Genomic DNA, 144,179 nt, shown 5'->3' on the forward strand with positions numbered 1-144,179 from the left:
ATTTGTGCTCGCTTTTTTGATCGAAGGCCACCAAGAAAGGGATGCTAAAAGAAGGAAGTTTAAAAAAATAAAGACTTCCCATGGACAAGTTCAAGGTCGGTACGGCTCGCTGCAGTTACAACGGTTTTCCAAGTAGTTAATGAACTTCCCCGGTGTTTCTTTTTCATTGCTTCTCGCTTCGATCAAGTGAAAAAGATGGGTGAAACGATCTTTGACCCCTTCTTCTCGAAGGCTTGTATTGCTTTCCGGTCAAACCGCCACAGATGCCCCGCGTTGGAATGACACGGACCTAAAAAAGGAGGTCATGCAAGGAGTTATTGGCCGTCCCGTGTGGCTCATCTCGTCGGTTCGTCCTAAATTTCGAATTTCACCTTCCAGGAGAGCCTCCACCCAAAGTGTGTGCCACTTTTAGGACGCGTGTTTACGTGAGCCTTTTGGAACGAGTGACGATAATGTTTTTTTTCCCCTGTAAATAAATATCAACAATCATACACTTGCCCCAGAAGTGGTTCAGGTTTTTGGGGGGAATTTTTGTGCATTCTGTTGTCACCGGTTTCCAAGTGACCCGGAAATCGAGAGTGCCCGCGAGTGCGGAGTCGTAGATCACATCTGTGGCGTATGGCGGAAAAAATGAAACTTGCACGCCTCGTCTAGATTCGTCCGGTGCAAAATGGGATGTACAGAAGATGAAAGCTAGCTCATGCCAATCCTGATCTTTTGGTATTTTTGTCGTGCCTTTTTTTAAACTTTCCTCTTCGTTTCTGACGACCGGACGAGCGGCGGTGTGGAGTTGTGGAAAAGAAACTTTCGTCTTCACTTTGCAACCCGGATAGCGGACGGCATCGCGGAGTGCAGAATAAACCTCCACCGTCGGGAGACGCGGGGTAAAACCGTTGAAGACTTCTTTCCTTTTCTCGGACCGGCATCTTCCCGGGACGATCGGGCCGGCCTGGGAATGTAGGTTCTTACTGGTTTGGATCGTGACTGGAAAACTGGTTTTTCCGGACACGCGGACATCCCCACCCCTGGGAGGGGGAGGGTCGGCTAGTGGTACTAACGCCATATGAACGAGGAAACTCGTTCCGGGCGCACACGAACGACGCTCGATGAAGATGCTGGCGATGAAGGTTTCCCACCCGTTTAGCGACGTTAGGCTGCCTGGCCAGGTGGTGCCAATGTGCCAATAGCGCCGTTTGTTTGCATTCAGCGCGTTATTTGCGCACAAACGACGGTAGCAAATATTGGGAGGCTTCAGCCTACCAGCTGCCAATAGATGTCCGATGAATATGATCAATGAGCTGGGCCGGCCTCGAGGGCGGACAGTCGAGCATTAATGGGTAATTTGAGCGGATAATTTACGATTGTTACGTGAGAAACGTAGGCAAGAGGTGTAGAAAGTGAATCTTGGTGCTCTTTTGATGTAAGATCGGTGACCTAGAAAATCAAAAATATGTAACGATTCGGAAGTTCCTAGAAATTTCACAAAAAACTATCAACATCGTTCTTTTGTTCCTAGAAAAATGAGGTCTTCTTTTGTAAATGTCTGACTTAACATCACAGAATATGAAAGCATGAAGACATTTTAATTAATGTATACGTTTTCTCATTCAACGCATATTTTGTATTCATCATCATAATTTTATTCTACAATAGGGCACGTACCGTAAAACTATAAATAGAAAAATAATAAATTTATTTATTTAATCTTGAACATTTTTTTTCTAATTAAATTGTCCACAAATCCAAATTTCTATATATCATTGAGCAACATAAATCGAATTTTCTAAGGTTTCGGATTTTGTATGGCCATTTGGAATATGGTTTCTATTTTTATTATGTTTGGAATTATTTTCAGAATAATTCTTACGGCTCAAAAATCCTTTTTCAAAAATTATCATACTGCAATTGCTTGATCCAGTTAAAACCACTTAAAATCAATAAACTGAAACAAGTCGGAACGATGAAATATTACTTTATACAAATTGAGGTTGTCTGAATCCATTTAAAGTGATTTTCATCGCCATTAGTTAAAGTTTATGTTTTAATTAGCTTAGGATATGTTTTGTGTATTTCAAGCAAGAGCTTCCATTGAAAGTAGCAATACTAATTGTACATTATTCTATAGATTGTTTTACAATCTTCAAACACTCTCACAATGGAAATCCGGTGGAAGCGTGGTGTACTAGCACTTCTAGTCATCGCCGTTATCGCAATCCCAGCCAACGACGCATCCTCAGAAGAACGTCACCAGCAGGGACTCGAAAACAGTTCAAAAGTGTCCGACACGAGCCAGAGCGACGCTTCCGGGGTAGAAAGCGGCACGCACCCGTCCGAAATCGGTCACTTTCGTTCGACAGACGAGCTAATTGGTTCGCGTGGGGCAGCCGAACCACGCCAACCCACCCACCCGGCGGGAGGAAGCTCGAAGAAGCGCCCGCCGCACGCCAAGGAGAACAAAAAGTACCGGAAAAAGTACGTGTCCGAAGCAGATTATCGAAAATCGATGCCGCACGCCGATGTCGAGCAAGAGGAGCCACTGGAGCGCACCGGCGGACCGTCGGCCAAATCCAGCGAGCCGCACAGCAGGAAGAAGCGCCTGATCTGGGTTACGGACGATGGCCGGCTGGCGCTACCGCCCGGCACGTCGCTGACGATTGCTCCGACGATTGCACTGCCATTTGTGCGCTATCCGCCGGACGGCTTTCTGTCCAACATCTCCATCAGTTTACCCATAACGAGTAAGTCGATTGACTGGGGCGATCACGTCCCCATGGCGCATACATTAACTTGACTTTCCATTTTACTTGCAGTTGACTTCGATAAGCTGGGCCTAACGGATAACCAGAATCCGCTCGGTGTCCTACCGCCCTTGTTTGCCCGGTCGATGGGCCAAGCTGCCGGTTCGGTGTTGGCTGACTATGTTTCGGACTACATGAGAATCCAACGGCGCAAGCGTAGCGCTCCGAGTGCTACGAGCGATCACTTCAAGATCACCACCAACCATTTGGACGATGACGAAAACCAGAGAATGCCCCAGCTTCCGGTTGAGCACAAACATGCCTTCCACGGAGGAGAACGGTTAGTTAATGCTATATTTTGGCAACGGCAATTCAACTTAAAAATGTTTGCAAATCTTTTTTAAAAATTCCAGCGCACTTTTGTATGTAGTTGTCGAGGACTTTTTGGCGACCTTTGGTTTGGACGGAAGAGCATGCATGCTTCGTGCCATATGTGAGGTGCATTCAAAGTCTTTGGAGAAGTTTGGGTTGATTGGAGAGATGCTGAAATTGTTCTTCACGTACGTTTAGAACTTGCCATACGTCAATACAAGCCGCCTAACTTTGTGTATTTTATTCTATTGCAGAGCATCATTGTCGCCATATTCAGAGCATTTAGACGAGTACGTTACGGCAGAAAAGATAGGCCGTGGTCAGGACGGGCCAGGCGAATGCTTCCCGTACTACAAGGACTGCCCGAAGAGTTTGTTCCGCGCATCAAATGCGTTCCAGCACAGATATCAGCAACAGGACCAGCGACGGGACGGCTCCGTACAGGATGTCGACGAGGATCACTTTGGCAACGATATCCCGAGTGGTTCGCACGAGGAAGCCGAATATTTGGTGCGGGAACCACGTGCCAGTCGCTCGAGAAGCGGTCACGCCAAAGAAAATACGGTTGTGCAGTTGGATCAGCGTGATCTCACGGAGATGGCAATGTGAAGTCGTAGAACGTACGCAATACAATTATCTCGGGGTAAAATTTCTCGGGGAAGCTGGAAAAGCGTGTATCCTAAAGACAAAGGGTAATTCAACTCGATGCTGGTGCTGTTGTTGATTACGATCATCAGTTGTAAAAACTTGTTGTTAGCATAATGTTAATTGTTATCACTGAGTAATAGGTGATCTGGTAGGAATGTTAGTAATTTATTTCTTTTCTTTAAGTCAGGTATTGCACCGCGGCGACTGTTATGTTTAATAATTACAGGCGAGAGCGTGCCACAGAGTGGCCAGATAGGAAACGACGGTAGACTGTCGTTTGTTCCGAAAGAAGATTTTATAGAACGAAAATATTTACTGCTACAGGTGTCCATAATTTAGAATAAGTCCATTGTAAAAGCGATAACGTTTGCGAAATAAATAAAACAACTTTGTAAATATTTCCAAATCATTAACCATCGGACTTCTGTTTTGTAGATGACTGGTTAAACTTGCCTTTGTAAATCTTCTGGATCAACATGATAGAGCTCACAATTGATTCACCGCTCAAACAAGCGTTAGCCGATTTCAATATTTTTAGAAAATTTGAACATGATTAAATTTTTGTTTGCTCTATCGTCGAACACAAAGTCGTTCAGTTTCTGAAATATTTCGAGAGGGATTTGAAATAAATGTTGAAAACCTTCAAACAAGATTTTTGAAGCAAACGATAAGATTGGATCTAACTACCTTGGCCAAACGATCAGCAAAAAATGACGATTAGTGTTGGGAAAATTGATTCCCGGTTGGGATTCCAATCTTTCGATTCAAACCCATTTATAGATCCGGATCTCTGAATCCGAATCCCAATCCGGCATTTCATTCATGCACATCTAATTTGCGAATTTTGCATATGATTTGATTAACTTACTGATTGAAATAATCAGAATAAGACATTTATTTTGTTGGAAATCAACCTGATTTTCCTTTTCGCTCCCTCGGGCGAACACGTTCCCACCTGCGGTTTTTTATCAAAAACAAGAAACTACGGAAAAATCTACGGTAAAAGAGTAAATGAGGCCCCGGGCTAGATTCTCCTCTTCCTGCTGGTTCACATTTAGCGCCTGAAGCTATACAAAGCGCGAAGCATGCATTCGTTTCGATTTTTGAACGCTAACGGTTCGCTTAAAAGAACATAACGGTTTAAACTAATCACGCAGTGGAGGTTGAATGCGGGTTAACATACTTTTACATGTTAAGTTACTAGTAAGTAAACCATACCACACATGATGGACAGCATGAAACAATGAGTTTAGCCGAAAAAATGATTAGGAAACGGCGGCGCGCCCGCAGCGAGCGCAGCGAGCGGACTGCGCTAGGTCTACCGAAAAAGAGAGTTTGTTATAGTTTTGAGAAATAAGGGGGGCCCGTGGGCCCCCCTCATACCGCACCCCCTAGGTTGATTGCGCAGCCGAAATTAACGGTACACACTACAGTTCAAATATTCGTAGGTTGAATTTAACGAATTAATGTATCACCAATTGCATACATTCAGTTTAAACGTCCACAAGAGGTGTAGCCACGATCGAAAACATGGCGGCCGGGGCCTCATTTACTCTTTTACCAAATCTACCTTCAACAAAGTTGCGCGTTGTGAAAAAACATTTCATTAAAGAATCAATCGTGGAAATCGGTTCAAAGAATCAATAGTTATAAACAAATTAGCAGAAATTTACTTTTTACTAATCGAGGTTTATCAACCTTGTTCCCGGTAGAGTGCTGTCTCTTTTTCACACAATTGGTTTTCTCAAAACCTAGAAAAGACAGAAAGATCTTTTGTGCCACAAAATGTGTGTCCTGAAAAGACTTTTCATATGAGGGATTACATGTACAAATTGGTTAAGCAATCATGTAGTTATTAACAAATTTGTTATTTCAGCAGAAATTACCAACCAAGGTTTGTTATTTCAGCAAAAATTACCAACCAAGGTTTGTTATTTCAGTGGAAATTACCAACCAAGGTTTGTAATTTCATCAGAAACTACCAACTAGTGATGGGGAAACTGAATCCCTACAGAGATTCGAATCTTTCGATTCAAATCCATTCCGAGATTCGGATCTTTGAATCCGAATCCCAATCCGTCATATCATGCGTGCTTACCTAATTTACCGATCTTTCATATTATTTGTTACTTTAACAATTGTACGATCAATGGTTGAATTGATCCAAAGGCTAAATCGAGCTTTTGAATGGTCCCCAGGACCATCTGGATCGCTATCGCTATCCGCTCCAAGGGGGAGCTGTTTCATTTCAGTTCCGAGGAAACTACCCACCACTATGCGCACAATTTGAGAGAGAAAAGCGAATTTTTCAATGAAAATGCTCTCGCAACATCGCAAAATCTCTCTTTCGAAGAGAGAGAATGTGTGCTGCGAAAAGCAGTTCTTTTGTGATTTTACGATACTTTTTGAAGTTTTATACTTTTTAATGATGTCTGAAATTGTTAGTTTGCTAATGTAAGTCTAATTTCATATGTTTTTAAAAACTTTTTCAATCGTTATGATGGATAATTGATGATGTTTCGTTCCAACCAAGTAGTGTGACGAATATTTCAATAAAAACTTCAATAATATAATAAATCGAATCATCCGAGTGCTTCTAACGATGCCCAAGAGTCGTCTGCACCGATAATAACAAATATCAAGTGTCGAAACTAACTTACACACCACTTTAGCTAACAAACATACGATGGAATATAACTGTCCGACTTTGCGATTGGCCGTCAAAATTCTGACTTTTTCCACTCTATTGTTTATTGCGCCGCTTGGGTACGATTTTTTTCACCGTTCTTTTTGCAAGTACTTCGTAGGAAGGTGCACCAAGAAGATGCAATGAACAAAAATCATTGTTATCAATTCTAAGTACTCTAAAATCGACCACAAAGTCGGACGCATGCTCATTTTTTGAGCGCCCGGATTAACTTTGGGCCCAGTGTACCTACCCCTCCCGAACACCTCCCCTCTAAAATTAATGAAAAACAATTATAGTTCAACAATTATTGAACGAGTTTTCACAAAAATTAGTACACATACTGTTCACATAGGGACATACCATGGTTTAAAATTTCATCTTTCTAGGAGAAAGGGAAAGGGCGGCTCCCATACTACCCCCTACCTTAAAAATGGTTAAAATGCAATATGGGTATCAATTTCGCTGTGTTTATGGTTTCTAAATCGAATGACCTCACTATTAATGTTCAATCTTAACCCAAACTCCCTCTACCCTCCTCCTCATCTTCAGCAAATCAATAGCATAGCTCAAAACGAAAAGTGTTAATTCTTATCACAAGTATGCAACGCAAAATCTACTAAGTGTATCTGTGCCAAACTTGGCTGGAGTATAATTCATTTTCTCGAACTAATTCGAACCCAGACATCCCAGATTTCTTCTATCTTCTCTTACGTAACAAATATTCTCAATCACACTAAATCGGTCTAATCAATTTATACTACACATAATCATAAGAAAGACAATTTCTCAAGTGTAAAATGTCCAACATTCTTATGCCTCCTTCCTGCCTATAACTTTCTATCGTCTGGACGATAGAAATTAAGTAAAACAATATAATGCCACATTACTTACGGAAGCGACGAGTTTAAAAAAAGCGTACATATCATGGGGTGACGGTTTTACTGGGGTATTTCTCATACTTGCTTCAATTGATTAATTTTAAATGGTTGAACCAAGGTGGAAGCACAATAAGATAGCGAATGCAAAATGTATATTAACATGGTTTCGTCGAATAAAGGTAATACTAAAAAATACCACTATCCCCAAAACGCTAAATTTAAGATTGCAAAACTCAAGATACTGAATGAAAACACTCTTTCGTTTGGAATTTCTTTCTACCCAGATGAAATCAGGTTAATCAGCTAGTATTTGTATAAAAAAAACTGCCCTCCTACGAAAAAAGGCTACAATTGAAGCGCGATAGGCACAAATATACTTTAAATAAAAACGACAGGAACCTAAAATTCCAAAAGGAGGATTTTCGAATAGATCAGCTTTTAACAACTTTAACTTGAAAAGACCTTTCATTTAAGGGGTCAATCGTGAAAATCGGTTGAAAGAATCAATAGTTATTAACAATTTGCCACGCGGTGCCGCCGGTGGGTTGTATTCTGTTCCAATCATCTTGCATGCGTGTTTAGAGATTGTCCGTTTACGAAGGAAATCATCTAAAATCTTCCATAGGTGTTTTACCAGGTTCATATCTGGACTCTGTGAGAAGCGAATGGAGTTGTTTACGGCTGTGTGTTTAGGCTCGTTATCTTGTTGGAATAGGAATCTTACTTGAAATCCTAACTTCTCGGCGCTTTTTATACAACTGTCTTTCAAAATTTGAACGTAGGTTTTGTGATCCTTTATGCCATCAATGAAGTGCAACTACCCCACTCCTGCTGCACTAATGCAACTCCAAACCATGTCGGAACTTTCACCATATTTCACCGTTGAAATAAGATTCTTTGTTTGCATCTCAGTATTGCATTTTTTATGTGGTTAAAGCTCGTGGCTCCACCTTTTCGTTGCTTATTGTCGAATGTTTTTGTAACGAAGAATCGATCAATTGCCGATTGAGCTTTAAAACTAGGTCTGGCCACAAGTTTTGCTATCTCATTGGTAGACTCATGCAATCAAACGATTCGTTTTTCTCGTCAAAGGTTGTCTCTAACGCCTTTCGATCTATGTTGTGAACTAACTGGACATTCCGAATTAACACATTAAGCGCTCCGTTCATTTTCACTACTTTCCGTTAAGTCATTAATTCGTCATACATCATCGACGGTAGGTAGTGAGCAGTGCTTGCATGTTCAAACATTCCTTGTTTGGGACCTGGTTTCCCTACAAAAACGGCTCTGTCGGTTCAACGAGACTAAGAGAACGCTTAACGCGCTTTTGCCAGACCGTGGTATACTAGATTTCATTTAAATTGAAGGTAAAATCCCAAATGAGGCCCCCTAGTCGCCGCATCGTCATCATTTTTTCGATGTTAGCGCGTGGAATTAATGTAGTAGGTGGTACATCAATTCAGTTTGAATATTTGAACTGTTGAATTTCCGTTAGAAGCAGTAATGATTTGAACTAATCGGTTGAACTGGGCAAGATGGACAGCATAAACCAATGATTTGGAGTGAAATAATGAGTATGAAACGGCGGCGCGCCCGCAGCGAGCGCAGCGAGCGGACTGCGCTAGGTCTACCGAAAAAGGGAGTTTGTTATAAATTTGTGAAATAAGGGGGGCCCGTGGGCCCCCCTCATACCGCACCCCTAGGTTGATAGCGTAGCCGAATTTTCATACACTCCAATCCTGTTGCACATACTTCATTGTATTTGTGAACTCCACGAAGCGTCGGTTTATCAATGAATTCATTCATAAGCATTGTTAATGCTGTCCAAACCAGAAGTAATCTCCAACGAGCAGATTCTTTGAAGATAATTAATTATTATCACCAGTGATCGATCGAGCAATTTTTCGTTGATTCGAAGAGCGAATATACAGTGGATCTCGGAAAATCACGGATTTAAGCATAAATTATATTAATATCAGCTTCAATGAAGTCCGTTACGGTGTATTGCAAAAAGCAGCAGTTTCGAGGATTGGACACTTCTCAAATAGGGCTCCGCAATGGGGAACCTATATCGTACAGTGTATAATAGGTATTGTTTTGGCTTTCCTCCATGCACCCGGAAAGTAATTTACTTTATAACAGCAATTTAGGATGAATAATAGAAAGATCCCGCTAGGCAGCTCGAAATATCATCCTAAAAACGTCCTACGCGCGTGTAACGAGCTGGTTGTCCGTTGTGGTGGTCTGGATCGTGTGCGTCGGTAGTCTTCAACGCGAAAACCTTTTACTCTCTACTCAATTCCTTCGGGTTAGTATCAACGTGTTCGGTCCGGGCCGGGACTATGCCGACGCCGGAGGAGACGCTCTAGAATTTTCCTGAGTCCTTCGGACTGGAATAGGAAGGTTGTTTCGGTACGATCGGTCCATGCCGTGACTACGCCGACAACGGAGAAATCGCAACCGGGTTGGGAATTGAACTTGCGGATCTTCCGATTGTTTGGTCCGTGCCGTGACTATGCCGACGCCGGAGGAGACGCTCTCAAAATTTCCTTTGGGTAAGGAGGGGATTGGGACCGCTAAATTTTCGGATTGCTACAAGTGTCATGCTCACAAGTGTCGAGGTTGAGATGATGATTTATTCAATAATTTCGTCGGCTTATATGATGCGTGGTTCACTTTCTAACTTCTAAGGAATTGTTCATGTTTTACTTTCTAACTTTCTTTCGTTGTTTAAGTTTGATTCTTTCCTCATTCTCTGGCCTTTTTCAACATTACTAGCGTTGCAAGTTCCTTCATTCATTTCTCAATTTTCAAGTTCGCGCCTGTCTGTTTTGGTTACGAACGAACATATGGTCCGTCCGCTACAGCGCTAACAAACGTCCTACTTTTTTGCTATTCATAGATAGAGGTCGATCATTTGAAATTAGTGTAGGGATAGTTGTGTTGTTGTATTTGATTATTTTCATAAACTTCACAATTCTACAGCTATTTTTGTCAGTGTTCATTTTCTTCCAGTTTGTTGTTCATGCTAGATTCCTTGATTTTGAATGCTATTTTTTACTTTGTTAGCGAAGTTATTGGCCTGGTTTTCGGAGCTAAGTTTCTTCCATTTTTTTGTTATCATGTTTCTGAGTTTAATTTTATCTTTTATGTCTTTGAGAAGAATTAGGTTATTGTAGGGATTGAGCCGAGCTAGATGAATATATTGTATAATAATAGTGAACGAATTAATCGAAATTATAAACGAGCGAATTTCGAATGCGAGGAAACGAAAAAAAATTAAAAATGAAATCATTCGCTATATAGTTGGCAATGAAAATTGGAAGAGCGATGGCCTACTACTGAACCGAGATGGATCTGCATATTGAAAAAGATGGAACAAAATAGACATTGGAAAACGAAATGGATTGAACCATCAGTCTTGTGATTGATTTTGACGAGAGTGGTTGGAGATTGTAAGAATTAAGAGAGGAAAAATTGTCGAATTTGGAAGTTGAAATATATTGGAAAAGAGTAATGATTCGTGGAGATCACGACAGTTATAATAATCAGCGTGCATTAATGGGACGAACTTATTATGAGCTTCATTGAAAGATTTAAAGAGAAATTCTATCATAGTATGAGTAGGGAAACGGTACTAATGTTTCTCAAGTTGAGATTAGTTGAATCGATTTTGCTATCTATGAACATTCAAAGCTCTGCCCGAGAATAATCCGGGATACCGAAACGGGAAGATTGTCGGAATCAAAATTCGTAAAAGCATTAACTGAGACAAATCGTGGAAGTTGTTTGTAAGTACTAAACCGAGAAATGAATAAGTTAAATTCGTATACTAAAGAGTTTTTCTTTGGTAATTAAGCTTCTCCGTATGTTTTTTCAGTTTTAACATTTTAGGGCCGATTTGCAACTAAAGTGTGAAAAACCTTTTTAAGTTTTATGGTGATGTCAGGTTCCTCATTCTGTATCGGATCAAATACCATATTTGGTCAATTTATAAAGGTTTTATCACAGCTGTCTATGTCTTCAGAATATAATGTAATATGTCTTCAGAAATTCCCAATGTACAGCAGAAGCGAGTGGCTACTTCGGCCGCACAAGGAGCTTCGCCCACTAAAAAGCAGCAGCTTCACTGCTTCACTAAAGAAGAACAGCAGGAGAAAAAAATAAAAATGATGGAGAAACAACTTTCTGAAAAGGAGAAACAAATGGAAATACTGCAGCAGAAACTTTTGGAAGAGCAAAAGGCTACCTGCGCGTGGTGCCTGCCGGTGGTACACGTGGGGTCTGATGGTGTCATATGGCATGTGTGCAGAGGCGGATTAAGTGTTCTAGAAGCCTCAAGCAGCTACAAGTTGAAGGCCCCAAAAGCATACATTGCATTCAACATTCAACATTATATTTCAACTACATTACAAACTAACATTTTCCTCAATATTATCCCATGTTTTAAATGCTAAAAGCCTTGTTTTCAAAATCATATTTCACGCCAAACCATCTTTGCGAACTATCCAAGAGAATCATTTTTCACAAATAGTATTTTCTATTAACAAAATTGACGAATAATTTAATGTGTTACATTTTAATCTAATTAGTTATTGAGTCTTTTGAATACCGAATATTTTTATCAAAAAATTCGTAAAATAACAGCTTAGTGCAATGCAAAGTATTATAACTATGTTTGGGGCAGGGCATTACTTTTGCTAGCCCATGTGCATTATCTTCAAACTATTCTGAGGATTATCCTCTTTTGCAAAATGATCTTTACACTGTTCGCTTTTATACATGTTAGTTCATCAGTATTTTTTATGTTTACTTTAAAAAACTCAAAAATGCGACGTTTGATCTCCTTTTCGTAATCAAAGCCCAATTCATTCGCAAATTCATCACACATTTGATAAGACATGCAACTTTTTTTAAAAAATAATAAAATTATTTCAACATTAAAATTAAAAAAAAAAAAAAATAAGGTGGGTAAATGATGGGGCCCTCGATAACTTGGGGCCCTAAGCAGCTGCTTAGTTTGCTTACCCTATGATCCGCCTCTGCATGTGTGCCTCACGTAATTATATATTTAACGTGTTCTTCAAAGTTAAAATTCAATATTATTTCTCTCGATTTGAGGTGTCGCACATTTATCTAAATCGTGCAGTGCTGTACGAAATTGTAAGGCTGCCACATATACTTCTTCTTCTTCTTCTTCTGTTTTGCGATTTCGGGGTATATCCTCTTACGTTGATTCGAAAACTATGTTCACTTTCACGTATTCAGAGGCGTACTGACTCTGTCCGAACTCCTATATAGGGGTTCGTCCTTTGGGAGATATATAGTAGCAGTTAGTTTGTCTGTTTTGATGGTAGTAGAGTGATAGTAGCAGTTAGTTTGTCGGTTTTGGATTAGAAATAAGGTTGGTATGTGTTTCAATACATAATTTTTCTAGTGATAGGAAGGTGTTATACGTGAGGGGGCAACAGTATTATTTTCCAGGAACTCGAATTGGCTAGTGAATGCTCCTTGTAGCTCGAGCGTATTGGAATTTTTTATTTTCCCCGGAGATTTTTACCCGGTAGAATGCTCAAGTGGTAACCTCGCGACACTCGTTTTTGCAGAAGCTGCATTTGAATGCTGGAGTTAATTGGTGAGATAATTTTCTTTGCATTTGGAGCATTTGGCAGATTTGGCTTGGTTTAGATTGTAGCTACACCTATTCTGCGACGAAGGGTATACAATGCAATCTAAAGGTATACAATGGGTGATATAAATACCGTTATGTGAATTGTTTGTATTAGGTGTCGTGTCAAACTTTTATCGATGAAAGAATAGATGAGACCCCTGCCTTCGTTTTCTTGTGCGATGATATACCTAAACTTATGCAATTGGTGATATATTAGTTCGGCAACGCAATCAACCTAGGGGTGCGGTATGAGGGGGGCCCACGGGCCCCCCTTATTTCACAAATTTATAACAAACTCCCTTTTTCGGTAGACCTAGCGCAGTCCGCTCGCTGCGCTCGCTGCGGGTGCGCCGCCGTTTCAAACTCATTGGTTCATGCTGCCCATCCTGTGTAGTATAATTTACAAGGTACTTATATATATAACATTATATTACTTCTTCTTCTTCAATGGCCCGCTCGCAGTTGAGCTCGTCGTGCTGACATGGCCTGGTCACCAATCGTTCTCCAGGTAGCTCGGTCCATGGGCTGCAGCCCTCCAACCCCGGTCGCATCCGATGTCTCGCAGGTTCTGCTCCACTTGGTCCATCCACCGAGCTCGCTGAGCTCCTCGTCGTCTCGTGCCGGGCGGGTCGCTGGTGAGCACCTTCTTGGTGGGGCATGAGTCCGGCATCCTCATGACATGCCCCAACCAACGAATCCTGCCGGCATTCGCCACCGTCAGGATGTCCGGCTCGCCATACAGCTCAGCTAACTCGTGGTTCATCCTTCTCCTCCACACGCCCTGTTCACACACACCGCCAAAGATAGACCGGAGCACGCGCCTCTCGAAGACTGCGAGGGCGTTGGAGTCCTCCGTGAGCAGAGTCCAGGATTCATGCCCGTAGAGAACGACCGGTCTAATCAGCGTGCGGTATATGACACATTTTGTGCGTGGGAGAAGCCATCTGGACCGCAGGAGTTTGTGGAGTCCATAGTAGGCACGATTCCCCTGAACAATGCGCCTCCGGATTTCGCAGCTCACGTTGTTGTCCGGAGTTACGACAGTGCCGAGGTAGCAAAACTCCTCTACTACCTCAAGTTCGTCGCCGTCCACTGATACACTGTTCCCCAACCTGGCTCTGTCACTGTCAGAGCCTCCGACGAGCAGGTACTTCGTTTTCGTCGCATTGATCATCAATCCAATCCTTGCGGCCTCGCGTTTCAGTCGGGTGTACGCCTCGCACACCGTCCTTGTGTTCCGCCCGATGATGTCGATGTCATCCGCGAAGCCGAGGAATTGGAGAGAGCGGGTGAAAATCGTGCCACGGATGTCGAAGCCCGCGCTCCTCATGACACCTTCCAGAGCGATGTTGAATAGAAGGCAGGAGAGTCCATCACCTTGCCTCAGACCCCGATGAGATTCGAACGGATCCGACAGCATGTTCGAAATCCTCACCTTACACTGCACCCCCTCCATTGTGGCCTCTACCAGTCGAACCAGCTTCTCGGGGAAGCTGTACTGCCGCATGGTCTTCCATAGCTCCTTCCTATCTATGGTATCGTAAGCCGCCTTGAAGTCGATGAAGAGGTGGTGCGTCGGGATCTGGTGCTCCCGGCACTTCTGGAGGATCTGCCGTAGAGTGAAGATCTGGTCGGTGGTGGATTTGCCTCCAACAAACCCAGCTTGGTAGCTTCCGACGAAATCTGTAGCAAGGGGCGCGAGTCTGCAGAAGAGTATCTGGGATAGGATTTTGTAGGCGGCATTGAGGACTGTGATGGCTCGAAAGTTGGCACAGTCCATTCTGTCACCCTTCTTGTACACTGGGTGGATGACACCCAGCTTCCAGTCATCCGGTATCCTTTCCTGCTCCCAGATTTTCACAATTAGCTGGTGCATACTGACGGCAAGCTCTACCGAACCCATCTTGAATAGTTCTGCCACCAGCCCATCGCTGCCAGCTGCTTTGTTCTGTTTCAGCTGCTTGATGGCACTAGTGACTTCGTCCAAGGATGGTGGGAGCACCTCGTCATCTACCTCCTGGCTAATGTGCTGCTCAATTCTGCCTGCGCCGCTGCTGGACTCCCCCAATTCCGCTCCGTTCAGGTGTCCGTTGAAGTAGCACTTCCACCTTTCGATCACCTCTCGCTCGTCCGTAAGAATGTTGCCCTCCTCGTCACGACACATTGCGACATTTGGCGTGAAGCCGCCTTGTGTCTTCCTCAACATCCTGTAGAACTGGCGAGATTCCCCCGACTGAGTTAGTTGCTGCATCAGTTGTTCATCCGACTCCTCGAAGCGACGCTTCTTGCTCTCGAAGAGCCGGGTTTGTTGTGTCCTCAGTCGTTTGTAGTGTTCCACGTTCTGACGGATTTCGCGCTGCAGCATTCGCTAGCTGTTTTACGTCCCGTAGGATGCCAGGACAGGGTGTACAGCCGCCCCTAACATGGGGAACAGGCGCTGGTTCGAGCCGCTCCTAACATGGAGAACAGACGCTCGGGGATGAACTACTAGCAAGTAGCAGTCCATTCCCCCTCTCAATTCAGCCTTGCCGCCCATCCGCCCAAGGGGGTGGGTTTCCCCGTGTACCCAAGCTTGGATATTTAGGCGACAAGTTACCGTTCTGTACGTCGCGGACGTATTGAGTAGGAGTTGGGGAGGAGAGCCTATAGTAGCCTTCAGGAGGCGTCGGATCCAACCCTTTACAGAACTTTATATTAACCAGCATTAAATATCTACTGTATGATTATATTATTGTTATATTTTGCAATTAAAGCATGCTGTGATTAATGAAAGTTTATAAATTTAAGTCAAAAGTTTTAAAATTTTCTTTCTATCATCAGGGGAAAGATTCTATATAATAATAGCCCTTTGTAATGTTAGAGATTTTACATTATCACAAATGACATAGAATGTATTAATTACAAATTCTTAATTGATAGAAAATTTGTGTTCGTCTCGCTTACGCACACGATTTTCTTCTGAACTGAACTATAAGATGACTCGTTAGCTGTTATTCCTACATTCGCAAAATCTGCGGGAAAACTCTTGATGAATGTTACTAACGATTGCAACAACACTGATCCTTGCAATAGTTCACATTCAACTGTTTGAGGCGTCTTGCTTGTAGCATTTATTTTCTGAAGCAGCGTGTTCCAAATTACGGCTATTAAAACAACCACATATTTACTCATTTGATGGAGAAGCGTGTTTGTTTCATCTATTGTTATTGCTTTTTTATCTTTACCGTTACAAATTTTTTGCAATGCATTTTTGATTTCTCCGAACCTGGGTTTTAAAGCTAAGATCGCGTCGACTCTAGTTGACCACCGAGTCACTGAATGATTGTTTTCCTTTTTAATTTTTTTTTTGTTACAATTTTCCAACGATGGGTTGAAGAGGTAAAAATGCGTTTTAGCTGAAAAAATTGCACTGCTGCCTTATAATTTGTAGCTGTAAAATTAAAAGTTGAATTTTATGAGTGATTTGCACATGGTATATTTCACTCATAATACCTGCACTGTTCCGGTTAATGCTTGCGCGAAGGCTCAAGTATTTAGCAGACATATTGCAACGTCAGATGACTGTGCTCTACAGTTTGCAATATCCATAATTATTGTTTTTTTACTTCTTTTTTTCAGTTTTTTATAAGATCTTAGTACTTCTCTCCAATAATTGTGTTTCTTTCCTCTTTCATTTATTAACTTTGTGTCTTTAGTTTGGGTTACCGTATTTTATCGAATATAGTGCGCATTTTTTCTCAGATAAAAGATCGATCAAATACTATCTGCGCACTATATTCGGAAGTTACCCATTAGCAAGTAACCAAGATGAACTTCTCAATACTTTTGTTTTAGTTTAGGTACGCACTATACTCGTCTGCGCACCATACTCGATTAAATACGGTAAAATAAACCTTTTGTACAAGTTACAAATAGATGTGATGTGTTCTTTTGATTCATGGGTAATAATTAACACTTTTGGTAGTTTCCGAAAATAACAACCAAGTGCTTTCTTCTGATGCTCCGTTGGTTTTTTAGTCAAAAATGTTCTGTATTGAACTTTCTGCAGTAAACGTCATCCTCATCTTTATAAAGAGGTTTTAGAACTCTCGATATTGCCATAATCTGCAGGTTTTTTTTTCATTATGTGGTTAATGAAAACATCGGAAAAGATTAGTTTTCATGTTGCAACAGTTTCAAAATCAAAATTTGAAGTTGAAACAATTATTTCAGTTTCTTGTTGGCTTTAAGACATGGTAGTTGTTTCTGGCTCCAGGATCTCCGGTGCTCCTACCCAAGTAACATTTTAAGTTTTATCATGGTTCTAACGTTGTTGTTCATGCTCATCATTAAGTCTCATCTGAAGAGTAAAATATCTTAAAGGTTGTGATAAAACCTTCATAAGCCCGTTTTAAGTGTAAGAGGGCCCACTCTACAGAACGTTGTCAAAACCACCCCTTAAAACCTTTTCTAGACCAAAAATCACTGATTGGTTTTAAGAGAAGGTTTTAAGAAGGACTTAACAGCGTATTTACAGATTCTTCAAGTCTACTAAGATTTTAGACTTAATGAGCGGTTTTATAGCTATCCTCAAAAGGTTTTAAGGATGTCAAAATTATTAAAACTATTTTGCCTGCTGAGAAACCTCTATAAAACCAATTGGACTTGGTACACCCATGTTAAAACATTGATAAAACTTGTAAAAGTCTATTACCGCGTGACTACATTACCGCGTGACTACATTAGGCGTACCATACCAAAAAACTGGTGCGGCCCAGGTGGTAAAAACCGTTTTTTCTCTCTTTCTAGCGCACCATCGGCTCTGGTACGCTGTCACTCGACCGTACCAAGTTTTTGGTATGGTACGCCTAATGTGGTCACGCGGTTAAGCGTACCATATCAAAAAATGGTGCGGCCCAGGTGGTAAAAACCGATTTTTCTCTCTTTCTATCGCACCATCGTCACTGGTAAGCTGTCACTAGACCGTACCAGGTTTTTGGTATGGTACGCTTAATGTAGTCACGCGGTTAGGTCTTGGAAATGTTACTTGGGTAGAGACGGTTGAGGAGTCTGCATTTTCATTGTCAACCAAGTTCGAACCATTTTAAATCTTATAAATTTACCCAAACCATTTTCTTGAAAATAAATAAATTCTTCTTCTTTTTTTAATTTTCAACGGTTTACTGCTCCACTTTCAAACCGCTTCATTTAAGTCGCTTGTTTTGCGTAATTTTATAGTTGTTAATTAACTTGTACGTCGCTAATAATTACCAAACTGAACATAGCAATATGGTAATTTCTAGTAAGAATTGCGAGAACTCTTCACTTCTATCGGTCGTTTGCACACACGATCTTGGTTAACTCTCAATTATGTAGTATTTTTAAAGGGGTTCTCTGACCGGCGAGGCCTCTAGCGGCCGCCAACTCCACCCATAGGATAATCTGCCACTGCGAATGATTTATTGTAGAAATTTGCGAACGATGCGCTCCCAGGTGGCACTTCCATCGACGTAGGAGCTAAGAGGCGAGTTGTCGCTTGTAGATTACTAACTTTATTTTTCGTTCGATACGCTTTTTTACAAATTACTAGCTTATTTGCCCGGTTACACGGGCACTATGACTTTTTTTTATGTGAAAGCTATCTTCTAGGAGGTGGAATATGAAATTTTAGTCAAATATAACATTCAACGTTTTATTTCAAGTCCAGTTATCACTTGTTCACTTGTCGTCCAAGTCACTTATCGAACCGGTTAAATCGGTATTGTACGACTTCATATTATCTCAGGAAGCTTTGAAATAATTATTGCTGAAATGTGGATCAATTAAATCCTTCAGTTGCCTCGTGTTTGTCCATCGGAGTGAGCTCTGGATTTCGTTCTGGTTGATTTGTACATCATGGCGATATTTTTGTTTTGTGTGACTGTATTTTATATTAATTTGGGTTTTGTATGTGTTTCGAAGCACTTGAAGAATCGTGTATTGGATAAAACAGTTCTAAGGAAATTCGTCATCACTTCTGTTGGTGGTGCTTTTTGTTTTTCTTCTTTTTTTTGTTAAATTATACGGAGACCATTGCTAGTTACCCGGCGTCGAGTATTTTTTTACTTGACTCTATTGAACGCATTTCATAAGGCCCGGGCCCGGTGCCGCGCGAAAATTTTACTCTTTCCCAAATCAAGCTGGTTGCTATAGCAATCAATGCAATGTAACTGTTGGTACTTTTTGTCAAAAGAAAATACGCTTCGATATTTTTGTTCATGCTTCATATTTGTGAACAAACTGAAAATACTAAACATTCGTTGCAAGTTAGTGACCTCAAACCGAGAACCAAGCGCTTCAGGACCGATCATGAAGACGCTAATTTAGTTATTCTGTTCCGGGATTGTTGGTTTGGATAGTTTTCCCTATTCCAGCAGCAGGTTACTGGTTGCATAACACACTTGGATGTCAAACATATTGAGATACTCAGTCCTGGCACGTTCAGTAGTATTCGTGGCTACAGTGGTGACTGTCTGTTAGATAACCTGTTGATGAATCCTTTGAGAATATGACTTCATTATGTCTACATAATTTAATGCCCAAAACAACACTATGAAATTTGTATAGGTAAGCCCATCTTCGAAACTCCCCACGGCTAGAGCACGGTTGGTACTCCTTCCTCCTGCAATCCTATACTATATTTTACAATTGTATTAACTCAGTATCCATTACAGCCCATCCAGAAGACACAACATAAGATGACATCGTAGGGACGTCTGAAGTACCAGCTAACCAACCAGCCAGTCAGCCAGCCAGGCAACGCCAGTGCGTCATTATTCCCTTAATTAGGGAAATGATAGGGCAGAGCTAGTCAGGGATGCGGCACTAGATGAAGTGTAGGAGATGCGTAATTATGGCTACTTAGGCAGGGATAGTGTACTATGTATTTCGTTAGGGTTAGGTTAGTTAGGAGACGTTCGAATCAAACAACTGATAGGGCAGAGCTAGTCAGGGATGCGGCACTAGATGAAGTGTAGGAGATGCGTAATTATGGCTACTTAGGCGGGGATAGCGTACTATGTATTTCGTTAGGGTTAGGTTAGTTAGGAGGTTCGAGCATTTTCGAGCTCTTTTAGTTACTTCAAAGAGTTTTACATAGTCAATTTTGGTATGCCACCTATTTTTTCCTTGGTCAGGTACGGAGCATACGGAGATAGGAATAGTAAAAATGTGCCACCACCACCTTTTCATGCTTAGCGACAGGCCACACCAAATTTTGATTAGGGTATATTTCGCCAGGGATGTCAGGATCTAGTAAGACCACTATCTTTGAACGGAATCAACAGTAGCTGTTGCGTGGCTAATATCTTAGTTAGGACAGGTAACATGCGTGGTTGGTGGTGTAAGAAACAGCTTTTTGCCGAGTTTTTTAGGGAGTAGTGAGGGATGCTCTTATGACACCTTCGAGTCTGTTCTTAGGAACCGCCCGCCTCTTTGGGTGCCCACGGAGTGCGTAATATGCATTTTTCTTGGCTTTAACAAAAAAAAAAATCAAACTAGCTGTCGTAGAATACACGCAACAATCGCACCAACGTGTTTGCTAACTAGTCCAGGTACCGGGAAAAAACAAACTATCCTATCACCATGTTCATGATTGAATTCTACCCAAAATAGATGGATCCTCTTGCCCCTAAAAGTTTACCAGTTACTGCCGTATGCTACCCGCGAAGTCCTTCCTACTATGTAGGGTACTGTGTTTTTCAACGGCCATCGCTGCCATGCCGGTAAGTATGATACAGAAGTAATTAAGGATTAGCTCACTGTTCTAATTGCACTGTTCTTCAATACATTGTTTTTACTTACATGGTCGCCTAGATGATCTTTCATATATCTATTTGATGAATCTATGGGCCCGAAAATGCTCGCCGGAGGCTGCCGCATGTCATCGTTCTTTAGATGTTAACTGCCATTGCTGCCAGGCCTGTAAGTATGGAAAAAATGCACATCAGCCTAATGTTCCGATTGTTCATCCTTTTCATTTATGGGGTTACATGTACAAATCGGTGGAAAGAATAAAAAATTATTTACAAATTTGTTATTTCAGCAGAAAATACCTTGAAGTTATCTGTATCTAATTCCCATTCAAATGTTTATTTCATTAAATAAGAATCGAGGTAGAATATTTGTTGAATCAAGTTGTTTGCCTTGAAAAGGCCTTGCATTTGAGGTGTCTGTTGTTGAAATTGACCAAGGCACTAAAAAGTTATTCGCAGTTTGGCTATTTCAGTTATTATTTCAAGCAGCGACCAAGTTTTTGAAGCTTGTTGGCGCGCTGCAGCTTTATGCTAGTGGTGGGTAAACCAAATCCCCAAATCCGAATCCCAATCCAAGAAACAGTCGGTCCAAGCAGCGGATAGTGTTCCTTTGGAACTGTGGTCTTTGTGTACCAAATTTTGAAACGCCTGGTACCAGCGTATTTGGGGAAAGGATAGTAGTTAGGACTCACACTCCTAATGCCGGTGAGCCAAGACTTCCCGGCTATCTGTCTGGAAACGCCCGAAATTCGTTGTTTTGCAAAGGAGTACAATGGTACAACAGGATGCCAAGAGAGATTAAACAAGCGTGAAATCTTAGGGAGTTCAAACGCCTATGCGCCGTATGCGTGAAGCGGGTAGTCTGACGGTGTGCTTGCAATGTATTTAGTAAATGTTGTAGTTTTTGAGCCCGTAGTATTGCATTTGTCAACATGGTCTTTGACTATGATGATGATGAGTAAAAAAATGAACAGGGACTTTTTATTTTATTATTTAATTTAACTGAATAGAATGAATGAGTCTACATAATTTTGAGACATGCGCGCATTGGTGGTCATGGCTGTACGAAAAAAACTAATAGTATCTACACATCTCGCTGTAGTTGGGTCCCTTTCTGTCCTTGATAGTGGCACCACATTATCAACCAATGGTAATTGGCGGGGGGAACTACAAACAGAGCAGAAATATCCTCTTATAAGAGTGTATACACTCCGGAAAGTGGTGCCTCGTTAACCTTGGGGGACTCGGCGATTTACCTTTCGTCCATGGGAAGGAACACAAATATACTTTCGTGCCTCTCAATCCTATGTAGGGGTAAGCGGTGGGACTCATCATCATCTTCATGTAAACTTTTGTATTTTGGGGATAAAACAATGAACTTTATTATTCTAACACGTTAAAATACAGGATACTAAGTTACAGATTAAAATTGGCGGACCGTCACGACGACGCGTCGGCTCCGCACGAGATGCCGATCAGAAGAGATCTTCTTTTCATCTCTTCACACCGCAGGACACTTCTCCACTGACAGCCTCCTGTCAGTGGGAGTGTCAGTCGATCCATCGCTCTCTGCTAGCCGCTGGATCGACGCGGTGCGGCTGCTAACATAAACAAATCAATGTCGGTCTGGAAATTGTTTATTCTAATCTGAATCCCCAGAATCCGATTCAGAATCCGGTAAAAAGGGTCTGGTCCTGATGAAATGGGTTTGGTTGGGTAGAACAACTCGGATAATGGACATTCTACTGTATTTATTTGTAAAAAATAGGTTCCAGGAATTTTTTTACAGCAAAACTTGCAAATCGCGCAAAAAACTCAATCTATGTCCAATGGACATTCTACCCAGCGTTCGATTTGAGTAAATTTAAATCAATTACATTGTTTCTAGATCGACTAGTTATGTAACTAATTCGACTCAAATCATTGTGAGTCGATTCAAACAGTTTAGGATCAAGTCAGAATCGAATCAAATCGAGTCCCAAACAAATCAAAACAGATTCGAGTCCTAAACAAATCAAATCAGATTAGAATCCCAAACAAATCAAAACAGATTCGAGTCCCAAACAAATCAAATCTTTAGAATCCGTCAAAAGGGATTCGAATCTTTAGAATCCGTCAAAAGGGATTCGAATCTTTAGAATCCGTCAAATGGGATTCGAATCTTTAGAATCCCTCTAGGGATCGAATCTTCGAATCTTCCGAGTCCCGATTCTGCCAACACTACTACCAACCAACTGTCAGTTTGTTGACGATGGGTTTTCAAGCAACATGCCGGAGGTTTCAACGAAAACAAAAATAATACCAAAGTGAATCTAATCTCATATTCTGTGAATCATAATTACATCGTCCTCCTCGATGCCTTCATCGGTGCGGCGAGCTGCCTGACGGTGTGTTGTTTAGCGGCAGAAGATTCTTTGTTTTGACGAAAATCTCCTCGAAAAAAACGCGTCGGCCCGCGGGTACTATTTTCCCCAAGTTTTTGTTTTGTTTTTGTGCAATTTGCTTTTGGCAGAAGTGCTATCATCGAACAAAAGTGCAATCGAACAAGCGCTGCGCATACGCTGAGAGAAAGTTGGAAAGCTTGCGTTGCGGCGTTCGGGAAAGTGTGCGGTTGACTTTGGAAAATAGAGATTTGGCAATAAAGTAAGGAAGGAGGGGAAAACATCATCGGGAAATCAGAAACTGCACCCCGCATTTGGTAGCCTGATCGCGGACGCGATGGCCGACGATTACTTTGTACAGAACAACTCGCACAGCGATGACTCAGAGGTAGAACTGAACCTCAACAGTCCAGAGTTAAAAGGTTACTTGAGCAAGTGGACGAATTACATACACGGCTGGCAGCCGCGGTTCATCGTGCTGAAGGATGGTACACTATCGTACTACAAAAGTGAACAGGACAGTGATTTTGGCTGTCGAGGAGCGATCAGCCTGCAGAAAGCATCGATTAAGGTGAGGAACCCCGAAACATGGTCGTTGGGCAACTAAGTTCAAATGGATCGTACGACCGCGGTGACCTCGACCTCGTCTACCGATAAGTGATATCGGTCAGTCGGTGGTGATGTGGAGATTGTTTCTAGGCCTGCCATGCCCAGAGCCCCTACGAGAAATTATGATTTATTGTAGGAGCAATTGATACAATTAACCCCAGTGCTACGTCATCTGGTGATCCTGGCAACGCAATGCACACTTTGGTAAATTAATGAACTCTGAAAGGCGTTTATTTTTCTCTCTTTCCAATTGCGGCCAACGGCAGTCCCACGAGTTCGACGAATGCCGGTTCGACGTGGCGATCGGTCAGAACGTTTGGTATTTACGCGCGGAAACGCCGGAAGACAAACGGAACTGGATCGAGGTGTTGCAGTCGTACAAAACCGACGTACCGGAGACAGTAAGCTTGAGGCGACACGGCAGTACGATATCGCTCCAGTCGAACACGCTATCCACGGCTAGCGGGAGTAGCTTGAAGCGGGTCAGCCGTGGTTTGCGTGAAAAGCTGCACGAAATTGAAACGTTCCGCGACATACTTTACGGCCAGATCGACACACTCCAGCGGTAAGGAGATATTATATAGCATACATGTGGACAATTTTATAAGCAACTCCAACGAAATTATCTATTGTCCAGCTATTTTGATGCTCTCCACCATAAAAACGAAGACCAGCCGCCACTGGATCTTGGTGATGGTCTGAAGCCGATCGATTTCAAAGGTGAAGCGATAACGTTCCGTGAAACCACTGCCGGTGTGATTATTACCCTACAACATTGCCTGGACATAATCTCACAGAAGGAGGAGAGCTTTAAGAAAAAGCTTGACAAAGAGCAGGAACGGCGACGGAAAGCGGAAGAACTGTACAGGTACGCAGACATTGAAGTGGTTAATCTGATAAATGGAGAAGCGAATGACTTATTTAGCATCTCATACGTTTTTGTAGGAACTGTAAGGATGAGCTAGCAAAGAACAGAAACTCCGTTATACCCGGACCAGATTTGGAGGTAAGTGAACTTCTCTCGTTAGTCAATACGGCGATGAAAGAAGGACAACATCGTGCATTCGTCATCAAAAGGAAGTTGTTGTTGGTGTTGCAATCTTCGTTGTAAAATGGTAAAAACGACAACATCAATGCAACTCGTTGGTCGCCGCCTTATCAGTCCCAGCTACTGATATCGGTCAGCACTAAACGGTTAGGTCCAATCGTACCTTATCTCAACAATTGACCCAAGAATGTTGCAATACGTGGGACGCCATGTCAACAAAGTGACGGTGTTCCGCGTGGCATTGTTGTTTACAGAGGCCAATATTAATTACCCGATGTGGCATTCCTCCATTCTTTCTGTAACTGCAGCCTCTCACAGGGAACTTTTAATTAGTCTGGCTACCTGTATCTAAATTTTAAAGGATTTTTCGTTGTAAGGCATTTTATTAAGATTTGACTAGTTTATTCGTTTTATTCAATAGTTTTTCTAATTTTCAAATAAAAAATATTGCCGAGCCTTTGTGGAAATTGCATGCTTTTGCAATTGCCGATGGTTCGCAAAATGTGCAAAATAGTAACAAAACAATGCCAATCTGGTCTTGCAAAAAAGTTGTTCAAAATCACTGATACATACATTCATTTTAACAATATATGACCGGCAGTTTTGAAAGCGCACTCTTTTTTAACAACCGGAATATTTTATCCAGTGCCGACAGGGATTTACATCTATCGCAAGGACTTTTCCATTTTTTTATTTTATTCTTAACGGAGTTACTGATTCAGTGTTTGACAAATATAAGAAACTTGTAAAATTTGTAGAAACATTAAACTTGGCTTGGAAATATGCAATCCATAAAGTTTATGTCCGGAGGTGCATAACTCGAATTCTACTGAAGTAAGCAATTTGATTTATTTTTATTATCTCCATATTTAAATCAACTTGTGTGATGTTTTGTTGTTCCGTCATGTGTGAATTCAAAATACTAGAATTGTTTGTAGATGATATGGCGGATTCCAATCGATCCTTTCCGATAAGAGAAGACCTATTTTTCTCCGACCATTTTGTGGCAAATTGCTCCAATTGCCGACGATTACGCTAGATAAGAAATAAAAATAGTTTAATTTTTAAACGCAGATGCTGTTTATGCTTCGGGCAAGTTACTGTCTAAGACCTACTAGACTTTTTCTTTAACACACTTGACTAATACTCACGTTCATATGGACATTGCTGAGTATTGATACATTTTTATAGAAATCATCATCATGTGCACTTTATTATTCTTCAAGCGAGGTATATCCAGACGCTATCTGATGGATACTTGGTGTTTTTGATATTGTACAACCCATTCCATACACATTTTCGTTCTTTAATCGTAAAGAGATTCTTTGAAAAAAAGTGCCTATTTGCTTTTGCACACCTACGTCTTCACGGTCGATACCACTTGAACCTAGAGTAGAGAATAAGGGCTTTACAGCTGAGAGGGTATTTACGTACGCTTGCATTTGCACACTCGAACGAGAGATAAAATCTTCCTTATCCGGTGTGTGTTTTGTTTGTTTCGCGTCACATTTGTCATCGCTTTGTTCGACGCCAGGCTCTGGTAGAAAGCGTGCAGTTGAGAGGTTTATTTTTGCCCTTCTTTTCGTATTGCGATGACTTGCAAATGATGCAAGGTTAGAGTTAATGGAAAACCCAAACCGATCATTTTTAAATAGACCGATTAGATGGAACACCGTTACGATAAGACTCGATGCTTTAAGTTCAACGGGGTTTGTTTTTCCCCTTTTACCACATTAATATCACTCGCATCAATTAAGATTTGGTTCTGGCCTCGAAACTGTTTTCGATTAAGCATAAATTTAATCCTCTTCTCACTACTGGTAAACACGGAATGCCTTTGCATTCGCTTAATTGGGAATTCTTGCGACTCTTCTCGTGCCCTTGGGGGGCTCACCAGAGGCTGACCCTGGGTTGGCCCAACGAAAACCGCGTCAGCCGCGTAAACAGAGCGACTACCGACCACGGGCTGTGCATAATGATTTAGCATCCAACGTGCGCGATAAGCCTGAAGCGCACAATGCCGCCAGAGTTAGTGGTGTAAACGTAAATAAAGCTTAAAGCGAGCCGAAAAAGGGTCTGCAAGCGAAAAGCGACAATGAGGCGACTTTATTGCTCAACTTGGCGTTTACTAGTGAGTTGTGGCGTTACTGTTTCGACAGTGAGCTTAATGCCAATTCGTGACATTGACCATTGTGAAAGCACATCATCATTTTCTGTTGCGAGCAAATCATGTGGGAAAAAGCGACCATAAACAGGAGTTTCTGTTTTGATCCATCCAGATGATCGATTGTGTTCCGACCGGGAAGACGACACAGTTGCCGTTTCATGATCAACCATCGATCGAATTGTAACCCTCTGCCGAAAACCTGTTGTGCGATTATAGGTCATGGTTCTCCCGATTCCATCGACGGAAAGGGGTGTGATTTGTTGACGTTGTGTAGGTTATATATTGGTTTTGTTGTTTAACAGATGAACCTATCGTTTTCACCTCTTTCTGTACCGCTTCCCTCTCCCCTTCTCTTCTCGTTGGTCGATCAACGTCACCGGGGTCGTCGTATTGGGTATTGAACTAACATCGCACCACCACGACCGTCCACGATTGAACTCTGCACCGGCGGCTCGATCGGGGTCCCGTGGAACTAAAACCTGTTTCCATCTCTACGTGCGCCGTCTTCGTGCCGGCTGCAGCACTGGATGATGCGCTCCACGCGCATCGTACGATGACCGTCAAATTTGAAATTCACCCAACGAACGAACACCCTCGTTTCGCCTTCGATAACGAAACGTGCACGGAGCGGAACGGCGGGCCGCGTGGCCGCAAACTACAACCACGCACCACCGGACGGTGCGTGATCATCAGCACTTGGTCGCATTTATTCCCGATTGATGCGCACACCACACCACACGGGATCGCGGCCGCCTTAAGTCACCGGCTGGAGAGCACTACACTGTTGCCTCCTTCGGGGCAAGAGATGCGCTGTCTAGTAGCCACCAATGTTCCGCTCACAGTAATGCGTTTTTTGGTTGATCCAGTTTTTTTTGTCTGTGGTGCGACTAAACCGTACATAATATCGCCAGATTGGGAGGTTTGAATTTTGTCTTCATCTCCCCTGCTTCGCGAACGCATTTGTGAGGAGTCGATCACGCCACTGTCTCTATACTTGTGGAGTGTGAGTGTGTCTTTTCTTTTCTGCTTTGTTCGTTACGTAAACGGGAAAAGATTACAAGATGTTAATCTACCGACGAAGAAATGAAAATGGAAGCCGGGCCCAAAAGGGGGAGATACCAGAAAACGCGCAGAAACTGGACGAAAGTTGATTAATTTATTTTACAAATGGCTTGAGCAAGAAGAAGTTGTGTAAACCCTTCCTATTTCATTTTCCTAACGAACCGCTTCGGAAGGTTCGAGATGGAAAATGCAATATCTCTGGACGATTTGCTGTGTTTTTTGGAACCTTCACCAGTGATTTGTATTTTTTTAATCCAGCGTTGGAGGAGTGAAAATCGGGTCGATCTTATATTTCAACAACATTTTAAGGTACTTCTTCTGAAACACGTTTCATTAGTTAAATTGGCTTATCTTATTGTAACGCCAAGAAAAAGGTCGATGATCCCAATAGGTTTCTGGTTCGAACAGAAAGTGAAAGGATGTCAACGAAGTTGATAAAGTTGGAATACGGGATTGGAGATTTCTTCTCTTTGATGCTTTCAAGAGCCTGATCCTTAATAACGCAAATGTTTTTAGCATTTCACGTATTTTTAAGTAGCTGCATATGTCATGGTTTCAACCGAAATTTATCCACTTCACTCCCGTTTCTTGCACGTCTTCGACCCGTATTCCCATTCCCGACCTAAAATGATCCGCGAGAGAAGATTCAGTTCCCGCGGAATCCCAGCGCCGCTCGCTCGTTGTCGAAAGCATAAATATGCTACGGCAACCTTGAACGACATTTCAGCCACAGTTCGCGTTCCTCCTTTTTCCTCCTCGCTTGTGCTTTTTAACACTTTCAGCGAAACGCTTGGGCCTCCCATTTTCCTCGCGTTGTCTCCGTTTTCGTACCACACCCGGCCGACCTTTCTTCTCCGGCTGGCGATCACGCGATGTAAACAATGGTTATGTAACTGAACGCCGCTATGTCGGCGATCGCGCGACTCTTTAGAGTTGGTGGGAGTTGTTGGAATGTGTGTTCTTTTTTTTTTGTTTCGTGTAATAATTTTAGGGAAGAAAGTGTACACACATCCCCGTCGCGGGAGATTGTTTGCAGACAACTAATTGCTTCGGTGTATTGTTGATCTATTTTGTGAGATTTATTTATACCTAAAAGTGTAGGTAAACCACTAAACTGTTTTGTGTTTGTTGTACGAAATGTATTTACTTTTGAGTATTATGTAATGCATGGTAGTCTGTGCTCGGCTCCATGCATGCACATATTTGTGTTAGCATGACGGAAATTGTATATTTTATGTTAAGTGTCAATTTGTTAAATCTAACGGAATGTCAACTCCATCAACTCCATATCCAAGACAAACTCTGAGTAATTTATATTGGCATCATTTTACACTATTATTAGATTGGGTCACGTTTTTCTTAATTTTGCGATCACACCCATTTCATCGCTTCACGTGTTTTGAGGCTTAATCCTCCGATCGTTGTAACGTGATGTTGACTCATCCAACGCTATCTGGCTGGCTACCCTTGACTGTGCAGACATTGAAACACGCGTTGCCTGTGCGAGGACCATTTTGGCAGTGCCATTTTCGGTTTGTCATTATCTGTCGTCCGTCAAACATCCGATTGGGCAATCGGCTGTCGATCGTTCCGATAGCTACGAAAAATAAATTGTTCACTGTGCCGTATCGGGCACAACAATACCACATGCAGACAGATCGTCCAGTTTGATGAGGAACCAAGGAACAACGTCTTTTTGCAATGCAATGGAAGTACGATCGCCTTATGTATGTAGAACATTTGTCCGAAGTGGGTCATGGATTGGATATGGTTTATAATAGAAATTCTTGTTTAGCAGCCAAAAGGTGATTGATTCCCGCTCGAAGCCCTACGATTGCTGCAACGCTAATAAACATCGCAACACGGCTCGTGTGATTGAAGTTTTGTCGTGAGTATTTCCGACCCAGCGCGCGGTGGTCGTTCGGTGGCAATAATAATTCCTATCCGAGGCGGGTCTAATTGCTTAACGACGGCGCAGGCCCACCAAATCTGCCACAGATTGGATTTAAAGGAGAATGGAGTGTGTCAAAAGACGGTGTCAATTGAAGGCAGCACGGAGAGTGTTCGCAATCACGAGTCTATGTCCACCAACCTGCCGCTGGCCCATTGGGTAAGATCCATGTCGAATTGTTTACCCATTGTGCCCGGCCACATGTACCGCCGAGCGGCCCGGTGCAATTGGTTGGGTCCAAGTTGGTTAACGGTCGTGTACCCTTAGCATATCGGAACAGGTGAACATTATTTTTATGATTCAATTATTGGTACGGGGTATTTTGGTTGTAAGTTGATCTTTAGGTTAATTTAATTGTTCCTAAGTTCCGTTAAAATGCCAGTATTCAATTGCATACAGTCTTTCTGTATAAAGTATGATCACATCTTTTCAGGTTTTTGAGTTTTCTACCTCGAATGAGTGTTGGTTATTGTTTTAATATTTTTTTCTTAAATTTTCGTTTGTTGAAGGTCGCTTGTGGAAAACAGTATCTAAACATGACTAATGGATGGTTAATATTTCACTAACACGCAAATAAGGAAGTTATTCGCGGTATGCAACTGCCTTGTTTCTGTGTCAGATCTGTCTTCCTCGAACAGACAAGAAATCAGCTGCGGTTCGTTGCAACATACGCATCTCGCGAGGAGCATCGACGACAACAACACACGGCATAGTGTCCGTAACAGCGGCTAAAAGCCATCCACCGAAAGACGATCACGATCACGACGACGATGACGGTGGCGATGGGAAGGGTCCGGGCTCTCTGTGTGGTGCTGCTGTTCCAGTTGTTAACCGTCGGCTCGCGCGATCGCACGCGTCCACTGTCACTTTCATTCGTACCGTCGTTCGGTTCAGACCCAATACTACGGTTAATCCGACGCGTTCCGGCGATTCTCTACACGCGCGCGGGCTCCAAGTGGCACGGGCTATATTTCTACTGCCCATGGTTGTTCTTCATACGATTATCACACCAGTGCGATTGACTGCTCGACGGAGAAAAGTCTGTGTCCCATTAATTGTCCCTTTCCCATTTCGAAGGCCGGCGGCTCTCATGGTCGTCCCAGTCGGCTGGTGGTAGAGGGAACTGTTACCGAACTTCTTTGCCGTTCTCCTTGCGGGATCGCATTGGGAACACTGGTGGGACTTGGGAAGAGTGTGTTCCGAAAGTGATTGTGAATCAGGGACAGGTGCATTGGAGGTGTTTTCGTAAAAATTGTTCAAAGTGTAACTACACCAAAGTCGGTGCGGTTGAGTAGTGAATCATCATTCAGAACTGCGTCAAGTTCTTCATAATGCCTTCGCTGACAACGTCGCGGTTGTTTAAAGGGCTTCTGCGGAAGGAAATAGTACGTGTTCTATTTGTGGTACTTTTAAGTATGACTAATGCGAGGTGGGAGGAGGATCTCGTTACGATTTAAAAAAATATTTTTAAATACAGCGTTAATCAGTGTATTCGTTAAGTCTACCATCAGAAGTTTTATAAAGGTTGAATGTGGAAACGATTTACGGAACGAAACTCCAGAGGTTTCGATGGTTCTTTTTAGTACCACAATTCCCACACTGCACCGTCTTATCATTTACATTTCACGTTTAAGTAATCGCAAGTTTGTTGGTTTGTTTTTCCAACATCAACGCGTCCATTAGCCGTTGTTTTCCGTACCGGGTTGGCCGAAATTGAAAATCTATTTGCAAGTGTAAACAATTGTTTCGCCACCTCCGCCGTTGCTGGAGGTGTGTAACCCTGGCCCAGTTGCTGGTCTGGACGTGGACGATTTTTCGAGACTCCTCCGTGCGCCATGTTGACGCTCGGTGCCTTCGATAACAGCGAGTGTGCGCGCGCGCGCGTTGGTTGGTTCTTCTGTCGAAAAATGTAAATACGATCGGATGTCAATAAGGCAAGGTGGTCGGAAGGTGCTATTACTTGATTGCTCGACCTTAGGCGCGTCCCTTAACGAATGTGCCTCTTGCATTTATTGAGTGCTTTTATTCCAAAGTCTTACTATCGATGTTACGTAGAAAAATAAAGTGACACCCATTGAATGGATCACAACTTATGTCTACAGTCTCCAAAGTTAAATTGTAATACTTTTATCTAACGCCAGTGTAATTTCTAATGCAGGATACATTTTTAATCAGGAGAAGACGTTTTTTCTTCCTGTGAGTGAAACAATATTTTTGCCACACCTTGTCTTTGATCAAGATTTCTTCCGATTTAAACGTTCAAACTTGTCGATTTGTTTCAAAATCAAACATTCAATGTACACGTTGGGGTTTGAGCAAAAACCTTCCATTTGATCTGTATGATTTAAAGATACGATTGAGCTACATTTTCATCATAGGGTTGGTAGACCAATTTTGTGGTTTGAAGACCTACAAACTGGAAAACCTATTACAAAACTTGATTGATTGATGTATGATTTTGAGTGTTATCCTTGACCTAATATTTCGACCCTAAACCTGTGCATCACGCACCAACGCATTCGATCAATTTTCGGCTACATTTGGTAACATTATCCTATCCTAAAAGTGAAGTTCGTATTAAAAAAAAAAAATATCACACATTTACATTCGGTGCTACAAACGCACTTTTCACGCCATTAATTGAAGAACACATCGAATTAAATGAAACGCTTTAAATATTTGCCTTCTACTTCCTTTTTCCACTGGCAAAACTTTGTTGCTTTATATCGAACTAAAATTTGTCCTTCACCGTTCCGCTTGGAAATTTTACCCATAACTTGGATGTCACTGTGTCGCCGAAAAGCCGAATCAAGGCTAAGGTCGCCGCATAGCAAATGAGCTTGGGCCGGCTTTTGGGGGTTCTTTTTTTTTTTGCGGGAAATAGAAACCAGTCAAGTGCGGAAGAATTTCCGGAAAGAGAGCTCCTTCAACCTGTCACCGAACTCGCGGCATGTGGGCAGAAGAAGACGAGAGATGTAGATCGTTGCAGTGCCATTGACCAGCGCTATTCTTTCTGACGGCGAATCTTCCGAACATGGAGATGGAACCTCGTCTCAGTCCATTTCCATCGGCATAGCACCACGACAAGGTTACCCGTGGTTCTCTATCGCTCGGGTCGTGTCGATGATTAATTAGACGCTATCGACGCAGCGACCGAGCGACTTTCGCCTTGCACTAGCCAAGCGGCTCGAAGGTCTGGTGCCTAATTTTCCTACCAGTGGTGATTTCGGGGCTCACCGAAGAATCCTTGAAGCGGCGAACCTGATTGACGGGCGTGCATGTTGATGATGATGATGATGATGATGATGATGTTGATGTTGATGGTGCGAAAAAACCTTCGATCGCAGGATGCAAACTTAATGCTTTTTCGATGTCCGCCTGATGTAGTGCGTGGTAAGGAATCCCCTCATCATCGCCATCACTATCGTCACGGCACGATCATCTCTCGGGCTAAGCGGCGAGACGCGGAATCCACACCGGAGGGAGAGATGTAGGGAGGGAGTTGGTTGGTGTAATGTTTTAATATTCCGCGTATGTTCGCGCCTGCTTGCCATTGGCGTATGCCGGCCAAACCTCGTGCCCATGCAGGGACGGAACTCGAATGTCGTCAAAAGCGAGTCGATGCTGTCACCGCCGCTCGGTCTCGTGATTATGAAAGTGAAGCTAGTCGTTTGTCCGCCAATTGTTAGCGATCTTTTCTCCCGGTCTTTCTTTCTTTTTTTTTGAGACGCTCCATTCCGTAAAAGGGAAACATTCTTTTCTCGTTCGCATTCGTTTGGGTGCTGTGAGGCTGTGCGTTAGGAATGTTAATTCATTTGAATTTCTTACCCACTTCCAACAGATAAGCTGCAATTGTAGAGAACGGAGATGATTTATGATTGTATAATTAGATCCGCTTTTGTACGAATACTTATGACACATTGATCTGTGATGATTTAGTGCCACTCAGGATTTTGAGGTTTAAGGATTGAATTTTAACGCCGATTATGTGCTACGAATTCTTAATTTTACAGCATGTTTTAGGGACAAAAAAAAAAACATTGACTGTGTGGAAGTGTTTTTCATGAGTCGATAATAAAAATGGGTTTTACTTTTTGTGTAATTTTTAGGAAGGACCACATTCAACCATACCGGAAGATGAATTCTTCGATGCGGTTGAGACGGGGTTGGACAAGATCGAGGAAGATCGTCAGCTGCGGGTGCGGTTGAAGTACCAATCACAGCAGGTAACGTTACTTGAAACTCGATCAATTAAGTTCACTTCTAATGCATCCGTCCTACATTGCAGTCTCAACTAAGCAACGCAGGCTCGGTACACAGCACCAACCTCGAGGCGGAAGACGAAACGGTTCAGCTAGCGGAAGACTTTGGCACCGGTGCGCAAGCGCAGTGCCACAAGCTGTGGCCGGAAATTGATCGCATCTGCACCGAGCAGCTGACGCAGGCCCGCCAGGGCGTCGGCGAGGATGGCAACGGCTGGCAGCTGTTCGCCGACGAGGGTGAGATGAAGATGTACCGGCGCGAGGAGGAGGTGGACGGTATGGTAATCGATCCGCTGAAATCGTGCCACGTGGTGAAGGGGGTGACCGCGCGGGAAATGTGCCATTACTTCTTCGACCCGGCGTACCGGAACGACTGGGAGACGACGCTCGAGGACGTGCAGATCGTGGACAATGTGGCGCCCGACACGCTCGTTTTCCTGCAGACGTACAAGCGCATCTGGCCCGCCAGCCAGCGGGATGCGCTGTTCTGGTCGCACATGCGCCGCATCACCGATAACGTCGACGTCGGGGCCAACGATGTGTGGGTCGTGTGCAACCATTCCAATCAGAACGAGGAGTATCCGGTAAGTGACCGAGTGAGAGTGGTTGATCGATTAGACGATTGCTCCATGGTTTTATCTTTTTATCTTTTCGCAACGTTCGATGTGTCCGCTTTTTGACGCTTTGACTAGTTGTTTGGTAAAGCTCATCTGTTGCACGCATCTTGTGCAGCCTTCCGTGAATTGTGGTATATCGGAGTGTTTTCTGGGTTATATAAAGCGGCGGTTATTACGCTCCACTGTTTTCGCAAGTAGTGGGGCACGTGTTTCCACAACGATACAATCTATTTAGGAAATGCACCTCTGACGTGCGATGAAACTATCACATTTGGAAATTACCATTGTTTTCCAACCCTTATCGTTTTCCGTTGTTTTGTCGTTGAATGCGGAAGAAGGAAAATGATCATTAAAAATTGTCAACAAACACATTGTTTTGTGGCTTTTGCTGAACAATGTAGATTAGAGGAAACATGAATAACACCTCCCTATTTTTGTCAATATATTTGTTATTTCCTTAAAATTTGATCATCTTCCTGTTTGGGATATTTTTTACAATCAGTTGCGATCTTCGGGAATAACATGATGTTAAAATGAGCTGGAACTAACATCCAGTGTTAAACCAATGATATGGGGAAGTTTCTCATTGCGTGGATCTCAATGAGAATGAAGTTGAAAATACACTGGAATCAAACTCAATTGAACAAAGCTAGGCTTTAGTAGGCCTAGACTTCGTTTTCCAGTAGGATAATACCGGAATTCACAAGTTTTTGTGCTTGATTCCGTGTCAAAAAAGGTTTCCTGGTAGCATAATGAGCAGAAGAGGCTGGAATAATGGATTTTGTGCCAACATATAAAAGGGACGATATACACATACTTGTATACTTAATACTAACCGCATTAAATCGTATTTGAATTGAATTTTTTTTGGTATATATTCAATTGCTACTAACATGCTGCCATTTTTATGTGCTGAATAGAGATGAATGACCTAATCGGTCAAAATCTCTATAAATCAACAACAACAACAACATTTATGTGCTGAATAATTTTTTATGATTCCTTCGGCTTAAATGTTAATAGTCTGTGTAGTGGAATTGCGGCTTCAAGACATGTTTAGCGGTAGTTTTATTGTTCCTTCCAACTCATGCGATAATTGCATTTCAGCCCGCCAACCAAGGAAAGTGCGTGCGAATCTATCTGACGGTGATATTAGTTTGCCAAACCTACCTTACGCCGGGCAAGGACAGCAAGACGGCTACCCGGGACGATCTGACGTGTAAAATTACCTACTGCTCCACCGGTAATTATCGCAGCTATTCTTTACAAACGCCCCATAATCTACTTTCGACCCGTTTCGATTGCTAATTTTGTTCTTACCCGTTACTTTCTTTTTTTTTTTCTCGCCCATCTTCAACCTCGCCCATCCCACCCATTCTGCACCGATTTCACCTACAGTAAACCCCGGCGGATGGGCCCCGGCCACCGTGCTGCGCGCTATCTATAAGAAAGAATATCCAAAGTTCCTTAAACGTTTCACCGGGTACGTTGTTGATCAATGTAAAGCGAAGCCCATTATGTATTAGGCTGCAATAAGGTTAGGCAATATGTTTGTTTTTTCCCTCCCAAGCCTCACCCAAATGAGTCTTAGGGAAAAGGTCTAAATGTTGTTATACATACACACACACACACACACATACACACAAATATATAAAAACCTACCCACGCGCATTATTTTTCTTATCTCTTTCTTCCGTATGTGGGTGGTACGCTGTCGTACAGCTTTATGAGGAACGCGAAGAAGGTTACATATTAAGCGATGGGAAACATTATTTAGAGAGGTACCACACGAACTGGTTTGGTAGGTGGGTAGGAGGGGTAAGGGCTCGTGTGAGGGCCGGTTGTGGATAAACCCAGCCAGCGAAACCAGGCTGATTCTGGCAGCAGGAATCGCGATCGAACATATCTTCGAATTAGGCTTTAGGCGTGGTTCAGTGTATGAAGTAACATTACCTATGCGCGGCGGGAGTGCCGTTTTTTTTAGAGGAGAATGGTAGCCACCAAAGGTAGAGCGAAAGTGGAGTTTATCAAAGAATCAAAAGCTTATAGGATGTTTTCAGCATTAGAATTTATTTCCGTCGCGAAAGTGGCACAAACGCGAGGGTTTTGTTAGGGGTTAGATTGTTTGTTGTATCGTACCTGCTTCCTCGTGCAGCAGCAAAAGGATATTACGCGAAATAACACCCCGCCCTCCCCGGGTTACATCAATGCTGTCGCAGTCTTCACACGGTGTTTATTAGGTGAAACATTTCAATCGTAGAAGTAGCGCGTGCCGAAAGGTTTCAGTACTGCGGTTGAAATATTTCCCCGCGATCGTTTCCTGTTCCTTCCAGTGATGCCGCGTGCGAGCGACGCGGAGTTGGTGGGGGAGTAACTTTGAAGATCTGTTTCTCTATCGACAAATGTAATTGCGTGTTATTAGTGTCTAAGTTTAGTTATCGGGTGCAGCCCACGAGCGTCCTTTTCTTCCGTCTCCTCCGGTTACAATCTTAGGGAGTGATGGAAGGAAATTTCGTGAGCATTGTTAGGTAATGTAAAATGTAAAGAATAAAAAACACACACACAGGAAAACATACTTTAACTTAATTGAGGTCGTTTTGTTCGAAAGTTCTGCGGCAACGCGAAGGAAAGAAAGACATAACTTTTGTTCATTCATTTTACCGTGCTTTTATTCGATCGTACAATTTCATCTGGTTTGATATTCGTTCGCGCCAAACTGTTCGCCAAACGTGTTCGCACATTAATTAATTTAAAATTTTCTATCTTTTCCCCTGAAAATAAAACGGAACAGGTGTTCTTCATCCAGTAGGTGTTTAATGTGCTTTCGAGAGTTCTGGTCGATTGAGTCCTTTCGTAGTCGTTAATGCTATGCTATTTTCATCGTTTATGTTAATTTTAGTTCCATACGTTCGCAAACGTTATGCCTCTTTGCCACATTTTCATGCCATTGAGCTATGCTTACACATGATTTCATGAATTGTATATTGTGGGGATAAATATTGTGGAACATAACTTTACTCGATACATGAGGAAAACAATCGTTGGCGATGAGTTGAAAAATGAAATAGATGAACTTACGCTGTCTTATGCGCAATTTGGTCAATTTGGTATATGTTTTATGATGCTGTGTTATTTATTGTTTTTTTTTTTCAATTTACACTGCTTATTGGCAACTGTTTGGTTGTGTATAGTATTTTGGAAAAAGAAATCGTTTGAAAACAATATTTTGGTTGGTATGTTAATCTGTTGTACCTGGCATGACGATCTTTTCCATGCGTAAAATATAAATACATCGCTGATCGTTAATCGGAAAGGAAAATGACACAACTGAACTGGGGAAATAATTCCAACAAACATTCGTTTGTATCTTTTACATTTTACACACCTGGAATGGGTTCATTCGATATTGTCTCATTGGTTTTCGTTTAGCCTAGGGGTTTATCGCACACATTCTTGCATTCCCTCACAGTTTCTCTCTCTGGTTCATAAAGATTCTTCTATTAGTTATCTAACGCCTAACTCTTCATTCCCAACCAGCTGCATATCCCATCGGCTACGTATGCGCATTAAATCCGAGAATCGGTTTGCGGTAGTGTCTGGTTGTGCTAAATATTCAGTTCGATTTCCTTGTGCTACCAATAGGTGTTTGCAGTTTTCGTTTTATTATTGTTCGAATGCACACCATGCACCCGATGCAATGGTGTCGTCGGATAATTATCGCGATAGGCTAATTAGTGAGTGGTTCTTCCATCAAACAAATAGATAAATTATGGCACGAGCTTGCTATGGAGAGGTGCACCGAACGGTTCTTTAGACAAGTCGTTTCATGTTTGGTTCAATCAGTCCACGCGCAATCGATTTCCGAGGGGAAAGAAAGGTTCTATTTATATAGTTCTGTGAACACCTTTTAGGTTGCTTATCGGAATAAGATGATCAATTCATTGTAAGGAATGTTCTAGTTTCTTAAAGTTCCACGGATTTAGATGTACAGGATATGTTAGTTTTGTGGGGAAGTTGAGAGTTCAGGACTGTAAGTGATGCTTGCGACATTCTTCTTATGAGCACATTGGTTCAGATGACATTTCTAACTGGTCCTCCTACCGGTACCGGAGGTATTTGTTTCGGCAAAGTTCAGCGCTATTCCATCGTTAGATTATTTGTTTTTTTTCTGTTTCAAACTAGGTTAAAGAAATACCAGTTGAATTCGTTTCCGTTTAATGGTAGGCCGTCCAAAACATCGTTTAGGATCGACCATTAGATATTTCGAAGATTTTTTTTATGGCATTGAGAAGCATGAGGAGCTGTGTTCTTACGACAAACGTGCCGTGAAAGGAGAAGAGGTCCGCTATTTATTTAATGCAAATCAGTGTGTTACAAGGCACTGCTAAAATCTTCAAGAAGAGTGGGGATTCGTTCATAATAAATCGCAAACATGGTTCGGTTGGAAACGGTTTGGTTCGGCATCGGTTTGTTACGTTGCCCAAGGTTAATGTGATGTTCGGTATCGCATAGCTTGCCGTTTGCATGTACCCATGCTGCAATGTCCGTCACGTCAATTTATGTTTGCGGTAAATTATTTCCAGTTCCTATGTACATTTGGGAGCATTTTTCTAATGCCGACTGACCGGTACGGCCCGGGATGACGTAAACATAAGGGAGAATATGTGTGTCGCCGGTTACGACCATATGTTTTTACATGAGATCTTATATAACAACATCATCTGACGCATCGACGAGATGTGTTCGTTTTTGCATATCAATTTCTTCCAACCAAATAACGAGTGCTTATGATAACAAGCGTGGTTTTGTCTTGCTGATGTTCTACGATTTTGGAACATCCTTCCGAAGTTAGCAAACAGTCGCATTAAAGCCGAACGATAGTGATTCTATTATCTTACAGATTCATAACGATTGTTTTCCAATCTTGCTCATACCCGAACATGTCGTGCATGGAAAGGAAATTTTCATAACTTCGTTCCTTTACAATCGTTTCGTTCGGATCCTCCCAGGCGGGGAAGATGAAAGTTAACTATATGAAGTGAGTTTATCAAACGTAACAGGGAATCGGTATGATTAAGTATGCGCCAATCGTTCGAGTAGAATAACCCATGCAAATAACAGTCGAAAATTCAATAAATTTACCGTAAACAACCATCCACTTGCTTCCGTCCTCAGCTTCGGTCGGCTAATTTACCCTCATTGGTTTCCTTTCGGCTTATCATATTCTCTTTCAGAGTTTGTATGGAGTGAGCGTTAGTTTCCTACCAATTTGTTAGTGTCTTCTGACGATCGCTCTTCTCGTAATGCTATCTAAGGGCCGGGGGAACTGTTACAATTTCTCCCTTCTGCCATCTTCCTTTCAAGGGGCAGCATGCGGAAGTTAGTTAATTTTATGTTCTAACATTTGTTACACTTTGTTCGATACATAGTTTGTTGCTGTTATCTTCTTCGCTTGTGCCTATCGGTTCATTATCGTGGGGCACATTCAATTCTCGTTTTTTTTTTCTTCTATCTGCTGACTTTTTCATTGAAAAAAAAAAACAAATTCATTTGGCCACTAGTTTTTCCCCCACGTTGGCTTCTGGGCTATTTTGTTTGCCTTTCGTTTGTCAGTTGTGCAGTCTGTAGTTTTTGTGATGTTTCATAGTATTTTAATCTATAAAAATATAGTTATAAAACAATCGCTCTCGTCGAGGTCGCTCGATTGACGATCAAAATCGTGTTTGCGCCATTAAGTGGCGTGTTTATTGGCCTTTTTTCCGGATGATGCTGATGCGGTGTCCCTTTGCGAGGATGGATCGATGATGATCGATGAGCGTTTCACAGACGAACAGGTTTGTTGTGCGACGTGCTGTCCTTGTTGTCGGTACATTTCTTTTGGTGTGGGGTGTCGTTGTAATTCGTTTGGCAAATACTGGCACGAATCGTGCTTCCTTGTAGCTTTTCTCATATGCGTTCGTTGTTGTTTACACATTGATCTGAAACGCTTCCCGTTGCAGTTTCTGATTGGCACGTGGTCGGGGCGAGTGGTTGCTGGACTTTTTGCCCACGACGTTGCTGCCGATCTCCGTGGCGCTTCCGAGGCTGGAAGGATTGACGGACGACACGGCCAGCGTCGCGTCGCGGCCGAGCAGGTCCGAAAACCGGGCCGGCGGCGTTATATGGTCAGAGTAGTTAGGATAGTTCGATATACTGTAAATGTTCGGAAAAAAGTTTCACGTTATCAACCGACTGGACCTAAATGCGCGTTCGGGCGCCACTCACCTGAATGTAGTTTCTTCGTTGTGGCTAGAGTACCCGCTAGAGCTACGCACGTGTCGCTTCGGCAAGTTTTGCGACTGTGCTTTGGCAGACTTTCTCGGTGGATAGGGTGGCTTGGATTTCCTCGATATGCTCGAGGGAGAGTTTTCGGAAGACGAAGACGTTTCGTCTTGCGTGTCTGTGCGTATGAAAAGGGGATGAGGAGGGTTGGTTTTTGGGTTTGGTTTGGGGCGCAACGCAAAACCAGCAAAGAGAGGGAGTCGTAGAAGGGTTGACAGATGGAGCAATAATAAAAGATTAGGAAATTAATTGAAGTATGAAATAGTAGAGTAAATGATCATCGAAATAGGGAAGGCAACGATCAGAAGGGGATTAAAGTAGATTAACAATTAATATATAAAAATAAAACAATAGGAGAGAAGAAAGAGAAAGAGAGAAGAAAGAGAGAAAGAGCGTGTTGGTGTGAGTGATAAAGCAGAAATGAAGCGTAAAGTTTATGCATGGGGAAGCGCGTCTTGATAAACACAAATGTTCGATTTAAGGTAGTAATAAAAATGTAATGTAAGAAAATTTAAAAACATAATTGCTAATGTCGGACGATATAAATTATGTCACCGAAAATATGTACACTAATGCCAGGGGTCGGCAAAGTTCGACCCGGCAATTGATTTTATTCGACTCGTTGGAAATTTGTAGTGCTTCACACAAAAATCAATCTCAATTTTTATCGAATTTGTTGACGATGTAAGGTTGTTCTTCCCCATAAAATAAAATTAAAATGGTTGAACAAGGTGTTCAATACCAGGCGATATTTCTCCTATACTTGTTGATAGATTTTTTCTATCATATTTGCATTATTGATTGGGTTAAAATTTTCTAGTCTTATGAGTCTTGTCCTAAATCCGGGCAAGCACTCCTTTACTTTGCATCCAAAATAGCGGCATTCAAGGAATACAATGTTTATACGAATTAAGATATAAAATAAGGATCGCGATATTGAAAACTGCTCGTAGTTGAGCTGAGATTTGAGATATTTGAAAGTAATTTGCATAGAGAATCAATTTCAAGTACATACAATTAAAGAATTTAAGTTGTACTGTTACAACGAACCAAAATTTATTCGTTAAAAACATAAAAAAAAACAAAAAGAAATATGAACATGTTTTAAAAAGTTCATTGATGATTTTTTTAAATATTTTATCTTACACTACTTTTTGATGTAACTTACTTAGAAAGTTGATACTCTTTTCAAAAGTGTTAAGTATTACTTTGAAAACATTAAATCACCATTAAAGGGTTTTCGCGCTTTCGATATTTTTTTATCATCCGGTCCTTTTTAGGAAATATATGCCGACCCCTGAGTTAGAATGTTCATTAATTTGGAAACCATAAACATGATTGAACATATGAGTTTACCAATTGTTCATAATCAACCTTACAATCGATGATGACGGATAACGCGATGTAACTTAGTATACACACCAATTGAAACAACAATAAATTAATTTTTGTATTTAATTAACGTTAAGTAGGATTAAAATAATCAAAAATGAAACAAGTTGTTGGTGCGTGCTTCCCGTTATACATACCACGATGGTGACGATAGTTGGACTGGTTGGAGCGCGAGGCGATATCGTTGTCAGATTCGGAACCGAGTGTATCATATTCTGTAATCGGTATATGAAGTGTTAGTATCTTCCTAACTTCGGAATCTGTGGATCCGGGATTGTCTGATTCTATAAATTGATTTATATCTAGAAATGGTTGGCTTTATGGAGAAGACAGCGAGCAAACATCAACGGATTAGCGGTGCGAGCGTACTCACCTATTGGTTCCGAGGTGGCCGGATCTCGGAGTCGAGATCCGCCCTTTCTGCGTACCTTCGTGTACTCGGGCTCTTTGTTCTACGAAGGGAGGGTTTTTTTTTGTTTGTTTTTCGTTTCGTTCGGTATGATTGGTTTTGCGAAATATTGTCGATTAGTAGGAGCAGTTTCAGTGACGACAGGAATGTCGTGTTTCGGTTGTTGCAGTTGTTTGCGTTTTGGTCGCAGAAAACAAATCAACATGGAGACGGACAGAAGACGGGCAGGAAAAGCGGCAGGACACACACACACGGGTATGCGACCGCAAGAGCGAAGACCAACGAGCACATTTTGATTCGCATTTTGGAGGACATGTTTGGTTCGTGCGAGGCCGATTGCGAAACCGAAGGGTGTTGGTTGGGAAGAGTTGGTTTTGTGTTTTTTTAGAGGTGGTTTTTAGAGGTTTTTGAGCATGATGAGCGTCCGATCGGTCGAACGGAAGAATTCATTGGACATACGACATTTTCGACAACATAGAGAAAAAAGAGAGAAAGAAAGAAAGAGAAGAGAAGAGATAGAAAGAAAGAGAAAAAGAAAAAACGACATATGGGACACTTTCGATAATTTGCGATCGTTTGAATTTGGTTTGATTTCTCTATCGTCCTCTGCCTCGAAATGGAGGTTTTTAAACGTGGCTGAAGAGTTGCGTTATGGAATTGATTGCTAAACCGTGAATGATCGATGAGGGTGAGGGTGGATTGTAGCGAGGTGGTGCCAATTAATGGGTAGGGATGAGTAAAAAGTTTAAAAAATAAATGATAAAAATCTGCTGAACTGATCGATCTTGAAGGGGCAGGTAATTTTCCTGTTCAAGTGATAGTAATCGATGCTTTAGGAATCTTTTTATGTCAACTATGATATTTAAAATCAAATTTTCAATCTTGATAATAATCTTCTCAGATAGTATTGATTTCTTCTCGAAACAATATGGAATAAATAAAGAAATTCCTCAAATCCTTATCAACGATGAAGACGAAGAGTTGAAAAGATTGCAGTTATGTGGACGGCGAGTATGGAGGTATGGGTTTTGGCTGATGAGTTTCACTAGTAATGAGGCTGTGGTTGATACGAACAATGGTCGCTAGAATAAATAGAATGAGCATAGAGATGGATGAGAGCAACAAACGAGCAACAGTGGAAACTGAAGAGCAACAAACTGAACTCAAACCACTCGCAACGAATGCAACACAATGATGTGTGTTTAATGTTTTCATCCTTGTTTTTTTCAATTCACACACACACGTACACACTCGCACACACACACAAACGAGCGTGGGGCACTGAGATGAGATAAACAAGAGTTAAGAATAAGATGGTTGTAGAAATTAAACTTACATGATAGTTTTCGGTTTTTACATCATGATACACAAATGATCCTCTTACCGAGTGATATGGTCCACTGTAGACATTTCCACTGTATGAACTTTCACTGTACGTTTGTTTGTTCAGTTGAAATGTTGCATACGGGCAAATGTCTTCAATATACTCTGCAACGATAACACGGACACACGGGATTTAGCCGGGAGGGTCGCGTTGTAAAGAGAGGGATGGGAGGAAGAATGGGGTCTTACATAACGAAAAAGTCGCATGATAGAATGGATAACTGAGTGTTTACAGGGACTACTTGAAGGGATACTTGAAAAAAGGAACCCAGGCTGGCAGAAATTGCATGCTAGGATCGGGAAGTCTAGTAACCAAAACATAAAACTAAGTAAATGGGGGATGGGTGAGCTGGTGGATTACCATTTCCCTCGGCTTTATAGCTGCCCGAGTCAACGGAGTTGCTGTTTCGGCTCGTCTGCTGAGCCCGCACGGCCAGGTACTGCTGGTCCCGGTTCTGCTTGTTTTGAATGTTGGCGATCGAGGGTGATTCCGACATCGAAGTCGAGGGGATGCGATTTTGGTTGTTCATTTCTAAAAAAAGCAAAAAGAATGGATTACAATACCCGGTTCTACATGGCATAAAGATCCTTAAATTATCATCACACTGATAAATGTTTTAAGAACATCACGGTTAACTGAATGGTGTTGGCGTTTGTAATGTAAGTGTTATAAGTTAATCCTTACCTATGTTCTAAACAAACATTTGATGAAATCTTGGATTTATGAAACTAAGTACATCATCATCGTATCATATTAGAAGATGTTTACTTCTGAGATTTTTTTATCCGGTTTCCTTAAAACAAATCTTTTGAAATAATTGAATGAAGTAGATTATATAATACTAGTTAATCTAGAAACTACACTTAACAAAAAACTTCTTTAATTTATGAACATTGTTTTCAAACACATTAGAATTGGAGTTGTAAATTGAAACGAAGTATAAAATTTGTTAGCAAAAAAAATTTCTTAGATAAAGCATAGAAAATTGTACTTAAATGTTACAGTAAAACTAATATGCTGATGAAAATACGATTCCAAATTTTTAATATACTTCGTAAATTTGGTTAATTTTGCTTATAGAGAGTATTTTGAGTCTTATAAGAACAGTGTCCAACGTATTGAACATTTTTCAAAGCGTGAGTTTAAATTTGATTTTGGATTTAAATTGAGATAAAATTCTCCTAGTGAACATGATTTATTTGATCCGGAATTACTTAAACCGTATCTAAATTGTTCATACAAGAACATGAAGCGTTTTTCATCCACCAAAAATTTCACTTTGAACCTAATATTGTTGTTATGAGTTCTACACTTTTGAATCGTTTTGGTGGTTTAACTGAATGCGTTATTAAAACATTACCATTAACTGTGCGTATAATTTTATTATGGACGGTTGAAATCTTACTTCGTTTCCGGATAAGGAGGGCGGCCGCAACGAGTGCAAACAGGATCAAGATGGATAGACAGAGTGGAAGAATAACCTTAAAGTTAGCATAGAACGGATGTTCGCCCATATGCGGAGATACGGGATTGGTAAGATCTGGATAAACCATCACTGTTGAAGGAAGAGAATAAGTTGAAACAGGTCGTTAGGATATCATCATCGTATTTGCGCGGGCAATTTCCACCCAACTAATATTTAGAACTTTTAATAAACGAAACAAGTTTTATCAGTTTTGTATCATTATTCTACTAAAACAAATGAGTTATATTAAGGCTTTTGCATTTTACAAAACCGATTTGATTATTGTTGGCTTTTTCGAATCCTTTTTAAACCTACAGTGTTAGAGACAGTCCGGACCCATACGTCCGAACTCTTTCTAACAGCACTTATCAAAGAAAAAGGAACGATATTAGCGAAACAAAAAGTTTAAAATAAAATAAATAACTGGAATAACCCGTTAGGTTTTCAGACCGATGGTTTGGCGGATTTGTGTATGTTGTGTTAGAACTGTTTGCCTAACGTTGTTGTTGTTTGCCTAATGTTTTTATTGTTGTCTCCACAACCGGAAAGTAAATGCAAATGTTAGGTATTCGTTAAGTACTTGTTGGAAGAACGTAACATGAGCCTTACATGATTTCAGGCATAATTCGCTTTATCCCCTTTTCTTTGTTAAATCCCAATACAGACTAGAGAACGTCACGTACGATGTATTAAACACGCGATTCAACATATTCTATTACTCCCCTTTTTGTTTTGTTTAATTGGCGTAATCAAGGTTGCCGGTGCACTATCTTGCTCCATTTCCTCGTACCTATATTTGTCAAGCTAAAAAACTTGAATTTTGTGTTGGTTTTGTTGTGTACTTAGGAGGTTTTCTAGAGTAGAATGGGCCATCTTAGACTTAAAGCGGTTTTGTATTACAGCATTTGAAAGTAATCAATCTTCAGATGAAACTTAAATTATATAACAACAAAGTAAGAACCATGATAAAACTTTAAGTGTTATTTGGGCAGTTTTCTTACCACCCTGCACGGTGAGCGTGGTGTAGTTGTACACGGCCATCGTAGCTCCTGCGTTGTTGTAGGCCGTAACGCGCAGTTGGTACTTTGTGGCCGGCTGAAGGTCCGACACAGTGAAGATGCGCTCGGTTGCCTCAACATGGCTCGCGATCATGGCCCACGGTGCCCGCCCGTACAGGCGGTTCTCGATGGAGAAGTGCAGTATGCCACAACCGCCGTCACCCCACGAGTCCAGCCAGCAGGTGACGCTGGTGGAGTTGTTGGTAATCATCTGCGAGTGCTTCGGCTGCACCGGCGCCAGTCCTTTGGTGCTCGAGTTCACGATGTCGCACGGCAGCCCCGTGCCGATCTTGTTGTACGCCGTGATGTACAGCTGGTAGCGGGTGCCACACCAGAGGTTCACCAGCAGATGGGTGTTGGTCTTCGAGTCGATCTGCAGCTCCTCCCAGTCACCGTTTTCGCGCTTATAGTTGATGACGTAGCCGAGCACCGGCGAGCCACCGTTCCGATTGTCCACCCACTCGAGCAGGAGGCTATCGGTGTAGGTGTTGACGATGGTGAGTGTCGGTGGATCCGGCGGCACCTTGATACGGATATGGTAGACGATCTCGTCGCGGCCCCAGTTGTTCTCCACACTGCACGTATAGTTGCCCCCATCCGTGGCCTGACAGTCCTTGATGTAGAGTGTTCCGTTTTTCGCAATCAGCTTGCGTGTTCCCGTGTCCATCGATTGGTCATCCTGCCGCCAGATGGTTACCGGTGCCGGTACTCCCACCTTCCGGCAGGGTAGTACCAGCGTCTCCTTCCAGGGTGTAACGATCTCCTGACTGAAGGAGACGATCCGTGCCGGGACTTTGTTGTTCGGTGGCACTGTTACTACCTCCGACTTTTCGCCTTCACCCACCTTGGTGGACGCTGTCAGCCAGAACTGGTAGGTGGCATGCTCCTGCAACCGAACCGTCTCGTGACTCTCGGCGTACGGGACCAAAGACCGCTTGTGCGTTCCCTCGTCGCGACCACCATCGACGAGCGACATGTAGAAAGTGTAGCCGGTTATGATCCCGTTCCGGTGCGGTGGCGGTAACCAGGAGATTATGATTTTCGTACTAGACGAAGGGATTGCCTTCAGAGCACGTGGTGCGGAAGGAACTGGAATAAAACCGAAAGGAAGGAGATCGATATGATCTAATTGGATAAACACTGGATCCCCTGAATAATCTTACCATCTTCCTGGGTGATGCAATGGAACGGGTTAGTCCGAACACCGTCGCCAACCTTGGTGAACGCCAGCACCCAGAACGTGTAGTTGGTGAACTTTTTCAGGTTCTCCAGCGTAAGGTACTGATTGTTCGTTTTCGAGGTGTAGGGTTCTTTTTCTGTAGGTCAGACAAGAAGAAGAGCAGAGTTTTACATCTCTTGTGTCGTTTTCCTCTACTTTCATACAATCACTTACCATAGAGGTCGTCCATTTCGATGTAGGATACTTTGTACCCTCGGATTTTGCCGTTCTGTCCATCGACGGGCGGCGGTGACCAGGTGATGTAGATCGACGTGGAACTGAGAACGTCACACTTGGGACTGTCTGGTGCACTGGAAGGTACGTCCTCGAGTGTGCCGAGTGAGATTTCCTTACTTGGAGGTCCACTGCCCTGGCTGGTGTACGCCTGTACCACGATGTTGTACGTGGTACACTTACTTAGCCCCTGAAGAGTCGTCTCACCACCAAAGTGGCTACGCACCTCGACCGTTTTAAAGTTAAAGCCTTGTGTCGGGTTGATTTCGCGATCGGTCGGACTCGCGGCTACCTGATATCCGACGTAGTACCCGAGCAGGTTTCCATTCCACTGGTCCCGATCGGGTGCCTCCCACGAGAGGAAGATCTCAGTAGAACTCTTCGGTTCGCCCTTGATGTTGAGCGGTGGCCCCGAAGGCACTTCCTCAAGCGTTGTCACCTGAATCACCTCTGAGTACTCCGAAGCGCCCAGCTTGTTCTCGGCCGAAATGCGCAGATGGTACGCCTTGGCCGGTTTTAGGTTCTGCAGCGTTATGACCGTTTGCGTTCCGGCCACGGTGATGTGTTCGGCCGACTGCCACGGTTCCGTCACCAGCTTGTACTCTACGTTGTACTTCTCGATCGGGCTGTTCCCGGCGAACGGTTGGCTCCAGGAGAGCTGCAGCGTTCGTGACTGCTGTGAGTTGATGCGGAGGTTTTTCGGAGCCTCTGGTACTTCTTGAATCACCAGATGGATCGACATCTCGTCTTGCCCGAAGGCGTTCGATGCCTGGCAGACGTAGACACCGGTGTCCTGCCGGTAGGTGTGCGAGATTCCTAACTCTGACACCATACCGTCGTCCAGTACCTGCTCTCGGATATTGTATCGGTTGTCGAGCGACTCGTCGAGGTGCTGCTGGGAGTTTTGCATCTTCCACTTGATGTCTATTGGGTTGTCGCCCTGGACGTTGCACTGGATGTGGATTTGCTTGTTACGTGGTGAGGTGATCTGTTTGTTCTTGGTGGTAAAATGTGCAGGTACTAGGGAAGAAAAGATAAACACCATGAGAGTACATTTGTACACTAAATAACATAGCAATAACAATTATAACAATCCCTATTTCACTCGATTATTGTTAGCAGAGAAGTAGAAAATACAAAAAAGTGACAATGTCTAAATTTAAGAAACATGTTTGGAGTCTGGCGCGTGGAACAAACATTCAGAGAGCGCGGATATAGTCTTATAAATGTACTACATCATGGTATGACCTATGGTTTTTGTTCAAGAATGTTTTGTTTTGACTATTTGTTTTCTTTTTACACAGATTATATCTAAGAATAGAGAAGATAAGAACAGTTAAAATTATTTCTTCCGAAGGCCCTATTTCTTTGGAATCTAAACACAAGAGACGCATAATGCTTTAATCCTAGGGCCAGTTTTCGAATATTGATTGATTGTTTATCCTGTTCTAGTATTGTGCTCTACAATTTGTTGTTTTGTTAATTTGATCGTAGGAGATTTCAACGAGAGATGTTTATTTCTTCTCAATAAAAAACTGTTTGGTTTATTGTGAGGTTTTATAGTTATCAATTCGAGTATACTATGGTTGTTAGAAAACGTATTATAATTGCTTGAACTAGAGCTACTAAAATCAATTTTCTAAGATATGTTCCAAGAGCAAAACTAAAAGCTAGTGGCTTTATTAGTGTTCTGTTGTCGACAAGCCCCACACACCTTTTCTCACCTATTTCACCACCATTTTAGTCAATATACGCTTACTTACCGTTCACCTTGAGGAAGATAACCTTGCTAACACCGGTTCCGATGGAGTTGCGGGCCTCACAGAGAAAGTGACCCTGCGAGTCCTTGGCGATCTTGCGGAACTGCAGCGTACCGTTCGGATGCAGCTTCACGTTCGGCTCGTACAGGAAGTCCTTGTACTCGCCGGGCGTGTTGCCGATCGCTTTCTTCCACGTAACCGTCGGTGCCGGATGGCCACCGGCCTGACAGTGCAACGCCACATCCTGCCCGGCCTGGGCGCTCGAGTCCTTCGGCTCGAGGATCCACTTCGGCGGCACGTTCACCGTCAGCGGCACGGTAAAGCTCTCGCTTCCGGCCACATTCGTCGCCAGACAGGTGTAGTTCCCCGAGTACTCCGAGGTGATGTGCTCGATCACCAGACTGGTGCTGTACTCGTCCAGCCGGCGGATGACCTCGTTGCCCGTACCGAGCACTGGCTTCCCGTTGCGCTCCCAGCGAAAGTTGACCGGCAGGTCGCCCTCAAGGATCTGGCACGAGATGGCCGCCCGCATGCCCTCGCGCAGCATGTTCGTCATCGCCTGAATCGGCATGATCTTCGGCGGCACGATCACCTGAATCTCGACGTTCCGCCGGGCCGTCTGTTTCTGCTTGTTCTGCGCCATGCACGTGTACGTGCCGGCGTCCTCCGCCAGCTGCAGCTGCTCAATGATGAGCGTCCCGTTGTTGTACGCCCGCTGCCGCCGATTGATTGGCAGCGTCTGGCCGTCGCGCTCCCAGTGGATCCGGTCGATCGGGTAGCCGGCGACCGGGCACTTGATGATGAGATCGTGCCCCGACACCCCCGTTATCTTCGGCATCTCGCGGATGTATGGAAGCCCGTAGATGTTCACCTTGGCGCTGTGTGACACCCTATGGAGCGGAAAAGGAAGGGGAGGGATTGTTTCCAATTTCATTCAGTGCCGGGAAAAATCAAAACCAGCTCCACTCCTCCATCCACCTTCCCAACCATCATTAGCCTGATGAACCGGTTGATTTCCCCCTGGAGGAATCCCCTTTCCAAAGGATTGCGAGGACAATGAGCGTTCATTGCGTCATTCCCACGATCCCCAAGGCTCGATTGGAAGATTGTGTAATGCATTTTTCATAACCACACACACTGACACACTTACCTCCCTATGCTATTCTGTGCCACGCACGTGTACTCGCCACCGTCCTCCTCCTTCACGTTGGAAACGTTCACGTGACTGATGACGTCGTCGTGGATGGTGACGTACTGGCCCACGACAAACCGGGGGCTGTCCGGGATCTGGCCGGGAAGAAGGGGAAGAGACGGAGTTTGTATGTTCGAGTCAGTTCTTTCACCCTGCATTCATGTTTTGTTTTGTGCACGGCCTTTTTTTCTTCTTTCGCTCTCATTCCCTCGCACTAGCGTTTTTATTTCTTCCGCCATCGCTTTTCCGATTCGCCACGCATCAATCTCTGTTACAAAAGTGGGCAATCAAGCGGCCGGCGTTCGTCGCCGCCCGCGTGACATGGCACTTACCGGAAACCCGTCCAGCTTCCAAGTGAACTGCGGTGGTGGATTGCCCGTGCCGACGCACTTCAGCGACACGGTTGGGCCCGGCTGCAGCGTCTGCTCCGAGAACCAGTAGAGCAGCTCCGGTGTCGCATCTGCGTGGGGGGGAGGGCGGAACGGAAGCAGAAAGATAGAAGGTAATTAAAGGACAAGAACAAAGGATTTACTTGCGGGGCTGATTTTTTTTTTGTCCGTTCGGTTCAGAATCGCAGAGATTGGAAAGGTTCCGTGTAGCCGTTCATCAAACAAACTCTAGCTTATGCCACTCCATCCGTGCATCATCTTTCTATAAATGCACTTTGGAGACTTGCTTGGTGGAGGACCAATCTCGAGAGGTTTTTCCGGGATTTTCCGTGCTCTAATTATTTATGCTCGCATGCTGGAACATTTCTCACATCGCGCACATCGATGGTGAAAGGAAAAAAATCTTTAAATTAAGGGAAAAAAGCTGGCCATGCACGTCCCATGGCAGGATGGGGGAAAAGGTTTCAAGTTATTTTTTTCCAGTTTGCAGAAGATGAAAGCAATGTTCTCTAGAGCTTACGGTGTTGATCAAAGTTGAAATAGACTCTAGCATCGTAGAAAAAGGGGTTTGCGTTCATAGGAAATAATACTTTTTTTTAAGTAGAGCGGTACAAATTGTTAGAATTGTACCTAGTTTCCATCCTGTTTCTTTACATGATTTAAGATTTCAATTAATCGAAAGGGATTTACTGAATTTTCTTTTTTGATCATTTCCAACTAAACTAAAGAGTAGAGGAAATATGGTTATCTCCATATGGAAAACGAATTAAAGCCAATTAAAAAAACATGAACATTTTTATAGTTTAAGTTTTCAGCGTCTTTTCTTTATAGTTTGTTATTTTACGTACACCGATATGAATGGCTCCATGTTTACCAGTTTTGTATCGTGTCTCCTTAAACGATTTAAGATTTAAATTCAACTAACCTATAAAGTGAAGAAAATGCGGTTGCGTCTATATAAAAAGAGGATTGAAATCAATAAAAAACCGCATAATAAATTCTTCAGCTGCTTTTGTTTATAGATAGGTTATTTTCATTCTCATAGTGTTTGAGCAGAGCATATTTATAGTATTGGAAATTTAACAACATCCCGGTATTGTCGCTATTACACAACAATGAATAATTTAAGAAAAGTTTGTGAAAATAGCAACAAGTTTTTTCAATAGTCTTATTAGATCTTTCTGTAGTTGATGATATCGATTTCGTTGTTTGATTGTTCTGCCTTTTTTTTCCACTTGAAAAAACTATCAATTATTGGGTCTTTTTTATTTAAAAGTTCTTTGGGTCGTTTTCAATTATAAATCTCACAGTATCTAGTTTGTTGGTAGAGTAGTAAGTCCCATAAAAAATACAAATGTTGTCAATGCTTATTTTTGGATAGCTTAAAGCACAGCTGATACAGACAAACTGGTCCTGAAAACAGTGTATCGTATTCTCTGATAAGGAAATGTTCATCATCGATGCCGAATAAAATTCAACTTTACAACTTAACATCCGGCCGGAGTCATGGTTTTGGAGACATTTGCGCCCAATAGTCAGAAAATGCTTCCAGCTTTCATCAAAGCTGAATTAACAGTTCCGAGGTTTACATGAACAATTAGAAGGACTTCGTTCTGCCATAGACGAAAGCCATCTTTGGAGCACACCAACACGCCATTTTCCAATAGGTCGGAGCACCGTACCATACCTCAAAAATGGCTCAACAGCCCGGACTTGAATCCTTTGGATTACTCAATATGGGTTTATTGTTAGGTTAAGGTCTATGGACGTTCTACCTCCATTGTTGGATGCTTGAATGCTTCAATTGCCAAAACATGGAACTCGATGACTGTCTCATACATTAAAAAGATATGCTCTCGATTTCGTCCCCGTTTGGCGAAAGTGATCGAGAATGGTGAACTTATTAAGTAATGCAAAATCCGGTGCCCTTAATAAAATTATAATAAAATTATAATTTTTCACTGTACTGGCTTTTGACCAGTAAAGACGTTCTTACCTCCAAGCTGCAGCTCGGCGGTCGACTGAATCTGCTCCCACTCGTTGGCGACGAAGCACTGGTACATGCCCTGGTCCTCCTTCTGTACGCTCTTGATCACGATCCGCGGCGCATCGGTGTAGATCTCGATCCGGCTATCGCGCACGATCGGCTTCCCGTTATGCATCCACAGGACCTCGTGCGCCGGAAAGCCGGAAATGACGCACTGGAACTGCGCATCCTTGCCGACGTCGACCGTCTGCACCTGAGGCTGCAGGTGCGCCGTCAGCGGTGCCGTCACCGTCAGCGACACCTGGATCGTCTCCTCCCCCGCCGTATTGTTCACCCAGCACAGGTACTTCCCGCTGTCCTCGAGCCGCGCCTTCGCGATCTTGAGCAGCCCGGCCGACACGAGGCTGACGCGCTCGTTCAGCTGCAACGGCATGATCTGGTCCTTCACCTCCTTGAACCACCGGTACGTCGGCACCGGGTGGCCCTGGGCGACGCAGGGCAGCGTGACGGGCGCGTTCACCACCACGTGCTTGAGCGAATGCTTCTCGACGTTGATGCGCGGCTGGACCAGCCCCTTCGGTTCCGTCACTATCACTCTGCCTGGATATGTGGAGATTTGTATTTCACCTGTAAACGAAAGCGAGAGAGTGACGAACCGAGTCCAAACTCTTTATTAAAAATTCCACACAATAATACCTGCGTACATAACAATAAAAAGCTTCCAAAGTTAGTTTTACTCGTTAGCAAACGGTTCCACTGCGCTTTCCAAAGCATAACCTCTAAATATCACGGAAAAACGCTCTGACCGTTGTTGAACTTTAGCAATATTTAAACCCGAAAAAGTCCACCTGGAACTGCATTGTGCAGTAAATAAACAAAGGGAAAACGCACAATCGTGTGCCTGCAAAATCACCATCTCCATAGCGATACTGCATACTTTTCCCCGAGGACATTTTCCCTCCTCCCGCTCGTCCGTTGTTTCATTGTTTATCCTCGCGATGCACGCGAGCGTCCGGCCTCCACCTTCGAGTAGGTATGTCGAAGTCGAAGCGAAATGAAATTCCATTTTCCACTTAAAACACAACACTGGCGACGGACCAGCGAATGCAGCAGCGTTCAGTAGGCAAACCATATTTCGCCACTCGGTTGCACGATGCATTAATAAGAGAACTACGGCACGGCGTTGCTCCCAGCATCGGGAGCTCGTTCGGCATGGACCAACAAAACAATGCACCCCCAATGTCACGGGGTGTTCCGCGGTTGGGAGTGCATGGGACATCTTAAAGGATTTTACCCAAGCAGCACGTGATGGAATTCATGGAAATGGTTGGTGGAAAACAGGACCGCAAGCGGATTTGCAGCCATTCGTCTCGGAGTGGATTTTCTTTACCAACCATATTGTTTGTGCTTGCATTTCGTTCTCTTACATTTGTATGCGTGCGCGTGTGTGCACCCAGTGCGTTGTGTGCACATTGTTCCGTGTGCCTTAGGAAACAAAGAAAAAGAAGGACGAATCCACCACCCGAAGCCGTTCGTGCCCGGAAAATCTCTCCGTTACATGGCACGGTCACGAGGCGCTGGGTAAGTTTTTATTTTTCCTCCGACACTTTGTTGTCCCCACCAGAGGAGTCGGTGCTTTGCTGATCGATTTCTGCTTGGCTTACGGCGGTAATTACTGCTGCGCGGTAATGGGCGCTACGTGACTGCAATGCACGAATGCGCTCGTGGTCGTTCCCGGACGGCAGGACGAAAGAAACGCGCGGACGAAAGAAGGGGACCGGGGAACAGACAAGGAAACCTGGGGACAAAAGATTCCTTTTCTCGCACAAAAAGAAAACTCTTTTTTCCTCCTTCCTCAATTCTGCAAAGCCGCACAATAATGTGCCCGGGCATACCTTTCGCTTTGCCATATCCCGGGTAATGGTCGGTGTGAGGGGAATTCCACCGCGGAGGAGTGGTCGTGTGAAAACGGATGCTGGCTAACCTTGGTCGCAGAAGGACGCAAAAATATTCACGCCAGCTCACGTGTTCGCCGGAGGCATTTCTTGCGCATGAAAGCAACGCCTTAGATGGAATATTAAGCGTTTTGGGGAAAACCGTCAACATGCAATGTTGACAAAAACTGTTGATCTGTTTCAGGGAGTGTTGGTTTAATTTTCTGTTCCGAGCAATTGTGGATTGATTTTTCACACGTATGGATTGGAGAACAAATTCTTCTCTATGACATTTTAAATCCATTCTAAATGATTCAAAATACAGAAGACTTTCGATCGGTAGCACTCTCAAATAAACTTATGAAAAAAACAATAAAGAAGTTGATTGAACAACACTTTGCTATATCATTCCAAAAAGGATTAATCAGTTTATAAAAAATTACACTACTTGAGAATCAGAAGTTGAACTAGTAAATTTCATGGGCTTGCAGAATTGATTACTGACTTACTGAACGGTCTCTATAGACTATACTAGCTTGACGCCCGGCGTTGCGCGGTGAAAAAGGAATTGAGAAAAGAATTATGGTTTTAACTAATACTTGAAAGATATGTTTGAATTTAATAGTTACATTAACGACATATTTAAAATGTTTGATATTTTATCAATTTCCCCGCGATGTATAAACCTTAGTGTAACTATGGTGGATACACCTTGACATTTGTTTACATGCTTGTTTTGTTTGTGTTAGTAAAACTGAGTTTAAATTGTAAAATTTAGATGATTTTATCAAAAAACAGTGATCAAAAAAACCTTCAACAACATCTGCAGTACTTAAACTTAATGTGTGAAAAGTTTCAGTAGCGACGGTTGAATATTGGTCGAGTTTTAGGTGTACATAGAACTCCATACATAAAAAAAAGCTAAAATATGTAGTAGATGGGGTCTTTTAAATTAAACAGTCGAACACACCGTTATCATCTTACATTTAACACCACAACCGGACAATTTTATCTAAAGAAAAAAGTGTATGAGTTGTATCTTTTCTCCCCGAACCGAGTGAGTGATAGTAAAAGACAAACTATTCCCCCTTCGCCAAATAATCGGGAGTCTACTGTTCGTTGAAAATTAGTTTTGTAATGGTGCTGTAAGACGAATTAAGTATGTCCAGTTCAACAAAACATTTCTTTTTTTACCAATTTGTATTTTCTGATCCTGAAATATTTTCTCTGGTTTCACTGGTAATTTATCTAACAACACAACTTGTTGTTTAGCATCTACAGTGTGTTTTGAGAAAAACTCAACAAATACAATAACTATTCTTTTAACGGAATAGTCACTCGGTTCGGAACATATAAATGTTGCAGTGAAATCGAAATTATTACTTGTTTACATCTCTGGTAGACGAAAACATTGCAATGAAGTGTCAAATTGTATTTCATTTGAGTAAAAGGTTGCATTCGTCTTCCAGCACCATTAAACTGCCTACATTCGAGTTTTTTAAATTTGTTGCAATATTTTGAAATTTTTAATCATTTGATTCAAAAGATTCATTAGAATGTTCTAGCATGGTTAAAAGCCCGCTTTAATGTGATCGATTCTTTATGTGCAAAGAACATAAAAAATGATAAAGTTATATTTCAATGAAATTGATTTAAATATGCTAGATTTAGAGAAATAGTTTTTGAGAGAAAATGATTTCGAATTGAGATACATTTTCATATTATGAGATGTGTTGTGTAGGCACCTTGGGCGCGCGCGTAACGCTTCCGCTCAACCCTGTCCTTGTTGACTGGGTTTTCGATGTGGAGAGTCCTTGCCGTGGAGCACTCGAGAAGATCGGCCCCGAGCTCGCTCGCTTCCCAACCGCGCACCGGCACGGACGTACGGCAGCGCTGGCCGCAATACACCGGATACATACACACGCGCGTCATAATTTTAACATGTAATTTTTGTACGCAATTAGTAATAAAGTTTTAATCATTTTATGTAAACCAACAAACCATAACAAGATGAAAGCTCACAAACTATTTAAAGACTACTAACCAAAACATAACCTGTACAGTTAAATCCTGCTCATTGGTTAAAGGAAAGAAATAATCCTTTCTCCTCACAAGGAGAAAAATAGATGACAAGATTTATACGGAGAGATGTTAAAATAGAGTATCAAAATGTAAAAATAATGTTTGATGCTGCAGTGTTAAAAATAATGAAACATGTTGGAGAAACCATTTTTCTCCATAGGAATCGCTATCGTCCTTCCGTGTAGACTTTTCACTGGCAAGAACCAAAGCATGTTTAGTCTTAAACTATTACACACTACAAACCCTGATACATTCATTCGACCGACAGCAAGTGCCTTTTTCTCAACTATCCTCTTTTTATCCCTTTTACCAAGCGAAAGTAATAGTTCTCTCCATTATCGACCCCTTTTCTACGTCGTTGATCATGTTTTCCACCCGGTTGCGTAATGCCTTCCGCTAGAGCAAGCCTCTTACCTGTTAGTCTATTTACAGTTCTGCATGAGTACGTCTTGTACGCATCGCTTGCGCCGGCGTTGTTGATGTACAGGTCGCCGTTCGACAGCACGATATACTTGCCGCCGATGTCGGTGTTCGGGTAGAGGTGGACGCCCGAGTCCTGGACCCACGCCGTCACCACCACGTAGTCCTGGATGTAGCTGGGCACCTGGAAAGCAGTGGGAAGGGTGAACCAAGGGACAGTTGGGTGAATTAGTTTACGCAATCGAATCAATTACTGCATTCGTCATGGTGATTGGAAAATCGATTCCCAAGTAGTGTTTCCGGAGGAGCATTCGTTTCTATCTTTCCCTCAATACGATCAATAATGTTTATAACCATAAGGGCTTTTTTCGGAGAATTTACTTAGTTTTGTATTAAATAAGATAATTTACAATTTAAGTTGATGGTATTGCAAGAATTTTATTTAAAAGGGTGTGCAGGAGTGTGCAAAATGTGCTATGGCAGACTTCATTCACACAGACATTCGTAACGAACATTGCGTCCATTGCGTGAACAACAACAAAATTTTGGTTGAATAATTTCCATCAAAGGACATGCCGGCTCAAGAGAAAACCGCACGTTTCTAGGTTTTCACGGTACAAGTCTTGTGGTACAAGAAGAAACGGTCACGTGGAAGCCGTTGACTGGACGAACACTAAATATCTCCCAGCTCACTTACAAAGCAGTCTCGATGGCACAGTCTCCAACCCTCTTCCCAGGCCCATCCCCAAACCCTGACGATGTGGTTCCGATCGTTGCCAAGGATCCGGTTTCCACCCGCTCGCACAGTGCACAGGTTTCTTGGTGTCGAACCGCTTCCGGACGGCTCCGATGGAGGTGTTTTTCCTGGGAAAACTTTACCCCGCAACATCAACACGCCTCCGGACGGAGCTGGAGCGGCGAAGCGTGGATGCGTGATGATGGTTGAAGGGCGGAAAACGGATCAACCGAACACGGTACGCCGGTGGATTCAGGTGTAAAATAAACCCTTCGGTGCCGATATAAATCAGGCGCCAGCTGTTTTGCGTAATGGCTATCAGATATTATATCATTTGGATGATTCAACATCAACTGAATAAATATATCAAATTAAATTACTGTGATATGCAATGATGTAAAGCAGCGTAATATTGACACAGTATACGAATGATTTCTAATTTCGAACCAACCTGTAGAGGTTTTCTAGTCACGGATGGTTCTAGAAAACACCCAAGGCCTAAATTTGCGGTGAGCGTTGGAAAATTGCGATTCCCCTCCGTTTCGCCCATCATCTCCGGTTGGTTGTCAGCTTGACTGAGCCGATCCATGATTTTTCCAGATCCGTCCCCAACAGCCCCAACCTAACGTTCCCTAGCAACCCCTCGCCGTCCAAATCCCGCCGTATTCGCGTTGGTGTGCCGGAACAGCGTGTCCCGGAGGCGGCGGTCACGCGCAGGAAAACCACGCGCTGAAAAACTGGATAATCGATATAATTGTGTTGAGCGCGAACGAGATTTTCCGCTCCTTGATGGTTTTTGCGGTCATCTTGCAAAATGTTTTCTGTTGCAACATTCCAAGTGGAAGTGCCTCATATGGGTACGGGGGGAGCGGTCGGGCGAAGGGAAAGGAAAGCAATCGATTACAAATCGATTAATTCACCGGCATCGAGATACGAGACGTTAAGCGGTGAGCGGGAGGGGTGAGGGTTTCGAATATGTCGACCCCGTGGTGGCCGTAAACTTGTTGCCCCCGAAACATCGGGAAAACATTTTATAGCCCATCCATCGCGTCGCGACAAGACTTCCATTTTACAAACGACAGCTGGAAAACATGTTCCACGACGGGGCGTTTAATTATGAACCCATTTTGCGGTTCAGACGGCTACCACTTCCGGCTTGTAACGGGGGAAATTGCGCTGCGGCGATAAAAACGGGCTGCATGAGCCGCGCGTTGTAATGGAGTTCGAGCCGGGTCGTGTATCGGTTCGAAGAAAATTCATCTCACGAATTTGATGGGCTTTGGCTCGAACGGGACGTCTATCTATCGACCACATGCTAGCTGCGGTGGATGGACACAATTTGCCCTGGAATGACCAATTTCCGTCGAGGGGATGCATTTATGCATGGTACCGGTGGCAATTACAACGCTGCTGTAAAGTTGACTGATGCCGCGATCAAGTTCCATTTTATTGATCACATGTAGCAAATGTTTGCTCAAAAACGTTAGCGAAACATTTATGTTTGGTAATCGACTGAGATGAACTTCATCGATACTTTTGGCCATTGAAATGAAAGTCCTACGTGACTTTATGTTCATTTTGGATCGTTCAAAAATGGTCAGGAGGAAAGGAAAATTAATTCACAACATCAAGTTTCTACCGTTTTTTTTTAGATATTAGTCGCAATTCCATTTCCCGCTAACCACATTAAGCGAACAAGCTTCCGCACGATCAAATCGGAAGTAAATGTAATAAAAACCGTCTTGCCCGGTAATCAACATTACCCGATGGCGGCGTTCCATTCACCGGTGCTTCTCTCCCTTTTCGGTGAAATCGCTGCGACCATTTGATTTGCATGGTTTCACCGGTCGCCAAAATTGTCCCCGTCTTTCGTTTCGCAAGGATGGAAAAACCCGTGGGCCCGGCGGTGGGGATGATTTTAATATTCAATCGTTCCAGCGCGATACCATTACGGGGAAGCTTATCGTGCGACCGGTCCGGGCTAGATTGTTGCAAATTTATGAATCACGACAGCGAAATTGATGGCAAGCGTGAGAGGAATGGTAACGTTTAGCGGGCTTCATCCATCACCATGGCGTACCATGGAGTCAATAATTGGTTGGAATGGTTTTAAAACGGCTGCTTTGAAAGCGTCCCTGGTCCAATTGTGTAGGAATAAGTATAAATGCTTGAAACAGAGCCTGTGGTGCGATACTATTGAAGCAAATACAATAATGAATGCGGCGTTATTCGTTACAAGGAGGCTTTTCATTGACTAATCATCGTTGCTTTGTGCTAAGTTAATAATAAGTTAATAATAAATTTTCAGGTTAAGTTTTAGATAGTTCACTCTTTGGGAATAAATCTGGGATAGAAATGTCACCTTGTTCTCTCTACAGAAACAGGAAAAAAAAAGAAAAACATTTCGTTTTTAACTGCGAGAAAGAAATGTGTGATATTCGGATAAATTTGCCAGCAATGGTTATTCTGTTGAGTATCAGATAAATAATAGCAACGGAGTACTAAACTTAACGTTATCGAAATAAGAGATCAATTAGTTGACCACAGTCATTTCATTTTACCCTGTAAATTACTGGTGGTTATTCCACTGATAAAACAATTTTGCTATCCACAATTCAGTTCTGCATTCGTTTGATTTATTTTCATAGTTTTGCATTTATTTTTCTTATTTAATTTTGACTAGAGTTATTGTTCATGTCAGTTTACGTTAGATATGCTCAAGTAATGTATCATTGCGTTCGTTATTATATGAACCAAACACAGTTAACACTACAATACAATGCTTTGAAATCTAGTCCAAATGCTTTTCAGCGGTCTTTTCGACCGTTCTATTTAATACGCTATAACTTCGTGATTTTTCAAGATTTTTTAAAATCTATAAACGGCAACTTGTTAGTATATTTATTAACTATCTCTTGGCGTTTCTTTTTTTTTCTTTTGATACACCTCTTCATCATTGGTTTAGCTCGGTGTAAAGCAAAGAAGACCGAATTGAACCGCATTTAAAATCTTTTCATCATTAGTTTTTCAAAATGTCCAATTCAATTCGCCAGAAAGCTAACATAATATAACTGATAAAATAATAATAAATAATTTCATATTTTGAAGATAACAAATGATGCCACAAATTGACCTTGATGATGTGGACTTTTTGAATTTTTCCGTAGGTCGTTTCCGCCCTGTGCTTTGTTTTATTATTCCGTACGTGAGCGTATCAATTAGAGTTGTGTAATTCCGATTCACATTAACGAATCTGAATGATTCTTAGCATCGTTTTAGAGATTCGGAGGTTTCGGAAGACTGACTAAAGTTTAAAGATTCGAATCCCAACAGATTCATGAATCAATCTAAATAAATCTTAAGTGAAAGATTCATATGAATGAATCTCGCCTAAAGATTCATAAGGCACAAAACTAGTTTTAATGCGTTATGCGGGAAGCCTTCCTATGCAAATGACGTTATTTGTAATCGCAATGTATTTGAGTTGTAGTGCATCCTTGTTATTTATATAATACCTTTTGCAAATAAAAAAAAGAAAAGAACTCAAATTCGGTGTTTTTTACTTTACACCAGATTCGCAAAAAGATTCCCAACAAACATACTAAAAAGTAACCGTTCACAGAACTTGATTCTCGGAACTTGTCGAGCAGATAAGAGAAGGGCGGGGGGGGGGGGGGGGGGTTGGGTTTTAAGAAAGTCATTTTTTTCAAATATTCAGCCGTTTTAGAGATAATCTACTACATATTTTAGCTTTTTTTTTATGTATGGAGTTCGGTGTACACTAAAAACTCGACCAATACTGAACCGTCACTTCTGAAACTTTTCACACATTAAGTTTAAGTACAGATGTTGTTGAAGGTTTGTTTGATCACTATTTTTTGATTAAATTATCTATATTTTACAATTTAAACTCAGTTTTACTAACACAAACAAAACAAGCATGTAAACAAATGTCAAGGTGTATCCAACATAGCTACCCTAAGGTTTATACATCATGGGGAAATTCATGAAATTTCATACATTTTAATATGTCGTTATTTTAACTAATAAATTAATTCAAACTTTCAAGTAAAGAGTAAAATCATAAATCTTTTCTCAACCTTTTCTTCACCGAGCAATGCCGGGGCGTCAAGCTAGTAAAATATAAAACATGATTGCGTTCAAAATTACCGTTGTTTGGGTTCTACTTTTAAGAAAAATTACTTTTATTTTACATTTGATTTATTTTTGACATGTGATTTCCAGTTCCATCAGGCTGTTTTTAATGGTTGGTAAAATCCAAGTAATTCTTTTCACAGTCCCCTTTGTCTATGAATGGTAAACACTACTTTTCCAAAACTGAATTGATCTTTATTCTCTCCTAAACCATTCCATTACCAGCCGGAACAGAAGCAAAAGAAAGTTCCCCCCGGTAAGTCACATTTCAAACGAAGCAAACAATTTCCGCGCAGGCACATGGCAGTCCGGCCGGGTAGCGGGCCCTTTGAATGCCGGTTGACAGTTGTGTGATGAAATTTATATTACCTATCGCGTCGACGTGATGAAATTATGTAAATTACAGCATTATAAAACGTGACACCGGTGTTGAACTCTCGTAACTGGAGCGGAGGTAGGGTGCTCTGGGAGGACAGAAGGACGTTCCGAGTGGGACGTATCCCGTGGTCCGGATCCATTTCTTTCACTCCACCGACGGGAGTGTGTGTGCGTTATGGTTACAAAGTGGAGTGAACAGTTTTATGAAATGTCACTCATAAATTTACCGGCCCTTTGTTTTCCACACCGGACTTGTCTACGAAAGCGAGCGAACGTTAGGCGTCCCCTGTCCAAAATGGGACACCTTTCAGCAGTTTGCACCGTGGAAACTAGCCTGGACACTTGGAGCCTTTTTTCCGAACACACACCGCCCGTTGCTTGCTTGCTTCTCGGGCGGGAGCTTGTCACAACAAGTGTCAACCCGCTGGACCTGGTCAAACGTCGAATGGAAACAAACTGTCACTTGACCTCGGGCCGAGTGCTGGCAGTTTCGGGACAAATGTTCCACCGGTCAGCGCGAGTGGATCACCCGGGCTGGACTGCTGTACCGTCTGCCAACCTGGCAATAGACGCAGATAGATGGATGGCCAACGGCTGGCGATGAATATTTATTTCGCCAAGACGTGGCCGAAAGCGCGCGGAGATACTGGTGGGAGGGGAGAGGGGGAGGAGAGTTTGTGCATCATAAATCATCGCGAACATCGTACCACAAGCCAACCCTCCTGGAACCCTCGTTGTCCCACTGTTCGTCGAGGCTTAGGTGTGGGAAAACTGTCCGACTCCGACTCTCGTGTCACGCAGTTCCGCAGCCGTTAAGTTTTCCCTCCCCCTGCCACCGTGCACCGGGGGTCCTTTACTCCACTCACCCAGCCTTCCGGTGGATCCGCAGTCAACGCCTAAATCGTCCCAGAACGGCTTGCCGGGGAGTTGGTACAAAATGATGAATGGTTCACAGTTTTCATTCAATTTCCTCACAGTTGGCACTCCAGTGAGCGAGAGGGAGAGGGAGAGCGTTCCCGGTGGGGTTATAAAGCACGACCGAAGCGTGGCGGCTCGTTGCCAAGTGGCGTATACAAAGTGCTTAAAATGTTACCGACACCGGGGATATCTGAGGAAGCATTACCGGCAGTGTGAGGCATTGCGGCGTGGAAAAGGAATGCTGCTAATTTTCATTCGTGCTCGAAAAAAAAAAAACACCACCATCAAGGGAGGGAGATCCCCCCGGGAAGGTTGGGTGGAAAAACTCCTGGAGACGATCTTGGATACGGTAGAGAAATATTGAAAGTTGTCACGGGACGGTGACTCGAAGGCTGAAGAATACATTCGACCGTTAGGCGATGAAAAATATGCTTCTAGGTTTTCCACCGAACCTGGCTTAAAAAGGCTGATCCACCGACAAGCTGAATGGGCTGGTGGGAAGAGGAAAGCAATAACCGTTACCCTCATCGCAGCCTTTGGTATATATGTATGTGTGTGTATGGGTATGTGACTATGAGGCCCAAGATCGTGTCCGGTTGATAGCGGAAGGTCTGATTAATTTTATCAGCCATCCATCGGCACTGGCTCTGGCTCGGGACGAATTGAGCTGTGCGGTGCGCATAAATTTGGTTTTCGGAACACTTCATAATAAGCTTTTAAGGAATGGCAATTTGGAATCGAAACTGTCGGAATCCTATTTAGGATGAAATATGACGCTACAGGGAGTTTAATATTAACATTCTTGCTCCGGACCAATTTCGGCGCAACTACCGTAGCAATCGAGTTGGCCACATCCGTTTGCCCATCACTCATCGCTCGGAGGTTATCATTTCCAACGCGTTTATGGGTTTGATGTAAAGGGATGCTATTTTTGCGAGTAAGATTTGCTTCTTTATACCCAAAACGAAATATCCAATTTCACCCCCACGACTTCCCGGAACTGTGTCATAATTAAGCAACGCCCAAAGTGTTGATACCGGCCTTGGTAATATTTGTCAGGATTTCTGATTCAAATCAAATTAAGTTCGCCTAAGGATCAAAGCAGGGGCGTAAACCACGATTTATGGATAATTTTTTCCAATCCCCAAACATCGGTTTGGTTGGGTTTTGTCCTTCCGAGAAGCTTCAAATGGCAGGATGTAAGCTAGACAATGGAAGGAAGCTACCAGCCAAGATCAGGATTAGTGCACTTGGATATTAACTGATCTTAATCAGCAGTAAGCAATAACTTTTATTTTATTGTAAAATTACATTTTTTAAGTACATACTTAAAAAAAATATGTCGGTGGCAGTAAAGTGGCCTTACGGTCCTTGACCGAAACATTAGCGATAGCCGAAAAATCAATAACAAATCGGGTAAGGATGATTTTCAGTTATTGTGAGGCTTTCACAACTAAATGCTACTCGGTTTGGACTTTAAAATGTTGGAATAGGTCCTACATTTAAGTGTTGTGAATGTTTTTTTCCCAAAACCAATGTGAATGATTGGTTGTAGGTTGTAGTAGTTGAGAGGCATAAGGAGGGTCAATTATATTTGACCCGTTCAACTGCTCCGATTCTTTTTGCGCATGATTTACTGTGGCCAGGTATGTCCAAATCACTGGATCGTGACTCTTTATGATGTTTTCTAATTAAGTTACTTATTTCCGGAAAGCACTGCACATTATATACTTCTCCATGCGCCGGAAGTCTTGACAAGAAGAACAGCGACTTTGTGCAAATCCTTTTCGCTGATTTTCAGCCACGATATAGCGTTCTATGGGAGTTAAGGGACCCCAAATCATTTTAAATGTACTGTAACAAGCTTCGAAAACAACATAAAGTACCAGAGTTTTTTTACCACTCGTCGCCGTCTGGCTTTAAATAATCTTTGGTCACGTGGTCCGCGATAAAACTAGATGTTTTAACACACTATCTAACGTAGATGGTTTTATGTTTTGGCCTCGGCAGATTCAATTTAAATGATACAGTTGTCAAAGAAATGCTACTCTTGATTTTGATTTCAACATAAAGTTGCTAGCGTTTTCCGTTTTTGCATGAAATGTCGTTAAAATTTGCCATTTTTTTTAATGCATACGTTTGGGTTCATTTTCATGTTGGTAAATATTTTTCTGATCTAGGAAATTTGTGAAACTTACCTGACATTTCAGGACCGCCGTGTTGCCCGACATAACGTACTCATCGTGCACTTGGATGTTGTACTTTTGGTTCACAACTGGAAAAAGAGGATGGAAAGAGAGGTTTGTTAGTAAACATCATAATTTTTAATTTCAAATAAGAAAAGTTTAGAACATTTATCAACATCGCGTAAGGTCGGGGCATGTGCAGGAAATATTCCAGCAAACAACCACAGAGATGTGGTCTGTCAAGCTGAGCTCAATCTACCCGCACACAATTCCTCGCAGAAGCGTTTCTACCATCCATCTCCTCACTACCATCACTGTGTGCTTGTGTGTGTGTGTGTATGTGCGTTGCCATCGTAACCATCTCACTCTCCCCCCCGAGGGCGGTGTGTGGGTCGAGGTGGCGTAAAGTTCGTAATCGTAATTTTATTTCGTAACACAAATCACACCATTAACCTACTCAAATCGAGTGTGAAATTAAATTTCCCTCCGGGGCCGAACGCAAACAAGGAGCTGACTCGAGGCGACCGGGAAGTAGCGCCAGCACAATGGACGCTTAGGATGTCGTTGTGTGCTGTTGGTTTCGGTCTGGCGTTCGTCAACATTCCCCGGGGACACACCAGCCACTTCCGCCGGTTGGTGGAACATCATGCCGTTGCTGTGTGAAGCGCATGTTGGAGAGGAGATGGCCAATACTAAGCGTCACCTTTGTATGGATATTTAAAATAGATAATTTAAATTGCCATTCCTTTGTTATTATATTTTTCTCTATAAAGTGACCTTCTTTTCGTGAGAATGCAATACAGCGTTGGTACTTTTTTTTTCGTTTTGGACCTTTGAAGTGTGTGAATTATTCATGTTTGGTGTAATTTTAAATATGTTACAATAATTCACAATTATTTCGAGCGAATTTTCACAATCTTTATTTAGCGAATTTATTTATTTAGCGAATACAATCCTCACAAAAGGCTAACTTTCTCACTACAAAAAAAAAGATTAAAAATCATGCGGGTTTATGTATCTCCGCGACACTTATCTTGTCTTTTAATCACCGCAATAAAGAATTTAATGTACTCTCTCGCCGTCCCGTAGCTTTTATTGGACTCAACTTTAGAGCCTCGTTTTAAAAGCTTCCCGGAAGCGAATGGTAGCCCTCCGTAATGGTCCCATCGACCGAGGGCGCGTCTGCTGCAAATCGTTCGATGTAACTTTCGCACTTTATAGTTATCAGAATGTGCCGGGTCGCCCATCGGAAACGGTTCCATCGAGATCGGTCGGAGGGCTTTTGAATGAACGCATGAAATTAACTTTCGTACCCAATGATGCCCGATGCCTTAATGATATCCTTTCGAAAGGGAAAACTTGCTCCATCTCGGGTCCGGATAGACCGGCCGATGCAATCAGGGTGATTCATGCACTCTGCACATCTAGAACTGCACTCAATTGAATGCGAGAAAACGGACGATGCGTTCGTAAGGGTCTGACCGAGTGTGTGTTTCCGTCTGATGAAAGCGTTACCGCTGGTAGTCGTGTCGGGTTCGAGTGTTTGGGAAAGTTTTCTATGCCACTCACATGAAGCACGTTCACAGCGGCCTGAATCAAAGGTAAATTTACCTTCTGACACATGCCAATGACAAACGACTTTGTTTGACAAGATAAAGCACAAAGGTGATACAGTTTCACATTGCTACCGATTTCCTTGGAAAAATCCGACGAAAATTCATTTGATCATTTTAAATTTATCTCGACAAGATTTAGTTTACAAGAACTATATTTTTAAAATTGTTGAATTATAAATATTCTTAAATTCGCTTATTAAACGATATGTTGTTTACAATTATTCTACTATAAGTTTTTTAGTAACATTACAAAGTATTCTGAAAGCAAGTGAGTGTACAAGCAATTTCATTATCTTGACGAACTCTTATAGACAATCCCCTTATTGAAGTCAATTTCGTCTAGAAATCCATTTGATAGAGGGCGCCTATGTCCGATAAACGGTATGGTGGTTGGATTATGAATTGTGTAATTGTATTCTATCGTAATAGCTGTTGTTTTATGAAACTAAAAATTTAAATCTTTGTCAAAATTTCAGTCCTACATATTTAAAAATAATCATATTAACAAAGCTTGTGTATGTATTTTGTTTTACAGTTTTAAATCAAATTTTAACACTCAATTCTTCAGTATTGGAAGTAGTAAACTTACAGTGACCGGCAGGAAAAAGTGCCCACTTTGAATTTTGCTGATTTTCGCTCAATATTTTTTTCTCAATCCAACTAAATATACTGCAAGTATTTTTCGTATATTGATCTACATATTTCATATAAGATCCACTAATGAGTAAGCGAAAACAAACATATTTTGATTTTGAGAAAAAAATAATAAAAAAAAGTATCTAAAAAAACAGTGACAAGGAAAAGTGCCCACTTCAGTTATTCATTATTATACATAAAAATAAGAAATAATAAATGCATTTTGATATTTTATGTGTTCTCTTTTAGCTTGTACAACATGCTGAAGGCGCTTTGGCATGCTTTCTACTAGGATTTTTAGTTTTTGGGGACTTTATTCTTCTCAAGCGCGCATTAGAGCTTCAAAATTGTCGTTTTTATTCGATACATCAGTTTTGTCCACCCTGGCATCGAGAACTGCCCACAAATTCTTAATCTCCTGCTCTGAGGAGACCATTTCAACAGTTTTGTCCGACAAGACGGGAAGAAAGACTTCGTCTTCTTGGCAGTATGTCGAACTTGGCCCCGCCGGGCTGCGTCGAACTTGCCCCCGCCGGGAGCACGAACTTCTCTTCAAGGCCCGTCAGGATCAGTGAAATCTCCAGATTTTGTAACAGGATGTTTATGTTTATGTTGTAATGTGCAGTTTTAACACCGTTAATGTTCCCAAGGCTCCCCACTCCACTGGACGAAAAACAACCCCAGACCACCATATTGCCTCCTTCATGGCATATTGTGCCCTGGATGTGGCGAACCTGCAGCATTGCCTCCTTCGATCTGCACTGTATACGTTCATGCCATCTTCGATTAAAAAGTTCAAATTTTGATTCGTTAGACCACAGAACCGTTTTCCAGTACTCTAGAGGCATAACAGCATGTTCCTCAGTGAGCTTAAGACGCTTGGCCGTATTGGCCTTACTTATATAAGGGCGCCTCCTATCAAATCGGCTCTTTAACTCGTATGCAACAAGCCGGCGACGGATAATTCTTTCAAAAACTGATGGCTGAAGTATTTCCATGATCTCCCTGACAGTTACTTTTGAATTTTTCTTGACCTCACGAATTATTTTAGCGTCCATGCGCGCATCTGTTTTGCGCTTGTCTCCTCTACGAGGGCGATCCTCCACCGATCGGTGCGTTTAAAATGTAACTATGAATTTTCCTACCGCTGCGTTGTGGATTTTGTGCTTTGAATAAGTTACTTTAATGTACATAAGTGCCATACAAAATATTTAATGCAATTTAATTTCTCGTAACACCCAAATTAATAAGATACCTAAACCTAATATAAACCAATTGTATATTTACAACCAAACATAAATTAAAACGTGATCATACGTGTATAAATGTCAGAAATAGTGCTAACAAACCTAAATAATATTAAAACGCAATAAATTGGTTAGCCCTCAGTGCAAAACTTTATGCAAAACTCGAAATTTCAAAGTGGGCACTTTTTCTTGTCACTGTTTTTTTAGATACTTTTTTTTATTATTTTTTTCTCAAAATCAAAATATGTTTATTTTCGCTTACTCATTAGTGGATCTTATATGAAATATGTTAATCAATATACGAAAAATACTTGCAGTACATTTAGTTGGATTGAGAAAAAAATATTGAGCGAAAATCAACAAAATTCGAAGTGGGCACTTTTTCCTGCCGGTCACTGTATGTATCTACAAATTCTGCTCGCGCGCGTTAAAGAAAGGACGCGAAAGGATAATTTGCGTTAAAGAAAGGACTGGACGCAAAGGACGACCCCAACGCAAGTTTCGCTTTTAATGTCTTGAAAACGGCTGACACTTTTACAACTTAATAAGGCTTTTCTTAAAATCCAACACTACATCCAACACAAAAATTACAGATTTTTCTGTTCAGCCAATTTTTAAAAATAGTGAAGTTATAGTGTTTTCAAAATAGGGGTTAAAATGACCCTAAAAAGTATTCGGGCAAAATTCCAAAGCAATGTATTCTAGTGTTAAAAGAAGTTTTTTGTCGTTATCTAGTTCTTTTGCTAAATTTTCCCTGTCTCATCTTAGTAGGTACTGTATTTGCCCCAACATTGATTAAGCTTAAATTAACAAACTCCAAAATCGATTGCAGCCACAAGTGAGTACCACAACAACCATGCGCTCCATTTGAGCCATCCAATTAAATAAACCGAATGCAATCAGCAGGAAAAACAAATAAACCGTTCGCCGGGTCGGTCGAGAACTCCGGCCAGAGGACGTCGACCCGCGCATCAGGTGAGTCGAGCTGTCCGAGGTGTGGCAAGGATGTGTTTTTTCCCCGGTTTGCTAATCTCTTGAGGTCGTACGTTCGGTGGCGTTCGGGGAGAAGGAAATCCACAAATTATAACTTCCGCAGTAAGCGGCGCATGGAACTTGCCCCGGACTCGAAGTTGTTTGTTGATGCTGATAGATCGTCTCCGAGCCTTATTTGCCAACACCCGTACGCCTTCCCCGCACGTCTTTCGCTCTCGCCATTGTTGTTTTTCCTTGTGTAGTCTCAGTACCGTGGATCATTCGGTTGGGTCTTAAATGAATTAGTTTATCGCTTAATCAGAGATCCCATCAATAAAAACGGTTAATGCTTATCCGATTAGGTGCAGGGGGGAAGGGGGGGAGCAAAACGAGCGTGGAAAAACTTTCCCACAAAGCCGTGCCGACCGCCGGCGAGGAAAACTTATTCGCTTCGACGCGTGGTATTTCCGCATGGGAGATGTAAGCAGGGCGTTGGTTTCTTTCGAACCGACCACAAGGGCACACACCATACACACTACATAGATCATCGTAGTCATCATCATTCGTTGTCGTCATCATCATCATCATCATCATCAGTACACTGTGCTTCTGATGGAGCACCATTCCGTGCCGGGTTTGCGCTGGGAAACAGTTCTTGGAACCCGCTACAGAGCCTGACGTTCCTCGGGCGCTGTGGGTTTGTGTATGTTTTTCTACATCAAACACTTTGTCAACAAACCCCTTAATCTGATCAGCAGAGCTCGGCAGTCCGCCGTGCTTGTTTCTCCCTGGCCCGGGAAGGAAAACCCGGACCACGGCCGGACCGGCCAATTCTTAGCTCGCTTTGTGCGTAAGGGTTTGTGTGGCATGAAGATGGTTTCCTCCCAGCTTGACCTTCCCCATCCACCCTTGATGCGGAGATAGGGAAAAAAGTTTCACAAAAGAAAATAATTTCTAGATGGAATCGCACCGGCGAACTTCGGCTGAATTTCCCTCCTGCAGTTTTCGCCGGATCGTTTGTTTTCCCCGTTTTCCTCGATATTCTTTCCCTCGCCAAAGGGCGTACACCAACATCAAAATTGGACCGGTCCGGTTTTGGTGACCGCCTGCTAATGATACGATCGTGCTACGGTTCGCCTGCTCGAATCGTGTCCATTCCGCAAAACGATTCCGGCGAGGAAAAGCAAAAGCTCCCCCCACCGAAGGTTTGGTTCGACCATCCGGATGGCCACTGTTTGCTCGACACCCGGAGAGTTGTGCCACGGAAACAGTGTGCAAATAGCAACCCGAAAGGCCGGAATTGAATCCGACTGGGTCCGGGTGACAAAGGAATGCGGGTGGCTGGTGGGGTGGTAACAAAGCGAACAGAAAAAATATCCTCCACCCAACCCGACCCGTCGCAAAGACCTGTACTTCCGGATTAAAATTTAATTATTCAACTCATGTAAAACGACAACCGAAGGCTTGGAGGGAAACTCTTTCTACTCCGATGGCAAGTCAGCGCGGGCCCGGTCAGATAACGGCCACCCGTCTGGCAGGGGAGTAAAAATGCGCCTAAGAGGATTGTGGATCGGAAAAGGGGAAGGAACAGGCACGGAGCATAAAACATCAAAATCTCTCGGCTGGAATCCGGGATTCCTCGCTGCAGTCGGAGACAACGGTTCGGGTGACGTTGTTTATTCAGTTTTACAGAGCAAATTTACGTTCCCCGTACCGAGTGTCTCGTTTGTCCGAACGAGCGAGAAAGTTCCTTGTGGAATAGATCCTCGTGCTGCCAGATCGTGGTACTCTGTCGGGGATAAACTTTTCCTCCGCCTTCGATGGAAACTCCTGTGTACTTCGACCGGAGCAGACACACTGCGGTTGGGAGAAACTTTCACCATCATCATCCATCTGCAACGACGTTCGGGGTTTGCAGCTCTAAATATGTCCTTTGAAAGATTAGTTTGGACGGAGTCAATGGAAGATATTTGTGGAGTGGAACCTTACAACAGTTCCACTGCAACCAAAGGCCTTCAAATTGACGCTCATACCAACAAGCAGCGGCTACTACTGCGACAAATGAGTGAAGTTTGGCAGGATTTACTTTGCGTTCAGCATCGTACAGTGGTTGATTTCGGTTGGTATACAAGAAAAAAAAATCAATAAAAAATAAAAAATTCAAAATTTTACAAATTTTACAATTTTTTTCAAAAACAGTTATAGCACTACGGTTATTAAATCTAAGTGGGATCAAAAGAAAATTAATTGTGTTGGAGCATGTAAAGAATTTACTATCTTAACTAACAGTGTTAATAAATGAACCATATTATACAAATCCATTTGCTAGTAATGACAAAAGTTTTTTTAACGATTTCATTAACGAACAATTTTCTAATTACAGCAGGTGGTGAAACTGATTTGAAAATTTTTTTATTGTTCGCTTTGAAGATTATAAGCTACTAAATTGTCCATGGCACGAGATTCCATAGGGAATGCCGGAGTGATACTATTTATTTTCAATTTGCCTGTAATCTTTTAACACTTTGTTGACGGGCGTTTTTTTCCCAAAACTAGCTGCTGTCACCGGGGCCAGCCGCTCCGGTAACGAACGACCGATCGAAACGGATACGACGAAACGAACCAAAAACCCGTATGCTCTACTATGCAATGGTATGCGTGCAACGTACATGTCCGTCTTTCCGTCCTCAACGTTGAGTCAAAAACAGACGAAGATCTTCGTCACCCGTCAACAAGGTGTTAATAAACTTCGCTTTTGATCGGCTTATTCCTCTGCGCTAGTGCCACTGTTCTGTCGCATACGATTTTATCGGACGTGCTGTCAACATGATGCATAGAATTTGACAGATGATTTTATCTGTTCCGAATTAAAATTCCGAAATTGTTGGATGTCAGATTTTGTCGTACGATGGGATAAAAATAGTTTCGATTTTTCGTCGTATACGAGTTTATCTGTCAACGTAGCTGAGTTTCATTACATAAACATAATTAAATTTGCCTAACTTTCTTAAAAACTTGGCAGTTGGACGTCGGATCAAATCGTATACGACGGAACTGTGATACCAGCCTTTAAGGATCATCAGTCTTTGCATACCTCCTGAAGCACCGTTCCGAACTAGCGAATCTAAAAAACTGGTAATAATGAATTATTCCCTAAGCTTTTGAAAAGAGTTAACCACTGTGCAATGGGGAGAAAATGTCAAATAAAACCAGATAAGGGCCTAGCGGAGAACTACAAGACGGCAGACGCAAGGATGGCAAGTCGTGTGAATAAGCACGTTGTGGCGCGCTGTCTGTGCGGGCTGTTTGGGAGAAACTTTGAGTAAATATCTTCAACACCATCATCTGCAGGGTTTCAACACCCCCGGAACGGTGTCCCATTCTCTGCCGCAGAAGTCCTTGCTGCAAGTGTCAGCCAGCTAGAGGAACGGCGCCTGCTTCGGAACTATGACAAACTTTATCCATTTTGACTATCACCTCCTCCCTGCCGCATTTTCTCCCAAGACAGCTCGAAAAACAACAGTTTGCACACAAGTTGCTCTCAGTTCCCCCGACGTTCACAACCTCAGCTACCTTCGCGCGATGATGATGTTGATGATGACGAAGGTAGTTCGGATGAGCTATCTGCCTTCGGCTTTTTCCCCTTTCCTCAGAAGAGTGTCGCACAACTCTTTGATTACGGGAGACCGATTATAGACCCGGGTTTAATGTTGCAGCGGGGTTCTAGGGGCGTAAAACGGGGTGCGGGTAGCGAGACTTTCAACAACTTCATCAAACGCGCCCAAACTTAAACCATCTCGTCGACTGTTCTCCAACGACGGAACGGGTAGCAAGATTGTCAGCTCAGCTTTCGGGCGGAGATTATCAAACCGGTCTATCGCAACGACGCTTTCCTCGGTGCGAACCGATTCTCGGTGGGAGGTGTTGAAGTTGCTAATGTTGCCATACCTCACCCACCCTCCGAGGCATTTGCTGGGAAAATCCATCATTTCGTCAGAGTTTTCATGCAGTTTCGCTCGGAAAGATCAGAACTTTGTGCCCAAGTAGCTGCCGATGAAACCGGAAGATGAGGTACTACAACATTTTTGGTACGTTTCACTTTTTTCCTGTTGTTGCTCTTTCGCATGTACACTCCCCGTAAACTCTGACAACGTCAACGAAGCGACTAATCCGACCGGATGGCCAACCGGGGGAGGGAGGGAAAGAACTCGGTATGTTCCAACATCGAGGAGAGAGAGGGAGATAGAAAGCGACTCCACACCCACATTTCCACTGACTTCGAGAGGTAGGCAGTTTTTAACTTATTGCAAATGCTAATGAATGGAAAATCCGTGTATCCCCAGGTTTCCCCCCGGTTTCGGGTCCACCCGTCGACCCCTCCGATGCTCCGGGGATATTCAATTCCACCCGAAAGCTTCTCTAAACTTCCACCTCGCCCACCGGCTTTAACAACGCTGCTGCCGGGTGGAACTTTCCCCGGGAACAAGTGGTCCAAAATTAGGAACCAAACCATGTTTGAAGATCTGAACGGCATGGCGAGGTGGTGGTGACGGTTTCTGTGTGTTCTGAGTTTTTTTTTGTTGGACTTTTCCGTTTCAGTACTGTTTCGCCCGGCACTGCCTTGTTTTGCTCTCGACATAATCCTACTTTACCGCCTCTGCACACATTTTTCTCCATCCACCGGCTCGAGAGACTTCAAACAAACTGCAAACCAACCGGCTGGTACTGTATACGTCGCCAGGAAAAGCTTCTAAATAGTCACCGTCCTCAGGGACGGACTTCCCAACACACATAAACACACCGAAAAGTGTAGTCCAGAGCTGTTTCCGAGCCCGTCAGATGACGCTGGATTGTTTGGGAATAAAAAGTCAAGCACCGGAAAAGTTTGTTGTCAGTTTTTCAATACGATTGCCCCCGCTTTCCCAACTCACTTCGGTGATTGGTGAGCATTGGTGAAATTTATATGTAAATTGTTTATAATGTATTCATGAAGCAAATTGCGTTACTTTTGTCACTTGGCCGTGTGCCGTGTTTCCCTGCCAAGCCTCTGATTATCGCGGATTGTCGCGGCATCTGTTGTGGACACTTTTCCGGCCATCTCGGTGATCGGTTCGAGACTGTCAGCTTTGGCACGGTAGGACAGGTACTTTTCCAGCGAACGGAGACGTTTCCTCGGTGTCACTCTGTACGTTCGAGGAAGAACACGCTCGGCCGAGACAACCGAAAGCAGCCGAAATTGAACAAATCGAGTTTTCCGACATCCATTTCACGGTCGATGAGAGATGAGAGATCAACGAGAGGTAAATCGGAGGGCGCGGGATTAGTAGGAAGGCCGCTGGGGTGGGGTGTGGAGGTCGGGGCGACTGTTTACTAATGGAAAATGATAATAATTGTTTCGCGTTAGTTCTTGAGCACCGGCTTAGGAGGAAAGCCGCGGGGAGGTAATTGAAAGGTGAATCTAATGAGCGTGAATTTCTTCTGGAAGCTCCAAGTTTTTGGAACAAATTAATTTTTTATGTGGTGTAAGCGATTTAAAAATAGGTTAGAATTAGCTTCAACAATTAGAGGACTCATTTGAATTTTTACATGACACTATTTTCATTACCAGAAATACATAAAGCACACTACATTTTAGAAGGATATTTGTGCATTTGATACACAAATAGAGTGTGATTTCAGCCTTTAAAAATCTCTCTTTACGATCGTTTCAAACGGCAGGGGATCAATTATTTATATCGATTTGATTCAAAACTTAACAAAACGTTCATGGAAAGGTAACCTTTAACATGATTTAAAAAAATAGGGCCGCTACATTGTGTTCGAAACCCGAAACGTATTCTAAGAAAACTGTTCTCCCTGGAACAAAAAGCCTGTTGATTTTCCCGGAAGGATCCAATCGGAATGTTTCGCGGAACATTAAAAAATCATAATTTTTATTAACCTTCAAGTGTAACGATTAACTGTGGGATCCTACGGTCTACAGCTAAAGAGCATCCTGTTTGTTTTCCGTTTAATTTTAGAAGGTAGAAGGTAAGGGTGCCAGGGATAATGTGCACCATTTAAATAAACTTCTGAATTTACAATAAACTTTGTTAGTTATTGTTGATCGACCAATTTGGATCATTAAGCTTCAAAATGGGTTTGAAGCAACAACCATTTTTCCAGTTTTGCAAAAAACTGAAAGCACTTGAGCTGTGGTCAAATGCATGGTGCAATAAAGGAGCGATAGGCTCCAAAACAAATGCACAAAATGCACCATTATAGTGAATTTTGGATCCGTTCAAAAATTCAAAAATATTCCCGTGATTTTGCAGGAGGTAATCAGATTCAATGAATTGCATGCAGTTTGAATCTTTGATTCAGAGATCGAACATCGATTTTTGAACAGCTTAATCCTTAGCAGAGTGGTCAGTAAAATTACATCAGAACCTGTTTGACCCGGTAACATTTTTGTTTTATTTTAATTTCACTTTCCTGTTGACGTAGATCTGTCAAATTCACAGGGTGGATAAGTTTTGCTTCAGTGCTCATATTACCCCAGCCACCCCTACGTTTTCTGTTTTCCTTCTTTATCATGTATATTTAGCTACTTTCTTGAGATTTGAATTTTTCTTGGGTTTTTTCGACTGAGGAGTAATCTTGTGGGTTTTTGTTCGAACCAAGGCATTTAATTTAAAAATGCCTCTTCAGTCAAACAAAGTACCATCGGGCGAGGAAAAAGTATTTCCCCGAAATGTATCGAAAGTACGATAAATTTAAATGTAACACTGAGCAGCAGCGCGTCATGTTTGAATTTTTAAAATTTATTTCTTCAGAACCACCCAAACTGCCCAGGTGAGTTCCCACTCCGCAGAAGCTTTCCCATGGTGACATTATGCGTCAATTACGGTTCCCCCTGAAGCCGGTTTCGAGCCGGCGGAGAGCGAGCTCAGGCAGGAAAAAGTACTTCAAAACTAATGACAGGCGCTAAAGAAGAGATTTACCGACCGTGCTGCAGCGTACCTGCCAGCCGAGCCGTGGGCCATTAATCATTTGTTTTATCCTTCTTTTCTTTTTCTTTTTTCATTTTCCTCCTACGTTCGCCAAGTCTTGTGGCCACCGGCGGTTCTGCCATGTCACCGTGGTGGAAATGGCATTACTTTGAACGCTTGATCCTCGCCGGAGACACTTTCGACGGTGGGCGACAGTTCCGGGTGTCTCCGGAAATCCCCCCTAAGTATTCCGTGTGTTCCGGGGGCGGATTTTTATTAACCGAACCGTTACCCGCACGGGAACCCCCCTGAGAGTCTCCCTACCCTCCTCGACCCCGGTGGAAAAGCGGAACCCTGGATTTTATACATTTTTTTGCACTTTCTCCACTGTCCAAGCGACTGTTACCTTTTTCAAAATACTTTATTATCGTCCTATCCGCGTCGGCAAACGCACCTGTATCCGACAGTTTCATTTTTTTTTGCATTTCCCATTTCCCACCCCCTCCACCCAGGGGATGGGACGCCTTTTGGTGACCCTCTTTTACTTCCCATTATGATCGCATTTCCGGCGCATCAGTGGCCCGTTTTGTCATTTTGAAGCTCCCTTTTTTTACTTCCTTTTCAGTGATCTTGCCGTTGTCCTGTTCCATTGTTTACCCTCCCGTTCGACGACCGGTTTCGCAAGGGCCGCATTTCCCGGGGTCAGCCCAAAAAGGGTTTTCGCAAATAATGAAACAATGAAAATCATTTCAATGTTTGTCGCGATGCTGTTGGCCATTTTTTCCGGCTCTACTGTCATTGTTCTCCCCGCCGCTTAAGGTCGCTTTGATCGTACGACCTGGCGCGTATTATGGCGGGGATTTGTGCTCGGTAGGGGTCGAGGGATTTTTTGTTGTGTCTGTTTGCATTTGTTCTTTTCGAAGGAAAATTGAACAGTCCTTTCTTTTTCTGCCCGAGCTTGGGAAAATCTTCTAGGCCCAGGCACCGATCGGAAAAGTAGCAGAATAGAAAAGTAAATCGAAGCTCATTTCGGCGCCGAGAACTTTTATCTCGACAGCCGGAATCTTTCGACCCGGCAGGCCTGTTGCTCTCTTTCCGCTTTCCTCTTGCCTTTCCCCGTCCTATCACCATTACCGGCTGACGAAAAATGAAACGGACGAACAGATAATCGGCTGTAACAAACGGTGGGTGGAAAAGCGGACCCACAACCCCGAAGTCAAATCTTGTTCATCAAACCTTTCTAGTGGAATCGATTTTGACGGGCGCGTAGCCCTGTGAAAGTACAATGAATTTACGCCCAAACCAACACAACGACACTCGGGCGGGGTGGGAAATGGGGTTTCGGGAAACATTATAGAAAACTTCGCAATTCCAACCTCACTTTAAAGAGCCACCGACTCTCGAATGCGGCATATCGGCACGTTTGAACGGCGACCGTAATTGAACCTGGCCCGCATTAGAAAAGCGGTCGGGAAATGGTTCCCTGGCCGTGCGGTAGGTGCTGCAAATGACCAACCTTCATCCTGCTCTCCTTGCTTCGTCTAAAAAGTGGATCGTCTGGAAATGACTCTCGGGATGGTTCTTAGCGTTAAATGGTCACCAAACAAACCATCAAATGGCACTTTTGAAAGTTCTGTTTCTTTGCTCACCTTTCACCTCCCTCCTTATCCTTCTTCACTAGTCTTCGGTTTTTCCAAACATATTGAGAACGATTTACCCAGTCCTTGGAGTGTTTTTGAGTGGATTTTTCTTGGTCGATTTTCAAGCATTTTTGTGCAGCTTGTTGGTGGCCATGACCACAGGAAAGGCTCAAGGATGTGAGTGTTTGCCAAGGAAAATGTACAAAATGTAGCATGAAAAAAGAAACAAGTACGGGGTAGCCTCTTTAATGCCCAACATGGGAACATAAGAATGCTTAAGTTCACTCTCGGGGAAAGTTGTGACCAGTTCATTTAAAATTACACTTTTAAAGACTCGTTACGGGCCATTTTGTACTCATTTGGGAAATAAGTATAATTTTTGCTAGAATTATACGTTTAAAGAATGCCTGCCCGTTAAGGGCTTACGAGACTTTTACCCTATGTGTACGTGGATAGTACGCTCGGCTGTCGCGAACCCACTCCCCCTCCCCCTCCCCTCTCGCCGGACGTTTGAAGAATTTTGTCGCTGAAAAAGGTTCGGTTTTAAATAAGATAAATTTAAAAGATATATTTAGATATAAGAGCATTTGATAACAAAATTTGTGTTTTTTTCTACTCAAACCATGAGCGGCATGATATGCTGTCGATGTCCTTATTACGTGTTCAGTATGTTTGATGTTTTACCTCTGAACTGAAGTGAACTGTGTGTTGGGAAAATCAGCCGAGTTATATTTTTTTTCTTGAAGGAAGGATAATTTTTGTAATTTATCGTTTCTTTTACAATCGTTAGTATCGTTACTTTTACAATCCTCAAATTAAAAGGCCTGTGTGTTGGGATGAGGTATCAAGCTCTACTATTTTGAAATGCTCTTGAAGAGTGCTTTTTTTATGTGAATGGAACTCGAACCGAGGTTATCCAAGAGCAAAGCTGTAAGCTTATTCTTAAATTGTTCATTCGTATGAGAAAAGATTTGTTTTTCAATTGGGATTTGAACACCAATCCTCTGCCACTAGAAAAACCCAATTAATGTTGAACTGTACGCCATTCGTGAGTGACGATAATCGGGAGAAATAACAGATACATATGTCCCTGTAAGCAAAATGGGCTTCCTAGTTTTTAATATGATAGTAGTTTCCTAATTTTTTTTTTTAATATTTTTTTCATATTGCAATGTTCTGTACTTCCCCCATGTACCTTACCGCTTAAATTATTTATAAGTCTAAGTAAACTCTATGCACCATTGGGTATGACCCAAAAATCTAAGTAGGGTAAATGTTCTCTCTCCGAGCTTCCCCGGAGCTTCGAGGTAGTAACACATAAAAGCGAGTGTAAATAGAAATACAAGCCACAATCACAAACATATTAGGTGTTTATATTCGTCCGCCTTTCTTTCTTTCACTTTCGCCGCGGCACTAATTTCCTTCTGTATCGAAATATCCCACGCGAAAAGGTGTTAAGGTTGCGTTAATCGAACCGGTCGCACAGGGCCTTGCTGACAGCGAGTGCAGAGATGTTAAGAAAAATGTGCCTCGAATCGGTGTCCGGGGATTCCGATCGCCAGAATCCGAAGCAAAAGGTGAAGGTCCGGCATGCTGCTCCCTCGTGCCGGGGCTAAATTAATGGATAGGGTGGCTTAGCCTCGGTGGCGACGGTGGTCTTAGTGATGCGTGCTCGGTGATTTATGCGTTAGCTGCATCGAGTGTTTTTGTTGCGAACCCCCCCGGGTCCGGCCCAAGGGTAGGCGAGGAATTAGTTTTTTGTGCTGCGTGGTACTTATTTACCGGATCACAGTGAATCACTAACCCTGGAGGATTGTTTTAACTTATGTCCTGTCGTTGGCAGCGAGGAAAGAAATACGATGCCCGCACGAAAGGGTGTTGCCTTTTGCCGTGCCGACTCCGCCATGGGAAACATTTTCTTTTCGATTCACGAACCATCCTTTCCTTGCACGCTATAAGTGAACTAAATAGTCAACAAATCTTATGCGAATGCGAAGCCGAAAGCCATCCCTAACAAAGATGTTGAAAAAAATGTGCTTCTGCATAAAAACAAAATGACTCGCCAGGGTGACGGAATTTTCCACTTCCCATTTTTGGCCGGAACAATGGTACGCCTCCACCGCTTTTGTTCTCCCCGAGGGAGAGAGGAAAAGAAAACCTAAGCGACGACAAACGCAAGTGACAAGGGTGAGAAAGGCCTAACTGAAGCTGGCAGCGCAACATTTGAACAAATGATCCGTTAGAACGTTTCTGTCACTGCGGCCAAAAGCGGGTTTCCCAGGAGAGCGAGTCGTGGAAGTTTTGTGGGGGCAAAAAACCTGTCCCCAAATAAACGTGGACAGCGTGGTCGGATCTGTTGTCGGAACGGTCACGGCAGGCCTTTTGGTGGAGATTTTGGGCCTTTTTTGTCCTTGCTTTCGCTTTCGCCGCCTACTTCTACTTCGCTCACCAGTTCGTTAGGTAATTCAGCGGAAATTACTTAGGCGTAATCGCAAAGCGGCTTAATTAATCATCCGACCGGTAGCTCGAGACCTCCCTGCCGGAACAGCCACAGTACGACCCTGGGGTGCTATACGCCATTCCGCCACTGTTCGCTCGGGCCTAGCCCGATCACCGAACGCCATCAAATTAAAACATAATGTTGCGCGCATGCTTTCCCCGGGAAAACAGAAACCGATGGAGGTGTCTTCTACGACGACAGCCCTTCGCAACACACTGCCTGGTATGGCTCGACGTTGTTTTTTTTTTTTTCTCGAACAGCGCGGGGACCACGACAGTAAGATGAATTGGCAGTTTCGACAGTTTTGAAAAACATTGTCATCCGAAGGAAAGATACAAATGATTTGCGATTTTTCACCCGGGGGATGAAAAATATGGCAGGCAAGAAGCTTGACGAGTCTGCTGCGTGGGTTAATGAACCATCGGAAAGGATTTGTAATTGAATACGGCGTGGAGCGATAATGATTTTTGTTTAGTCAGATTAACCATCTTTTCGTTAATTGCGAAAAGCTTGTCAGAAAATCTTGTGAAAACTATTGTTCTTAAGCATTATTACTAAAAACATGGTTTACTTATTTACGCTGCCAGTGTTAGTATTATTTTTATTATTAACGGTGCAACTGTTTACGCTCTCTTTCTATCAACTTTATTTCTTCATCTAGTTCGGGTGAATTGGTTCATCTTTTACAACAAGTGACATTGAAAACATATTAAAAATATTATACATTCACAAATATAGAAATCTTCCAAAATTAAATGTCCTACTATTGATCAATTACTTCTTTGATAACCAGGAAGCACATATGTTTGTTATTAGTATGCAAAATAATACTTTTAGATGCAAGAAAGTATTATTTATTACTACCTACTACTGTTTCTTCTTCGCTTTTCCAAAGCTGTTGAATATTTTCTCTTCCAAAACGAGATAGTAACAAATTTCTTGTGATTTAAGCTAGTGATGTGATTCATTCTTCAATTCACTTTCACATAAGATACTTTCAGATGGATTCATGGATCTTTGGGGATTCGAATCTTCAAACGTTTATAAAGCCTTCAAAACATCAATGAATCTTCATGAATCGTTCATAGATCTTTCACGAATCCCCATTCATGAATCTCTTAAACGCAAAGAATCATTCAGATTCATGAATCTAAATCTGAATTACACAACTCTAATTTTTATGTTTGATTTTGAAAGTAGTTTTACTCTTTCGTGACTTCGTTTCAACTATCAACGGAATTTGATTAAAAATCTTGCTTTGATTCCGGTTCGGTATGTCTGCCGGCAGGAATATGACAGCAGCACACAATGCTGCCGGTTATCATTTTCGTCGGTGCCCATATCTCCACCGACACCGTGGACGACTTTGCCAGAATTGTTTTCATCCGTTTGGTGAAAGCCACAAACACGCCAACGGGGAGAAAGATAGCACGGAACACAGAACTCAAAAAATAAAAAAGGACAAGTAAAACCCGTGTACGCGAGCGGAACAGAAGCAGATGGAGGGCACAATTTCTCGTACCAAAATTAACGAATCCAGAGGGCCAAGCAAATACAGCGCAAAACTGTCAGCAAACTAACTATCTTCCACGGTTGTATGTTATATGCTTTTTGCACCCCCTCGGGCCCCTCGAAAGGGACGAGAGGGCGGAAACATTCATCCAACAGTGTGCAGTTAGTGCTACGATTGCCTCCAGCATTTCAACCGTGGCGTGCAAATGTGGAAGGGTGCAAGCTTCCCTTAAATTCTCTCGCTTTCTCTTTGTCAATGTATTTTTTTGTTTGTAGTATTTTATCTCTTGAGGATACCTAGCGAGACATGTCCTCATTTGTTTGTCGGTGTGAAGCGCATGGAAAACTGGCGACCAGCGCAGCTACAACAACAATATCTGCAATCTAAAAGCTGACCAACAAAAGAAACCTGGAACCGGGGCCGTGGAAAACCATTCCAACGTGAGCTTTTCGTGCGAAAGAATGCTTGCATGTGTTGGAAAATAAGTGCTCGACACTTCCACCAGCGGCAGTAAAGCAGGGAGGGCACGGCGTGGAAAGCATGTTAATATTTTACGCTTCTTGGCCCCTGCGGGTGTGTGAAAAGGTGGGACTAAAAGAACATCACTCGAGGGAAAACGATACGCCGCAATAACAAAAAAAAAAGACTCATAAAACAAACATATAAACTCGCCCTCTCTGTCTCTCTATCTCTTTGCGGATTTCTTTCCGGAGGACGACTTTCCGTCCGTCGTTTGATAACGATGCAAACCCCACGGCTTGCAGAAAGTAAAGAAGACTACATAAAGTGTGTTGCAAAGTAAAGAACATTTTCGTTGACATCTTTGATTGAAAAAGAATACCAGAGCGGCGTTCGGCAACGGTTGCCATGGTTTTCGATGAGCATGGCTGAGCTTTTGCATCCACCTGGCGGCGAACCCACTTAGAGCATTACAATTAGGCGGTGCATCGTAGCATGCAATTTATGCTCCCCTGGGTGTGCTGCAACAAGCTCCGTGCCACAGATCACACTCTCTTTGCTTATGGCGTTTGACCTGTTGGTTTTATAAAGGTGTATGTTGAAACAACATATTTTTTCGGATTTAGAAATACAAATCTTTTGTTTTAATAAAAGCTTATCAGTTATTAAGTTAATTTTATAAACAACTGGTAAATTGGTTCTTGCTGTTAAGGATTTGACAATGATTGATTCTTCATAGTTTATTTGTTAAAACTAAAGGTGATTGAGGTAAAATCTTGAAGTTAATAGGTAAAAATGCTTGTGTAACTGATATGGGTTATTTGTTTCTTTTAATGTAACCTTTCAAAACACTTTATGTTTTGAATTGAAAACTATATAAACTTAGCTACTAATCTTGCTGTCGATTCAGCATGGAAAAGAATAGTTTCCAACAGACGGAAAAGAATAACCTGTTCCGCTGTAAATTTCCCGCTCCTAACAAAGGCGTCAAATCGCAAAAGACCTCAAACTTTCCTTCAATTAAAGTCCCTCTCGTCGCTCCTCTCACTGATCTGCCTCCTGCCGGGCCCATTTCACCGCAGCACAACTCTTTCGCCTTCTAATGAGATCGTTATTGAGGAAAGGAATGAATGTGGCGATGATTAAACAACTTCCGGCAAGAACGAATGGAAGCTCGCGCTTCGACGAGTCCAGTGCCCCGGGGAACAATAGACCCGTCGAGGTTTGGGCGGTTTGTGATGAAAAAAGGAAACCAGCAGCCAAGATTATCACCGCCACTGGAATGCCAACCGGTCGGGGGAAGCAAGAATCGGTGAATGGAAAATCTTTTCATGTCGCGGAAAGTCTGGGACATTGGCGTTTCTTTTGCTCATGCCGTTCGCTTCGACTCGTTCGTTCTTGACTTCAAAAAGCTTACAGCATCTTTCTTTCAATTATCTCTTTCCCCTTTGCTTCTCCGCATTTGGGAAATATTTCTTTTTCGTCCTTAAACAATCGGTAGACTCCAGTGTTAGGAATACACTTACAGCGAACCATGGTCAGGGCAACCGTTTCCGGTTTTGGCGGAACTTTGTGCTAAAATATTCATTCGCCAGGGTCTCCTTTCCAGGAACAAGTCCACCTTCCTTGGCAGTGTTATGTGTGCCATCGTTAAAGCATCAACCAACTGCTCGGGGGAACGAAGATGAACCAAAAAATGTCGTGAAAAAAGAAGCCATACTAATAAAGGCCAAAGAAAACTCAAGATGTTCAAGAAGTAAGGTAGAAGAAAAATGACAAAACCGGTAACATCACTCCGTCTCCGATTGGTTGAATGGAAAACGAATATTTCCTAGCTTCAGTTCCGGAATGAATGAACTGCATCTAGTTTGGGGAGCATGAAAAGACGCCGAGCGTCGGTGAAAAACGTAAACGAAAACGTTGAGCATCTGTCACCAGCGATCCCGGGAAAAAGGGAGCCACGGGTGATGTGCCGATTTTTTTATGCGCTAGGGTGACGCGTCAATGTTTTTCCGCTCCTTTCCACGAGCGCAAGCGGAACCCAAAGGCTCGCCCAAAATAGGAGGAAGTTTTCGTGACTATTTAACGTCAGCGAACCGGAACCCTTGCGCTTGGAATCGCGCAAACATCTCCGGTGAACCGAACCGAACCCAGTGAACGGAGCAGACGTCCCGGGAAAAGGAGTGAAGCGCTTCCGGGGCGTCTACCCGACACGTATGAAAAGTCATCTTGTCGATCTTTTCTCCCCTCGCTATAGTCTGAAGCATATTTTTTGTGATCAAAACAGAAGAAGAAAGGGAAAATCCTGCTCGGATGGCTCAGATATTCGCCCCGTCACAATGACAACCGTTTCACCAATCAAAAGGGCGTCCGATTTGACGTTTGGTTTGACCCGAAGGAAATGCGTCTCTGGGTTTTAGATGCCTGCTAGCTTCCTGTTTCGGTTCCCAATAAGAAAGATACTTTATTTGGGGTTGAATTGATATTTATGCGACCAGCACAATTTGGCGCTTCCTGGATGCAAACAAGTAATTTTATCTCTGGACAGGGTTGAAATAAGGTAGGTTCATGACCCACCATCTGTGGGAAGAATGTTGGTAGGGGAATTCAATAATAATCTGCCCGTGAGAAGGGTCAACAGGGGATAATGGGTCCATGAGCTGAAATTATTGGACAGCAAACCACGAAAAAGTAATAAATTAGGTAATTTTGTATTTGAGAATTTTTCACTGAATCGTTAATGTATTTGGGAAATTTGAGACACCAACAGATATTTACTTATTTTCTAGGATTTTTGTAAAATAAGCAAGTTTATCAGATGACAAACACACAGAAAGTAAAATGAAAACATGTCATTTATTCACTGTGTCTGTCAAGTGAGCAACTATTCACTACAAATTTCACTTTTCCACTTCACCGAAAGGCTTTTAGTTCTTTTCACAGTAAAATTACATTTAACACTTTAAAACTCCAAATTTTGAATTGAATCATTTTCCTATTGAATAAGTTTGATATGTAATAAGCAATGTTGGCACGTTTCAGGGAAAATGTTCATTAGTTCACAACAAATCAGAAAGTTAAATTTAAAGAAGCAATTCTTATGCCTTGTTTAATATATCAAGATCAATGAAGTGGTCAAATGCTGATGTACAACTAAATTATTGACAGTTCTGTCATGACAACTAATTAAACTATTCCACCATTTTAAAAGCGTTCGTTTAATTTCAATCAAAACTGAACAAATTAAGCATTTCCATATTTTGTTCATCCTCACCTGATGAGTCAGAAAACTTAACGCGAGAAGTAAAATAATTAGATAGCAGTTTTAAAATTATCTCACAAAAGCAAGAAAAAGCTTCCTTTTCCGCCTTTTTGTTCCGATAGTTATCAGGCAAAAACGAAAAAGTCGCGCACTTCAACTTATCTATGCTCGAACGCAGCGAGAATTTTCAACTAGCTTCAACACGCGCCATTTGGCGAATAATTAATTCAGATTGTCTGTCTCTCGTCGGGTTACGGCAATTTTCACGGACAAAGAAAAAGTAAAAGCCGCTCCCTTTCACCAGCAGCAAGAAATTACGTTGGAATAGATGCTTTATTTTCTGGATATTGTATTTTATTTTAATTTTCCTATGGCTTCACCGGCACCGTGGAAAAGCGGAGAAACCAAATAATCTTTTTCCCATTCGCTTGGTTGTGTAGGAAAGCAAAGCCACGGACTCTTGGCTGTGCTTCACTTAGAGGTTTAAGGTTTTCTTTCATTCTTCGCCCCCAATGCTTCATCCACCCTTGCCCACACAATTACCCGCCCCCACCAGTAGCCACGTCCGTGGTCATGGATTGTTGTGGAAGTTCCCTTGTACGTTGCGGTGGAGGTGCTTTTTTCTGTTCCTGGCCCGTTTACTGAGGTCGAGCCCGAGCTCACGTCGTCGGCGGCATTTTAATTCCATTCCGCATGTCGGGCGAATCATGCCCGGCTCGAATTCATTACGAAGACGAAGGAAATCCGTTTTCGTTATCCGGCAGCGCAACGGCGTACGTCTCTTCCCGTGGGTTGCGAGTGAATTCCTTCTCTTACTGTCTCACTGTTCTACTCTTCGTATGTGTTTGTGGGTGTCCTTGGTGCCGTGTGGCAAGGCTACTGAATAATCCCATTTTATTTACCTCCCCCGTAGGGGAGGGCGGATGGCAGCGGTTGTGGGAGAAAACACAACTGCACCCACAATGTGGCGACCGCATTCGAGGGAAGGATAATGTTCTTTAAATACCGTTAAAACAAATTAAACACTGGGGCGCACTACAGACGCACACACAAGGACACACCAGCGGGTTTTTATCCATCGTTAACCAATGGATGCAACTTTTGCAAGGACCGATGCAAGGACGGCGAAACGATGCAATAAATTGCACTCCAGGATTGCAGCGTGCACCGTTTGCAAGTTGCTGGGACCAGAATATATCAGCATAAGAACCTGCCTTTGTTACAAGTAACGGGCGCTGCAGAGGGACCGTTCCTTCGATTCTTACTCGGAACCAATCGGCGAGCGACTGGTCTGGCTTTCTTTCCTGCCTCGTTTCCCACCCACTCACACACCCTCCTGCTGGCAATTAATTTTATGAATATTTTCATTTAATTAGATCCTCACCCATTCCAAGCTCTCCGAGCAGAACGACAAGCGGCGGCCGTTTTCCAAGGCCCGATCCGATAATTTAGCGATAGTGTTAGTGTACATACACATCGGTGTGTAGGGGTAGTAAGCAGTGAGATTGGTTGGTTCGGATGGCGCTAGCCGGGCGACGGCGGAGGCAGTAGTAATAGAAAAACCGACGCAAATTGGAAACGAATTTCCGCCATGCCGTAATTTTAATTGCCTTACAAAAACGTGCCCACCGCTGTGCAAGCTGCTTCCGGTTGGGATGGGAAGGAGCAGCGGAACGGATTCCCGACTCCTCGGGGATGGAATGCTCCCGCTCCTTCTGGGGGCGTCTGGGAATCGAACGCGGCGCGACGTTGCTGATGGGAATGTTCAACAGCGTCGCCAACGCGGAGGACGTAAGGGGCTACGGGTGACTAATTAGTGGTGAGTTCTGGGTGGCGATGCTGCTGAGGAAAACTATTACGCACACTATGGGTTTTGGGAGCTACTTAAGGTGGAGGCAAAATATCTGACAGCACTACATTAAGAAGGCAATTGGTTGTGGGATGGTTTGGTTTGATTTTGCAGATTCAATTATTGGATGTTTCGTTTCTCGACTTTTAAATTTATTTCTCGGAAAATGCAGGGTAAGAAACGAAAAATGGTAGCTTGGAAAATACGTTCACTAAGGGATAACGATGATTTTGCCAATTATTCAATTGACGATTGATTTACATGAAAAAAGAAGCAAATTTAAAAACCTGTCATACATTACTGCAGACACATATTTGAGCTTAAACTTTTTCTCTTTATTTACTCGAATATAAATTACGAAGAAAATGTTATTCCATTTCAATTTCAATAATTCGTGTTACGTAAATGATTTGCTTTAGACAAATCAACACTGAGTGCATGAGTAAACATTTAGCTAAATGAATTTTTCCTCACAGGAATGCCAAATATTCAAACATTTTCCAACAAATGATCCATATTGAATGTTCTAGGACCTTTGCAAACCTTCCAACCCGCCCCAGCGATGGCACGTGGTTTGCTGAAACGTTAGTAAATAAAAAAATACAGTAATAGGAATGTAATGGGTGTAGAAAATTCCAAAGGGAGAACGATTCCATCTAGACTCGACCCAAGCATCCAATACCGGTAATTACTGCATTAGGACTCATTCAAACATTAATGAAATTCGTGCCATTTGTGCTAGTGGCAGGGAGAGTGTGTTGGTGTGTGTGTGTTTGTGTGTTGGTGAGCACAGTACGAGCGTAAACGAACGCAGCCGGAAAATGGTTGGCACAAGACCGATCAAGTGTCAATGGCAGGCTTTCTTCGGCTGTCGGCGCGTGGGATCGTTTATTGGGGGGAGCAAATCTTCGTCTCATTCATTAATGTCATATCGTTAACGATGTTTCGTTGTGTTTCCGCCGCCACGAGCAGAAAGAAACATCGATTTTGTGCTGATTTCGAGGCGAATGTCATCAGGAACGCGCTGCGAGTTTCCGTTCGATCAGTTAATGGTGGGCGATATTTTTGGGAAAATATTTCGTGATACTCGGAAATGGTAACATTTTAATTGACGTTTTAACGATAAAAAATAGCAAATTAACAGTTTTATAAAAGATACTAAATACAATCAATATTATTGCATAATGATAAATTCCAACAGGAAACATTCATGCAACTTTGAACTTTGTGTGAAGCATGGCTCAAACAATTTTCCAACAATTAGCTTTTGAGACTGGTTCTTTTGATCGTAGATGGTTATTTGATAGAGTCCAATTTACTTTTCAATAGCCGTAAAGTGATGCAAGAAATGGTCATCATTATTAAGTGCCGTTCATTACTTCAAAATGTTCAGTCTGCCTCTCCGTTCTTTTTCGTGCAATCACATGTAAGTGCCGGTTTCATGGCAAAGAGCAAACCCTCCAGCAGGTTAACCTTTCTCCCGAGGGGCTATTCTACGCAAAAGGCGCACCTGATGTCAAATTCAATTTGGAAAAACGATTTTACTATCCACCCTCCTCTCCATCGGCAGGTGGATCAATTGACGGCTTCTGCATCACGGAAGGAACCTTTTTTTCTCGCCTTTTTTCCAGCCTTAACACACTTCTGGAACGGAATGGAGCAACAAAATGTCAACCTTTCACAGTTACAGCTTTTCGGGTTTGCAGCGCGGTTCGTCGGCATAAAACCTTCGTCATTCGTGGACGTTCGTAAGCGTTGGATCTTATTTTTATTTTGGTCCTCTCTACGTTTTTTGTGTGCTAGTTTAAACTTCCACGCGGAACCGAAGTATATTTCCCTCGCCCTGGCTCCGTCATTTACAAATGGCACACTTTCAGGGTATACGACCAGTAGTGGATGAAGTTTTCCATAAGTATCGAGCTGCCAGCGAAATGATATCGCATTTTTCCCTTTTTTTTACAACGCCCTCCCACTGCCGCCTTTTAGAACATGAAGCATGGCGCTCGGTCGTCAAACATTTCGGGCAATAAATTATGCACGTTTACACAAATGAGCGTGCGGCGTATTCGTATTCGTTTTTCTTCGCTCTCCCTATAGGGGAGGGTAGAATTTGGTGTTTTGCTTTGCGTTTCCATTTCCCGTCAATTTGCGATGAAACTTTGCTCGAGCGTTGGTTTTTCCTTTTTGGAAAGGGGCACAGGCACAGGGAAAGTATTTTGCGCAGTTTATGATGAGTGCTTTTTTCTCCGGGGCCGGGGTTTCATTTTTCTTTCCCCTCCAAGCTGCTTATGGCGTTTTCCGAGAAAGTTTCGCTCGCAACGAGCATATATTATCGGACTTGATATCTGGCAATCTACACAGGTGACAGGTAAGCGTGAAATAATGATAAAAATGTCAATTTTTAATGGTAACGGCAGTGGATGAAGTCGGTGTTGTAAGTTGTTGCTACTTTTCCAACATCTGTTTTTCGTGTTTACGATGAACAGAACGAATACGATGTCCTTTTTACCCATAGACTATGAATGTTGAAATAAAGTGGAGCATTTTTATGCGTTTAAAATGTGGTTTTAAATGTGGCTACCATTTAATAATTCAACAGATGGAGGCGCCTGGTAGTTTATGAGAAAAAAATTTAGAACAGCAAAACACACTGTAAATGCTTATCCTTTTTCTTATCATTTCCGTTCTCAAAATAATAAAGAAAAAATTGGGGATGATCCAAACCCTAATTTTGTCTTTTAACCCATCCAATTGAATATTAAACTCCAAGAAGCATATGCCTGAAACGATCATTTCACATCCTCCACATGCTTCGGATTTCATTCAGAACCACTTGTATGCCATCTTGAGCGTAGCATATGTCTCAGAAATAATCGCATCCCACGTCGCAAACTAAACAGAACATCAGCAAAAACCAACCCCTCCCCGGGGACCTCCATTCCATACCCGGGCAAGCCCCGTGACAAGTTTGAAACGGTGTGAATTTAGGGGAAACGACTAACCGAATTACCGATTTCTCATCGTGCGCCTTGGTTGCCACATTTCGGTTGTCTTGCCTCGCTGGTAAATATGGAATCAGGAGGAAGAAAAAAAAATGCTCAACTTTTTCCGCCTTCGTCCGACATCTCAGCATTGCTGCAATATGCTAATGGTTTTTGCGGCCTCGACTCAGCAGCGCAGCACAGCACAGCACAAGGCGCGTTGGCTACGTTGTCAGTGCCAATGACAGCACATATCCTCCAAAGCGAGGACGAAGCCGACGACTGCCGACGACGTTTGACAACGAGCCCAAGCGATTGCAGAACCACCGTTCTAGTGCCGTTCCGTTCCAACCATTTCCCAGGGTGGCCATTTTTTACTTTTGTTTTTCGTCAGAGGCCGCTTCTTTGAGCTTTTGCTGTTTGCGTGTGATTTTTTTTCGGTTTTTTTGTTGGCTCCTTTTCCTTTTTTGCCAGCGTCAACGGCAATAGAAGTGTTGGAAAAAAGGCCTCACACGTTTCCAGGCGAAACGGTCCATGGCATGCTTAGAACGATCGCCGGCAGAGACTATTTGTGCTAATATTTTCCAACCAAGGCTAGCTTCCGGCTGAAATAAAAAGCTGCCTTCATGTTGTTCTTTCCACAATGTTGCGCACTGTCCGACGTTCGTTTGTATCTTTTCGTGCACAATCGCTTCCCCTGGGCAGCGTCCACTGGACATTTTCACCCCCAACACACACATACAACCAACCGCCCGAGGCTCCGGTTTGAATTAACACAAAATAGTAGGAAAAAACAAACCCAAACGGCCTAAAAAGCCAACCTCTTCCGATGGAAGCATCAGCATTTAATTAATTTTCACACAATTTCCTCCGCCGGACTGAGGCCGACCGAGAGCCAATCATTGTCCGTTTGTGACAGTAATGGAGCGAAAGGATATTTTCTTCTGTCACATTGGCCACCGCGGCACAGAAAGATGGCGTTGAAATGTGTCACTTTTCGTCTCGTACGCTTTACGTTACCCCTCTTTTCCCTTCGATCCCGCGTTACGAAAGTGCACGGAAATTCCATTTTCCAGCGTGACAAGCTAACAAGCGGCCGCCAGTACCAGGAACGAGATTTTGCAACGATTTTCGATTAGAAGGCGGTCGTACCCGCCCGCTTCCGGTTGCCCTTGTCGCGCACAACGTCCCTCCGTGAGACCGAACGACGTCTCATTAGCCGTTTTCACTTTGGGTTTGTTTGCGCTTCCCTCCCCGTCCAGGCCATCCGGGCAAGCGAAACGTGAAAATGTAGTGGAAAATTGGAAACGGTACGTTCGTGAAGACCGCGGGTACCGAAAAACCACAACGGAATTAACTTCCTGCCCATTTCCCTTCCTTTCGGAAGCCCTCGGGCGCACGATTCGTGGCGAGATCGCGACACCGACTTGTGACTGTTCGTGTAATCTACTTACACACTCGAGGACAATGCTCACTCACAAGTATTCCGTTTGCTCCGCATTCTAACCGCAACATGTTTGTCGCCTTTTGAGCAAAAGTTGAATGTTCAAGAAACATTGTTTAATTAGCGAAGTGATCACTTTCATCAGTTCTGAAAAGAGTTCACATAACATTGAGATGGATTTAATCTTTTTTCATAATTTCAGTAGAGAAAACTGTGATGGCGCATGATAAATTCGATCGTTCTATTTGTTTCGAAATATGCCTTGGGTCATGGAGACGCCTGGTGTTTTGAACATATCAAATTACATGCTACATCTTGCCACTTTTTATGAAACACAACATATTTTCCACTTGTTCGTTTCAAAAGTAAATAATAAATATTCGTATTATCTAACCGACGAATCTAAAAATTTATCTTTTTATATAACATTGATGCAATTAATTTTACATTAATGATTTGTTTGGAGTTACTTAAGTATGTGATTCAATTTGTTCGCTTTTGTATTCCATCAAATCGCAATACTAATTATTTGTTCGCAAAGTAGGAAGTTTCAAGTATTTCATAACTAAATTTAATCAGTATTTGTGGTTATATTTGCTTTAAACTCACATTCAACCATGATCAAGATAGAAACACAATATACACCCATAGCACGAATCAGGGCCAAAATGGTCCAGCTAAATTTTATTTCTTCAAACGTGCTCGCTCGTAAGGCGTACCAGATTTGTTTTTACAAGTTCTCCGATGCAGGCAAAAAAAACCATCGACCGACCCATTTCGCGATAACAGTTAACCACAAAACGAAGACAAAACCAAACCTAACTTCAAGACACTGGTCGAGGCATGTGGAAAAATGTAAAGTGAAAGACACTGGACGACTCTCGGCGGAAGATTGATGTTGATTTTCTTCGCAGATCTTTTCGGATTGTGGTGCTTGCTTTCGCTCTGGTGAAAGCTTTAGGAAGTAAACGATACCTAGTATTTTTAGTGTGAGATAGCTTATAAGCTTACATATTTGACCTGTTTTTTGAGACACACTTGTTTTTCAAAGTAAGAAGCATGCATTTCAATTTAATCAAATTATTTTATTATTTTTTATTAGCTCAGAATAAACACTAAACTTGATGTGAACAGCAACCAAGTTTGCAGAGATTAATCAAATCAAACCGTGTTTTCGTATTTGCGAAACTTCCCCAAGTAAGTCCAGTGGTACATCAGAATCAACACTTCATCTGTGCACCGGAACTCTTCATGCATACGCGTTTCGATAACTGCATTAGCTGATTGTGTATTTTGCAAGGTCAAAGTTACTTCTTTTCAACTTTTCACTCTTCCAGCTCGTGACCGCTGGAGTGAGCTTGCGAACCTTTGCCCCGCATTTCGACACATTTATCTATTCACTCGTCTTTCGAGAGTCACACGGCCATTCAACTGCCAAAGCACACCCCAACGATCCCGACGACGGCTGCCCCACCGTAAAAGCGTCTTTTTATCGTGGATTTTATTTGCTGACAGCATCAAAATGCGAAGGGCTCCGACTGACACGTCGATCGCCGAAACCCCCCGCGTCTCGGAAGTGTCGGATTTCGCGCCCTTCTTCCTGCGCGCCCTGTGTTTGTACGTGTCTTATTCGTGCCATTTCTCACAGTGCCGGGTCCGTACTTATTCCCTTTGAATGCCTATTTTATTTCATTCCCTTCCCTTTTGCACTTAATCATGTGCGCGCACCGAGAACGTGTGTTCTTCTTGCTTCTGCACTTCTGCGTGTGGGGTGCCATCGCCCCATGGAAATGTAATGTTTTTTAACAGCAAAAACAAGTGTCGCACACGCCGTTCGTGTTCAAGGGAGCTTTCGGGGAGGGGGTCGGTGTCTACTTTATGGTGGCAAATAAACCAGGATGACTTTTTTTCCTATCACCCCTGAAATGATGCGCCCAGACGCGCCATCGGGAAAATTCTGTGCGACCGAAAATCACCGTTCGCAGTGATTGGAAAGTAAATGTATCGCATTTCGGAGATGAAAGACACTGCGAAGACACTTCTAGAGACGCTTTTTTTATTTCAAACAGTTCAAATCGACGTCTCAAAGATATTGGTGAAGAATTTTATTAATAATTTTAGGTCCACATGGTTTATTCTGAACGGATATGTTTTATTCAAAAGACTTCGTAGCAAACATGAGCCATTCCTCGTTTCGTTTTTGAGTGTCCCATTTCTTAGGCAACGTTGTCACTTGAAAAATAAAAATTCCACCCAAATTACTGATCATCAAAATAATTATTCCACCAACAGAAGATTCATGTTATCATCATCTTTCGGTTTTTACGACCACATCCCTCCCGAGTAGATGGCACACGCCCGATTTCCCCATGAACGGTAGTAACAAAAAAGAAAGCCTGGAAAAGATAAGGCAATAATCCCACACGCCTGACGGCTTCCGGTACCGGAAGAGCTTCAAGTGCTAAAATTTTGAAAAGCTCCGAATCGCCACGGAAGAAGATGGACCGACGTGCGTCCACCAACGGACCACGCCGCGCGTCGGGGGCGAATAAATATAAACCGCTCGCTTTGGGGCAGTGGAAAATAAGTCATCATGTTCCGGTGTCGTATTTTTCAAACCATCGAGCCAGCGAAGGCACCCACCAAGGGATTGTTGGTTTTCTGTTCTGTGCATTGTTCCCATGCCCGAGATCCTCGGTGCAAAGCTGGCCGAAGAAGTTTCTCAAATGCGGAAAGAAGTTTACTTCGTCGCTCGCTGGCGTCCGCTAGAACTTTCACAATAAAAGTCAATTCCAGCGGCCGAAAGTATCCGTGGCGCAATGGTGGCCTCATTTGGTGCGCCGAGGGAAAAATGGGCAGTTCGTTTTTTTTTGTACCGTTCGTTTTTCAGTTTTTCTTGTCCTGTTCCTTTTTTTCCCGGCTTCCTCATTCAAAACCTTTGTACATTTTTAGCTTCCCGACCAGCATCTTGACGCCACCGGCATCGCGTTACTCGTTGCATGGGCTTTTCCCTTCTCACGAGCCGGAGCGAAGAGAGGGTCGACGTTGGAGGGATTGTAAACTTTCCCTGGCTCGGGCATGAAACTAAATCGAAAGCTTGACGCCCGATGGAGGCGCCTGGTCGCTCGTATCGGGCGCGCTGCAGATGGCCATTTTGTATCATCCTCTGCTCTCGTCAACTCAACTCGGCATACCGCGTTGCATTGGACAAGTAAAGCCGGGTCGTTTTGTGACTATATGTGTGTGTGTGTGTGTGTTTGTGTGTGGAGGCAAGAGAGTGTTTCGAGTATCTTCTCGGCGAGCTGTTCTTCTCTTTTTATTATTTTATTCCAACACAGACTGTCCACTCCGTTTGGAGTTAGTGTTTAACTTCGCTTTTGTCGGCTTTGAGTTTATTTTATCCTTCGTTCGTCTCCACCACTCTCGTACGCTGTCTCTTCCTCATCCAAGGCTCAGAAGCAGCAGGCGCGGCAGCAGCAGCAGCAGCATCATGGCACCATTACAGATACCGGGCCACACTTTCACGATGCGATGCTTTTAAAAGTACGTAAACCATAATAAACACATAAAAAGGCATAATTTATGGTGAAATGTTATCATAAAAAATCGTTACACGTCGTCTCGGTCACCCTTGTGGAAGTATATAATATACATGTGTGTTGGTGGTAGTGCGCCGGAAAGAATCCATTCCACAACGGGAAGGGCACCAAAATGGGCGCTCGCAGTGGAGGGTTGACGAATGGAGAAGAAATATATATATATATTTACCACAAGCCACGATGGACGCTGGCGGAGTCATGGTAAAGTTTCGTGAGGCTCAAGCCCGGTCCGTTTGCTGGTCCGAGGGATGGCCTTGGTAGAGAACTGAGACGGACGCCGGCGTTCGGGGTTCAGTAAATCGTTCTGTGACCGCGTGGGGTTTGCCGGCTTTTTTGTTAACAGCAAAGGATGATTTTAAAGAAAACAGACCTTTATTTTTCTCTTTCATTCTGCCCTCCGTTCGATATCAGTGAAGAAATGACGTGCAAGGTTGATTCGATTAAAGCCAAAAATCGAATCTCATCCTCACGTACCGTAACATCGATTCGTGTTCAGATGCAATCTCCTGCAATTTGTTCTGTCTTTTATTAAGTATTTTCTTTTTTCTCAAAAAGTAAAATTAAAAATATGCCTTCTCCAAAACAGTTTGCTGTTTCTTAGAGACAAAATTATTAAGTTTAGATATAATTCCTTACACAACCCTTCGCTACAAGAAACAACCTAAGACGTCAGTTGAGAGAGACGTCATTTCAAACAGAAAAATAGTTGTAACGCCGTGTTTACGATAGCCATCATAATCCAAACGCTAATTAAACACTTACAAACCCGATCAGCATCATCCCGCCTAATGCTATCATTCAATAACAAGCGGCCTCATTTCGCTCCCCAAACCGTGTTGAAAAATCGATACAACCTTGAAAACACGCAATTAAACTATACAACACTACAACCGACTGAACAGGAGACGGTAATGGTAACCAGCAATGGGGCGACCCATTAGGTAGGAACCCCGTTATATAATCCGGCATCCATTCGATCGGCCCGTTACCAGCACCATTAACCCTAATGGAAGCCTATCAATCCACCGACGGGCTCGAATTCAAACTCCGGCCCTTGTCTTCATTCTTGTCGGCTAAGATTGACCCTCCCAGGCTCCGTGAAGGAGTTGAGCTGAATGTGTTTTGTGTACGCTTGTTACATTCTTAATCGTGGTTTCATGGTACGCTTTCGGATTCGCAGATTCATTATCATTGAAGCTGTGCTGGGGTCGTCGCGATCTGCACGAAAATTGGGAGTAAACACAAACACAGAACGATGCCCAACAATAAACCAGATGTAAGATAAGAACGAAATTGTGTTTTCCCATGAATGACAATAGCTGGTCGTTTTTCCGCCCGTTGTGCAATGCATTGGATAGCTTTTGGGACTATTTCCTAACATGTGGGATGGATGAAGCATTTTCTTAAATAAGTTACAATTTCAATATCTAAGCACACGGAAAGTATAGTACTTCAGATTCAATGTTTGTTTAAATTCTAATAAACATCTCAGCTCCACATATCGAACGACAAAAACATTCTTTAATGCTTTCACTTTTAGGATCTTTCGCGCCACCAGTCAAGATAATGTTTTTCATTTGGGTTTGCCTTCCTTCAGATGCTAATCCCCATCAACAACATTAAGCCGACGTTTTACATTACCCTACGCATTACGCGCAATCAAAATCTTACAGCTTTCGAAAGTTGCGAAGTGGTTTTTGTGAAATAATTAACGCATGGTGGGAGTGAAAGAAGTTTTTCGTGTCTTTTCAAGGGAGTTCAAAGTGACCCGGGTGCGACATTTTAATGCGTGGTTCTACTCCGTGGAATGTTTTAGATCGTACCGTGTTTTATTAAAGTGTATTTTCATTCCACATTCGTTTGTGACCTTTTTACCCGGTTTGGTATAATTTTTTAACTTGAATATCCCGGACAAACGAGTGGGGGGAGGGAAGGGGTCGGTGTGTTGTTGGCTGAACAAAAGAGCGCCCATGAAACGGTGATGGCATCTGCCCATTTGCTCACCTGCCGGTAGCGTTTGGTGGAAATAAATCTCATCCTCACTCTGTACTTTTCTTTGGCCCAACAAAGCGTCCCCGAAGGTGGCGAGAAGGCGAAATTGAACAAAAAGTGGCACGTTTTGCACATATATTCACATCATTGTCACGTCTCCTACGTGCTAGCGAGTGAAAATCTCCTCGCACATTTGGTTTGTTTTTTTGCGCCCCGGGCGTTCAAGAATATCATCCAGGTATTCTATTTTACAGCTAGAAACAAATGAGAACTAACCCGAGGGAGAGTTTCTCCCACCGGACCACCTTTCCATAAAAGGCTGGCTGATGAACAGCAATTACGATAATCGGACAGCTTTTGAATACGTGTGAAGGCCGTTCAACTTTATCCCGGAACTGGGTGCCCAGGGAACCGGTTTTTTTGTTTCACAACCACACATTTGCTGGCGATCAACGCAGAGGAAATGCAAACGTAACTGCATTATTGCATGGACGCGTTTCTTTAGAATTACAGTGACCGGCAGGAAAAAGTGCCCACTTTGAATTTTGTTGATTTTCGCTCAATATTTTTTTCTCAATCCAACTAAATATACTGCAAGTATTTTTAGTATATTGATTTACATATTTCATATAAGATCCACTAATGAGCAAGCGAAAACAAACATATTTTGATTTTGAGAAAAAAATAATTAAAAAAAGTATCTAAAAAAACAGTGACAAGGAAAAGTGCCCACTTTGAAATTTCGAGTTTTGCATAAAGTTTTGCATTGAGGGCTAACCAATTTATTGCGTTTTCATATTTTTCAGGTTTGTTAGCACTATTTCTGACATTTATAAACGTATGATCACGTGTTTAACTCATGTTTGGTTGTAAATATACAATTTTTTATATTTGGTTTAGGTATCTTATTAATTTGAGTGTTACAAGAAATTAAATAGCATAAAATATGTTTTATGGCATTTATCTACATTAAAGTAACTTATTCAAAGCACGAAATCCACAACGCAGCGGTAGGAAAATTCATAGTTACATTTTAAACGCACCGATCGGTGGAGGATCGCCCTCGTAGAGGAGACAAGCGCAAAACAGATGCGCGCATGGACGCTAAGATCATTCGTGAGGTCAAGAAAAATTCAAAAGTAACTGTCAGGGAGATCTTGGAAATACTTCAACCATCAGTTTTTGAAAGAATTATCCGTCGCCGGCTTGTTGCATACGAGTTCAAGAGCAGATTTGATAGGAGGCGCCCTTATATCAGCAAGGCCAATAAGGCCAAGCGTCTTAAGCTCGCTGAGGAACATGCTGCTGTGCCTCTAGACTACTGGATAACGGTTCTGTGGTCATAAGAATCAAAATTTGAACTTTTTAATCGAAGATGGCATGAACGTATACAGTGCAGATCGAAGGAGGCAATGCTGCAGGTTCGCCACATCCAGGGCACAGTATGCCATGAAGGAGGCAATATGGTGGTCTGGGGTTGTTTTTCGTCCAGTGGAGTAGGGAGCCTTGGGAACATTAACGGTGTTAAGATTACAGATTACAACATAAACATAAACATCCTGCAACAAAATCTGGAGATTTCACTGATCCTGACGGGCCTTGAAGAGAAGTTCGTTCTCCCGGCTGGGGCAAGTTTCACGCAGCCCGGCGGGGCCAAGTTCGACATACTGCCAAGAAGACGAAGTCTTTCTTCCCGTCTTGTCGGACAAAACTGTTGAAATGGTCTCCTCAGAGCCTGGAGATTAAGAATTTGTGGGCAGTTCTCGATGCCAGGGTGGACAAAACTGATGTATCGAATAAAAACGACAATTTTGAAGCTCTAATGCGCGCTTGAGAAGAATAAAGTCCCCAAAAACTAAAAATCCTAGTAGAAAGCATGCCAAAGCGCCTTCAGCAGGTTGTAAAAGCTAAAAGAGAACACATAAAATATCAAAATGCATTTATTATTTCTTATTTTTATGTATAATAATGAATAACTGAAGTGGGCACTTTTCCTTGTCACTGTTTTTTTAGATACTTTTTTTTATTATTTTTTTCTCAAAATCAAAATATGTTTGTTTTCGCTTACTCATTAGTGGATCTTATATGAAATATGTAGATCAATATACGAAAAATACTTGCAGTATATTTAGTTGGATTGAGAAAAAAATATTGAGCGAAAATCAACAAAATTTGAAGTGGGCACTTTTTCCTGCCGGTCACTGTATTTTGCCTCCTTTTTTATTGATGTTTGAAGAATAGCTTAATTAGAATTTAAAATAAAATATAAATGAACCTAAATACTTACACCCTGGTTTTTGTGCACACAATTTATTATGCGTGGTTAAATGTGCAATTATATCACCTGGGTTTTATCAACCGTTGAGGAAAAGCTCTTTCCCATTTAATTATTCCTTGAACTCACAAAGGTCCCTTTGTTAAAACGGCTTCTCCTTCAAAGTGAACTTTCCATCACTAATGAGAGCCACTCATAATACATATTTATAATGCGTACTAGAGAAGGGAATATTGTAGAATGCATATTCGAAAGCAATAAAAAGATCAAGTTAAGTTAGAAAGCAAACGCCAGCACACCAATTTAATGATCAGTCGTACCTTTACACGAGCTTTTGCGTCTCTATATCGATTGAACATCGAGCGTCCATTATTTATTGATCTCGTGTAACTATTTACTTTATTTACTAATTGTTTATTTAATACAGCGAAAAAACTTTTACTTGACAAAAATAATAAGTTAGAGCTGTTTGATTATTTGTCCAAACATACGAGTTCGTAAGTCATTTTACCAAACGAATTTTTACAACAAATATCTGGAAACCGCTTAAAGATAATTCACTGAGCAGCAGATAAGAGACCGGGTTATCCAATATATTACAGTTTATCTAAAACTGTAAAGTAAATATAGTAACCTTTATTGAACATGCGGTTTTTTTGTAGTTAATTGAATTTTTATATCCCTAGGAGACTTAGTAACAACAACAGATCAAAATCCTGTTTCAAAAGGACGATAGTAAACGTTCCACTAGCTTGATTCCAAACCAATTTGCAAACTAATTCATAAAGTTAAAGTTTGTCTCGTTCATATAAATTTCAACTTCTGTTGTAAGTAAGTAGTGTTCTGTTGTAAATTTATGATGAGCATTTGATCCAAGGCCAAGCACCGTGCTTCATCTTTACGTCAAACCGAAATAAATCAATTGATTGATACGATGTATTCAGGCTGCATTCGTTTGGTTCCTCTACTAATGGGAATGAGCATTTCGAAATCCAACTCCAGAAAATTGTTAAATTTGTATGATAGAGTTTGTTTCAAACTTTGAACGAACAGCGCTAAAGCTGAAAAACATTTCGCAAAGCATCGATTGATTTAAGCGCTGTTTGTGTTTCATACAAAACATTCTCCAAACTATACAACGTACAAATGCCTGTATTGGATGATGGTAAACAAGCCGTGAATGTAAAACCCTTCAACATTCGCTACTCAAATAAACCACTCAACTAATTAGTGCCAAGCATAAGTAGACAAGTGTCCCGATAAAGCGGTAGAATATTCGTTACGAGAAGTTATGGATACTCAGCGGACATAGTCATTGGGAGAATGCAGGGTTCGGTAAGGCATTGAAGAACATTGATTAATTTGGCGCCTAATCCTAGCGCACCACTTACACATTTTACACAACTACAACTTTCCCCGTACGCTTCCTGCAGTAAAAACTAAACTAAACCAAAACTTTCCCACTTCGTTTCTCAACGGAAAAGTCCGCTCGGCAAATGCAAACATAGCTGTTCATTCATCTCGTGAAAAAATGGAGTTCCCGAATAAGTCCATTCCAACCCCAGCGACAACCAACCATTGCCGGTGGAAAAAGCTAACCAAACAGAGTATAAACACGCACAAAAAAAATGTGTTACCCAACTTTGGCCACCCGTTCGCTAATGAAGTCGTCCCCTAATTAGGTAAAACTCTGCTTCAAAAAGTAATTCACGCTGTAGAACGAACCGGCAACCGAAGCCAACAAACTGAGGGCAGCGGAGGGGGATGGTAATGCGGTCGGCTAGGAAAAGTTTTGCAGCACAGCTCAGCAACATTGTCACTGTGGAAAGCCACTCGGTTTGGAGCTCGGTTTGTTTGCCGAACCGAAATGGAGTCATATTGACGTCCACTTAAATATCCACTCATCTTGAAACTTCCCGTAACTCCGTCACGCAAACCGACGAGGCTGTTGTGGAATTGCCTAACACAGGCAAGCCACAACAGGCAGAATCAATCTTCACGGCGTTACTGTCATCGGTTTAAAATGTACGTCTCATTAGACTCGCTTAAACCTACGAGAAGCTCCTTTACATAAGTGTACCTATTGCAACGCTTAACATCTGCTTAAGACACTTTACGATAATAAATATATGTCAAGTAAGAAGTTTATCTTAATTGTAGTCAACTCTTTTTTCTACTTACCCCCTTTAACGTGCACCTCTCTGCTTAAGATTGTACCGACTAAGTTTTTTAATTTACATCTGCAAGAAAAAGTTAGATAAGAACGAGATAATATTAAGGTATACTCCGAGTGGTGCAAAAGAAAGAGATAGGAAAATCAACAAAAGCACAGTAGAAGTAAAATAAGATAAATCAAACTAAAGGAAACACACACACAACAAACACTGAAGTGAGATGTAAAACTACACAAAAGTACAATCAGTTATCGGATCGGTAGGAATTTAATTAAAAACTTTTATGCTCCCGCGCCACTTTATGGTGAAGCTGCGGTCCAGTTGGGTTGCGGTGGAAATTTTTCCCTGGACACGCAAACGCCAACCGCAAATGGGTTTACCATGTACTTCTGCGGTTTGTCAAAGAAAACACTAACGATTGAGGTAGAAGTGGTGTGCTTTCCTGTAAAAATGGATCTCTATAATATTTCTTAAGCGCTTCTCTTGCGGCCAACGTTGATTGGTCGTGGAAAAGAATTATCTTTTTACTGATCGACGAGCCTTTCTTTTCATATTTAAATACAATCTCTCCGACACTAGCGGCATGGCAAGCATTCTTTACAAATTTCTTGTCAAGCCCACGCACAACAAAGAAAGGCTGCACAGAATTTCACAAAATTGTCTTCGTTTGGGACGAACGTTATCGAGAAGGAGTACACACCACACCGGGAGTGTAATTTATCGGGAAAATTTTAATTAAAATCTTTTCCAAAGAGGGAATAAATTCCTCCGCTCCGGAGAGTCTGAGTGCGCCTGTCCGAAGGAAAACTGGCAAAGCACGTACAAGATTTCCTTTTCCGTGCGGACGAAGCGAACGAGCATTCACCGGAAGCAGGAATGTTTCGAACAATATTGGATGATAAAAATAAACCAAATGGGCAGACTGGGCTTGTAACACGATGGGCGATAAATAATGAATAACGAGACGGACCGGGATAAGGATGGGCGACGGATCTAAGTCATGAGCGATCGCTTTGATAGGTTCCGTTTGTTAAGCGGACTTTCGGTGTGTCATCAAAACACTTAACCTCTTCAAATCTTGTGTACAATAATCTCATTCCGTTTCTTATACATATACCTAGTGTTTGCGGGAGTAATAACACATTGCATCACCTAATGTACGCATGTTATGGGAATTTTTATGGAAACCACAAACAACTGTTGGAAAAGCCCGAATCGTGCTCTCCATCGATTCCATTGTTCTCGGACGCTGCCCCCGGAAACGTGTTGTTCGTACGCGTACTATAAATCTGTACATTCCCTAAATCGGTGAGTTACGTTTAGAGGCTGAACAAGCAATAAAGGATGGCCGAGCTGCTGCATTTCGAGTGCGCGTTCCGTGGGGACAAAGGCAGCGATAAAGAAACGGCTGTGAATGATAGAAAATTGGACAGAGAAAATCTGCCATCATGTTTAGGTGTGGTTGTGTGCCTGTCGGAGTGGGTGGTAGTGTGTGTTCGATTTAATCTTCTTCTTGGAACAGTCACCCAAAAGCCTGGTAAGAAACAGACCCATCATAACGCCATCGCAAAGGAGCACAGGATGTAGTGGAAGTAAGCTTGGGATGAAAGGACTTTCAGTGCAAAAAATACAATACGGGATAGAAAAGAAACAGGAAAAGTACAGTGCGGCGATGATGGAAAAGTCCATCCTTGCTGAGGAGGATTGTCATTTTCAGGTTACACTCGGTCCGTTTGAAGAGGATTGCAATTTTTTGCTCCCCCACTCCATCGGCTCTCTTTTCTTTAAAGTATCACGCAGGGTTGCTGAAGATGGCGAAGCTAGACCAATTCCCAATGCCGATGACTTGAAGGTTTGTTAATGATCGCCCGTAGCATGCTACCCAACATTGTGACACACTTTAAAGTCGATCCGCGTGGGTTTCGCCATCAGTCGCAGCTCACTCGGTGCTCGTTTTGCAGCTGACATTTGCATATTGCGACCGTAAGAAGATAACGTAGCTCAAGAATCATTTATTGCACTGGACTGGGAAGAGGGGGGAAAATAATTGCTCTCGTTCCTTTGGCAAAGCAAAGACCTTGGAGTAAAAACGAGCAAAAACCAACATGGAAAGGTAAAAAAGACAAGATCAAACGTAAAAGTACACCAGAGAAGAAAAATAATACGGCCCAAGAGCAAGAAAGTAGAGGAGAAACATGAAATGACGGAGGGAGCAATGTGATATTGCACAAACAAACTTACCTATACACTGTGGAGTGAACTTCATGACGAAATTTGTCCGCAGAAAATGGATAAAAAATCAGACTTCCATTCGGCAGCGTGTAGACCAGCTCGTGGTTGGTGGTCGCTACCGACCATTCGACCTGCAAAATTGTTGAAGATAAAAAATTGAATGTCTTAAGCAGCTCTTTTCGATAATATAAGGTGAATTAGTAACTTAAGAAAAGAAATAATTTTATGAATAAAATGAATATTATTTATGATTGAACTAAGAAACACCTTTTCAAACACAAACAAGTTCATTTTAAATTACCCAAACTTGATAAATCCTCCTAGTTTTCATATAAAATTTTTATCATTTCATTGGAACTCCAAATAGGAAGAGAAAATAATCAAGTAACATCTACAATAAACACCTCATGATTCCGAAAAGAAGTTCATTATGCTGACTATGCTAAAACAAAGCCTTGTCGCATTAAAAGGGTCTCATTTTCCTCCCGCCACGTGCAGGAACATCCGAAACAACGCTTTCCGTTAATCCTTCCGGACATTAATGACGCACCGACAGCTCCTAATGATTTCTAACCCGGCACGTTTCGAATAAGATTAATCGGAATTGCCAATCGTGTTTGCCAAACTTGCTCCCCCCCTTGCCGAAAGCAAGTTCAGCCAAACTCGGAAAAACAACACCATCGTCACTTCCGAGCCGGATATGCCTCCCGGCCAAACTTGGGGAGGGAAGGCCCCCCAAACGAATCTCTCGATTTACGTCCACGGGTGTAAAAGGAACGGAACGTCCCTTCCTTCCGAGTCGAACAAAGGGGCGAAGAAAAACTGCGACCCAACAGTGAAAATAAACGAAACACGCGCGGACATGATCGTTTATGGTTATGGTGATATGCTGGGAAAGCTGCGAAAGGGTACACTTTTGCTCCGGACCGTCTGGATAGATAATGGGACCGATTGCGTGACCGAAATCCGTTTTCCCGACGCCAGACGCAAAAACCGGGACCAACGGCCGGCCGGTCTTTTAATCGCACCGGCACATGTTGCTCGGGATTGGAGGGAAAAATGTTTCGCCTGGACAACTCAGGGATGACAACAAGATTTATGCGCTCCTCACGACGTATCTTGGACGCTTCCCATTTTGTCCTGCGTGGAGCATTTCTTTATCTTCCGTTTCGGAGCTGATCCTTACGGTCTGGTTTGCTGCCTTTGCTCGATCAAATGAAATAATCCTTCGGCTTCCTTCGCTCATAACAATCATTTCACTCGAGCGCAGAAATTGCCTTTGCCGGTGGGAAAAACCTCCGGCTGGATGTCCTGTAAAACCGTTGCCGCTGAAGGGAAAGAAGCTTCCCGACGCTCCGGCGAACGTTATGAAAACGTGCACAAATGAACGGAAGCGGAGGGAAATTCCAATTCAACAATTACGCAACACCCGTCCCCGCCACTTCTACCGTGATGTGGGGTTTCCTCCGAAAGGCATTGAACTGAAATTGAAGTTTTCCCGCCTACCACTGTGCGCCGCGAAACCAAAGGAACTTTCGATGGGCTGAAGGGTTTCTTCTTGTGGTCGTTTTTATTAAGCACCGTGCATATTTCTTTCTCTATCCTTCTCTCTTTTTTCATGCCCTTCTGCCGCTGCTTTGAATCGATTTCCTGCTCCTTCCTACGTTGCGATTTCCTGCGCTTCCTTTTATCAGGTATTGACAGGATGAACAGGGAAAAATGAAGCGAAGAGGAAAAAACACAACCACCATAAAGCCTCCGACGGGAAACCCTCGAGACGGAACATGTTCTTCCGCTCGTTCGTGCTTGCTGAGAATAAATCACACAAGTTGGGGGGGAAATGGAAAAACGATTTGCCCTTGCGGAGGGAACGAGCACAGAGGAACGAAGCGTCAGGTCCATCCTCCCCTCCGCGTGCACACCGGGAGCACGTACAACTCCTGAAAGCGATGAGAAGAAAATTAATAGGAAATTATTGTCGTCAATCAATCGAAGGATTAAAAGGATGGGCAGGCCTGGATACTGCTAGTTTCGCTGGGATGGCCCTGTCGGTGCGTGTGTTGGCAGGAGCCAGTCATTTACACAGACACTGACGCCAGCATGCTGGAGGAAGCCTCGTTGGGTGGCATGATACAGCCTGTTTTCCCTTGGAGAGGTTGGCGAGAGCCTTTGTCCTTTCCGATCGTTACGCAATCCCGCTGGACTGAGCAGAAAATTAGATTGAGCAAAAGTTCACCGGGAGTTTGTTTTTTTTTTGCATTCTCCTTTCCCCGGCTCGGTTCGCTTCTCGATTATTTCCTCAACGTCAAACGCTCATTGAGCTACTTGGTGGATGGCTTTAGCACTTTGCGAGTGAAGTTTAATTGAAATACTTAGTGAGCTTAATTTCAAGTAATCCTTTTTACACAGCGAGCATCGAAGAGCGAAAAATCAAAGTAGTTTAAATATATATCACTAATTGAGTTCTGTGTCAGCTTATTATAATTCATCAAGCACCAAGGAAAATGTGCAAAATCCTTTATCTGGCAATACGTTCAGTATTTTCATAAACTACTGGGCGTCTCCACCAATCGTGCGATATTCCTGGAATTTGCGACAACAAAACAACATGCCCTAGGCTTCTTAGAGGTCCTCATTAGAAGAACTGTTACACATTTAGAGCTACCATAACACACTGGGCTTGTTCATGCCGAGCAGATTGTTTAAGTGGAATCCCAAGAAATAGTATTTACAATCGCACCCACAATTATGTAATTTTTATCTGCTTCATAAAACACAACATGCCGTTGCAGAACAAAGGTTTGAGGTTGCCTTTCTTAGTACAAACGTTATCCTCTTAGCATAAATATGTATTTCTTATTCTAATTGGATGAAAGCAAGAGGGAGAAAAGGATTGGAATGTAATACCGCTGCTGGAAACGAGCAATTTCATTATCTCGTTTATTTGGTATCGTGTAATCTTACCGAAGCCGAACGTAAGGGTTGAGTATTTAATGTAATCTATCACCGTTTCATTTCATTTGATGCAGGAAGCTATCGTCTCAACTGGTTTGACTGAATGTAAGAATGATGTTATATCATTCCGTGCGAAATAATAAATCAAACGTGACGCTGGAAAAGTAATATTGTTCTGATCGGTCTTGCTGGATTATGGAAACCAACACGAAAAAAATGGCAATCAAAAATCGTACGCGTAAAACTAGGGGAAAATAATGTGAAAACCCCAACTTGTCGGGTATTAAACCCACTTTTACATTCGCATACTTACGTCCGGTGGTGGGCTCCCATGTCCGGTGCAGTCGACGAGGCCGCCCGAGTTGTTGGAAAACTCTACCTTGTACGCCGGTTCGCTCAAGAACACCGGTCCCTGGAGGTCGAGCAGAATGACGCCTGTGGGAGAGTGGAGGGTAAAAAAAACTGTGGTAAAAGGGCGTACGATAAAGTTTGAATTAAAGCGCTACGGACAAAATATATCTGACTGATGACGCCGTTGGTGCCAGCTCGGAAACCCGAAGTGAAAAAAAGCATCTTTCCGGTTCATTCCTTTCTTGCCCAGGAGACGGCTCAATTTGCAAATGGTTACACGCCTCCGGATGTGCTCCCAACCCGTTCGGGGTTTTCTCCATTTTCCGCGTCGTACGTAGGGCGTATATTAGCGAATAGGTTGGTGGAGTGGGGGTAAAATATCTCGCTTTTAAGAAAATGTCTACGCACAAACGGCGAGAAGCGCAAAAGTGGTGTCTTTATGCGATGCGGACGTAAATTTGTGAAGCTGAAACGCCACCAGCAACAAGCGTGTGGCAAATGATCAGCAGCAGCTCTCCGGGGGAAAAGAAAAGAAAGTTCGCATAAGAAATGAGCCGGTGAAAAATTATCACACACACATAGACACTACCGGATCCGGTTGATGCTAGTCCACCTGAGGACGTTCGTGGTAAGCAGCAATTCCATTAGTTCGAGTGTCTAGCTGTGTTATATTTACGTGCAAGTGGGTGAGATGGGTTTCGAGTTTTGTGTGCGCACCGGTGCAAAGAAACAATAGAGCATCATTAATAATTTATTCCGTTCCTACTCCATCCGCCCGGCCTCCGGGGCAGGGGGAGACGATTTTCCTACCTGTGCGCCATCAAAACCGCTTTCCAGACCCGAGCGTTTGTGTGAATCGCCTTGGCGATCGCGCCCAAAACCGCGACACTATCAAACTCGCGAGCTCGACGTCCATCCCGACCGGATGTCGAGCATTTTTCCTCCGGCGGCCGAGTGGAAAGCATCCGACCGCACAGGGAGCACCTGTGAAACCGTTTCACGAGCTGGTGAAAGCACGTTGGAGCACATTCCACGCTCGGAAGTATTATGAAATATATTTCGTAATAAATCAGCTTTTCACCTTCACACCGGGCCGAAAGGCGGTGGAGCAATGGAAGTGGTGGTGGTGAGAAATAGCCATGCTGTAGCTTCCAAACCGGCCAAACCGAAGGATGTAGACTTTTTTCCGCCATTCAGCGGATAACGGCAGAAATTCCATGCAGGTCCCATCGGAACCCGAAGGGAGACGGTTTTTGTCGACACTCTGTCACAGTGGGTTACAGATGAATGCGTTCTTGACTTTGGAGCATGTGATGGACATAAATATTGCTGACTTATCTGTTGAACAACCATTTTGAAGATTCACCATTTAATAGAACCAATCTTGCGCTATCTTTTAGGCCAAGAATATTTTATGAATGTTCGTTAGTAAAATAAAATGGGATCTTCAAATAAGCCTATGCACACAATTGGATAAAGAAATGTAATGCAGATAGGATTTTTACAATAATACTACTCGATCTTTTGAAGGATCATTGAACCAATTCTTTTAGTTCAAAATAACCAATATTTGAAAGTTTTGTTACTATGTTGGCAAACTAATACGTTTGCACTGTTAACACTCCCTTGTTAGATAGTAATGAGACGATCACTTGCTTTTGTTAATTTACATGTATTCACTTCTAGCTTGTCCGGAAAAAGGGTTGAGAAAAGAATTATGGTTTCAACTCTTTTCTCGAAAGTTATGTTTCAATTTAATAGTTGGAACAACGGAGTATTTAAACGGTTGATATTTCATCAATTTCTCCGTGTTGTACAAACACTACTGTGTACATTAATTACCTTTAACATATTTGTTTGTGTTAGTAAATCTGAGTTTCAATTGAAAAATTTAGGAAAAAGTGGTGATCAAAACAAGTGATCAGTTATCATAAAAAAATAGTGTTCAAACAAATGTTCAACAACATCTGTAGTGCTTAAACTTGGTGTGTGGAAAATTTCTAAATCGACGGTTTAGTTTTGGTCTAATGTACACAAAACTCCATATAAAAAAATGCTAAAATATGCAATAGATGATATTCCTGAACTGTTTTGTAATGTTATCAACTATGAGTTAGGAGCTTTGAAAAATTAAGAGGAAAAATCAAAGTGTAATAATTCTTCTCTTCAACGCTGAGAACAATCAAAAAGTTGATGTTAGTTGAAAGATTAAGATTAACGAAAGATAATTTTTGGTTAATTGCCTTTTTTAAGTTTTTGTGTATAAAGTGAAGAACAAATTTAATAAAATTGATCAGAGATTCATTTTTGTTGAAAAATGAACGAACATTTCTTTTTTTCACAAACTATCTTGTAAACCCCACACCATCACCGAACAAATGCCCCGAGCTAGACAAGAAACTCGGAGCAACCGGTTGAGATGTGTAATGGCAGAACCTGTTCCCCAAGCGGCGCAAAAGCAACGTGCCAAAGTGTTGGAAGAATTTCAGCTATTTTATTTACATTCTCCAACTTCACCGAGCATATTCACACTCCGTTATGTGCTTTAGATGCCACAGTTCGCTCGCTCGCCTGGTTTGCCTCTGGGAAGACTATGTTCCCCGTGTGTGTGTGGAGTGGCCTGTCCATCGCAGAGCGTGCACGAGGCGGCACTGGCGAACTGGCGAATCGTCTCGTCACCGGTGGGTTTGAATTTCCCGGTACGAGCTTCTGCTCGATGCGACTTCCCGCGACCAGGTTCAACCTTGGGGCACCGTCGTCGAATAAGAAGACGGGAACATGCGACCGAACGTGAGTTTATCGCGGTACGGTGACTTTTCTCGATCGACTGCCCTGCGAGAAGCTTAGAGGACATCGCCTTCCTTCTTTTCGTTTTCTTCAACTTCAACTTTGTTTGCCTTCGCACAGTCTACATTTCCTTTTTCCTTTTTATCGACTCCACCAGTTTGCTTCTGCCACCGTGTTGCCGCCAAGGAAACCCGCTTCCGGGTGGAGTGAAAATCGAACTGGTCGGTCGATAAAACCATGGTAACAAATGTGGCATCCCCTCCGCTCGGTCGCTCTCCTACCCCTGCTAAGGTAGGAGGATCAGTATGGACCATTACCGGGCCCGAGATAAGGCGATTGAATAAAAATGAGGATATTACTTGCCCCAGGAGTATCGTACGCCCGGTTTCCTCGAGCATCTCGAACCCCGTATCCACCTCTTCGGTTGTGGGAATAGTTCGTTTTCGGTTAATGCTGCTCGAACAGAGGGCAGGACACATAACGTAGTGAAATCCTGAGCTTGTGCGTGTCCTCGAGGAAGACCAATGTTGGTATCCAAAGTTTAACAAGTCGCAGAGATAACCGAACACGTGAACCATGTGAACGTTGCGCCAGTTACATGACATAAATACTGTTCGATGTATTGTTGCGCTTACGAGATTATGAACTTAAAAACCAAAAGTGGTCATTTAAAGATGTATAAAACACATACTTACAATAGAATTGGATTTAAATTATTATAACATTATACTCAAAGTAAAATAGGTAAATAAAACTTAACTTATAAAACCACCAAAAACTCGGCCAGTACTCAACCAAATTAAGCCACGTCTCGGCTGCGAAAGCGACGGTAGCCTCACCGAAACCACTAATCCTCGGGTATTGGTCCCGGGAGAAATCAGTGTGATTGCTCCGGGTAAGCGAGACCGGTTTCAATTCCCCGGTGATCATGGCACTGTCACGCGGGGCAAGATGCCAAGCCTGTCCAAGCAACAAAAACGATTCCGACCGTGAGTGGTCGAGCGGAATCTCCGCGAATTAATCCATAAAGAAGTACTACATCCCAACGCTCGTCACCGCAAACCTGGCCGCTTCGATTTATCTATCAAGCATGGTGAGTCAATACGCTTTGTATTCGTCCCAGACAGTTGAAGGAACGCAAGGGTCCCATCTGGCGACTGCTTCCCGCCCGGCATCTCTTCCCGCGCTGGAGGCACGTTTCTACGTTTTTTACGTTACGTACGCCAATCATCGAATTTTTTCTAGCTAAATGGCTGGAAAACGATACATTTCCTGGCACAACGGGAAAGCACACTTCAATTCTTCCTTACCTTTGCGAGCACCAACCGGCAAAAATATCCGATCAATATCGGAACGCGAACCTTGCGCTCGGGGCGGGCTGGGATAATAAAAATGCACCAAGCATCCCATCGGACTTGAGGCACGCTGTGGAATGCTGAGCGCGACCCACACGACCCAGGGAAATCGTTTCGCTGTTGGAAAATGTATCGAAATATTCTATCCATTCTTGCATTCTCTGTCCCTTCCGTGCGCCTCTTTTCTATTGTCCTCTCTCCATTCAGGGTAGGAAAATAGCGCAACGGCAAGGACACACGGAAGTATGTGGCAGTATTATGTGTAGCATTTTCCTGTACGCTCCCAAGCTGCATACCATAGGAGGAAAATCCGGTGGGTGGAAAGGGAGTGGAGGAGGGGGCAAATAATCCACCGATCGCACAGTTGCAAGACCGAATACCGATCCCGACCGAACAAACGAACGAACTTACAATCGAACGAAGCTCACACAACACCGCGGGATTGAAGGAAAAAGGAAACCTCCAAAACATATTGGTTCAATCCACTGGCCAGCAGTTGGAAGGCAAAGAAAGTTAGACCGTGGGAGCGAAGATCCGGCAAATGCCAGCAGCAGCCAGACTGGCGGTGGCAGAAATTGAATGAATGGAAATTCAGTTGCTGCTTGTTTATTTTATGAAGTTATCAAAACGTTGATCCTTGCTCACCAGCTCCCGGTTCCGTTCGCCGTCGGACAGATCTGTTTTCGTCTGTTTTTATTCTTCTGTCGGAAACCGTTTCGTTTCCGGTTCTTTTTCAAGCAACCTTCAGCACCCCAGCTGTGTTTTCCATCGTTTTCGTCTTTGTTTCGGCAGAACGCGAGGAGAATGATCTTTAAAAAAAAACAAATAAAACGATGACATAAACCAGGGGTCGGCAAAGTCCGACCCGTCAACTGATTTTATCCGGCCCGTAATACATCTTAAGTATTTCATTTCAACTCTTACCGGATTTGCTACGATGTCAGGTTTGTTTTTCCCCCAAATGAACAAGTTATTCAATACCAGGTAACTTTCTTCTATACTTTTTGTTGGTCTTTTTCCATCGTATTTGTATAATTGATCGTTTTTAAATTTCCTAGCGTCGTGCAGGATTAATTTCAAGTACAATTTAAAAAAGCAATTCACAGCGCAATAAACCAAAATTAATAAGTATAAGTATTTAAATAAGTTTAACGATAAAATCTCAAATATTCTAGTTATTATCATCTTTTATGTAACTTTGCTATTTAGAAATTTCATATTCTATTCAAAAGGGCTTAATAGAAGAATTAATAATTATTTTGAAAACATTAAATCGTCGTTTAAGGTATACGGCCAGCGCTTTCGGAATCGCTTTAATTATCTGGCCCTTTTTGGAAAACGAGTGCCAACCACTGCCATAAACTGTATAGAAAAAATCATGTAAAAAGCAAACACTCTTGAAACCTGGTGGTACTGGAAAAGTCGTGCACTTTTCCGGTGCTTCCGAAGCGAGTGTTTTCGATGACGCCGGAAGAGATTTCTCGATAAAAGCCCTCCATTTTTCCTTTGCAGAGACGAGAATCAAAAAACAAAACAGTAGTTCCCTGCCACTAGATAGATAGAAACTACTTCTTGCCGAAACGCAGCACTGTGGAAAATTCGAAAATGGGTAACGAGGTTTGATCGTAGACAGTTTCAAGCACAATGGTTTTAGTTTCTCGAGCTGTCTTTGCCGCTATTGTGAAGCTGTTGTTTGTTTTCCACCGTAACTCTCAGAGTATATTCGAACGTCAACGAGAAGAAACGCAAACAACAGCATCAAAAAGGTATTAGGAGATACCGGATTTATCTTTCAGCTCTCAACCCGGTGATTTCCTTCGTACATTATTACACTGTTTTCGATGCGTTACATCCACAAACTGGTCGTTGTGCGCCGGGGGAAAAAGACACTTACCGCAACCGTGGCAACAATTTGCAAAATGCGTACAACCAGCGAACTCCCCCGTCGTCACGGTTTTCCACCCTTTAGCGCAAGCTGTTGCACGCCACCCGAAAAAGACCTCGAACCGGGCTGCTGATAATGCTATCAACAGCTACATTTCTGCTCATTGGGTGGTACGGACCGCCTGGGAGAAGCGAGGCAGTCACGACCGACACAACCGCAACGACGTCGTTAAGCAGGCGGCCGAGAACTTGTGCGCCGTATCGAAAGATAAATATCGCACAACGCAGCAGGAAAACTTTCTTGCGTCGGACAGCACCAACGAGACGTTCGGTCCGAGTGCGGGCAGGAGACGGACGGGGGTTTGCTCGGGCGCAAATCAGCGCAAAAAGTTTGCCCATAGTGGTCGGGCTAAAATATCGGCTAACAGCGAAGACTGCGTGCCCGCTACTGGGAGCACTATGAATCAATCCGATCGAATGTAATGCGGTAGGAAAACAAGAAAAAATTATGTATGGGGAAAAGGGAAAGTAGGGGGAGGGTACGGGTCCAACCGAGACGCTCCATAAACGGGTAGCTATAAAATTGTGTACTGAATTTGTTTTTGCTGATGTGTAGCATTACGCTTTCAAACTTTTATCAGCAAACGGAGAAAAACTAAACCGAACGATAGCTTCCGACGAATCTTCAATCTTGCCGGGTTCTGATTGAGGTACTCTACTACCACCCAGACCGACCCGACGAGTTTGTGAAGTTTTGACTTGGAATATGTTTGTGAAACCTACCGATTCAAGCAAATTTGCAAACAACTTGGTTATGCTTAGGTTACAGATTTTCAAAAAATATGAAAAAACGACAAAAAGGAAGCATGGACATTATTTATCTCCGTAAATTATAACAACAAGCGAGAAACTTACAGAGGAACTTGGTGATATAAAATCAGAGCGGAGCTTGTGCATTAGTTAAAATAACATTCAAATACATTTGAGAAAATGTACATTTTTTTTAGAACCAATTCCACATAGAAAATAAAACCGATCCGTCATATACGCGGAAGAGGATCGGCGGATCAAAGCGTCCACGATCAGAGACTAGCGCTACTTGATTAAAGTTGTACACTTCATTAAACATTCATCATCAAATCGCAATAAATCTACAAACACAAGTTGAATAAACATAGACACGCGCACACACATACCGAGCGAATGGTATTTTGCCTTTGGTTGGGAAAGTTTTTCGAAACAGATGGAGAAGGACACAGCGGGAAAAAAACATGCGGCAGCTCCAATTTTTTGAAACATTATTCAAAGCATCTGCTTTGGCCACATTTTCCCGCCAGCTTTCAACTCTCGGTCAGCATGCAAGCTTGTGCATATTTACCAACTCCAGTTCGTTCGTTTCCGTTTGTTTTTTCCCTTGTTGGGTTACTTTTCTGAGGGTTTGCCTCGCTTGCGACATAACGAGTGGTGCTGTTTTCCCTGGTTTGTTTTTTTTTTTTCTTACAGACCTCTATACCCACACCCACACCCACTGCTGCATAGATGGTAGGAAAACAACACAAACAAGAACTGGCCTAGGCCACGGTAGGAAACGGGAAAATTTACTCTCCGCGCCCCACGAAACTAGTTCATACGATGAAACATTCATCTACCCTCGACTTGAACGAGCGCCAGCCCAGATGTTTCTTGCCGCCGGTGTGTTGGTGGCTCCTGCGCCTCGGCGGTATTTCCCATTTTCCACCGAGCAAGCGAAAAGTTTGCGCAGCTGCTGAGTGTGTTTAAGTTCGGCAGTGAGCTTTCTTCAGTTTGTGGTGTGTAAGCCAAACTGGCTCGTTGGAACTAAAATGAAACGAATGGCAAACTGTCAGCTTCCATGGCGAACTGGCCAAAGTCAGCGTAGTTCACATAAAACAAACGAATTTCGTGTACTTTCGTGTACTTTTTCTCACAAAACCCCTCCCGTTTCGTTCTGAGAATAAATTTCCTTCACAGAGGCAAAGTGGTATAAACACAATTTTCACTTTAAATTATGATAATGCTTAGATTACAGTTCGTTGATTTATTTTTTGCTTCTACGTTGGATAAAAAGGGAGGGTTCTTTTGGGGAAACCCTACATCAAATGAAATTCTTGCCGTTCCACTTCCTTGGCGCAATGGTTGAGGATTTACATCGACACGGTCAATGTCAACATCAATCCACATCAAGCTAGTGACGCTTTGCGTGCATCTTAATAAATGTATACATTCAACTGCTTTGAAGCGCACTTTTCATTTGATAATATTCTTATATTTGCGAACACTTACAGTTCTCTTATTTGTTTCATTTTGCTATGTTTATATCGGCAACTCGAACATACTACGTGTATGTTTCGGAAGCGAATTTAATTGAAGAGTGTAATTATTTTTATATTTCGTAGCACAATCAAGGGCCGACCACCGGATGGATGCAGCTTTGCATAAATTCTGGAACGAATAACAATTTATCCCGCCTGGGTGCAGCAACACAAATATGCATCCCGCTATCCATTTCGAAACATGATTATCAGATGCGAGTGTATTTTTATTTCATTTCGCACCGGCTGCAACTTTATGCGCCATATTTCTGGCGCAACGCCGTTCTCACGGTGGCAGCTGGTGGAAAAATAATATTCCCTTTTTGCAAAGACAAACATAATAAAAAGTGTCCCATAAATATGGTGAAGTTGTAGTAGAAGGAATCAAATGAAAACGGAAACGGCTGGACGAACGGTTGGCTCGCCAGTGTGGCTAAGTTTAATTTGCATGGTTTTTTGTTAACTATTTTCTATGCTCATATACAACCAGCATTGGTGAGTGGCAGCATTGCCTTGAGTGCAAGAGCTGACAGGCTTCCATATTTTCCGCAGCGTGTGGGAATTCTGGAATTTGCCAAACAGAATAACAAATACATGGCAACGCATTTTGTTACCTTCCAGCCGGAGCGGTCTGTTGCTGTTGAGTGGTTTTGCTCTGAAAGTGTCACCAGAATTATTTCTCACGCTTTTAAGTTGCTACAGAAAGCGACCGGTGTTCATTTGTTGTCTTTTATTTTTTGAAAACCGAGAACTGAAATACTCAGTGCGATATTATGCATGTACATGTCCATCAGTTTGGTAGCATTTCTAAGTCGTGCCAACGTGTTATTTTTTCACCACTAAATGCCGAACACAGGAATGAGATAGATATTCCGACATCCTTCGGCATATCGGTGACATTAATTCTAACTTTGAGATCGAAGCATATTATTTGTAATGCAAAGGTGAAATACGCGTTGTCTAAACAATGTATAAAGTAAACAAAAATGTTCCTCTCATTCAAACAGTTTAAACTAAAATTGAAAAACGAATTCTTTTAAATATTTCACATGCTTGATCCAAGATGTTTAAGAAGTTATCTCCGTTAAGTTTAGTTTAGAGCTATGATTGTTTAAATATATCAGACGTCCTGCTGTAGACTAATTGAAACGAATCAATCGACCCTCGTTGTCGGGACTAATTTTTTAACCCCCGTTCCGCTTTGCCCAAGCGCGACGTTAATGACGTTGACATCTGTCACTCCTGATAAAGCCATCCTGAAGCGGGCCTAATCAACGGTGACATTGATGTTGGTGAGCGCTGTCAGGGCTAGTGGGAAGCCTACCCCTGGTTCGGATGCTTTTCCAAAGGAGCGGAAGAAACCACTCAAGTTCCGTCGCTTGTTTGCCATTCATCAAGATATTTCGCTCCAGTAGAAGGAGTTGAGATTCTGAGGGGAATTTATACTTCGTCGATCATAAACCGAGTGCACCGAGGCCTTTTCGGACCCGTTTCTCATGAGAATACGCTAAGTGATAGGGCAACAGTATTCGAAAGTATCGATTATGTGTAACTTTGCCTCAAAGCGGATTTCCATGGGCTTCATAGAGTGAATGCAACAGAAGCTACATCCTGATGCAACGAACCTTACCCATTTGTCGAGCTGTTTAGAGAGTTCTATTGATCGCAGTGCATCTATAATGCAAATATCTGCATCAGGCCAAAGAATGAGAGACTTTATGAAGATGCTAAATAACCAATCAATAGGCGTATTGTATGGGTAACTGCAAACACCATCACTAATGTAAAAATTATATCGACAAATGGTAACGCAATTGCTCAGTTTTGTAGTAAAATGTAAAAAAATAATCATTCGTTAAAACATTTAAAAAAGCAAAATAGCAGCATCGTATTATAATGCTGCGAACATATTTTGTTAGTAACTATTTCTGAAACCAGTTTTTTTTACTGATAATGTCTAAACCTGTATTCTCAACGCTGAAATGTTTAAACCGTAGGTTTACGTGAATCGTTTATTCAACTAAATCCACGTGTACTCAAATGTGTCATGTAGAAACAACATGTCACGACGTAATTTTAGTATATCGTCGTGACTATACATTCATCACGACACCGAATCACGACTTTTCTATACCCTCAAACTTGAAACCATCTGTTTGTAACCGATTTTGTATAAATAGGAACGGATTTCCACTGTTCGTCATCGACATTTGTGTGGTGTCTCAAAACTTCAAGTTCACAACTAACCATGGCCAACGCTTTCCTCGCCGTGCTGATGATGTGCGTCATGGTAGCTTCTGCATTTGCAGACCCAGCCAATCTTCCTGGGTAAGAATCGTGACAAAACATTTCGTTTCTCAAATGTACTACTAATTTAAAATCATGTTTTAACACAGCCCGCTGAATGAAGTCCTCTCAGGATAAATTGGTTTCGTGCCAGCCATGATCCTTGCATCTATGAACATTGACCACTAGAAAAACTACAAAGATGAGAACGGAACAATAAATATATTAACCTATCCAGCATCCCAAATAATTGTGTTTGTTTTTCCATAGGCAAACTTGTCACTCTTGTTACAGAGAAAGAACCTTGTTAGAGCGAGTCTGGACTCACAGGTCCAAACTATCTCTACTAACATCCAAAGCGGCCAAGTTACTATTTTAAAGCTTCATACATACGTAGCAATAGATCAAAATTTTATGAGTGAAATATTCATGAACACGGCTAGCATTGATAAGAAACATACAGTCAGCTGTAAAATAGAGCGTACGCATAAAGGAGACTTGGTTTTCTCAATCTCAATCTATTAAATATATTAGGTCCTCAAAATGTAATGGCAGTTTCGCAGTCGAAGGGGGCAACAGAACCACGGCGCGTAACTGACGTATTCAAAACGTCATAAATCAAATCAAGGGTACCGGATCTGGCACATTCGGATTTTCACCTATTCTGATCCATGGGACAGCCGTTGGCTGACCAACAGGTCTCGTCGTAAGAAAAGATCCAGATCTGGTTGGATACCTGAATTGGATCGAAGGACGTAGCATTTTTCCGGACAGGAATCCGCGATTTACCCGAAAGGAGGAACAATAATGAGCGCATCTTTGATTGACCCAATTTTTTCAAATAAAAATGTCAGAAGTAAAAAACAACTCACCAAAAACTTTTATTTATTTGTGTACCTCATACTTTTGAAGAAAATTTAAGTGACAAAATAAAAGGAATAACGACAAAATAAGAAACGAATTATTATAAACAGGCCGTTTTTCAAATCGCAAGATTATGCGTATAGGTTCTTCTTTGCTAAGCATAACTTGACTTCGGAAGCTTTTCAATGTGTACAACAATGTTTATTTTATACTCTAACCATCTAGGTGCCTAGACAATGCATAAATTGAGGCTTTTGATCAGTTTTTCTATCCCAAAATGGCGCTCCAGAAGATATTGTAACGTAACCCCAGCTTATTGATGATGATGATAATGATGTTTGAAGCTGCCGACAAACGAGGAACAGTTTGTGCACTAACAATGTATCCCAAAAAAGCGTTCCAAAACTGGCTTAGGAACTACTTGGCACCATTAATACCCTTATTAGACAAGGAATGTATCCGTCATATTTTTCCAGAAGTTATCTGCCAAACGTGTTTGACAGATACATTCCTTCCTGAAAATCGGAATCAGGCACGACCGGTTCCGATTTTCTTTCGACTGGAATTTATATGTCAAAGTGGCAATTTGTTTACTTTTTGCTTTGTTGTTTGCAACGGGTTTTGTTCGTTACTCAAGGATGAAAAACTACGCTAAATTCAAACATGAAAATGATCAAATAACTGCAAAACCCATTTTATGGAACTTTGCGTTATTACACGAGCGGAAATCATTTTTATGTCAAACACCCTGCCAGAGCCTACTTTGACAGTAAAAGGATGGAAAAATATGGCAGATAAATTCCTCGTCTAATAAGGGTATAAATGGTACGATAGTAGGGTTACTAACCGGTTTACAACTAAGTTCACAAGATCAAGGAACTGTGATATGAAGAGAAAATATAAAAGAGTATGTTATGAAGTCAAAAGAGTTACGTTGTGTTAATTGATTAATCTTAAATTGTCCTATTTGAGTCTTATAGAATATAGAGTCTCATACTATGGGTGGAAACGTGATTCGATGGCGAAGATTCACCATTTGTTCACTACACAATCAACTAAAGCCAAGATACAAAAGAGAATCTGAATCCTGTGATGCAGAGTACATAAAATAGATACCGTCGTTGGTGTTTAAAAAACCGGTAAAATCGATTTGGACCCGGGGTGGAAGGTAGTGTTTTTCAATAAATTATGTACTAGCGATAAACGGTAGGGCGAGAAAGCACCACGCGAAAGGTATGGGAATCTCGAGTCTGGCAGTTACGGTATTACGAATTCCTGACCACCTTTGGAGAGAGGTCTACTACCACTAGGGAATGTTGTGTCACAAAAAACAATCAAGATGATATCAAACCGATTTTTCAAAACCGGTCGGTTGAAACTAATTAATTTCAGACACATGCTATTGCAGCCCAAAGTCAAAGTTTCACGGTGCAAGTCAGGTAAACGCATCAAATGGATTTTCTTTCACGTAGTCACGACGTATTTTATGGATGCCGTAATGTAAATCCACTGTCGTGACTGTGCATGTCGTAGAGCATTTAAAATGACACGACTCTAATCTTCATGTTCGCTTCACATATGTAACAATTGCTCATCGATTTCATATAAATAGAAACGGATTTCCACTGTTCATCATCGACATTTGTGTGGTGTCTCAAAACTTCAAGCTCACAACTAACCATGGCCAACGCTACTTTCCTCACCGTGCTGATGATGTGCGTCATGGTAGCTTCAGTATGTGCAGAAAACGTACTAGAGTAAGATCCCTGAAACAAACATATCGATTCTTCATATGCATTAATTCTGATTTTTTATAGGAAGGTTACTGACTTAACATCCGGTGTTTCTGGCTAAGCACTGAAATAAAGGGTAACCGATAAACAACGACCACTGGAACAGCAACATAGATGAAAATGGAGCAATAAATATATTAACCTATTCAGCATCCTAAATCATGGGTTCTTTAATAATTGAATTACTAGCTATAAGATTCATTTCCAAAATAACCTCTTCTTTGTTGAAGTAACGACCATTTGAGCATTGTAGAATTATGCTTGACCATAGGGCATCTATTGCAGTTCTCTGGTACTGGGGAATGTTTGGCCTCATTTGGGGTTAAAACCCACGCTGCCGAGGGAGCGCCTCGGTACTCGTGCTACAATTTTCTAACCGACGTTACTGCTCGGCCACCGCGGTCCCCCAAGAATTCAACAATCTTAAAAAAATAGACAACGCCTCTTTGAACATTGACAATGATATATTCATATCAAAAACCTGCAAATATCTGCTTTCATCTGATGGGTGAATATACATCAATAAATTTTGCTTGAAAAGTTATGCAGCTAAAACCAATAATTGTATTGTATTGGCGATTCATGTTGGGTGGGGGTTCGCGACAGCCGAGCGGTAGTGCCGGTTAGAAAAATCGGCCCATGAACGCCGGGGCTCGCCACTTCGACGGCGTGGGTTCGAATCCCAACAGAGATCGGACCCTCCCCTGTACGAGAGGACTGACTATCCACGTACATATAGGGAAAAAGTCTCGTAAGCCCTTAACGGGCAGGCATGACCAAGAGGTCGTTACGCCAAGAAGAAGAAGAAGAAGATAAACCATATTATAGAAAAAATATATTGAACCCTTAAATACACGAATGCATATATGCAAATGTATTGTTTTACGCGATTCCATACTGAATCATACTCAGCCATACTAGCCGTTGGAATTAAACTTTATATGTGTCTCATGGTAGCTTCTGCATTTGCAGATTCACCTCAAGGGCCGTTGGAAGGGTAAGGTTAATGAAAGAAAAAAAAATTATTCGTATTTAACACAACGAACATAATTTTTTTTTCAACAGCCCGGTATATAGAACCACAGTTAACCTTGGGAAAACTACTTTTCATATACACAAATAGCATCCGGGCAAAACCACGATGATTAATAAAACGTGCATGTTTTCTAGACGGTAATACACTGGCTTCTTCTTCTGTCTGCGTTGAGATGGTTAAAAATAATCGTTAAAAACACCATTACTTCCCGAAAGGGCAGTAAACCCTTTCAACAAATTCATCCCTCGTGTGCAACGGTGTGCAGACTGCACTTCAAACCGGGCGCACGTGGGGTGAAAAGCAAACATTAATTTGATGTAAGATAAATGAGAAAGATAAACTTCAGGCGTTTGGCTATGTCCTCGAGCGTCTTCTGTCACGTGTCGGGCGTGCGGATGTGTCACCGTACGGCCACTATCAACTTTTAACATCTTCAAGATGGCGTTACGTTCCATGGCAAGCGAGGCGTCTAAAGGGCGAGGATGACTTCCGTTGGGAGCTGGTGTTTTGTGGCGTACAAGCACTTTGGCAAACTCCGTCCGAGTGGGCGCACTTAAAACCACATCAACTCCCTAATTCAACCAACTGCTTCCGGTGGGGCATGCAACTTCGGGCCGTTTTTCTCCCGCTTGCAAGCACATGCTGACAGGTGCTGAATAATCAACCTCCTATCGAAACACTCCACAATAACAGAGTACCATTGCCTCCGTCGTCAGGTTGGTTCGTTGAAGCACAGCAGCTTGTTAGCACAGTATTGGAAGAGTGCATCTTTTGTTAGACGCGGATTTAATGCAACAAACCAAAATTATAATTAAGGTAGAAAACCATTCGTGTGTTTATTGTGAAACAGTATAAAATCCATGGAAGTTTCATGGTCATACAAGGTTAATAATTTGAATCGATGTCCGTACTTCTTCAATCGATACAAATCAATATATAAAGTGTAATTCGACAGGATACCATTTCGGAAATTTGAATTACAGCTTACTGGTAAAATAATTTGAAAACCTAAGATTTAGGATGCTGTATAGGTTATTATATTTATTGTTCCATTTTCATCATTGTCGTTGTGCCCGCGTGGTTATCGATGTATTCCTTTTTGCTGCAAAAGTGTTTAACCAAGGTTACTTGTGGTTTCCTTTAACGTTCTGTCGAAATAAAAGTTTAATTCGTTGTGTTAAATATGAAAGCAAACATTTTTTCTTTCAATATTCTTACTTTACTATCTCGTCTGTGTCAGCTGCACATATTGAAGCTAACATCACGCACATCATCAGCACGACGAGGAAAGTAGCGTTGGCCATGGTTAGTTGTGAGCTTGAAGTTTTGAGACACCACACAAATATCGATGATGAACAGTGGAAATTAATTCGTATTTATACAAAATCAGTAACAAACAAATGGTTTCAAGTTTAAAGATATAGCAAAATCGTGATTCTGAAGATAATAAAACTTTTGAAGCGCCATTAAATGTGTAGTCACGACGATATACTAAAATTACGTCGTTACCGATTTTTTCTAAGTACAAACCTTTCTTTTGTGTATTCACATAAACCAAATTGATCATTAACAGTCGATCTTTTAACAACTTACCTTAACATTACTTTGCATAACACTTCGATTGTAAATTGTGTTCTCGAACTAAGCGCTCATAATTTTGTGCCGTGTCTTTTTCAATTTGTTTTACATCATAAAATCGTAAGTGGGAAATCTCCCTGGGAAGGAAATACAATTTCCTACTTTCACCTTTCGTTTTACCAGTCGCCTGTAGCAACTACTTTTTTCCTCGGTCGTTTATTATCCTCCAACGCATTTACATCCATTTTGCACGAAAAAAACGATTATAAAGTGGAACTGCTTTCGGATCACCGTCACTTTTATGCTCATCATGCTTTTGTGCAGGAAAACGTTGGCCACGGGGCAGAAACGGCATGAGATAATTTGTCATAATATGAATTTTATTCGCCTATAAATCACGAGAATAACTCACATCTCACGGATTCAACTGCCAGGGGTGAAAAAAGTGGGCGTATATTTAATGCTTTGAAAAAGAACCAGATCCTACATTTTACCGCTGTCTCGTAGAGTTTCCATTTGTGGATCCGAAATGTTAGTAAACCTTATGGATTTTGGTTGGTCTGTTCTTTTCTTATAAGAGCAAAATTCAGTTCAACAAATTATCCAAAACTTTAAAAAAATAGAAGTTTGGCTAAGATTTAGAGTGCATTTTCCTCATTTGTAGTATGAGTTTGTTAAATCTATAATTTCTCCAATCCTCGACGCTATGCAAATTCCACTCCACATTTACACTTCACTGAACATCAGCATACATATTAATCTGCAGCACTTAGAGCATTCGGGTCGAGTAAACCAAATAAACAAATCATGCAGCACTTGCCGATGAGGTTAATAAACATGCACAATCGAAAACCATTACGTATTTCTAATTCGTATGATTGTTTTGATCCCACATGGTGCACCGAGTAAAGAGCTAAGTCTTTTTCCCCCATTCCTCTCGGGTAGCAAGCCCCTGTCGGTTGCAGGCAACGGTTGCGATGGAGAATAAAATTACCAAAAATGTATTATTTATGCACAGAATCATAAACAGACGCGCTGCGCGTAGCATTTGTTTCGTCGAACTGCCACAAGATATGGAGCTCTTTGAGCATGTTTCCGTTAGATGCAAGGGAAAGGCACAGGTGGAAAGCAAAAGAGATGTGAGAAAAGTTTTTTTTTTTTTCACAGAATCTGTGAATGCTGTCCGCAACAGGCAAATGAGTGGAATAAATTCCGGCCCCAAAATCACACACGTGGAAGCAGAAGATTTGTTGATTGCGAACAACCGTTGCGGGAGAAATCTTCAAAGTAAACGGTTCAGTAAACTGTTCAAAACCACAACATAACAACCACATGCAAATCTTCAGAATATGTAAGTTGCATTTTACAAAAGGCTACTTAAAAGTTTGGGTATTTTAAATGTTCGGAACTTATTTTAATTGTAATATTCTTTTTTCTTTACTTCCTTGAAACATTTTATCAGGACATAGCAAACTTTCATCAGGAGCATAGCAACTTTTGGAACTATAATTTTCTACTCTTTCTACATCAAATTACCTGGAACGTTTTATTTCTAGCTGTTTTTTAATATGACTAGGTAAAACGGCCCGGTTACACGGCCCAGTTACAGGTCCCGGTTCGAGGACCCGTTGACAGGTCCCGGTAACACGGCCCGTTTACAGGGCCCGGTAACACGGCCCGTTTACAGGGCCAGGTTACAGTGCACGTTTACAGGGCCCGTTTACAGGACCCGTTTATAGGACCCGTTGACTGGACCCGGTCACAGGGCCCGGTAACACGGCCTGTTTACAGGGCCCGGTAACACGGCCCGTTGACTGGTCCCGGTTACAGGGCCCGGTAACACGAACAATTTACAGGACCCGTTTACATGACCCGGTAAACGGCGGTAACACGGCCCGCTTACAGAGCCCGGTAACATTGCCCATTTACAGGACCCGTTTACAGGACCCGTTTACAGGACCCGTTTACATGGCCCGGTGTCACGACCCGTTAACAGGACCCGCTTACGTGGCCCGGTAATACGGCCCGTTTGCAGGGCCCGGTAAAAGGCCCGTTTACTGGGCCCAACCTTATGGATGTAGTTTTATTTTGCGTTGGTTGTTTTCATCACGTTGAAGAACCACCTTTCCCAAGATTAAATGCAATGTTCGATTCGAAATTGTCCCTAAATCACGAAAACGTTTCATTTCGTAACTATTTCAAACTTTTGAATGAAACTGTATAGCAGTCTTCCGCTTTGCTTTATTTTTCGGCAAAGTAACCATCGATAATCAATGTAACCATCGATTACCAAAAATTCATTCAACGTTCATCAAACCGCGCAACCAATCAGAACGCAAGAAAAATTTTCCCTTCCATCGTGCATCCTTAGTATCCTTAGCTACAGCAGCAAAGTGCGTGGGAAAACCGGAACGTCGAAATTGTGCATCTCGCTTACGTGCTCGCTTCGCTCGTTCACCTTTGCTATTGCTATCTAAGCTCAAGGTAGAAATTGTAGAAATTGTGCATCTCTCTTGCGTGCTCGCTTCGCTCGTTCAACTGTGCTATTGCTATCTAAGCTCAAGGTAGAAATTGTCGAAATTGTCTGCATCTCACTTTCGCGCTCCCTTCACTCGCTTTCAATGCTATTGCTATCTAAGCTCATGGCATGGTGTAACAGTAATTTTAGAGTGGACTAGGTAAAACGGCCCGGTTACACGGCCCAGTTACAGGTCCCGGTTCCAGGGCCCGTTGGCAGGTCCTGGTAACACGGCCTGTTTACAGGGCCCGGTAACACGGCCCGTTTACAGGGCCAGGTTACAGTGCACGTTTACAGGGCCCGTTTACAGGACCCGTTTATAGGACCCGTTGACTGGACCCGGTCACAGTGCCCGGTAACACGGCCCGTTTACAGGGCCCGGTAACACGGCCCGTTTACAGAGCCCTGTAACACGGCCAATTTACAGGGCCCGGTAAACGGCGGTAAGACGGCCCTTTTACAGGGCCCAGTAACACAGCTCGTTTACAGAGCCCGGTAGCACGGCCTGTTTACAGGGCCCGGTAACACGGCCCGTTGACTGGTTCCGGTTACAGGGCCCGGTAACACGAACAATTTACAGGACCCGTTTACATAGCCCAGTGTCACGACCCGTTAACAGGACCCGCTTACGTGGCCCGTTTACAGGGCCCGGTAAAAGGCCCGTTTACTGGGCCCAACCTTATGGATGTAGTTTTATTTTGCGTTGGTTATTTTTATTCTGCGTTGGTTATTTTCATCACGTTGAAGAACCACCTTTCCCAAGAGTAGATGCAATGTTCGATTCGAAATTGTCCCCAAAATCACGAAAACGTTTCATTTCGTTTTGTATGCCCAGAGAAAACGGGAACTATTTTACTACGATGGTGCAAACATTATTACGCATACGGTATGGTATACACGGTGGTGCAAACATTTTCACGCATACGGTATTTGGTTTCCCTTAGCAACAGCACAGCGGTTAAGGGGAAACTTCGACGCTTAGGGGAAATTTCGACGCGTAGAAATTGTGCATCTTACTTTGGCGCTCGCTTCGCTCGGCATCTTCGCTATTGCTATCTAAGCTCAAGGTAGAAATTGTCGAAATTGTCTGCATCTCACTTTCGCGCTCCCTTCACTCGCTTTCAATGCTATTGCTATCTAAGCTCATGGCATGGTGTAACAGTAATTTGAGAGGCGACTAGGTAAAACGGCCCGGTTACACGGCCCACTTGCAGAACCCGTTTACACGGCCCAGTTACAGGTCCCGGTTCCAGGGCCCGTTGACAGGTCCCGGTAACACGGCCCGTTTACAGGGCCAGGTTACAGGGCCAGGTTACAGTGCACGTTTACAGGACCCGTTTATAAGACCCGTTGACTGGACCCGGTCACAGTGCCCGGTAACACGGCCCGTTTACAGGGCCCGGTAACACGGCCCGTTTACAGAGCCCTGTAACACGGCGAATTTACAGGGCCCGGTAAACGGCGGTAAGACGGCCCTTTTACAGGGCCCAGTAACACAGCTCGTTTACAGAGCCCGGTAGCACGGCCTGTTTACAGGGCCCGGTAACACGGCCCGTTGACTGGTTCCGGTTACAGGGCCCGGTAACACGAACAATTTACAGGACCCGTTTACATGGCCCGGTAACACGGCCCGTTTACAGGGCTCGGTAAACGGCGGTAACACGGCCCGTTTACAGAGCCCGGTTAAATTGCCCATTTACAGGACCCGTTTACATAGCCCAGTGTCACGACCCGTTAACAGGACTCGCTTACGTGGCCCGTTTGCAGGGCCCGGTAAAAGGCCCGTTTACTGGGCTCAACCTTATGGATGTAGTTTTATTTTGCGTTGGTTATTTTTATTCTGCGTTGGTTATTTTCATCAAGTTGAAGAACCACCTTTCCGAAGAGTAGATGCAATGTTCGATTCGAAATTGTCCCCAAAATCACGAAAACGTTTCATTTCGTTTTGTATGCCCAGAGAAAACGGGAACTATTTTACTACGATGGTGCAAACATTATTACGCATACGGTATGGTATACACGGTGGTGCAAACATTATCACGCATACGGTATTTGGTTTCCCTTAGCAACAGCACAGCGGTTAAGGGGAAATTTCGACGCATAGGGGAAATTTCGACGCGTAGAAATTGTGCATCTTACTTTGGCGCTCGCTTCGCTCGGCATCTTCGCTATTGCTATCTAAGCTCAAGGTAGAAATTGTCGAAATTGTCTGCATCTCACTTTCGCGCTCCCTTCACTCGCTTTCAATGCTATTGCTATCTAAGCTCATGGCATGGTGTAACAGTAATTTTAGAGTGGATGAAGACCAAATATCCTACCCAAAGTTTCTTCGCATAAAACTGACGCCTTAGTTGAGCTGAATTCGATACGCTCGGAAATAACGAACCAAACTCAAATCGTTTCAAATGAACCTGAGCTCCCACGCAGCAATGATCTTCTTGGAATTTCTGCCGGGCCCGACCGCAGAAAGGAAAGTTTCATCCTCCCAATCCCATACGCCAAACATTCGTCGATCGGTTGCATAAATCCTAGAAAATCAATAGCGATAAAAATGGCATCCCACTCCGGCCGATTCGTGCGCGTGTGAGGTTTGATGCCGTAATGAATATTCATTGCACATGCATGGCAAACCAGGGAAGGGTCTGCTCGGGAGAGTGTGAGCTACGGTTGCGATTAGAACGGACACGAATGGAAGAAAAACAAGAGCCTCAGCTTTCTTCTCGTTGCAGTAGCATATTTCTTCAGAAACGCCTCAATCGCTCTCCGTTCGAGGATATTTATGTGTTTGCATGGAAAAGATGGATTTTCCACTCTGTTGATATCCTGTGACCCCTTCGTATCTGCAACACACATACACACATTCACATACACACTCATACTAGCAACTGGTAAACGATGGGACGTAAAATCATCGCTACCGATCTCGGATTTATGAGCCACCGATCCATAAATGCAAAGGTCAGTATCGGCGAGCATCGAGTTCCGAGAGTTTGTGCCACTCGGAAAGGTGAGACGCTCATAAATAACGCAAGATAAACTGACACGTTGTCCTGCTTTACAGTCATCTCTCACACGACCGTCGCTCGGGAAACGATTGCCAGGCTTTACTTTTTCTGTTTTTACTTGTGCAAGTTTATTGTTTCTCCCCTGGCACCTGCCCGCTGGACTGCCGGGGCCACATGTCGCATCCCATTCCCGCTGAGCACCTTTTCCGTGAACGCCCCTTCGATTTCGTACCGGGAAGGAAATTGATAAACCCGAAAATCGTCCCCCAAAGTCAGTGTGCTTCTTCGCCCGTTTGCTCTATTTGCTGTAACAAATATCCTGACAAATCCCACCGCATGGTTCCCTCGGTTCTGTTTCGCTCGTATGGACGTGTTTTTGATACACGACCCCCCATCAGCGTAACATACACGAGGGATAAAGGCTCGGGCTACGGTAATGGCTCGGAAACCCCGCAATGTTTAATCATCGCTTACATCAAGCGCGTACAAACTGTATGTATGTGTGCAAAGTAATATCATCAACCGATCCTTCACGCTGTGAGAAGAAGATTGGGAAAACTTTTCCATACCACCGTACTTGCCGACTTTCTCATTCTTCTGATACCGTAATGTGGCGGTTGATGATAATGGGAATTTGTGATTGATGCTATTGTAGTGCAAATTGTTTCCGAATACTAATAACATTGCATTGAGAAAGTTCTTAGATTTGCGAATCTTTCATTGGCAGATTTGAGGAGTGTTACGTTAAGAAAATACTATTAAAAATATATAAGACAATAAAATATTAAGACATATATTAACGTTTCTCAAGATGAACTTCGCTAAGTTAGCTAACAACCTTTTTTATCTGAGAGAACTCACAATTTTAATTTAATAGAAGGATATACTTTTAAAAATAATTTAACTTATGAAGTAAAATTTAAATGAAACAAAAGAACATGAGCTTTGAATCAAATTTTGCCAGGTATGTAATAAAAAATCATTTTTGAAAATATAAAAAATGATTTTCAATTCAAAAGTTTCCATATTTATTAAACAACAAAAAACAATCGGTCAACGAACACAAACAGTCAAACAGTTTATAATATTTCATCGTGGAAAGAAATTAATATTTTGACTAAAAACTTAAAAAAAAAGCGAATTACCCGCACCATTATGAGGTTATATTTTTTCACACAAAACAACGGAACATGAAACCTAAATCAACATAATCGCTGCTTACACGAAACTCAAACACACAACACTCGTTTATGTCGAGACAATTCACTTTAAGCTCCGACAGCGAAAGCTCAACGCTCTTTCCTTCCGTCCACGTGTCTCGGGCGCAAAGGAGCGCAAACGAACATGCGCTAGAATAAATCTCCCGGCAAAGCACTGCATCATCCTTCCTTCTGTGCGGCTTCAACGCCCTCCCGCTAACCGCGCTTTCGTGAAACAGGATGGAAAATTGATTTAAAATAAAGTAATCTCTTTCAGCAGCGTACGCTGATCAGATTCAGAGGGTGAAAAAAGATTCTTCTGTCCTGACACAGTTTACTTCTTCGTTCAACTCCAGCCTCGTTGTTAATGTTAGTTTTTTTTTTTTTGCAATGTTTAAACATTTTCCATTTTCCCGTAACTCGTACGGCAGCTGCAGCAGTAGCAGCAGTACAGCGCTAACTTTCTCCGTAAAACCAGCCTGGATCCGCAAGACAACGCTCACGGTACATATTTTTGTTTCGAAAACTTTGCAAACTTTCTCGTTATCCCGTCGTAAAACTCACCGTATGACGTCCAACCGAGCAGGCAATCCATCTTTCCCACCTGATGATGATGATGCTGATGCCGCTGCTGTACGGTGTCTCCCGCTGCTGCGGTGGTGCTTAAGGAAAATTTCAATTTTCTTCATCCTCGGAAGCAATCCATAGAACCTTTCAGCCGCAGTTCTGCATCATCTTCCTTGGTACATTACGGGGCAAGCGTTCAAGGAAATGGAGTTCACCGCAAACCTGTTGCGATCGCTCAACACAATTGTTTGGCAGCAAAATGTTCGTCAGCACTCGAGACAAGAGAGTGAGAAAGCATCGCATTGTACGAGAGATCCTCCAATATATACGGAATTTGCGGTTCAGGAAATGTGCATAAAAGCAGAATATCGTTTAAGTGTAGTACTTAATTGTTCTGAACATTGTTATTTTTTTTAATATAACGATTTTTTTTTATAATAAGGTTTGTTTACTTAGCAAACTATTATTTAAGTTTTTATTTATTTATTTATTGTTGTTTATTTCTTTACATTATCAACCAATAAAAACATTACTTATCATAACCGTTTGTACTGTTTGCATATATTCTGGGGCATTAAATGTAACATATGAGCATATTGATCCAGTTTTTAAAATTACCGATAGAAATAGGCCTTCTTCATGCAGTCAGTAGATCGTTCAATTTTGTTTCATTTGATTACCTAAACCGCAACCACTACATCGAATTTTGATACAGTGAACTATTGATAAAAACAATCAACTTGGAAGGTCTTTTAGATAAACTGATTTAAAACATAAAAAAGAATACAACAATATTTCAGAGTTCAAAACTGATAAGAAACAAATCCGACCCGCAACCATTTCGCCGATGAAGGGTTGTTTTGGAAATAGAAAAACATTTTCCAATAAAACTGCCGTTTGCTGACAGTTTACCAACGGCCAAGGACGAACGTTTCCCGGGGCGTTTTCCACCAGCAACAAAACCCAACCGAAAAAATGAACAAACCGTATAAAAAGCAGGGGTCTCGGGTGGGTGTGTGTACGTGTGTTTGTGTGTTTTGAATAACACGTCAATAAAGTCCCCGCCTTAAACGCTACCGGGCATCGGGCGGGTGGAAATTCGAAACTGTCGAAATCATTTCCATGCCTTCCGCAGTACGCCACGAGCCATTTCGACCTGTCAACCGGTCCGGTTTCAGGTTTCAGGTGTCAGGGCTTATGGTAAACTTTCACCTTCCTTCGGCCGTTTCACTTTTCGCTCGAAAGCTAGGGTTAACCAATTTGCCCAACCATCTCTCCAGAGGACCACAAAACCAGAGCGTACCTCTACGCGGCCGAAGCTTTTATTTTTTCTGTCCCCCAAAATACCACATCCCTCCTGCTTTTGGTTGCAGAAGCTACTGTCAAATTAAGAACTTTTTCTCATTTCTAATGCGTATGCGGTTGTTTTTTCCATCCTCGCGTCACGTGTATTTTTTACAGCATCCCCAAACCAGGGGAGGAGGTAAAAAAGTGGCAAATAGCAATGATTGAAATGAAAAAAGTTTTTCCTATCTCGGACCGGGGAGGAGAAAGAGTGTGGGCAGAGGAGAGAAAAAACGAAACCGGAGATGGGCCAAGCGTCATGACACAATCTTTTGCTGTCTTGATTTCCTGAGTATGGACAATTTCTTTGGGGCATAAACGAAAAATCGAAAAAAGCCACCAGAAAGTACCATGATGATGTGGGCTTTTCCGGGCAATAATATTACGTCCTGTCTTTGGGCAATACGTTTTTTCTCCGGCTCTTTTGTTCTTCCAGTGCGAATGTGAATAGTCAAAAGAGTTTCCCAACTTCTCCTCAATCATAGCTATTTGATGGCTCGATTGGTGCGTGCTTCTCGGAAAAGCAAACAATAGTGGGGCAAGGGAAAAAACCCCCAAAGGAATTTCGGCACGAGTGCCATCGATTTCTTCTCCTCCAAGGTGGAATGGTCGTTTCGCTTTCACTTTTCCACTTGCACGACCTTCGTGCACGGCAGCACGGCAAGGAACCCGAAGAGTAGCTTTTCCGAGGCACCAAATCTCGTATCTCCTCACATGATGATCCTTTCTCCGTGCGCCTTTTCTTTATCGTTTTTACATTAACTTCCATCATACACTGACTACCTAGCGGAGGATTACGACGGGGGCCCTCTGGCATGGCCCAGCAACGCTGAAGAGGTGGATCGTCGAGGCAGGATGATGGATTTGACGAAGCAATTTGTTTGGGTGAAAGAATAAATCAACCCCTAATGCTGGCCAAGTAGGGCGCAAGGGAAGTAACAGCAAAAAAAAAAGTGGGAAAAGTAAATAAATTCTGCTCACGAGGGTCTAAGTTTCTTGGCCTGGGACTTTTCCCTTTTCTGGGGATGGATAAATAGCATCCACCGGCGGAAGGTGTCGTGTTCCATTTGCGTATTTTTTTTCTCCATCTCTTTTCCATTGCGTCTCACATCAACTAGGTCAAGCAGAGTGCTAAACCCAAAGGCAGGTCGAAAAAAAAAAGTTTCGAAAGGTTTGTTATACCAAGGTAATTTCTAAAATGCCCGGAACAACCGCCCACGGATGGAGGCGCCCGGTGGTTGTGTGAGCCAAAATAAATAAAAGCCATCTTCCGTACACAAAACCAGCGATAGGGTAGGAAGAGAAACTTCCGGGGAGGGTTTCGAGAGGCACGAGCAAGATCTGGCACGCTGGAAATTAACTCAATTGGCCCGACTGTATCGTGACAATTTCTATGTAAATGAAGCTACCAAATCAAACAGCAGCAAAAGCAAATACTCACGGCCGTACTTCGAGCGACAGTTGGGAAAAGTCAGTACAACTTTTTGGCAGGGGATAATTTATTTGACATTGTCACTCCAGCCCGGGATGGAGAAAAGGTATTCATTCCTGGGGCCCCGGTTCGGTAGATTGCAGAGTCGGTACCGTCTGGTACTAATTGTAGATCGCTCTGAATCCTAATTTACAGCACGATAATGAAGTAAAACTGTCATTTAGAAGAAGTTTTCAAAACTTAATTATTCTGTGCTGTAGCTAGCAATATTCCCATCTTAAGTACTTGTTTGCCCTTCAGAGAGCCTATAAGGTTTGAGGATAGCAGATTAGTAAAATAAATGAAAAATAGATACATCATGAAACATTTTGCTATAGGTCTTTAATAATAGATAAAGAAACCAACAATTTTTCGAAAAAGATTAAAATCTAAAACTGGTCTTATATTCAAAATATAATTCAAACAGGACTTCAAAGTTTTTTAGGCACGACGTTTAAATTATAATGAACCATGTTATTCTTGAAATAATACAGTCTATCGTATACGGACCATAGCCTAGTTAATTTGATGGTGTAGTCCGATTAACATCATCAATCCGTTGCATACGTTTTCAATGCAGAAGATTTTCTATCCAAGAAGAGAACAGAAAAAAACTTCTGAGATACCGTTATCCGATTTGTTAAATTGACTCCAATTTAACTTTATGCCCAAGTAGTGCATCAAGACATCGATAAAGTTGCGGGTCCAACTTCCACAAGACATTCTCCACAAGGGCACGCGGCGAAGTCGCTCATCGCCACACGAGCGAACTCATTTTCTCTGCGCCATTATCAATAAAATTCCAATCGTTCGCCCGGCGTTGATAGATGGAATACTTATTGTCGAGTTTTGCCGGCAAAAATGGAGGAATTTCTTCATTAAATTCTTTGCCACATCGAAAGGCTTCGGGCTTCCCGCTTCTCCCTCAACGGTTCGTAGGGTTGGTTATTCCCCAAAAGGGAGGTTGAGAAAAGAACGCTCTTTTCCATTCAATGTGCTCATTTTATCAGCCGTTTAACTGTCTTTTTTCTTTTGGTTCACTAATTAAACGATTGATTCGATCAATTTTTACCATCGGTCTGAAGAAACTGAGGGTTCGACGGTTGGAGAATGTGAAAAATTGTTCGTTTAATTTCCATTTGCACGAACTTCTTCCAATTTTTTTTCTTTTTTTTTATTGTACAGAGAAATTTCATCTTACGGTCGACAAGTGGAAGCCTGCCTTAAAGAGTTCGCTGAGGGGACAAGAAATTACTTGGTTTAATTGACTTACCTTTGAGAAAGTACAGCAAAAGGATGCCCTGTGCGAGGCCGCGTACATCCATTATGGCTGTGGCACGCCCGTTTCAGGCATAGACCTACACCTTGTGCCCTCTGACGTGTCTGGCGTGTTTCCGGATCCCCGAGCGAAAGTCCGAGCTTGACTTGAGGAACGTTGGCTGCCTAGCGAAGGAAGCAACTGCTAAGCTTGACTTGTGTGGTCCATGTTGTTATTTTTTACATGTTTTTTTTTTCTTGCTTTCTTTCCGCTTCGGTGACTCGGTGGAATCGGAAGAATGGACCCTTCTTCCGCCAGGGCCAAGACGTTCTTTGGAAGTATCTATCCCGTCTTGCAGAAACCGGAGTAGCTTATTTATTTATGGAATTTTAAATGTTATTCCTCCACAATAACCATTTTTGCACATGACCGCACTGTGCCACTCCTCGTCGAAAAGCACACAGCCACACATATACTCACACACACACGCAAGGGAAACGTCAGAAACACACATTCACCCACGTACAGGCACACACACACATACACTTCCGTTCTAGCGCGCTGCTCTCCACAGCATTCCGTCTTCCATCGTGCCCAGCAGGGAGTTTCCTTTGTGTGCCATCATCACATCGCTGCTGTCTTCGCTCGTGTCACCTCGTCGAAACGGAAGCTCAATTCCGCAAAGCGTAATTCTTTCGGAGTAATTAATTATTGAACTTTTCCACTGCACTTCACATTCCGCTTTGCTTGTCGCACTGCATCATTCGGCCACAATCTTTCGGTAGAATTTTTATACACTCCCCAACTCACTCTCGAGACTTTCCTATAATTTCATCGCGAACCACCAACGTGCGAAACCACCAACGGGGCAGCACTAATTTCCGATCCCGTGTGCGCCCCAATAAGTACCACGATCGCTACCGCGCGAGCTTTTCGGAGTGGGTGGAAAATTCTTTCCAATTAGCGGAAAAACATAAAATCGAAAATTAAAACTTTCCTCCCCGGTGCGGACGAATCGGGCGATCGATCAATCGCCGCAAGCAGTTGAACAGCTTTTCGTCGTGTTCTGTTGCCTTCCACGACGAGCTGTCCGGTTCGGTGGGCATTTCGTCGGCTTTCCGCCAGAGGTTTTTGCTTATTTTTTTACTAAAACACCGGGAAAAAAATCGGAAGGAAATAGAAAACGGATTAATTCTGGTGCACCTGGTTTCCCACCTCCTGTCGATACCGTTTTGTTTCACGTTTCGGTACTCTGTTAGCTTACGGCCCGGTTGAACGGGGAAACGAAACTCGATGTTTGACTTGTCAGAGCCGGCTTGGACCGACGCTTTCGGAGGAATATGAAAAGTCTTACCCAAAACGAAAAGCTGAAGAATCAGAACGTATTAAAACTTTGCTGATGCCTTTGGCAGCGCTCGACTTTCTTTCCCGAGCATCGTCTTCGGGCAATCGGGAGCTGTTTGAGGGATTTGCTTTTCGTCGTTTTGTTTCGAAGTTTCCTCGTTGCGATGAGCATTTGCATTTTTATGCAAGTATTAATTCGGCCAGCTTGGAAGACAACGCAAACGGAACAGGAACCCCTTTCGCAACACCCTGCTCCAAGAACGTGCTGTCGAATTTATGTTCGTAGGAATAAAGCGGTGGTGGAATTTTTCTTTCCTCCCCGGGAAACTTTTCTCCTACGACCGAAATACTCTTCAGCATCGGTACCGGAAACCCGTTTGTTGTATCGTTCGCTTGCGACGATAATTCCAAAGTTAAGTCTATTCCGAATCAAGTTCTTCATCAGCAAGCCGTTCGTTTTAAAATGCAAATCCAATCCGGCGAAACTGTTTCAAACTGCCAGTGACGTGCAGACACATTAAAATGCACCACTGATGAGCCGTACTGTCCCAACGCTCACTCCAACTCCTCGAAGCCGACCCCAAAGCTTGCGCCATTCTTCCGCGATAATTGCACGAGACTTTTTGGTTTCGAAACTACTTATCCAACTGCGTTTTCGTTTGGCTCGGAAATAGTTTACAATTGGAATGGCACAAAAGACTCCCCCCCCACTTCCCGACGCTGAATGCTCTCGGTATGTGTGTGTGTGTGTGGGTGTATTGTTGTGGGAGGGAATGGAAAGGCGTACCACCCGGCAGGTATTTTCCATTCTTTATGTTGTGCTTTGTGCCTTGTAAAGGACTTATTTTGTGTGCCTAACGACGAACGATAGATTTTCAATCCACAGCGAACGTGCAGTTCGGATCCATCATAAGACCGAAGCAGCTTGCTTTCTCCACTACCCACTTCTTACTCTCCCACGGAACAATGCACACAGCTAACCGCAACCGAAGGAAAACCCCCCCGGTGGAACTCAATCACTGCCGGAGTGGGAGTCGTCGAAGAACTCCCGCGTTCCGCCCAACACCAAAGTGCTTTTATTTGTCAAACGGATTACTGCCGGAAATGGTTTCGAGCAACATTCGGCATTCGGTGTTTGCGGAACGTGATTTTAAACCCGACCCAACTCCGGACGACCGGTGTAGGCAGCGTTTTTTTCCCAAGACCGCTTACTTTGTGGCAGGGCACCTTCAAGAACTTCCAGCGAGTTCCACAGCCTCGTGGTACAGGTCTCACTTACAGCATGGGGCGGTCGCAAACAGGATTTGTCTTCCGTTATGCTTCCTGTACAGCGCGTACGGACTGAAGCATGGGAGGCACAGGTTTGTACTTTATTTTATTTTGATTTTCCCGAGCTCGAGAGAAAATTCGACGGAGGTAACTCGGCGTTCGGCTGCAATCTTTACGCCATCGTCGATAAAAGAACGAGTAAACATTATACAAATGGGAAACTGATCTACGTCTTCATCGGTTTACCATCACCCTTTTCCAGGGTTCTCGCAAGGTTAATGGTGTAATGTGAGTAAAATCTTAGCTGTTTTGCAAAGCCGTTTGTTGGAACAATGGTTGTATCGAGTGGAAACTGGTTCTACTTTAATGGATTCCTCCACTAGAAATATTTGACACCGAGAGTAAACAACGGTGTGAAGAAAATTCCACCTACCGAACGGCTAGAAGAACATCACCAAAAATCTTCGGCGAAATGGTGGTGTGATTAAAACCGTCTAAAAATGAGAAAAGTTTTCCCAAACTTCATTACCTCCGTACAAACAGGAAAGTGGCTTACATCTACGCTGGAAAAAAAACATACCCGCTCCTTCATTTGCAAGACACTCCTGGTGGAACGCCGACACCGGCAAGGATTATGTTGTACTTCCGTCCGGAGGGAACGCACTCCCGCCTGGAAATCACCTTCCCGTGAACCACGGGCCAGGAGCAACGCAGCCACAGCAAACAGTGGAACTGCATAATAAATCTATCTAAAGTTTCGCGAGCGCTCGACACCGGAGCATCGCGCGCCTCCTGTGTGTGTATAATAAATTAATCTCTTGACAGTTCACGGCACACGGCTGCTTGTGAACTAATTGGAGCGAAAATTAAGAACCAACTTCGCCGCCCGCTGCACGGCAACGATCTTTGGTGCAGTGAGTTTCGGGCGAAGGTGTGCCAGGATGTGTGCAAACCGGCATCATCGAGGCGGGATTCGGGACTGCGGTCGGGGATGCATTTACTTGCTTCGTTCGGTTGGCCGCGCGTTCTGGTGGATGAGCAGTGAAAGCCACGCCCGGGTCGGTAGCCCACCGTTGCCGTGGGAGTTGCACCTTCCCGCGGGAAGGTCACGGTGTTCGTTACAACATTGCCAGGAACTCGCCAGGTAGATGCCACGGGGAGCCAATGTTAACTTTACTAAACACCTGAAGGATTTCTATGGCACCTTTATTCTACAGGGAAATTTAACGTTGAAGTAGGGAGGAAGTTTTTCACACTTTAAACAATTGTGTAAAAAATATTTTTTCTCCTTTTGACAAACTTAACACACTTAATTACTATAACACGACGTGAAGCAACTTCACGCCACACACTGTACGCGGCCACTTTTGCGTTCGGCTGTTTGATTTGCCAACACTCGCACGTCGCGATGGTTTCCGCTTCCATAACGGCGTACGTTTCCATATGGGTAGCGTTCCACCATCAGGCACCACGCTTCTACCTCACTATCAGGACCAAAAGACTAACAGTGTTATAGTGCAACACGACGGCAGCACACCAAGGGTGAAAGTTGCGCAAATGATGCTCACTTGCACGTTTTGCAATCTAACTTAGATTAAATTTATTCTAGATGCTGCAAGTTTCAATCTTATTACGCCAACTTTCAGCGATTGCTTCTTCACTAGGGCGCGCGAAAGCATCGGAACGGAAGTACATCGAAGCGGATGTGCCGAGTGAAAGGTTTCAAAGCAATTTTGAAATACATTTTGCTATACAATCGAATGATTAAACTGTGGGAGCCAAGTATAAGTATCTTGTCAAATGAATTAGATATATACCTCTCTAATTATGCAGTTCATTGCTCACATCAACACTAAATTTTTACCTTTGTTTGTCTTAGATGTTCTTTGTTAGTATTAAAGATATATTAACTCAATGAGATTTAATTTAAAAAAATACTATGAATTAAAGGCCAGGCATGAAGTTCAGAAATTGTTTTTGGCATTTTGCTCCTCCAAATTTTGTTCAATGACGTTGGATAAATTTATTTTACAAGCATTTATTATCCTATCCTTCCTTCTTGGTTTGTGAAAAAGTATTTAAAGTTGAGAAGGTGCAATTTACGAAATAGTCTATATTGCCTATTATATGCCTGTTAAGGTTGAATTAGTTGATGGTGGAGAATTATGTATTCCTAATAATTGTATGTTACAACGATCAGTTTTAAAAATTATGCCACAAAAAGTTTCAAATTTTCCATATAAATAAAGTTGTTCATCCAAGGCAATGCTTCAAGTAAATAAATTCTACAATTTAATCAAGAAGATATTATAGTCTGTCCGTCAAAACACATGTCATATATGTAACGTTCAACAGCTTTGTTACGCTCCAAACTAACAGCCGGGTTGCAAATTGTGTTAAAGGTCGGATCAACTAACGGATCAACAAACGGTCCTACCCTAACCCAGTCGCTCGTTAACTCACTTAAATAACCAAATCCCTCACCTGTCATCGGCAAACGGATACAGTTGTTTCATTTTTCACATTTCTTCAACCCTTTTCCGGAACCCATCAGGTCCAGTGCACCCGCTTCTACTCACCACTACACAAACTAGTAAACAAATTTGTTACCTCGGCTTAAAATAAAAAAAAGGATGGCGTAAAAATACAAGTAAGCAAAACCAACGGCCATCTGGTCGTCGGTGGCTTCGGTCAGGATTTCGGACGTCAAACCGGAAACCCCACCGCGACAAGAAAACGACAACTGCAACAACGGCCAGCAGCAACACAACCGAATCCGGGCATCTATGAAAAACCATACTCGAAACCATTCGAAGACCGCAAAAGTTAATCAAACAAGCAGCGAACTCTACAAATATTCGCATCATACACACTCGACGGTGGTTCGGTGGTGTGGCCGGTGCGGTGGCGTAGCTTCCGCTTTAGGAGGCAGACGACAGTTAGAAGGAACAGGCATAAACAGGAGAAAAGCTTGCAGCAGCTGCCCGGTGGTTGTGAAGAAGCCATTGCCGCCGTCTTGCTCTGCTGCTCGGGAAATGAATTTTCCATAAATCGTGCAAGTGTGGATATTTGCATAAAATGGGTTGCAACTTTCAACAACCGCCATAACATCTGGTTAGGGGAGAAATTATTCAGGGCCAGCGCAAGAACAGCAGCCATGAGTGCATTGTGCGCGATATAAAATATGTAGTATCAGATGTTCGGCACAACTATATTGAATTTCTACTCCACTTTGAGAGATGTACATTAGGTTAACAGGGTTGATCCACATTTTAACCTTTATGTATGGTTTGTTTGACTTTGTGTTTAACTACAACAAGATGGACGGTTTAGCCTTGTGATCAACATTCCATTTCGTTTAAAAAAATTTTCAACGAATTTAATTTTCCAGCTAATGCACTTTTCGATCAACCCCTTGCTGAAGTATCTCATATATTCTAGTGCACTCGTGCACTTGAGCAGATGATGACACGAGTGAACTTTCCCCGTTCAAAACCGTCGTGCTGTAGTTTCTAGATTCGATTTTTGTTTCCTTTCCGTTCGGTATCCTTTTTTCTTTCCCTCCGTGTGCAGCAGCTTCTCCAATCGCTCTCCACACTGACCCGCAGTGTTGCAGCTGCTGCTGCTGCATGCATGAATTTTTAATACAGCGGCGTGCTATCGGGTCCGTTTTTCTGCTTGCATCTTCTTGCATACGCTACTGCTAGGTGGCTTCGACTTTCACCGACCACCGACCTTACGTCTTCAACATTTATAACAGTTTAAATTTATGCATTTTCTAAAGCCGAACCGTGCCTTCTTTTACCGATTTCGCGCGGCGGGGCGAGGCAAAGCGCAAGTTAGGTAGCAAAGCTCTGTGCACTTTTGTGGGGTAAACTCCGTAAAGGTGTAGTGTGTTTGAAAATGGACCCAATAGACTCGCGTGGCAAGAGGAGCAGAAAGTGGAGGAAAATTCGATCTATTTAATAATCTAAACGTTCGAAACGTTGTGTTAATATGGTTATACCCTTCAGTCACGCTCATGAAACAAATCAGAATAGATAAAATGTGTAAATCTGAAGCTTGTGGTTCGAGAAACCTAAAACAAGTTGATTTTTATTTTCCTTAACAAATGTTTTATTTCGGTACAATTGTTGTAGCTACAATTTATTATAAAATTGTGAAAAATGTTTGTTTCTGTTCGGCAAAAAATAAATTCACTCTATGGCTGTTATAATTGAATATTGCTTACAATTGAATAAAAAATGAACGGGTACATTCATCATGCATTCGAATTAGCAAAAAAAAACTTCCGAAAATCTAAAATCCAAATTGAAAAAAATCCTTTTACCACGGCTCTTTCTCTTCTAAGCCCTCCACTACTTCCCGCAGCGGTTCAGTTCATTTGTGTTTGCTTGCAGTTGGATCGCTTTCATTCCTGCTGCTGCCGTAACTATACGTAGTTATAAGAGCCCTGTCGATGGTGATCATCAGCAGAAGCCGTAGCAGCAGCGGCTGGTGAGCAGCGTTTTGCATTTATCAGTTGCTGACGAGGCAAAATCTGCTGTACCAATCGATTCAGCTGTGTCGATATTTTGCACCATTCGGTGGGCCGGGAACTAGGGGTGAAACGAAAGTGTGCGTGTGTGTGCTGGCATGTATGTGCTGACCTGGAAAGCGCTCCGGCTTCATACATCTTGCTCCGGGTGGCGTGAACCTAGTCACCTGTGACCTATGCTTCCCCACTCGACAGCGCCCTAAGCCCGGCGGCTGTTTAACGATGCCGAAGGGCATCGGGCCACCCATTCCCGTAACCCTGCCCGCTGACCAGAGACTGGCAGATTGAGGTCGCAAAATCGAATCGCTCCCCGAGCTCGAGCCGGAATCCGGTAAGGCCCAGCTCCGACCCAATCCACGGATGAATGCGGCCCCTTACACCATAAATTGTAGGTTTTTAATTTGCTCGCTTTGCTAACGATCGAAACACCCGCACACTCGGAACACGCCCATTTACATGCTCGACGAGCGGTTGCAGCGTTTTCGCAGGCACAATTTATGTAATGCCGATGCCGGCTCACCTGCTGCTGCTGTTGCTGCATTGGCACACCGTGCTGCTGCACGGTTGGGGTTGCTGCTACCAGGTGCGGTTGCTGAGACGTG

The 144,179-nt window shown here is 42.8% G+C and overlaps 3 protein-coding genes across 3 annotated transcripts; 2 read left to right on the forward strand and 1 right to left on the reverse strand.

The window, feature by feature from the left end:
* Window positions 1–2,155: 2,155 nt before the first annotated feature.
* LOC131281554 (uncharacterized) lies at window positions 2,156–3,719 on the forward strand. The gene is made up of 4 exons (XM_058310896.1): window positions 2,156–2,738; window positions 2,811–3,078; window positions 3,152–3,298; window positions 3,365–3,719. Exons 1-4 carry the CDS (start codon window positions 2,156–2,158, stop codon window positions 3,717–3,719), a joined length of 1,353 nt encoding a protein of 450 aa, XP_058166879.1.
* Window positions 3,720–23,029: 19,310 nt separating this feature from the next.
* LOC131294447 (ceramide transfer protein) lies at window positions 23,030–37,048 on the forward strand. The gene is made up of 8 exons (XM_058322497.1): window positions 23,030–23,720; window positions 24,025–24,323; window positions 24,396–24,626; window positions 24,704–24,764; window positions 34,096–34,241; window positions 34,307–34,832; window positions 35,973–36,108; window positions 36,264–37,048. Exons 1-8 carry the CDS (start codon window positions 23,487–23,489, stop codon window positions 36,389–36,391), a joined length of 1,761 nt encoding a protein of 586 aa, XP_058178480.1. The 5' UTR covers window positions 23,030–23,486; the 3' UTR covers window positions 36,392–37,048.
* A 3,783-nt stretch (window positions 37,049–40,831) lies between these two features.
* Window positions 40,832–105,938, reverse strand: LOC131294340 (cell adhesion molecule Dscam2). Its single transcript, XM_058322389.1, has 18 exons — window positions 105,856–105,938; window positions 103,622–103,680; window positions 66,497–66,573; window positions 58,106–58,295; window positions 53,685–54,302; window positions 51,632–51,759; window positions 51,258–51,394; window positions 50,111–50,997; window positions 48,288–49,367; window positions 48,058–48,210; window positions 46,838–47,983; window positions 45,777–45,926; window positions 44,732–44,902; window positions 44,372–44,475; window positions 42,952–43,030; window positions 42,716–42,862; window positions 41,130–41,304; window positions 40,832–41,057 (listed from the first exon to the last, which is right to left on the reverse strand). Exons 3-18 carry the CDS (start codon window positions 66,527–66,529, stop codon window positions 40,832–40,834), a joined length of 5,424 nt encoding a protein of 1,807 aa, XP_058178372.1. The 5' UTR covers window positions 66,530–66,573; window positions 103,622–103,680; window positions 105,856–105,938.
* Between the last annotated feature and the right edge of the window lie 38,241 nt (window positions 105,939–144,179).

Source organism: Anopheles ziemanni, chromosome 2 (assembly GCF_943734765.1).
Source record: "Anopheles ziemanni chromosome 2, idAnoZiCoDA_A2_x.2, whole genome shotgun sequence".
Classification (NCBI taxonomy): Eukaryota; Metazoa; Arthropoda; class Insecta; order Diptera; family Culicidae; genus Anopheles; species Anopheles ziemanni.

What these genes read in the sequence shown, in the direction of transcription:
- LOC131281554 (XM_058310896.1), top strand. Translation starts at nt 2,156, where the DNA reads ATGGAAATCCGGTGGAAGCGTGGTGTACTAGCACTTCTAGTCATCGCC. An exon ending in CATCAGTTTACCCATAACGA is followed by an intron (nt 2,739 to 2,810) that starts GTAAGTCGATTG and finishes TTTTACTTGCAG; the next exon opens with TTGACTTCGATAAGCTGGGC. An exon ending in ATGCTGAAATTGTTCTTCAC is followed by an intron (nt 3,299 to 3,364) that starts GTACGTTTAGAA and finishes ATTCTATTGCAG; the next exon opens with AGCATCATTGTCGCCATATT.
- LOC131294447 (XM_058322497.1), top strand. Translation starts at nt 23,487, where the DNA reads ATGGCCGACGATTACTTTGTACAGAACAACTCGCACAGCGATGACTCA. An exon ending in TGCAGAAAGCATCGATTAAG is followed by an intron (nt 23,721 to 24,024) that starts GTGAGGAACCCC and finishes GGCCAACGGCAG; the next exon opens with TCCCACGAGTTCGACGAATG. An exon ending in AATTACCTACTGCTCCACCG is followed by an intron (nt 36,109 to 36,263) that starts GTAATTATCGCA and finishes TTTCACCTACAG; the next exon opens with TAAACCCCGGCGGATGGGCC.
- LOC131294340 (XM_058322389.1), bottom strand. Translation starts at nt 66,529, where the DNA reads ATGTCGGGCAACACGGCGGTCCTGAAATGTCAG. An exon ending in CCTCCTTATCCGGAAACGAA is followed by an intron (nt 44,903 to 45,776) that starts GTAAGATTTCAA and finishes TGCTTTTTTTAG; the next exon opens with AAATGAACAACCAAAATCGC. An exon ending in GGCCACCTCGGAACCAATAG is followed by an intron (nt 42,863 to 42,951) that starts GTGAGTACGCTC and finishes ATCAATTTATAG; the next exon opens with AATCAGACAATCCCGGATCC.